This window comes from Manis javanica, chromosome 13 (assembly GCF_040802235.1).
Source record: "Manis javanica isolate MJ-LG chromosome 13, MJ_LKY, whole genome shotgun sequence".
Classification (NCBI taxonomy): domain Eukaryota; kingdom Metazoa; phylum Chordata; class Mammalia; order Pholidota; family Manidae; genus Manis; species Manis javanica.
Window position 1 is genome coordinate 88443538 of NC_133168.1, and position 124781 is coordinate 88568318.

The window sequence follows — 124781 nt, forward strand, 5'->3', positions numbered from 1 at the left end:
ATGATCAGACTTACATCAATCAGTAGGTCTCAATGTCAGTTTCCACACTGGAACCATCTGGATGCTTTTAAAACTCCTCATGCTCAGGCCACACCCCAGTCCAATGAAATCAGGAACCTCTGTTGGGGAGACTCAGCTACCAGTATCGAGAAGTTTCCCAGATGATTCCAGTAAGAACCAAGGCTGAAACAAGCAAATGCATCTTCATACATAACCTACATACCGAGATTTATGAAGGAGCGACATGTATGGAAAATACACAAGAGCTGCTGTACAGGTGCAGACTTTAAACATATAAAAAGACAGTAGTTCATCTTCCCAGGATGTTTGGATCACCAGTGAAAATCCCCCGAAGTACCCACGGAAATAATTGGATTCCATCATGCAGGAATTTTGACACACCTCCAGCTCCATTAAAGATGTACTAATGGAAGCAATATTCAGATTTTAAGCAAGACGAGGTGGAACCCACATGCTCTGCCAGAATGATGTGATGAGTGAGAAATAACTGGCAGGTGAAGGTGTTTGGCTTTCTGCATTTTCCAATGCATGTTCAAATTAATGGCATTAGGGCTGAGATTAGACTCTTTTGCTGAAGAGCTTCCACATGGCCGCTTTGATATCCCTGTTCCTCAGGCTGTAGATGAAGGGGTTCAGCATGGGGGTGACCACAGTGTACACCACCGAGGCCACCGCATCATTCCTGGGAGAAAGTGAGACAGCCGAACTGAGGTACACCCCAAGACCAGTGCCATAAAATAAGCACACGACTGACAGGTGAGAGCCACAGGTGGAGAAGGCTTTGTGCTTCCCGCTTGCTGAGGGGACTCTCAGAACAGAGGAGACAATTTTGTAGTAAGAGAAGAGGATCCCGGAGATAGGGAGAAACCCGGAGATGGCACCAACAAGATACATGACTATGTTATTGGTGGAGGTGTCGGAACAGGCGAGGCTGAGGAGTTGAGAAGGGTCACAGAAGAAATGAGCAATTTCCACATCCTTGAAATAGGTGAGCTGAGATACGATCGAATTGTGCATCTGGGAGACCAGAAGACTGGTGAAAAATGATGCCGACACCAACAAGCCACAGAGGCGGGGGTTCATGATGGCCGTGTAGTGCAGGGGGTGGCAGATGGCCACCAGCCGGTCATAGGCCATCACGGCCAAGAGAAGACTGTCCAAACACCCAAAAAACATAAAAAAAGACATCTGCGTCAGGCAGCCTGCATAGGAGATGACTCCACTGTGGGTTTGGGTGTCCGCTATCATCTTGGGGATCGTGGTGGAGGTGAAACCAAGGTCAGCCAAGGACAGGTTGCAGAGGAAGAAGTACATGGGGGTGTGGAGGTGGGGGTCAGAGCCTACGGCCAGGATGATGAGCAGGTTCCCCAGGACGGTGACCAGGTACATGGACAGGAACAGCCCGAAGAGGACGGGCTGCCATTCCCGATCATCTGACAGGCCCAGGAGGAGGAATTCTGAGACACGTGTTAGGTTTTGTGGTTCTGTGGAGCTTGGACACCTTTTGAAAAAGAAAAGAGTGTTGGGAAAAAAAGAAGCAGGTAAGTGGGTACCTGGGCCTGTGTCCATGGTTTGCGGGCAAGCAGTTCACAAGTAAAGTGTCCACACGTGGGGTCACATTCTCCCATCCCTTCAGCAGTATTGCTCACTGTCTGAAAACCAATTTTCCTAGCACTGTTTTCCTCACTGGTTTCTGAGCCTATTCACTCTTTTATACACACTTACATTAGAGAAACTCAGATATAGAATGTGAAGAAAAGAGGACATTCAGGGATAAATGAGCAATCCTGGAGAATACCATAAAGTGCAAGCCTGGGGGGCCGCGCGTGCCCCACTTCCGCTTCCGGGCCTGACCTGAGGAGGTGGGCGGTGTGGGCCAGAGCGGTTGGTGCGGGTGCCACCTTCGCACGGAAGCAGCTGCCCTCGGCTGGCAGGGCGGCGGCCAGGGGTGGATGCCGCGGCCCCCCTCTCGGGCCTGCGCCGGCCCTGGGACGTGGAGGTCTTGCGCGGGGCCCAAGGAAGCGAGGCCGGCGGCTGGGGCCCGGCAAGGTGGGAAGCCCTGGGGCCGTGGAGCGCGAGGGGAGCTCGCAGAAGAGGAGAATGGTCAGCCGGGCGTCCGGGCCACGGAAAAAAGAAGTTACTGAATCCTCAAGGGATGATCCACAGCCAGGGACTGACCTGATCTCTTTGGAGTCTCCAATGCAGGGGAGTTCTTACTTACTGCAGAGATCCCCATGATAAGCCAGGAGCCCAGCACTGCTGAGGAGCACCAGTCAACAGACTCCAAGCACATGGAACTTCCAGAAATAAAAGAACCAAGCAGTAACTTGAGTGTTACAAGAACTTACAACTTATCACCAAGTAGAGTACTTTCAATGTGCCAAATGGAGGACCAAGAGCCAAGAGAAGTTCCTGTACTGAATCCTGGATTGATGAGGTCAGAGATCAGTGCTTCCTTCTCAGCAGCAAATGAGTTAAAACATGATTCCAAAGGTACAAACATTTCTTTAGGAGAAGTTACGGATGAGACCTCTGAAAATGAAAAGCCAGGAGACTTCAGTGAAAAGATAACAGTTTCAGACTTGGATGAAAAGAGTAGATTTTCAGACAAGGTAACTCTTAAAGAAGAAAAAGAAAATAGTTATGAAGTTTGCAAAAGCAAAGATTCTAAAAATACAGATATTGTGGTTGGTGAATGTGAATTAGCAGCGCTGGGCCCAAAACCTCTGTGCTTCTCAGATTCTCATGAATCTAATGCTCATCTAAATGCTCATCAAGAAGACACATTACTGAAACCCTGGATGAATGATTTCAGATTTCCAGGAAAACATTCTCTTCTAAAGCTGCAGAATTCTGAAACTTATGAGATCATCAAGAGGGAAAAAAATGTAGAGGTGTTTCAGAAACCCCTAGGGTTGATGATACCTCATAGGTATTGCAAATTTCATTTTAATACATTACGTGGCTGTGAGCGATCACAATGCAAGTTTGCTCATGTGCCTGAGCAAGGGGGTGAAAAGGTTTGCACGGATGTGTTTTAAGAAGTACATAAGTATCAATGAGCTGTGTTTGCTGCAACGTGCAGTAAATATATTTATGGAGTACTACAGAAAGTTTCCTCCAGGTATACACTTTGATTTACAAGTGCTAAATGATCTTCTAAATTCTTTACTCAAACATTGTTTATTGAAATAAGTATTTCAGGTAGTGAACCTCAGCATAATGGTTAAAATGCTGCCTGCTCTGAAAATATTACTAGAAATATTTGAGCATGTGGCATCTATAACATTAAGGAATGCTGTGCCTCCTTTAATTGATATCCTTTGCAAGCTTATTGAAGCTGGGATGGTGTTTGACCCAGAACACCTTAACTACACTAAGCTTTTATGCCAAGTACAGCCTTCCAAACAAGAAATAACTGCATATCTGGATTTGGAATCCAGGTTGCAAATGAGGCAATTTAAAAAGAACTGGAAGTGTGCTTTAGATTCAGCCTTGAATGAAATAGAGCATTGTAAAGAAAAAGGTGACTGGAACAAATCAGGAAGTTTATACATTAACATAAAAATGAGCTGTGAAAACTTTGCAGATTTCCAAAGATTTTGTGCTTGTATTGCTGAAACACTTTACAAAAGACAGTGAAGACGAGAGACCAAGTGTTACCATTTTGTGAATTTGCTGAAACAGTTACCAAAGGTTCACAAAACAGTGAAGTAGATAAAGCTTTTCTGGGAAGAATCGGAATCAGTGTTATGTACTTCTATCACAAGCTGTTGTGGTGGTCCAAGGGAAGGAAGGTTTTAGATAAACTTTATGAATTAAAAATACATTTTACAAGTTTAAAAGGACTTACAGGACCCAAGAAGTTAGCACCAAGATGTCAAACTGTGAATATTGCAGCAGAAATTTTTCTAGACAGTGGAAGCCTAGATGGTGCCATTTGGGTACTAAGGGAGTCAGACCGTATAATCAGTACACCATTGTGACCTGGTGACAGACTGGATGTACTCAATCGACATAATCTGCTCTGTACAATTGCACACGAATTCTTAGCCAAGAGCCTTTACAGACAGACATTTGAAGCTTTGCAAAATCTACCAGGTTTCCTAAATTCTCAAGAAACTGTGGAGGTCTCACAGTATAGCCTTCTTTTTAATAAACTTCTAGATACCTGTATAGAAAGCAACAATCTTGGTATGTCATCTTCTGTAGCAGAATTCATGATTTCAAAGAGCATCCCTATCGATTTTTCCTTTCTTAGAAGATTAATTACTTCTTTAGGAAGAAGTTGTTTATGGCTCAAAGCCAGAGCCCACTACAAAAGTGCTCTTTCAATGGGTTTCTACCCACCACTGGAGGGAAATTTATACCGAAAACTTCTATTGATGCCATCTTATTTATATGAGATTGAAATGCTTTTAGCTATAGAAATCTTCCTCTTATCTAATGCTAGTAGTATTCAGAGTCCTGGAACACAGATGTTGCATATAGTTTTGAAAAGATGTGAAGAAAACAAATCTCGGAGCAAGGATGATTACCAAGCTGCAGTGAAAGATTAATAATGGCTGCTCGTATATAGGATCCAAAGCTTTTCATTAAACACATGACCGTCAATGTTAATAAGGAACAGGTTTATAATTTGGAACATTGTTCTGCCCTGAAATGGTTAAAAGAGAATATGAAGTGGGCTGGGTAGGACTGACTTTTCAGAAACCATTAGTTAATAAAGGCATTTTTTTTAAGTTCAAGTAATCATTGTTGAAAATAAAAGGCAATAAAATACAAGCCTGCTTTTTTAAGGAAACACATTGAATAAGAAGTGTTCTTCCCCCTCAAGGAAAAAGAATCATTCCAATTAAAGGATGTTTTAATGAAAGAAGCAGCCTTCTGTCATTCAAATACAGTGCAAGCAATTCCACTGATTTAGAATATTGATAAGCTATCACTGGTAGAACTATATTATCTGCATTCTCAATTAAAGTCAAATATTTATCATCAGAAGGTTTTTATTCGATGTACCAGTTATCCTCATGAGTTGTCATTTTTCTTGGGTTTCCTGGCATAGACACAAACCAGTACCATTTCACTACGTCTCTTGTCCTGCAGGGCACCCCTGAAATAAAGACAAAACCAGGAAAGAAACAGGTATGCAAGCTGTAAGGACTGTGCTCTGTTTCTGTGAACCAAGGAAGGATTTATTCAGTATTTAACTTTTTGTTGTTGTTGTTGCCAGCACTGTTCCAAAGATAATGTAAGCTCTGGGGAATCAGAAATGAATGTGACTCAGTCATTTCCCTCCAAGTACTCAGTACCCAGTTGTCTGGGGACAAAAAGAAAATGTTTTGTCAGATGTCCATTGAAAATGAAGCCACCCATCCGATCACCATATACTTTGGATGAATGTAATAAAGATTAGTGCATTTGCTACTAAGAATTATAATCCCTACATTTTCTGCCTGTTGTATGCATCCATCATATGTTTAATCACATAGGTACTATTCATCATCTATTTAGTCCTTCCTCAATGGTATCAACTAGGAATCAACTGAAAAGACAATGTTGACCCTCAGTGATAATAAGAACTTGCTTCTTGTAACTAGTTAATAAGCATGGCAGATGGGACTTAAAATTATATTGCAGAGGCGCATGCAGTTAACTTCTTTACTGCGTTAAAATTTAGAAAGATTATATCAGAGGTTAGGAGGTGTTAATCAGTAACCCACTTATGGGCATCTTCCCATAGGTTCTGGTTTCCTGAGTGCGGAGGGAACTGGATACAGTGACCTTCTGTTTCTCTTTGACATGGTGGAGGGCTAACTGAGAGAACAGAGGAGGAAGTGGACAGCCTAGGCTAAATCCAGGAGTAGGTGCCTGAGAGAGATCGGCCCTAAATTCATGAGCCAGCTCTTACTGCGGTCCCGCCTGGCCATCTCAGTGAGCCTTCCTCTACTATATGCAGCAAGTGCCACCTTCACCCACAGAGGCCTGCCAGTGACCTCCAAAGACAAGAGCACGGTGGGCAGAGGGTGTCTGTGTGGAGTAAGCAGAGAAGTGAAATGGCGGGTTTCATTGGCAAGGGATGGCCACTGGCTGGGCGCCCTGCGTCTCCAGCCCGACGCTTTAACTCCAGCTGGGCTTCATCCCGTTCTCTCTCATGATCAGGAACAGTTACACTGACAGTCTGTCATCCCTTCATCCTCTCTGGAAGAATGATAACAGGGCACATATACCTTAGGGGTGACTAGACAGATAACAGAGCACTCCATTCACAGCCTGGCCCTTGGGAATCTACTCAAGCGCCACGGTGTCACGTCCACGCTCACCCGGCCTCGTTCTCCTTTGTCATCACCCTCATGATCACACCGTATCCTTAGGAGAGAGCTGAGAGGGACTGATTTCTCAGTGTGGTGAGAGAGATGCCTGTAAGGGCTGGGAACAGAGTGGGAATAAGGCAGGACTCCGAATGCAAGCTGATGCCCAGCAGCAGAGCCGAGGGCATACACGTCATGACTGTCTGCGCTGACGCTGCATACTGGCACCCTCCCATCTGGCTGCTCCAGCTGCCTGCTTCTCCTGATGACACGTACCTGCGACCCCAATTCCCCCTGTAGCCGGTACCCCCAGCGGCACTCACTGGACAGAACTGCCTCTTTGCTGGGACATGACAAAGGAGAGATGAACCAGGGCCCTTCTGGTGCCTGGGGGTGCTGGCGGCTGCCACTCGGTTCTCAGGACTGACAGGGACCCCTTGATTCAGACAGTGACTCTGAGGAGAGAGGTCTCACATGCAGACCTGTCCTGGGACCAGCAACCTGAAAGGTCACAGAGCACAGGCTGGTTATTTACAGCTGTGTGGGTTTGCACGCTCAATGCTCGGAGCTCACAATTAGCCAAATGAGTCCTAGTGTTCCCCATCTCTGAGGACTTGTTAGTAGTAACAGAATAGAGTTGTAGGAAAAGTAGGTGTCCTTTGCAGGGCCTGAGGCTTCTACTTTTTGAGAGGAATCTCACCTATACTCCTCCTCTTTTCTTAATTGAAATATACTTGATATACAATATATCAGATTGGTTTCAGGTGTACAGCAGCACATTGAAAATTATATACATTACTAAGTGATCACTACGAGCAGTGTAGCTACCGTCTGTGAACATACAAAGATATAACAATATTGTTGACTGTATTCCCTATGCTGTACTTTTTACCTCATGACTATTTAATTTTTAACTGGAAGTTTGTACCTTTTTATCCCCTTAACCTGTTTTGACTATCCTCACACCAATTGCCCCCATGACAATCACCAGAATGTTCTCTGTATTTATAGAGTGCATTTCTGTTTTATTTGTTCATTTGTTCTAGGTTTTAGATTCCACAGATAAGTGAAATCATATGGTATTTCTCTTTCAGTGTCTGAAATATTTCATGTAGCATAATACTCTCTAGGTTTATCCGTGTTGTTGCAAATTGCAAGATTTCATTCATTCTCATGGTTGAGTAATATTCCATTGTGTACATGTAGTACCACTTCTTCATTAGCCATTCATCTATCAATGGACACCAAGGTTGCTTCATTATTTTACCTATTGTAAGTTATGCTGTGATAAACGTAAGAATGCATACACCTTTTTGAATTGGTGATTTTGTGTTTTTGGATAAACTCCCAGAAGTAGAAATGACTGGGGCATATGGTATTTCTATTTTTAGTTTTTTGAGAAATATCCAAACTGTTTTTCATAGTGGCTGAACCAAGTTACATATTCTTCTTTCTGGCTCTTTTGCCTGGGATTTCAGCCCTGGGCAGGTTCCCTAGGAATTCAGCGAGACCGAGAAATGACAATGGAACATTCTTGGGATAAAAGCATTTATTACTCAGCTTTATTCTCCTGGCAATAGGTTGAGAATCTTCATCCAACAGTGTGCAGGTCTGAAATGCTTCTCCACCTCTGCATCTTCACAGGGCACTGGGCAGACCTCTTTCTATGGTGACTCAGTCAGTATGACTTATTGCCTACAGGTGTGGAAGCAGAAGCTGAGCAGTAGGTCAAGTACATCATACGTAGTTTAGGTTCAAGTGAGGACTGGCCATAGGAACTTTAATTTCCCTTACACTGACTTTTAAGTTTCATACTTCTTAATACAAAATTAAGACCTATTAGTTAAGTAAACATACAATAACATGTGAGTTTATCATCATCAAATGCATTCAAATGACCAAGTAATTTAAGGGGAATTAGGTCTTGATGTAGAGTATCAAGAATCTAATAGTATTTCCATTTTCCCACTTCATAGTTTTGTCTCTAAGGACAAATTTTTATCATGGAAAGAATGCTTAACATGAGATATACTATTTTAACAAGACTTTGTAATAAATTATCATTGACTGTAGGCATAATGCTGTACAGCTGATGTCTAGAGTTTATTCACCATCCTTGACTGAAACTTTATACTATTTGATTGGTAACTCTCCATCTCCTCTCCTGCCAGCCCATGGCAGCCAGCATTCCACCCTACAATTCTATGAATTTGACTCTTTTAGGTACATCATATATGTGAAATCACACAGTATTAGTCTCTCTGGATTGGCTTATTTCCTTGAGCACAATGTCTCAGGGTTTACCCATGTTGTTGCAAATGAAGAATCACCTTTTTTGAATCAGAAGAAATTATAATATGTAATCACAGTTGATTTATTCATCTGTCAATGGACATGTAGCATTTAGGCTGTTCCCAGTTCTTGGCTATTGTGACTAGTACTGCAATGAACACAGGAATGCAAATATCTTTTTGAGATCTTGATTGCGATTCTCTTGTGTATGTACCAAGAAGTGGGATGCTGGATCCTGTGGAGCTCTAGTTTTAATTTTCTAAGGAAGCTCCATACTGTTTTGCATAGTGGCTACCACATTATAAAAAATTTACACTTACAAAGACCTGAATGTAAGTCATGAAATGATAAAACTCTTAGAAGAAAACAGAGGCAAAAATCTCTTGAATATAAACATGAGCAACTTTTTCCTGAACGCACCTCTTCGGGAAGGGAAACAAAATAAAAAATGAACAAATGGGGCTACATCATGCTGAAAAGCTTCTGTACAGCAAAGGACACTATCAGCACAACAAAAAGACATCGTACAGTATGGGAGAATATATTCCTAAATGACTTATCTTATAAGGGGTTAACATTCAAAATATATAAAGAACTCATATGCCTCTACACCCAAAAAGCAAATAACCCTACTAAAACATGGGTAAACCTTGATTCCACATATATGATGTGGCAGAAGATATGAACAGACAATTCTCCAAAGAAGAAATTCAGATGGACAACAGGCACATGAGAAGATACTCCACATCACTAATCATCAGGGAAATGCAAATTAAAACTGCAATGAGATATCACCTCATACCAGTTAGGATGGCCAACTTAGAAAAGAATAGGAACAACAAATGTTGGTGAGGATGTGGAGAAAGGGGAACCCTCCTACACTGCTGGTGGGAATGTAAATTAGTTCAACCATTGTGGAAAGCAGTATGGAGGTTCCTCAATAAACGTAAAATAGAAATACCATTTGACCCACGAATTCCACTCTTAGGAATTTACCCTAAGAATGCAGAAGCCAGTCTCAAAAAGACATAATGCACCCCTATGTTTATCATAGCACTATTTATAATAGCCAAGAAATGCAAGCAACCTAAGTGCCCATCAGTAGATGAATAGATAAAGAAGAGTGGTACATATACACAATGGAATATTATTCAGATGTAAGAAGAAAACAAATCCTACTATTTGCAACATGGATGGAGCTAGAGAGTATTACGCTCAGTGAAATAAGAGAGGCGGAGAAAGATAAGTACCAAATGATTTCACTCATCGGTGGAGCATAAGAACAAAGCAAAAACTGAAGGAATAAAACAGCAGACTCACAGAACCCAAGAATGAACTAACAGTTACCAAAGGGAAAGGGACTAGAGGGGGAAGGGTTTGGGAAGGGAGGGAGAGGGGGAATAAGAGGCATTACGATTAGCACACATAATGTAGTGGAGGGACACGGGGAAGACAGCACAGCAGAGAAGACAAGTAGTGATTCTATAGCATGTTACCACACTGATGGACTGTTACTGTATTGGGGTATGTGGTGGGGACTTGATAATGAGGAGAATCTAGTAACCACAATGTTGCTCATGTTACTGCATATTAATGATAACAAAATAATTAAAATAAATAAATAACTTATGCATACATTGTACAAGGGTTCCAATTTCTCCACATCCTTGCCAACAATTGTGTTCTTCCTTTTTTATAATAACCATACTGACAGGTGTGAAGTGATATCTCAGGGTGGTTTTGATTTGCATTTCCCTGATAAATAATGATAATGAGTACTTTTTCATATACCTGTTAGCCATGTGTATACATTCTTTAGAGTAATATGTACTTCCATCCTTAGCATGATCATTAACCAGGTTATTAGGTTTTTTTTACTACTGATTCATGGGAGTTCCTTATATATTTTGGAGATTAACCCATTAGCAGACTTACAGTTTGCAGATGTGTCCTCCATCCCAGAGAGTGCCTGTTCACTAATGAGGAATCTGAAGTGCACTGAGGTGCCACAGGTACCAAATTTTTGCTGAGATCTAGATGGAGTGTGTCTTTAAATCCCATACTCTTCCTTTTATCTGTGATGCCTCCCTTAGAACAAAGTTAATAGCAACATTCTAGGTAGCTACTGTGGACTTGTTTGGCATATTTCCATCTAGGCTTTTCCCCATGCTTTGTGTTTATATTAGTAGCATGCATTATGAATTTCAAAGTTTAAAGAATGAAAAAAGAGAGATTTACCTCTAGGGAGAAAACAAAATGAGATGTCAAAGGAAACCATATACATATGTCTATGTATGTATGTATGTATGTATAATAGAAGAGAGATTTAAGAAATTAGTACACATGGTTGTGGAGAGTTAGCCAGCCCAAATTTTACAGGGTAGACCAGCAGGCTGGAAACAGTGAGGCGTTCTAATTCAATCAAGACACAGTCTGCTGGCAGGGTTTCTTCCTCTACCATATCAGTTTTTTTCTATGAAGGCCTTTAACTGATTGGGTAAGGCCCACCCCTATTATAGAGGGTTCTCAGCTTTACTCAAACTGCATTGATCTAAATGCTAATCTCAGCCATAAAACACTTTCACAGAAACATCCAGAATAATTGGCCAAATATCTGAGCACCAGTGTCGGGCCAAATGGAAACATTAAATGAGCCATCACAATTACCTTGGCAAATTCCAAATGTTTGTCCGTTTCTTTGGTTTTCAGAAACAGAGGCATGCCCTATCCACTTTTTCCAGAGTAGATCACACCCAAAGCTTTTTATATCACCTCATGAAAAACAAAGGAGTCAAAACACTAGTTGGTCATTTTTAATTGGGGATAGTTCTTCTTATTAAGTCTGCATGGCTTTATCCTCTTTAAAGGGTGTTCCCTTCTCCAGTATGAAAGTTCCTCTTCATGAAGTTGACAGACAGTTTAGTTACTGGCCAAAGGTCAAATAAATTAAACTAGTTATTAGACATGTTTTCAGAGAGCCCCAGCTGGCTGGACAAACTATGTGCAGCATCTCTAAAGGAAAGATGGGCACCCGTGTAGTGCATACACATCAGAGGCACAGGCTGATTTCTAAGGATAAGAAATAGGGAGGAGCATCTTCCAGTTGAGCCCTGTAGTGCTACTAGTGAAAGGAGGTAGCTACCTTTGCTGAAGTAAAGTACACATGGGGACAGTATCTTATTACCAACACAGATATGCAGTTGCAAGGTACACAAGGAAAAGGTAGGTAGAGAAATATCAAGGATGTTGGGGAAAGTCACATTGCCCATTCCCAGGGGGACCTTGCTGTTGTCCCTTGTGTGAGCTCAGATCACTTTGAGAACTTCAGCACCTAATCATGAGCAGGAAATAATTCAAACACACTAGATGTCACTGAACAAACATGTACTTATATCAGTAATTCCAGCCATGATTATACATGACAGCTAATGGGGATCGTTTTTAAATCCTCATGCTAAGGCTACACTTAAGTCAAATGAAATCATGGTCTATGGTGAAGAGGATTCATCCATACTTTTAAAGCTCCCCAGTGATTTTAACAGAAAGACAGAGATGAGAGTCAGTTATGGGCAATCTTTCTCATAACATGCATCCAAAAGTTGTTTGGATATGAATAGCTGTGAATTTTGGAAAGGTTCAGGATTGTAATAATTTAAAAAACCCAAGTTGTACATTTCTCCAGAATGCCTGGATCACAGATGAGAAATAAATGTTCCATACCTGTAAAATGATTTAATCATGCACTGATTGTATGAGTATAGGTTCCCACAAAGCTGCCCCAATCCCGCTGATAGTGGATCAAATAATCAATACTCAGATAGGAAACACTGAGGGTATTGACAGGCACAAGAACCACAAAAATCATGGAACCAAATGGGCACAATTTCATGTTCCAACTATTTAGTTTCACTGAATTTTTCAACCCGTATGCTGAGAAAGGTGGCACAGGAGTTGAGATTCGGCTGCTCCTCGGAGGAGCCTCTGCAGGGCTCCCATCATGTCCCTGTTCCTCAGGCTGTAGATGAAGGGGTTCAGCATGGGAGTGACCACTGTGTACATCAACGAGGCCACCGCACGCTTCCTGCGAGCCCCTGAGGCAGCTGAACTGAAGAACACCCCAAGGCCCGTGCCATAAAACAAGCAAACAACTAACAAGTGAGAGCCACAGGTGGAGAAGGCTTTGGACTTCCCACCTGCTGAGGGGACTCTCAGAATGGAGGAAACGATTTTATAGTAAGAGAGAAGGATCCCTGACACCGGAACACCACCAAAAATAGCACCAGTAAAATACATTAATATGGCATTGGTGGGGATTTTAAAGCAAGCGATGTTGAATAGCTGAGAAGGGCCACAGAAGAAATTAGGCAGTTGCACATCTATGAAGAAGGTGAGTTGTATCACCATCAGACTGTGCAAATGGGAGTCCAAAAGGCTGATGAAAAATGATGCCAAAACTAGCAGGCCGCAGAGACGGGGATTCATAATCACTGGGTAGTGCAGGGGGTGACAGATGGCCACAAATCGGTCATAGGCCATGGCAGTCAGGAGTATGCTGTCCATACATCCAAAAAGAAGACAAATAGACATCTGAGTCAGGCATCCTGTGTAGGAGATGACTCTGCTATGAGTTTGATTATCCAGTATCATCTTGGGGACCGTGGTGGAGGTAAAACCAATGTCAGCCAAGGACAGGACGGAGAGGAAGAAGTACATGGGGGTGTGGAGGTGGGGGTCAGAGCCGACGGCCAGGATGATGAGCAGGTTCCCCAGGATGGTGACCAGGTACATGAACAGGAAGAGGCCAAAGAAAAGGGGCTGCAGTTCCGGATCATCTGAGAGGCCCAGGAGGAGGAATTCTGTGACATGTGTTAGATTCTTTGTTCCCACATAGCTGACACACCTCCTAGAAAGGAAAAAAGGCTGGGAATAAGTGAAACAAGCACACAGGAAGCCAGCACTCCATCTACATTTTGAATTCAAGCAAATCAAAGTAAAGACTTCAACCCCAGAAGATCATACATGGCAGGACCTTGAGCAATATTTGTCAGTGGTGGCCAACCCATTTCCTTTTAGATCTCTTGCCTCATTGATTTCTTGTCTATTGACCTGTTTCATATATACCCACGTTAGAGACAATGAGCTAAAGAGTGACAGAGGAGCAAATGATTTAGAGCTGATACATTCATGACTACACTTACATATCTGTCCCCTCCTTTGAAGAAAACAGATGGATAAAAATATTATTCTCTGTTAAAAAAATTCACTCCAATTAAAAGACATTAGGAAGCAATCAAATATACTTTAACTTATCCAACTGCATTACAAGACATTCCCTTAATTTGGAGCATTTATAAACACTCTGTAATATTACCTGAATTCTAAATGAAAGTCAAGTTGCATTTAATCAGGTAGAATTTTTATATGACAGTTATCTAGATGGATTTTCATTATGATCTGGTTTTCTGATATCCATCCTCAGTGGAATTAAGTGCTCACCCACCTATGTGAGTTGTGTTTAAGAGTTTTTGTAAACATTAATCCTAATATGAATTTTTGTATACAGCACTGTTTGTATCAACTCTACAGCATCTCAAGGACAGCCTTTGTGCTTGAGGCTGCTTTATGCATTCTTTAAATCTCTGCTATATATTGCATTGACAGAAATATTTAAACATGAGCGGCAGCAGAAAAGATGGTGGCGTGAGAAGTGAGGCAGAAACCTCTTCATAAAACCACATATAACAGTAAAGTACAGCAAATACAACTAATCCTGGAAAAGCTAACAAAGAATGCAGAACAGATTGCTTACATCTTGGGAAAAGAGAAGAGCTCATGGAAAAAGGTAAAGTAACAGAGCCATGCTCTGGCAGGACCCAAGCCCTCCCCCACCCCAGCTCACAGGCAGGAGGAAAAGAAATGGAATAGGGAGGGAGTAGAAGCCCAGGACTGCTGAACACCCATCCCTGGAGGTCTGCTCCTGGAGCACCAACCCACATTACATGGTGCTCCAGAGACAAGTGGGGTTGGAAAGCAAAGACAGGCAGAATACATGGAGAGACTGAGATTCCAGTTGCCTGTGGAGAACAGATACCCACAATCTGCTTCTCCAGAGCTAAAGAAAGACAGGCACTTGGAAAGACTTCCCAACACTGAGAGGGGTGCTAAAGGAGAAAAGATTGCACAGAGCTTGCTGCTCAGGAAAAAGGACAGGGGGACAAAATTGTCCTGGCACACTCAGTCCAACAGGTTGAGGACTTTCAGGAGCTTCAGATGCTCCATCCCCTACCTGGAAATGCAGCCCTGAGGACATCCATTGCAATATGCTGTCTGCCACTCCTTCCTCCTGTCAGGCACTGGTCCACACACCTGCACCCCCAAACATGGTACCAGGCCAGCTTGAGGGTGGCATTGCCTACAGCATCTACAGGGGTGAAATGCAGAGGCTTCTCCCTGTGTGCTCAGCCCACTGGACCTGACAGTGGAGACAGGCACTGCAGCCAGGAAGGTGGAAAGAGCTCTTTCACCAGTGCCACTAGCCTGCAACCCCCACTATTGCTCCAGGTGCCTGCAGTTCCAGAGAGTAGAACTTCTGTGCACTAGATGCCTACACAAAGTTATTATTCTGTAAGAATAACTAGAAAAATGAAATGGCAAAAAATTTTGTACAAACAGAAAAACACCAGAAGAAAACAGAAAGAGGGCCAAGTGAAACTGAAATCACCAATCTTCTTGATAAATATTTCAAAATAAAAATCATAAACATTCTCACAGAGGGACAGAAAAATATTCAAGATCTCAGGAGAACTTCAAGAAACATAGAAATTTTGAAAAACACAGTATCTGAAATGAAACATACAATGGAGGGATTTAAAAGTAGATTAAATGAGGTAGAAGAGATGGTAAGTGAAATAGAAATTAGAGAACAGGAAAACAAAGAAGCCGAGGAACAGAGAGAAAAAAGGATCTCCAGGAATGAAATACTGAGAGAACTGTGTGACCAATCCAAATGGAACAATATTCCCGTGAATAGGGATACCAGAAGAAGAAGAAGAGAAAAAAGGGATAGAAAGTGTCTTTAAGAAAATAATTACTGAAAAATTCCCCAAACTGGGGAAGAAAATGGTCTCTCAGGTTGTGGAAGTTCAGAGATCTCCCAACACAATGGGCCCAAGGAGGACAACACCAAGACATATTATAATTAAAATGGCAAAGATCAAGGAGAAGGAGAGAGTACTGAAAGCAGACACAGAGAGAAAAAAGATCACATACAAAGGAAAAATACATTGAAAAGATCATGATCAAGTTGGATTTATTCCAGGAATGCAAGGATGGTATACTATTAAAAAACCAATGAACATCATAAACCACATCAACATAAAAGAACAAAAATCACACGATCATCTCAATAGATGCCAAAAAAGCATTTCACAAAATTCACCATCCATTCATGACAAAAACTCTCAACAAAATGGGTATAGAGGGCAAGCACCTCAACATAATAAAGGTCATATAAAACAAACCCACAACCAACATCATATTTAACAGTGAAAAGCTGAAACCTTGCCCTCTAAGATCAGGAACAAGACAAGGATGCCCACTCTCACCCCTATTATTGAATATAGTACTGGAAGTCCTGACCATGGCAATAAGACAGCACAAAGACTTAGAAGGCATCCAGATTGGTAAGGAAGAAGGTAAACTGTCACTGTTTGCAGATGGCATGATATTGTACATAAAAAATCCCTTAACAATCCACCCAAAAACTACTTGAACTAATAACTGCATTCAGCAAAGTTGCAGGATACAAAATTAATACACAGAAATCTATTGCATTACTATACACTAACAATGAACCAGCAGAAAGAGAAATCAGGAAAACAACTCCCTTTACAGTTAGATCACAAAAAATCAAATACCTAGGAATAAACCTACCCAATGACGTGAAAGACCTATACCCTGAAAACTACAAAACACCCATGAAAGAAATTAAAGAAGACACCAATAAATGCAAACACATCCCATGCTCATGCATAAGAAGAATTAATGTACTCAAAATGGCAATCCTGCCTAAAGCACTCTACAGATTCAATGCAATCCCGATCAAAATACCAACAGCATTCTTCAACAAACTAGAACAAATAGTTTTAAAATTCATATGGAACCACAAAAGACTCTAAATAGCCAAAGCAATCCTGAGAAGGAAGAATAAAGCTGACAGGATTATGCTTCCCACCTTCAAGCTTTACTACAAAGCCATAGTATGAAAACAATTTGATACTGGCACAAGAACAGATCCATAGATCAATGGAAAAGAATAGAGAGTCCAGATATAAACTCACATATTTAATATACAATAAAGGAGCCATGGACATACAATGAGGAAATGGCAGCCTCTTCAACAACTGTAGCAAAACAGGACAGCTACATGCAAGAGAATGAAACTGAACTATTGTCTAACCCCACACACAAAAGTAAACTCAAAGTGGATCAAAGACCTAAATGTAAGTCATGAAACCATAAAACTCTTAGAAGGAAATATAGGTAAAAATCTCTTGAATATAAACATGAGCAACATTTTCCTGAACACATCTCCTTGGGCAAGGGAAACAAAAGCAAAAATGAACAAGTGGACTACATCAAACTAAAAAGCTTCTGTACAGCAAAGGACACCATCAACAGAACAAAACGGCATCCCGCAGTATGGGGCAATATATTAGTATATGACTTATCTGATAAGGGGTTAACATCCAAAATATATAAAGAGCTCACATGCCTCAACACCCAAAAAACAAATAACCCAATTAAAATGGGCAGAGGATCTGAATAGACACTTCTCCAAAGAAGAAATTCAGATGGCCAACAGACACATGAAAAGATGCTCCACATCACTAATTATCAGGGAAATGCAAATTTTAAATGCAATGAGATATCACCTCACACCAGTTAAGATGCCCAACATACAAAAGACAAGAAACAATAAATGCTGGCGAGGGTGTGGAGAAAGGGGAACCCTCCTACACTGCTGGTGGGAATGTAAATTAGTCCAACCATTGTGGAAAGCAATATGGAGATTCCTCAAAAAGCTAAAAGTAGAAATACAATTTGACCCAGTAATTACACTCTTAGAAATTTACCCAAAGAAAACAAGATCCCAGATTCAAAAAGACCTATGCACCCCTATGTTTACCGCAGACCTATTTACAATACCAAGATATTGAAGGCACCTAAGTGTCCATCAGTAGATAAATGGATAAAGATATGGTACATATACACAATGGAATACTTTTAAGCCATAAGAACAAAACAAATCCTACCATTTGCAACAATGTGGATGGAGATAGAGGGTATTATGCTTAGTGAATAAGCCAGATGGGGAAAGTCAAGTACCAAAAGACTTTACTCATTTGTGGAGTGCAACAAGCAAACCTGAAGGAACAAAACAGCAGCCGACTCACAGACTCCAAGAAGGGACAAGCGGTTAACAAATGGAAGGGGTTGGGGAGATCAGGTAGGGAAGGAAGGAGAAAGGGATTGAGGGGCATTATAATTAGCACTCACTATATAGGTGGGTCATGGGGAAGGCAGTACAGCACAGAGAAGTCAGTAATGTCTCTACAGCATCTTACTATGCTGATGAACACTGATTACAGTGCGATGGGGGGACCTGATAACATGGGTGAATATTGAAACCAGAATGTTGCTCATGGGAAACCTTCATTAAATTGTATATAAATGATACCCTTAAAAAATGTTTCAATACATTTCTAATTCTAAAATTTGTGAAGCATTGTTTCCTCATGAAATCAGCACTTATTTACAGTTGAGGTTTTACAACCAAGGCATGTCCCAAAGCTGACTGAAACCCAGCCTTCTTAAACTAGATTGAGAACTTTAATATCAGTCCTTCCTGACCGTGGGGTCTACAATTCTCAATTGTAGGCAACTCGGGTCATAGTTCATCCTGGCAGGTAACGGCGTGATTTAATTTGAAAAAAATGCAAAAAAAGTGTAATTCAGAGAACAATAAAACAAAAGCCTGAATTATAAATGGGGTAAGAATGGAACCCAGCTTATAGGGTCATTTTGAGAAATGAAAGGAAATAATAAATATAAAGTGCTTAGACCACTGATGGTCACTCCCAATCAACCATTATAATTAACTGTGGATCTTTTAAAATATACTGAGGTGCTGGCTGCAGCCTAAAACCAGTTAAAGTAGAATCTCTGTATGTGACTCTGTTCATAATTATAATGTACAGTGAGAGCTGAGAAGCACTCCTTTGAATACCAACACTTAGTAAATTCTCCATTAATGCTATTTATTAGTAGTATTAGTAAAACCCACTCACCATATTAATTTAAAAAGTGAGCATTCAGTAATATGTGCTTCATAGCTTATTCTATAGAGATTTGAAATATTACCAATAAAATTTCAGTTTCCTTGCACCCCCTCCATGATCTCTTTCCCCTATATATACGTGTTCCTCAAAGGCAACCAGTGTCTAGAATTTTATAGGTATATTCTCTTGCCAATGTTTCTGTCATATTAGGATTGATAAAAATGTTAAAATGCATTTCTAATTCTAAAATTTGTGAAGTATTGTTTCCTCATCAAATGAATACTCATTTACAGTTGAGGATTTATAACTAGGGAAAGTCTCAACGGTCTTCCTGAAACTTAGCTTATTTCCTTATTATGACAATCTTATGCAAATTCATTTACCTCTCCACATAACGCAAGTGAGAATGTGTATGATATAAATATGAAGTATAGGTTTTTGCATTGTTCAAATCAGTGCACATTTAATTCTACTATTTGTTGCCTGCATAATTTTCCCATTTAAAAAATCAGATACAATCAACTACCTATTCTTACTGCTGAAATATAGAATCAGGTATATCCCTGAAGTCTGTCTAGTAATTGTTATTCCATGATGGCTCAGCTGAAACTCTAAACTTGTAGAGGAAATAATATTTGTATATCTCATATTTCCAAAGTGAGATGGAAAAAATATTACTATTCTTGGAAACCCTATGAGCCACAACAGGCATACCAGAGAGACCCCAGTGAACCCCTTTTTCCATTCCCTGATTTGCAGGTGACTTCCATGGGTCCCAAGAAGAGAAAACATCTGGGACTAAGGTAGTCTAATTCCAACATCTTTCACTAAATTTGGAGAGTGTGTAAATATCTCAACCAGTTTGTGATGGCATTTCTAACCTAGAAATGGGAAGAATAATATCCCTGAAACTTGGCACTTAGTATTGTTATGGTATTTTAATCAGAATTAATTATTATTGCAGCAGTAGGTTACTGATAAATTTAACCTCAAGAAATACTTAATGGCTTTTATTTAGTTACATGGCAGAGAGGTCAAAGCATTTCTCATACCAGGGAAGTAGAGCATGGCATGACTTGATATCATGAATGTGGAATCCTGTACGTGTCTCAGTCTATGATGGCAAATTTGTCTTCCCTTTCTATTTCTCCCTCCTTTAAAATTTTCATTGTTTAAAATCTCCACAAGTTTTTGACACTTGGATATATTGAATTGATATTTGAATATATAGTGACATATATTTTATAAAAGGAAAATAATAGGCTCATAGAAAGTCCATGCTGTAGAGACATACCAATCCTGCTGTGCCTTGTCTTGTCTTATGGGATATTCTGGAAAGGATATACTTGTATAAGGGCAAAATTAAATGTCCTGTCAGACAAATCCATACCTTCAGATCACAGGATATTTTAATCAAACAGCATGAAGCTAGACTGTTAATAATAATAATAATATCTGAAATTTCTTCTGCCCTTTCTATGTACACAGAGATGCTAAGAACTGGCCCCATATCACACAAGAGGTAAGAAATAGAGCAGACAGAATTAACGTAATTTGTGAGTGTCTGATGCCCATATGCTAAGCTCCTCTTCACTCTGTTTCCCTGCCCTTCACAAGGCTTAACACAGACGTCCAGAGGTCTTAACAAAATTTAGTTAAGATAAAACATTTATCTGAGTTTGGACTCCTAAGAATGGAACCCAGCACCCTGACTGAGAAGGGCTACAGTACAACTGAAGGAGGAAGAAGACACTTTAAGGAAGATGGCAGCAGTGGCGAGGGAGAGATCTGCCTTAAATAATTATCTGCTGATCCTTCTCTGACCCTGGCCTTCATCTCCGCTGTCCTTCCTGTGGCTGATGAAGCAAGGGGATCCATTCATCTCTGCTGAGGCCCACTGGGAACCTCCAAAGGGAAGAGCACGGTGACCGGGGCGGTCTCTGCCCGGAGTGACCTGGCAGGCTGAACGACATGTTATGTTGGCAGGAGAGAATAGTGTGGCTGGTGCCCTGTGTCTGGATTTTGGGTGGCTAGATTCAAACTCTAATTCATGCATTTCATCCCATGGCAAGATATATTTAAATGATGTGTTCCCTTGTTCATCTGTAAAATGACAATAACATGCATTCCTCTTTTGTGGGGTGCGATTATGCAGGTAAAATGAAACAAGCTCTAGACAACGGCTAGCTCCTGGCTCCTCAGGATGTCCTTAGGGAAGACTCGTGATACCATGCCTTCTGGATTCATCTTCATCTCCACTTCCTGATTTCTGAGTTCTTAGGGGACAGTTTAGACAGATCTGTTTCCTGTTATAGTGGGAGTAATGCCTATGGGGTCTAGAAACAGGGTCGGAGGAAAGCAGAACTCTACTAAAGAGTTCTTGGACTCCCACCAGAACCAGGAACATTAACTTTACAGTGCTCAGAGGTGAAACTTTGCACACTGCTGCCCCACCAGTGGTCCATCCCCATCACAGATGTCCTGCTTCTTCTGGCAATAAGGAAACAATGCTTCCCCAGTGCCCCCTCCACTCAGTCTCCCAGGGCACTCACTGGGCTGCGCTGTGACTCTGCCGCTGCATGACCAGGGAAGGCCAGTCTGCTGTCCCTCTCCTGCCTGGTGCACAGTGACGGCTGTGGCTGTGTCCTGAGGACTGGCAGGAAGACAGACTCAGGCTTGCCTCCTGAGGGAGATTACTACACTGGGAGGAGGAGACGTGGGGACTGTCAACCTGAAAGACCGAAGATACAGGCCGATTATTTATGCGTGGCCTTGGGATCCCCATGCACAGGACTCATAATTAGCTAAATTGGTCCATGAGCTCTATTCCCTTAGGGCTTTGCAGTTTTGAGGAACCATGGGAGGAAAGTCAATGTCCTTGGTCCAGCTCAATTACTTCTGAGTCCTACCCTTTCCCAGAGGCACGTGTACTTGGCCTACTCTAGTCACACGTCCAAAACAGAAGCTGTTCCTGGAAAGTTTAGATTATTTTAACTTGCAAATTCTATGGCAATTTTGATTTACTGAAATGACACTGGTGAAATATCAGGAATTTTGCCATCTTTACTGTTAACATCTACACACTAGAACCTGAAAATATTCCTGTATTTGAACATTTTTATGTCTGCAAGGAGAGCTTCCTACTTTAATTTTTTTTCATATTTTTCTTTGGTATACATACAATAAAGTGCACAAATATTTAGTGTACAGCTCAATGGATTTTAACGTGCATACACTCACATAACTATCACCCAGATCAAGATATCAAACATTCTCACTTGTTTTTCTCTATCATTGGTTTCATTTGTTGATTTATATTGACATATTAGAAAACAAATTGTATATTGTCATTTTCTAACACTCTTTGTTCTAAGAGTATTTCTAGGTTTTTCTTGAGTACAATTATATTATCTGAAATTTATCATTGTGGTCTTTTTCTTTATTGGTATTTCTGTCCAAAAGCACAGGCTACCTCCCCTTGAACATTATGCATTATGTAACAGTGATAAAATGGACATCTGAGTATCTTCGATCGCTATGATGAAAACGATTCGAAGGTTCTACCATTTAACCTGATACTAGTTGTTCGTATACGTATTTTGTTATTTATATTCCTGTTCTACTACGATTTTTAATCTGGGTGGGTTTTGATCTACTAAAATGCCATTTTAACATCTCTAGAAATGTATGTTTTGCTCTCTGCCCTATTAATATTATGACCACAACCTTTACTTATTGATGCTTTACTGTGTGCTAAACACTGTCACAAGCATTTTACATATATTTGGTCCCCTCATGACAGTAACCCCATAAAGGAATGTAATTATGATCTCAATAATATTGGACAGAGGTGAGCAAAATTTTCCCACAAAGAACCAGATAGCAAATAATTTAGGCTGTGTAGGCCACCACACATCCTTTGTTATAACTACTCAATCACATCGTGATGGCACAAAAGTAGCCCCAGATAACAGGTACATGAATGAGCAAGTCTGTGTTCCAATAAAAATTTTATTTATGCAAACAGGTAACAGTCTGTTTTTGTCTTACAGATCATAGGTTGGAATAAATTTATAAGTTAGGTGCCCAGATCCACACCTTGAACTTGTCCAGGATCATGAAGATAGAAATGGAAGTTCAGTTTTGAATTCTTAGAGTTCTTATTTTAAATAATACTATGTAGAAGTTATAATCATGGTGACCACATTTGGTGTGAACTTCGCATGTGACCAAAGTTTTGTCACATTATGTGATCCCCACTGTATGCTAGCGATGTAACCCTGGACAGCTGAGCTCCCTTGTGCCTCTGTTTCACCATGTCTATGATGTTAATAAGCATTTGCCTCATAAAGTTTTTATGATTAAGTAAGTGAATACATGGAAGTTACAACTTAAAACAGTGAATGAGGGTCTTGGGGCCAAGATGGCGGTGTGAGCAGAGCAGTGGATATCTCCTCCCAAAAACACATAGAGCTATGAAAATATAACAAAGAAAAATCTTCCTAAAATAGAGACCACAGGACACAGGACAACATCCAGACCACATCCACACCTGCAAGAACCCAGCGCCTTGCAAAGGGGGTAAGATACAAGCCCCGGCCCGGCAGGACCCGAGCGCCCCTCCCCCCGGCTCCCGGCGGGTGGAAAGAAGCCAGAGCGGTTTTTTTTTTTTTTTTGGCGAGTGCTTTATGGAAGCCTTAAAGGGACAGGGACCCCGTTGCTAGGGAGGCAGGGTGGCAGGACCGGTGAGCGGGTGCCTGGGACCGGCACTTGAGGACGGAGGAAATCGCGTGTTTTTCCCCCTTTTTTTTTCTCTTTTTGGCGAGTGCTTTTTGGAAGCCTTAAAGGGACAGGGACCCCAGTGCTAGGGAGGCAGGGCGGCGGGACTGGTGAGCGGGTGCCTGGGACCGGCGCCTGAGGACAAAGAATATCCCGTGTTCTTCCCTGCGGGACCGGTGGGCGGGCGCCTGACACCGGCACTTGAGGACGGAGGAAATCGCGTGTTTTTCCCCTTTTTTTCCCTCTTTTTGGTGAGTGCTTTTTGGAAGCCTTAAAGGGACAGGGACCCCGGTGCTAGGGAGGCAGGACGGGGGGACTGGTGAACGCGTGCCTGTGACGGGCGCCTGAGGACAAAGAATATCCTGCATTTTTCCCTGCGGGACCAGTGGGCGGGTGCCAGAGACCGGCACCTGAGGACGGAGAAAACCGCGCGTTTTTCCCCTTTTTTTCCCTCTTTTTGGTGAGTGCTTTTTGGAAGCTTTAAAGGGACAGGGACCCTGGTGCTAGGGAGGCAGGGCGGCGGGACTGGTGAGCGGGTGCCTGGGACCGGAGGACAAAGAATATCCCGTGTTTTTCCCTGCGGGACCAGTGGGCGGGTGTTTTTTGGAAGCCTTGAAGGGACAGGGACCCTGGTGCTGGGGAGGCAGGGCAGCAGGACCAGTGAGCAGGTGCCTGGGACCGGCACCTGAGGACAAAAAAAAAAATCGTGTTTTTTCCTTTTTTTTTTTTTTTTTTTCTGTTCCCTCTCTAATTGTTGCTGCTGTTGTTTTGGTTTAGAGAGTGCTTTTTGGAAGTCTTAAAGGGGCAGGACAGGTCACTTAGACCAGAGGCAGGGAATCTGGGGATCTCTGGGCACTCTAACCCCCTGGGCAGTAGGGAGCACAGAGGCCCCTTAGGGAGATAAATAGCCTCCGAGCCACTCCCCCTCCAACGGGGCTCCACCATTTTGGAGGAGCAGCCCCAGCCAGGCCACGCCCACAGCAACAGCAGAGATAAACCCCATAGCAACCGGGCAGGAAGCAGAAGCCCTGTCTGCACACAGCTGCCCAGCACAAGCCACTAAAGGTCGCTATTCTCCCAGGTGAGGAAGGCCACAAACCAACAAGAAGGGAAGCTCTTCCAGCGGTCACTTGTACCAGCTCTGCATACTATCTCTATCACCATGAGAAGACAAAACTACAGGCAGACAAAGATCACAGAGACAACACCTGAGAAGGAGACAGACCTAACCAGTCCTCCTGAAAAAGAATTCAAAATAAAAATCATGAACATGCTGACAGAGATGCAGAGAAAAATGCAAGAGCAATGGGATGAGATGCAGAGAAAAATGCAAGAGCAGTGGGATGAAGTCCGGAGGGAGATCACAGATGTCAGGAAGGAGATCACAGAAGTGAAACAATCCCTGGAAGGATTTATAAGCAGAATGGATAAGATGCAAGAGGCCATTGAAGGAATAGAAGCCAGAGAACAGGAACGTATAGAAGCTGACATAGAGAGAGATAAAAGGATCTCCAGGAATGAAACAACACTAAGACAACTATGTGACCAAGCCAAAAGGAATAATATTCGTATTATAGGGATACCAGAAGAAGAAGAAAGAGGAAAAGGGATAGAAAGTCTCTTTGAAGAAATAATTGCTGAAAACTTCCCCAAACTGGGGGAGGAAATAATCGAACAGACCATGGAATTACACAGAACCCCCAACAGAGAGGATCCAAGGAGAACAACACCAAGACACATAGTAATTAAAATGGCAAGGATCAAGGACAAGGAAAGACTTTTAAAGGCAGCTAGAGAGAAAAAGGTCACCTATAAAGGAAAACCCATCAGGCTAACATCAGACTTCTCGACAGAAACCCCCCTACAGGACAGAAGAGAATGGCATAATATATTTAATGCAATGAAACAGAAGGGCCTTGAACCAAGGATACTGTATCCAGCACGACTATCATTTAAATATGATGGCGGGATTAAACAATTCCCAGACAAGGAAAAGCTGAGGGAATTTGCTTCCCACAAACCACCTCTACAGGGCATCCTACAGGGACTGCTCTAAATGGGAGAACCCCTAAAAAGAGCACAGAACAGAACACACAACATATGAAGAATGGAGGAGGAGGAATAAGAAGGGAGAGAAGAAAAGAATCTCCAGACACTGTATATAACACCTCAGTAAGCAAGCTAAGTTGGCAGTAAGATACTAAAGAAGCTAACCTTGAACCTTTGGTAACCACGAATCTAAAGCCTGCAATGGCAATAACTACATATCTCTCAATAGTCACCCTAAATGTAAATGGACTTAAAGCACCAATCAAAAGACACAGAGTAATAGAATGGATAAAAAAGCAAGACCCATCTATATGCTGCTTACAAGAAACTCACCTTAAACCCAAAGATAAGCATAGACTAAAAGTCAAGGGATGGAAAAACATATTTCAGGCAAACAACAGTGAGAAGAAAGCAGGGGTTGCAGTACTAATATCAGACAAAATAGAATTCAAAACAAAGAAAGTAACAAGAGATAAAGAAGGACACTACATAATGATAAAGGGCTCAGTCCAGCAAGAGGATATAACCATTCTAAATATGTATGCACCCAATACAGGAGCACCAGCATATGGAAGCAAATACTAACAGAACTAAAGAGGGAAATAGACTGCAATGCATTCATTTTAGCAGACTTCAACACACCACTCACCCTGAAGGATAGATCCACCAGGCAGAAAATAAGTAAGGACACACAGGCACTGAACAACACACTAGAACAGATGGACCTAATAGACATCTACAGAACTCTACATCCAAAAGCAACAGGCTATAAATTCTCTCAAGTGCACATGGAACATTCTCCAGAATAGACCACATACTTGCTCACAAAAAGAGCCTCAGTAAATTCCAAAATATTGAAATTCTACCAACCAATTTTTCAGACCACAAAGGTATAAAAGTAGAAATAAATTCTACAAAGAAAACAAAAAGGCTCACAAACATATGGAGGTTTAACAACATGCTACTAAATAATTAATGGATCAATGAACAAATCAAAATAGAGATCAAGGAATATATAGAAACAAATGACAACAACAACACTAAGCCCCAACTTCTCTGGGACGCAGTGAAAGCAGTCTTAAGAGGAAAGTATATAGCAATCCAGGCACAATTGAAGAAGGAAGAACAATCCCAAATGAATAGTCTAACATCACAATTATCAAAACTGGAAAAAGAAGAACAAATGAGGCCTAAAGTCAGCAGGAGGGACATAATAAAGATCAGAGAAGAAATAAACAAAATTGAGAAGAATAAAGCAATAGCAAAAATCAACGAAACCAAGAGCTGGTTCTTTGAGAAAATAAACAAAATAGATAAGCCTCTAGCCAAACTTATTAAGAGAAAAAGAGAATCAACACAAATCAACATAATCAGAAATGAGAATGGAAAAATCACGACAGACTCCAGAGAAATACAAAGAATTATTAAAGACTACTATGAAAACCTATATGCCAGCAAGCTGGAAAACCTAGAAGAAATGGACAACTTCCTAGAAAAATACGACCTCCCAAGACTGACCAAGGAAGAAACACAAAAGTTAAACAAACCAACTACGAGCAAAGAATTTGAAATGGTAATCAAAAAAATACCCAAGAACAAAACCCCACGGCCGGACAGATTTACGTCGGAATTTTATCAGACACACAGAGAAGACATAATACCCATTCTCCTTAAAGTGTTCCAAAAAATAGAAGAAGAGGGAATACTCCCAAACTCATTCTATGAAGCCAACATCACCCTAATACCAAAACCAGGCAAAGACCCCACCAAAAAAGAAAATTACAGACCAATATCCCTGATGAATGTAGATGCAAAAATACTCAATAAAATATTAGCAAACAGAATTCAACAGTATATCAAAAGGATCATACACCATGACCAAGTGGGATTCATCCCAGGGATGCAAGGATGGTACAACATTCGAAAATCCATCAACATCATCCACCACATCAACAAAAAGAAAGAAAAAAACCACATGATCATCTCCATAGATGCTGAAAAAGCATTTGACAAAATTCAACATCCATTCATGATAAAAACTCTCAGAAAAATGGGAATAGAGGGCAAGTACCTCAACATAATAAAGGCCACATATGACAAACCCACAGCCAGCATTATACTGAACAGCGAGAAGCTGAAAGCATTTCCTCAGATCGGGAACCAGACAGGGATGCCCACTCTCCCCACTGTTATTTAACATAGTACTGGAGGTCCTAGCCACGGCAATCAGACAAAACAAAGAAATACAATTAATCCAGATTGGTAAAGAAGAAGTTAAACTGTCACTATTTGCACATGATATGATACTGTACATAAAAAACCCTAAAGACTCCACTCCAAAACTACTAGAACTGATATCGGAATACAGCAAAGTTGCAGGATACAAAATTAACACACAGAAATCTGTAGCTTTCCTATACACTAACAATGAATCAATAGAAAGAGAAATCAGGAAAACAATTCCATTCACCATTGCATCAAAAGGAATAAAATACCTAGGAATAAACCTAACCAAAGAAGTGAAAGACTTATACTCTGAAAACTACAAGTCACTCATAAGAGAAATTAAAGGGGACACTAATAAATGGAAACTCATCCCATGCGTGTGGCTAGGAAGAATTAATATCGTCAAAATGGCCATCCTACCCAAAGCAATATACAGATTTGATGCAATCCCTCTCAAATTACCAGCAACATTCTTCAATGAACTGGAACAAATAATTCAAAAATTCATAAGGAAACACCAAAGACCCCGAATAGCCAAAGCAATCCTGAAAAAGAAGAATAAAGTAGGGGGGATCTCACTCCCCAACTTCAAGCTCTACTACAAAGCCATAGTAATCAACACAATTTGGTACTGGCACAAGAACAGAGCCACAGACCAGTGGAACAGATTAGAGACTCCAGACATTAACCCAAACATATATGGTCAATTAATATTTGATAAAGGAGCCATGGACATACAATGGCAAAATGACAGTCTCTTCAACAGATGGTGCTGGCAGAACTGGACAGCTACATGTAGGAGAATGAAACTGGACCATTGTCTAACCCCATATACAATGGTAAACTCAAAATGGATCAAAGACCTGAATGTAAGTCATGAAACCATTAAACTCTTGGAAAAAAACATAGGCAAAAACCTCTTAGACATAAACATGAGTGACCTCTTTTTGAACATATCTCCCCAGGCAAGGAAAACAACAGCAAAAATGAGCAAGTGGGACTACATTAATCTGAAAAGCTTCTGCACAGCGAAAGACACCATCAATAGAACAAAAAGGAACCCTACAGTATGGGAGAATATATTTGAAAATGACAGATCCGATAAAGGCTTGACGTCCAGAATATATAAAGAGCTCACACGCCTCAACAAACAAAAAACAAATAACCCAATTAAAGAATGGGCAGAGGAACTGAACAGACAGTTCTCTAAAAAAGAAATACAGATGGCCAACAGACACATGAAAAGATGCTCCACATCGCTAATTATCAGAGAAATGCAAATTAAAACTACAATGAGGTATCACCTCACACCAGTAAGGATAGCTGCCATCCAAAAGACAAACAACAACAAATGTTGGCGAGGCTGTGGAGAAAGGGGAACCCTCCTACACTGCTGGTGGGAATGTAAATTAGTTCAACCATTGTGGAAAGCAGTATGGAGGTTCATCAAAATGCTCAAAACAGACCTACCATTTGACCCAGGAATTCCACTCCTAGGAATTTACCCTAAGAACGCAGCAATCAAGTTTGAGAAAGGCAGATGCACCCCTATGTTTATCGCAGCACTATTTACAATAGCCAAGAATTGGAAGCAACCTAAATGTCCATCGGTAGATGAATGGATAAAGAAGATGTGGTACATATACACAATGGAATACTACTCAGCCATAAGAAGTGGAAAAATCCAACCATTTGCAGCAACATGGATGGAGCTGGAGAGTATTATGCTCAGTGAAATAAGCCAAGCAGAGAGAGAAATACCAAATGATTTCACTCATCTGAGGAGTATAGGAACAAAGGAAAAACTGAAGGAACAGAACAGCAGCGGAATTACAGAACCCAAAAATGGACTAACAGGTACCAAAGGGAAAGGAACTGGGGAGGATGGGTGGGCAGGGAGGGATAAGGGGGGGAGAAGAAGAAGGGGGGTATTAAGATTAGCATGCATGTGGGGGAGGGAGAAAGGGGAGGGTGGGCTGCACAACACAGAGAGGACAAGTAGTGACTCTACAACATTTTGCTAAGCTGATGGACAGTAATCGTAATGTGGTTGTTAGGGGGGACCTGATATAGGGGAGAGCATAGTAAACATAGTATTCTTCATGTAGGTATAGATTAAAAATTAAAAAAAAAAAAGAAAGAAAGAAAAGGGGGATTACTCCTTGATAGGATAAAACTATTGGTAAATCAAAGATCAACGCATGCTTTAAATATCCTTAATGTTGATCACTTACAGGGTGTCAGATGATCAGCTATGGAGGTACTCTTTTCTGATAATATTCCTTTCTCTTAATAAAAAAAAAAAAAAAGCAGTTACTGTGTGCTGACCTCCAATGAGTTCTGCACAGTGGTATGTATAGAGGGCATGTCAAAGTGTGGGCAAAGGGTCTGTTTGTTTCTATGCAGAAGATCAAGGCCTAGCTTGGATACCCAGAAAATGAACTAAGATACGATATGAGGAGGAGCTTCCGGCATCAGCACTCTCTGGAGGACTTGTGCCAGGGGATGATCATCAAAAAGCCTCCACAGGGATCCGGACGATGCTGCAGTTGTGGCTGCATCCAGCCCACTGTCTCCTGGACTTGCCATAGGAATGAGGAGGGAGATGTCTACGCTGGCATGTGCATACAGTGAGACAACGAATTTGACCGGATCTGTACTGTTGGAACTCAACCAGGAGGTGGGAGGGGTGCAAGTTGTAGCACTCCAAAATCTTATGACTATAGACTATGTACAGTTAAAAACATATGGGATGTGAACAGATCCCAGAAATGGGCTGCTTTAATTTGTCTGATTTCTCTCAGACTGTTCAAGTACAGTTGGACAATATCCATCATATCATAGACAAATTTTCACAAATGCCTAGGGTGCCTAAATGGTTTTCTTGGCTTCACTGGAGATGGATGGTAATTATAGATTTGCTTTCTTCATGTCACCATATTCCTATTATGTTAATATGTGTGTGGAAATTAGTTAGTAGTTTAAAACCTATACATACTTAAGGTACTCTACAAGAAGATATGTCAAAGAAATAATCAATCCTCCCATGTTTCCTTCCATATGCTACATCTGTAGCTTTTCTTCTTTCTTCCTAATTACAACCCTTAAATAGAATTCGTGCCTCATATCGAATTTACCGAGTATCATAATTCCTCCAGGTGGTAAAGATACCTCGAGACAAGTGCTGGGCATAGAAGCCACAGGGCATAAATCTGCAAAGAAGTAAAAAGCTAACCTTTTCAAACAATATGGCTTCTCTCTCACTTACCAACTTTACATTTCCCTGTATGGCCCCGGAAGATGACTGGTTAGCCAGAGACGGGTAAGGGAGGAACAACCTAAGACAGGCACAGTCGCAGGGGGGCCATCAGGTGAGAATTTGGAGATCAACAGAGGTGAGGCTCAGAACCTCACCTCCCCTGTTTTGAGAGAAATCTTCTGCATCCGTGGATGTTTTGCTGCCCTTGTCTAGCCTGGATTAATACTTAGTCCATAGGCACACACCTGATCATTTGATCATCTACATTTGCCCTCTTACAGCACTAAACTATGTTTTCTACCTTTATCTTGCATCTACCTACCACTTCAGCATTTTATTAAAAATAAAAATAATAATAATAATAAAGGGAGAAATGTGGGATCAACATATAAATCAAGTACAAAAATCAAACGAATATTCATATTTGACCTGATTGTTTATAGGTCATAATGCGTGATCAAAACCGAAAGTTTCTGTGATGAATGCCCTTGCACTGTTCACCATGTAAGAATTTATTCACTATGTAAGAATTCGTTCACCATGTAAGAACTTGTTCGTTATGCTTCAGAAGATTGGAGACTGACGAGAATTAGACTTGAGATGGATTAATGATTGTACATTGAGCACTGACCCCCTATACTGAATTTTATTGTTGTTAACAACCATTTGATCAATAAATATGAGAGATGCCCTCTCAAAAAAAAAAACAGTGAATGACAGAGAGAAAGCTCATTAAATATTAAATAGTGTTTTCTTCTGTCTCTTCTCTTTTGTCACAAAACCAAGCAAACCCTTCCCTTAGAACATCTCTGAAACTAAATTTGGTCCTTTAAACTCTTCTCAGTCTAAAAAACTAAGACAGTGAAGCAAGAATTTATGATTGCACAGAAACGATGTGGTCCTACCCGCAAGCAGCCATACCTGTAGCGCTTCCTTTATGCATCTTTGATGGTACTGGATGGCTTTGGTTTGATTTATGGCCAGTGATAATATAACTGCCTTAAATGAAAACAAAAACTTTCTGACTCCTTGTCTGTTTTTAATACCTGGCAGACATTCTGTTAGCCTCAAAATATATTTTAAGATTGAGGAAGGCAACAGAAAACAGACTAATTTAGAAGCTTCACTGGATAATTTGGCCTCACCAAGGAAGGGGCTGGATTTAGCTTATCAAATTTTACAAGAACTTAAGAGTGTGTATGATAAATTACAGGATAAGTCTAATCAGAATGCTGCAGCCTATATATCCTAATAGCAGACAACATATAACAAATGTGTTCATTTTAACATATTTTAATAAAAGTATGAGTCATTTTGAAGTGTCAGTCACTATAAAGAAAAGGAAGGAATATAGGACTAGTCATAAATTTGACTATTAACTACTGAGACGATAAAGATATCGTAGGGATCCATTTTGATAACAGTAGCTTGCTAAGGAGGAGTTTTATTTTGAACAAGTTATTCTAAAGATCCCTATTAGATATCCAAATATATAGCTGGAGCTCAGAGAGTTCTGAACTGGGTATTTAAATTTGAGAGTTGTTAGCCTGTATGGGTGTATCAATTAGCTATTGCTGCAATTTGCTGCAATGGCTACAAAAATACCAGAGCAACATGAGACATTATTAAGATGGCAGATCTGTGGATTGCCTGATCTTTCTACCGTCTATTGGATGGTTCACTTATGTGTCTGTGGTAATGCCGGAGTGCTAGTTAGGATGCCTAATTGCACCAATGAGTTTTGAGCCTTTGCTCGCATTTCGCTAGCTAACATTCGACTGGCCCAAACAAGTCACATGACAAAAGGCAAGAATACATGGGTGAAGAAGTGGTAAAATTAATCTACCACATGGGAATGAAGGCTATGGTCCTCAGACCGTGACATGAGACCACTATAGAGACAAAAGCGTCTATTAACACAGGAATCCCATTTGAGAATTCCAAAATTGCAAGGTCATATATGTTTAGAGACTTTACTCACCAGACACTGAGAAGTCTTGCTGTTCCCTAGGTGGTGAAAATGAAGACATTCCATTTTATTATGGCTCAGGGTTTCCCTTGGATCTTAGTAGAGATGGAGGCTGCCATGGAAATGGGCTAGCTGTACACCATGCTCTCTCAAGTTTAGCGCCACTGGCATCTGGGCCACAGAGCTCCTTGTTGTGGGCGCTGTCTGGTGCATTCCCAGAATTCCTGGTCTCCTTCCAAGATACCAGAAGGCACCCTACCCACAACTGTGACATCTAAAAATGTCTCCAGACATTGCCAATGTCATGTAGTGGGTAAAATTCCTCATGGTTAAAAACTACTGCTGTGCACACTGTCGTAAAGAGCCTTTTATCTTGTCCAGAGGAGCAGACAAGTGTCGCTAGACTCAACTCCACATTCCTATTGGGAGTTGAATACCATATTCCTACATGGCATTCCATGTATGAAATTACAGGAATTTTGAGAAACTTCACAGAATATAGGTACAATTATGTGTGCCTGCATTGTGCATGTATGGACCTTCTGATACTCCAAGCACCAGTGACTCAGAACCGCTATCGTTTTACTCAGGCTCTTGTCTGAAATTTGAAGGAACAAAAAATGGACCCGAAGGGTTGGGAAGTGTCACAGGTGGTTTTTGATTCTTAAACTTTCGCACATGTACTTTTCACAAAATACCCCATTGTTGAAATTCCTGGACACCCAAGGGCATCCGCGCCTTGAGGCATTTCCCCTGCTGCTTGCTCTGCCAGTGCTGCACTTCCCCAATATTCACGTTCTTTCCCTTTCGAATATTCATCAGCCTTTAGTTTAAATCTTTTCTCAATTTCTGAGGCACCCAACTTAAAATTATTCTCTCAGGTCTTCTCCATCCACCCCATCCCCACCCCCCACCCCACCCCCAGTGTATTTTTCCTTAGAGCACTTACTGTTTTATTGACTGCTGCTTTCCTTGGGATTTGAATTCCATGTGCACAGTGAGTGTTGTCTGGTTTCTTCATGCCTCTGTCCTCAGCACCTGGATACAGGAGGCAGTTGGGTTGGTTCTTTTCCTTTCTGCTCGACACTCATATCTCTACTTCTTGGTTTGTATCTTTTTTCAATGACAGAAAATTCTTGGAATATAAAAATAAAAAACCAATACCTACCTGTTCATGATTTTTTTTAAGTGAGCAATAGAAAAAAGAGCACAGCTACACACACAGCTTGGATGGATCTCAAGGGGATTATGTTAAGTGAGAAAGTCTACCTCAGATTACACACTGCATGACTCCATTTACATCACATTCTTGAGATAACAAAATTAGAGAGGAGGACAGACTAATGGCTGCTGGGGCTGGTGGTGAAGTGGTTTGGGTCTGAATGCAAACGAGTAGCCTATAAGAGCTATTTTGTGGTGATGGAACAGTTCTGTACCCTGTGGCAGTGGTTCCATTAATCTACACATGCGCTAAAACTGCAGACACACACATGTGCACACTCATTTAAAGCTGGTGAAATCTGAGTAAGATTTGTAGATTTCCACTGAGGGAAACCAGATAATGGATACATGTACTTCCTTGTGCATGTAAGAATAGAAATAGGTTAGCATAAGCATAGCCATCTTAAAGGCCTAGAAGCCATTTTCTGAGTATGTGACTTAAAAAAAAAAAAAAAAACCTGGCCCTGGGTAAGGCCTTGAAAAACAAGTTAATCATGAGCACTGGGTGGTGGGCAGCTGTGACCCTTGGTCAGCTAACCTTGGTTAGTTAACCTTACATACCAAGCTTATCGTGCAGAACCTCCCTAACCATTGAGTAGTAGTCTTATCCTGCCCTTGCTTAACCCCAGGATGTATGTCTTGCAAAATAATGTATAGTTGTGGAAAATTACTATGAGTTAAGTGCTTTGAAAATGCTATATAAACCCTTGGCTCTGAGTGCTCGGGGTCCTTGTTGAGACCCGCTGCGTCGGGCTGACGCTTGGACCCCAGCTAGCTGGCTGAATAAAGACTTTGCTTGAATTTACATCTTTATGCCTGTGTAGTTTGTTCTCTGGAGAAGCCTCGGAAGCCCGGACCCTAACAGTGCATATTTTTTCTACAGCCTACCGTGCATCTATAATTATTCCACAATAAAAAGTTTAAACACACAAACACTAAAAAGGTCTGGAAAGTTTAATGACTTTTCTAAGGTGAGAGAGATAATGAGTTGAAAAATGAGGACTGGAAATCATGTGTCTTGATTCCCAGTCTTCTCTCCATTCCACCAAGGAAACCCTTGTGACTTTAACACTCACATAAAAAGTTTTTTCTGCACATATCTCAAATGCCCTGCTACTGATAATGTTAATAGTAGCAAGTTCTGATTGGATGGGTTTATAGGCCAACTGGACATAGTAAAAGACAGGCAATGATACAAGCATCTGTCTCAAATACCTAGAAAAATAGGTGAAAAGTAAACCCAAATAGAAGGTAAAATTTTATCTTTTAATCTTCTAATTTTAAAATTAGAAAGCAGAATAAACAAAGTTTGTTCTTCAAATAAATTAACATATCGAACATCCCTTCCAAAGAAGGAAGAGAACACATAAATTACCAATATCAGGAATAAGAAAGGGTATATAGTTGGTTTTCAAATATTAAAAAGAAATTGTAATATATCATGAACTTTATGGCATCAAATTAGAAACGCTTTGGAATGGACACATACGACTTAGCAAAACAAACAGAAGAACAAATAGAATATTTGAATAGTGTTTTGCCTATTTATATGTCTGGTATAATTCACCTGTGAAACTGTGTTACAAAAGCTTCTTGTAAAGAAAACCCAAAGAAAGATTCACTGGTGAATTATTCCAAACATATCAGAAATAGATAGTTCAAATTTTATACAAAGTCTTTCAGAAATATTTCCAACTCCTCTTAAGAGACAGCATAAACCTAATTTTAAAAAAAACAACAGGCAAGTATAATAAAAGACAAACTTCTCATGAACACAGACATGAAAATAATTTTTTATGTTAGCATAATGAAATTAACAAAAGAAAAAGGCAAATAAACTCGTACATATCATGTACAAGTGTGGTTTATTCCACAAACACAAGATGCTTTACCAATTTAAAATAGAGGATTATAGTAACTAACCACATTAACAGACTAAAGGATTTTTTTTTCTTTTAAGATCCTGATACATGCATAACACAGAGAAGACAAGTAATGATTCTATAGCATCTGACTACACTGATGGACACTGACTGTGATGGGGTATGTGAGGGGGACTTGATAATAGGGGGAGTCCAGTAACCATAATGTTGTTCATGTAGTTGTACATTAATGATACCAAAATAAATTAAATAGATAGATAGATAGATAGATAGATAGATAGATAGATAGATAGATAGATCCTGATACATGCAGAAAAAGCATTGGATAAATTCAGTTTCTGTACATGATAAAAAAAATTGCAACCTAGAATTGACTGGAATTCCTTTCACTTAATACAGATTATATATGAAAAACTTACAGCTATTATTATACTTATTGGTAAAATACAGAACACTTTCCCCTAGATAAGGAAAAGGGCAAAGATGTTCATTCACATCATTTATATTCATCACTGTAAAGCAATGAGGGAAGAAAAGTAACAATTTAGAAACCAAGCAAGATTTTATTTGTATTGACAGGACTGTATATACAGAAAATCCAAAATAATTCCATTGAATAAATAATTGGATTTATAAATGTCCCTGGTTAAAAGATATACAATGTACAAAGAGAATTTGCAATTCTATGTGCTAAACCAAAAATCAAGAAAAAAAAATGTACAAAGCAAAACACACAACACATCCAGAAATAAATTAAATAAACATATTCAATCTCTATGATTAAGATTACAAAACACTGTTAAGAGAATTTAAAGATGACCCAGGTAAATGGACAGTTGTATTATGTTCAATTGGAAGACTCAACAGAACAAACATGTCAGTTTTACTCAGGCTTGTCTATAAAGTTAATGCAATTCTAAGCATAGTCTGAGATTTATTTGTAAAAATTGATATGAGATTCTAAAATCAGCATTTCAGAAACAAATGGGGGATAAAGAAGGTAAGGCAATCTTGGATTAAAAAGTTGGAAGTCTCCACTATCAGATCTCCAAAACCCTACAGATCAATATCAAGATTGAGTGGCCACCTTGAGCATTCAAGAAATGTTAACAGACAGCATCTAACCTTTCTGACCTTTCTGAAAGGATTTCTAGAACTATTTAGCCTTGAATGAATTCGCAGACTTCATAGTTCCCTCCCATTGCTAAGTAAGCACAACTGACAGTATTATTACCTCTATTTCTATATCCCACCTGCCTACTGCTGCCCCTCCCCTCTCTACACATCACAATTGCCAGGACTCTATGATCCCACTGGTGCAGACTCTGGTTTCCAGGTGAGCATGGCAGCCAGTCCTAAACATTCCTCTGGCCACAGGGATTGGATAATGGTTGCCAACTGAGCCAGTCACATTCAACTATAATAATATTGGAATTGTTCAAAAAGACCACTGCTCTCTTCCCCCTGAGACTTTAACATGAAAAGAGAGCAGCCTAGATCTGGGGTCCACTGTAAGGAGAAATATCCTGCCAGGAAAAATAGCTAATGCAGGAAGAGGCTCAGCCAAGACATGCAGATACATTTCAGCCTCAGGACCCGGCCTTCCCTGAAGCTAATGAGACCCAAGGACTTTTTAATACACAAACCAGCAAATTCATTTTGGCTTACAACTGAAGAATAAAAAGACAAGCCAAAGACTAGGAAAGGTTATCTGCAATATATGTATATATGATACACATGATATTTTATGCATATATATTATAACATTTTATATCTATATGTATACATATGTCACTACATAGACACATACATACACTAAAGGATGTGTAACAGAAGGAAGCACTTCAAATAACAAAGAAACCAAAAATGTGTGAAATGCTTCAACAGGTACCCTCGTATAAGTAAATATCCAAGGATCCAACAGGCACATAAAAAAGTATTAACATCATTATGTATCAGGTAAATGCAAATTAAAACCCATAATGAGATATTACCATATCCTCTGCTCAATGGCTATAATTAGGTACCAGCCAGGTATGTGGAACAACAGGAAATTTCATGCATTGCTTTTGGGATTATAGGTGGAATTAACTTTTTTGAAAAACTGGAATACTTACCAAACTAAACAAAGTCTCCCCTATGATTCAGTCATCCCCTTCCTACATACAAAACAGATGCCAAGAGAAATAAGTGTTAAGTCTGTCCAAAGAACAATTAAAAGGCAAACCAGACATTATGGTGAGAAAAGAAACAGATTAACTGTACAGACTGTATTTTGATATCTATATGAAAATAAAGAATAAGCAAACAATACTGTAACAAAAGCCAAAGCTGTGGTTGCTTCTGTGCCACAGTTCTTGAGAAAGCAGATGAATGAACTTCCTGGAGTCCTGGAAAAGTACTTATCAGGGTGTGTACATATGTGACATTTCATCGAGTTGTACACTATAACAATTAGTGTACTTCATGCATGTTGTATGCATAGTGTATGTATGCCTTAATAAAACTGTAAAAAGTGATTAAGGGAAAGTGATACAAGTGTATTTTTAGAAAAAAAGAGAAAATAAAACAGAAAGAAACAAAGTGCAGCTAAATATACCTGAAGCAGCACAAACCAACTAACTTTCATCTTACATGAAAAAGTAGTCAAATCTTGTTTGAAGGTATCAAATATAAATATTTGTCCACTCAAATAGGATGACACCTGTCTGATGCTTACCTCAATGATACCTAATTTCTTTCACTGTTCACAGTCTTCCTGCTTTTGAGATCACAATACATTTGCACAGACATCTTTCCCCTTGAACAGAGTGACATGATGAGACTGTACTATGTAGATGACAACAATCCTGGCCCAAACTGGGGTTAACTCTACAGAGTCACTTGATTTGACAAAGAGATGGTAATACCAAACGACAGTGTTAGAACTTGCCAGAAAATCTAAGCAGCTGTGTATGGCTGTGATGGAGAAACTCAAGGATATGCCTGTACAGTTGCTGCCTCTGGGGGAACTGAAGTCAAGCACTTAATGTGCTGTTTTCAGCCAGTATTGACTGGTGGGTCTAATAATCAGGAAAACAAGCTGGAGACTGGAGCCCACAGGCCCCTATACATCTTTCTCCCTGTCTCATGACCCCACTAAACTAAGAATGGCTTCCTTTCCTCTGCCTTCCAATTCCTCTGCAAACTCTTGTTTCAGACAAGGCTAATCTGTAATTGGATAAGGAAACGATCCTGGGAAATGCAGTCTCCCATGTCCAAATTAACACACAAACCAGGCCAACCAACTTTACTTCTACCTTTCCTACCACAAGGCCTCTTTTTAAACTCAAAACATCTAGCCCACTTACTAGCCATGAGCAGGGACAAAGAACAAAAAACTGATAACCCCAGGGAGGTCCTCTTAGTAAGAAAGGGGGAAAAATATTAGGCAATTTGCAGTATCTGCTATCTGGCAGATGAAATTACCAACTACTAAAGAAATTATAAAAAAGCAAAATATCAGCACTACAAGAACTACATACCTATGAAACAATTAGTTAAATAGAAACAAAAAGACTACTCCTGCCTACATATGAAAAACTGTACTTCAAATCCCCCATAGGTCCAAAAGTGTCCACTGTTTTGGGAATTACACTTATATCTGAACCATAACAAGTACTTCATAATTAACTATATATGGCTAGAGCTGAAAAGGTATTGGAGGGAAATATATCACCTTAAATATATCAGAAAAAAAGCACTGAAAATCAATGAACCAGCGGCCCACTTTAAGGGCTTCTCTCCACTGTGAGTTCTTAGGTGTTCAGTGAAGGAGGAAGAGCAGGTGAAGGCCTTCCCGCATTCCTTACATTCATACTATATCTTTCCAGTGTAATCTCTCACATGTACTCTGAAGGACAAGGGACAACTGAAGGCTTTTCTGCATTCTTTACTTCCACAGACTTTCCTTCTATGTACTTTCTTATACACATAAAGTGATGTTTGTGAAGCATGTGGTGTGCTCAGGGTTTCACTCAGTTGTGAATTCTCTTCAAATAATGAGCAACAATTTCCCACTTTCTTATATTCATAGGGTGTCTCCACAATGCAAGATCTCACATGTTGCCTAAGTTTTGAAAATGCACACATTCTCATATCCCTTACATTTATGTGCTTTCTCTAGTGTGAGTTTTCACATGTCTTCGAAAGTAGGCTGGACAAACAAAGGCCTTCCCACATTCTTTACATTCGTAGGGTTTCTCTCCAGTGTGGCTTCTTACATGTCTTCGAAAGGATGAGGGACAACTGAAGGCTTTCCCACATTCCAGACATTCAAAAGGCTTCTCTCCAGTGTGCATTCTTGCATGCACAGTAAGATATGAAGAATGGCGAAAGGCTTTCCCACATTCCTTACACTCATAAGGTTTCTCCCCAGTGTGTGTTCTCATGTGGATCCTAAGGGCTGAGGGATAAATAAAGGCTTTCCCGCATTTCTTACATTCATAAGGTTTCTCCCCAGTATGAGTTCTTATATGTACAGTAAGGTGGGAGGAACTAATAAAGGCTTTGCCACATTCCTTACATTCATAAGGCTTCTCTCCACTGTGAGTTCTTAGGTGTTCAGTGAGGGAGGAAGAGCGGCTGAAGGCCTTTCCGCATTCCTTACATTCATACTGTATCTTTCCAGTGTGATCTCTCACGTGTACTCTGAAGGACGAGGGACAACTGAAGGCTTTTCCACATTCTTTACATTCATAGGGTTTCTCCCTACTTTGATTTTTCACATGCGTATTAAGGGAGGTGGGAAGATAGAAGGCTTTTCCACATTCCAGACATTCATATGGCTTCTCTCCAGTATGTTTCCTCATATGGATACTTAAGGAGGAGGGACAGTTGTAGGCTTTCCCGCATTCCTTACATTTATAGGGTTTCTCTCCCGTATGTGTTCTGACATGGATGGTGAGTTTTGAGGACTCACTGAAGGCCTTCCCACACTCTTTGCATTCGTAAGGCTTCTCTCCAGTATGAATTCGTATATGTATTATAAGGTGAGAGGAAGAACTGAAGGCTTTCCCACACTCCTTACATTCATATGGCTTATCTCCACTATGAATTCTTTTGTGTTTGGAGAGTGAAGAGGAACAGCTGAAGGCCTTCCCACACTCCTTACATTCATAAGGCTTATCTCCACTATGAATTCTTTTGTGTTCTGTGAGGGAGGAAGAACAGCTGAAGGTTTTCCCACATTCCTTACATTCATATTTTGTCTTTCCAGAGTGAATCTTCATATGCGCCCTAAAGAATGAAGAACAACTGAAGGCTTTGGTACATTCCTTACATTCATAGGGTTTCTCTTCAGTGGGAGTTTTCACATGCTTCTTAAAACAAGCGAGAAAGTGGAATGCTTTCCCGCATTCCTTACACTGATAGAGTTTGTTTCCTGTGTGAGACTTGTTGTGATTCTTAAGGGATAGAGAATCCGTGAAAGCCTGTTTACATTCACAGCATTCATAGGATTTTACATCAATGGTTTTCTTCAGTATATTAAGATGTGAAATTTGGCTGAAGGTTTGTCCACATTGATTTTCTTCATTACATTCATAGATGTTCTCCATCACATGACTTGTTTTAAAAATAAAAAGCATATTATTAGTAATAAATTTTTACCATTTTCAGTGATTATGTAAATTGTCTGCCCTGTCAAGTTATAAAATCAAAGCTCTCAAAGAAGTCTGTACATTAGCCAATGTTATCTTGAGTTTTTGACTTACAGGATTGTTCTGATAATAGCTTACAACTGAATTATGTGTCAAACCTGGAAGATCTCAGTCTCATTTGTGGTAAAAAATTAATATTTTGTGAAAAATCTTTATGAAATCACAGTTTTTGGCCAAGTTTTATATGCACGTTTTTAAAATTTTGTGACATTAAGATTCTCTCCTGAGGCACTACTTTCTCTTGTATGAATGGTACTCACCTGAAATGTCTCTTATGCTTTTTGTTCTGATAATCAGTATCATGGTATTCCCAGTTTTCGTGTAAAATGGATGACCAGAAATCACTCCTTTTGAATCTTCCTGTTTTTTGTTCATTGGGTATTTTTCCTCCATAAATAGTTTGCAGAACAACTGTTTGATTAGTTCTAAGTTGAGTCTCAAAACCTGAAACAAAAAAGTAAAGACACCTATGAGCAAATGACTTTTGGCAATGCAGCTGTTTCAGGACTCTAGTAACAAGCACAAGCATCAAAACAGTAAGCAATTGAATAAGAAATGATTCCATGAAGATTAAGACTGATGATAACATAAATGGAGTATTATCAGGAGAGAAAAACAAAAAGGAAGTGGATAAAATGCACATGGCCAAATATTAACTTACAAAGAGGAAACAGAGAAGGTCTTTCCAAAGAACAAGGAAAGTATGAGAAGTCTGATGAAAAGTCAAAATAGTAGTCTAAGGTATCTGTGGAAGATCGGTTTCCTCAAAGTTTTGTTTTGCTTTTATTTGACTTTCCCAAATGTAAATCCCCCAAACAGGAGAGTTTCTCCCATTGATACTTGCCTTTGTGGTGCTCTCCCTGGAAATGACCTTTCTTCCCTGTCTTCAGGTCCTCCTCCTCTTTCCACTGGGAGATCAGATGGGGTGTACATAGTGCATACCCTGTTAAAGCATAAAGGCATATCATGAGGGAAACTGATGAGGAACCATAAGCATTTCCACAAGACAGAACCAAAACTTTCCTCTTCTGATAGTCACCAGACGGGCAAGAGTGAAATTAATTGCAACAATGTTTGTCAAAACATTTTTGGTGGGTGAGGAGGGGATGATGATAACAATACAGCCTCTGATGTCACATCTAAACTTCAGTATTATTAGAACCTGGTCTGATGCTTAAAGCGAGGACATTTTATTCTCCTGGTGAACAAAAATGATTCATTAAATACCTATCTTAGACAAGGTTACCTTGAGACCATGATAAAATGAAACAAAACAAGGTGACTTTAAAATTTAGTGTAAGGACACATACAAAAAAGTCACTGTGCCACCCACAAAATACTCAACAATAAAATTTCCTCCATTTTCTGTCAGCATCCAATCTAAACTAACTGCCTATGGATGGACTGAACAGTATCCTTAAAAATTCATGTCCAAACAGATCAATGGAACAGAAGAGAGTTTTCAAAAATGGACCATTTATATAGACATATTTAGTCAACTGATCTTTAACAAAGCATCAAGGGCAATAAATACATGGAGGAGGACAACACCAAGAAATATAATAATTAAAATGGCAAAGATCAAGGAAAAGAACAGACTATTAAAAGCAGCCAGAGAGAAAATAAGATCACATAAAAAGGAAAGCCCATCAGGCTGCCATCAGACTTCTCAGCAGAAACCTTACAGGCCAGAAGGGAGTGCCATGATGTGTTTATTGTAATGAAGCAGAAGAGCCTCGAACCAAGAATACTTTATCTGGCAAGATTATCATTTAAATTTGAAGGAAGGATTAAACAATTCCCAGATAAGCAAAAGCTGAGAATTTAGTGTATTTTGGAGGGACTGCTATAGACGGAAGTGTTCCCAAGGTTAAATAACCGACACCAGAGGCAATAAAAAGGGACAAAGGGTCCAGAATTATACCTAATACATAAAGAAGGAGGAGGAAGAAAAGGAGGGGGGGGGGAAAAAAAGGAAAGGAACTTTTAGATTGTGTTTGTTATAGCCTGCTAAGTGAGTTAAGTTAGACACTTAGTTAGTAAGGAAGTTATTACCCTTGAACCTTTGGTAACCACAAATATAAAGCCTGCAATGGCAATAAGTACATATCTACTCATAATCACCCTAAATGTAAATGGTCTGAATGCACCAATCAAAAGACACAGGGACACTGAATGGATAAAAAAAACAAGACCTAACTATACACTGCCTACAAGAGACTCACTTCAAACCCAAAGACATACACACACTAAAAGTGAAGGGATGGAAAAAGATATTTCATGAAACTAATAGGGAGAAAAAAAGCAGGTGTTGCAATACTAGTATCAGACAAAACAGACGTCAAAACAAAGAAAGTCACAAGAGAAAAAGACAGACATTACATAAAGATAAAGGGGTCAGTCCAACAAGAGAATATAACCATTAGAAATATCTATGCACCCAACACAGGAGCACCAACATATGTGAAAACAAATACAAACAGAATTAAAAGGGGAAATAAAATGCAATCCATTCATTCCAGGAGACTTCAACACTCCACTCACTCCAAAGAACAGATCAACCAGACAGAAAATAAGTAAGGATACAGAGACATTGAAAAGCACATTAGAACAGATGGACCTAACACACATCTACAGAACTCTACACCCAAAGAAGCAGGATAAACATTCTTTTCAAGTGCATATGGAACATTTTCAAGAATAGACCACATAGTAGGCCATAAAAAGAGCCTCAATAAATTCAAAAAGATTTAAATTGTACCACCCAACTTCTCAGATCACAAAGGTATAAAACTACAAATACATTGTACAAAGAAAACAAAAAGGCTCACAAACACATGGAGGTTTAACATCATGCGGCTAAAAAATCAATGGATCAATGACCAAATTAAAACAGAGATCAAGCAATATATGGAGACAAATGAAAACAACAGCACAATGCCCCAACTTCTGCGGAATGCAGCCAAAGCAGTTCTAAGAGGGAAGTACATAGCAATGGAGACAAATGAAAACAACAGCACAATGCGCCAACTACAGCAGGACGCAGCCAAGGCAGTTCTAAGAGGAAAGTATATAGCAATCCAGGCTTAATTAAAGAAGGAAGAACAATCCCAAATGAAGTCTAAATTCACATTTATTAAAACTGGAAAAAGAAGAAGAAATGAAGCCCAAAGTCAGCAGAGGAGGGACATAATAAATATCAGAGAAGAAATAAATAGAATTGAGAAGAATAAAACAATAGATAAAATTAATGAAACCAAGAGCTGGTTCTTTTAGAAAATAAACAAAACAGACAAACCCCTAGCCAGACTTATTAAGAAAAAGAGAGAATCTGCACACATAAACAGAATAAGAAATGAGAAAGGAAAAATCATGATGGACACCACAGAAATAAAAAGAATTATTATAGAATACTATGAAAAACTATATGCTGACAAACTGGATAACCCAGAAGAAATGTACAACTTTCTACAAAAATACAACCTTCCAAGACTGACCCAGGAAGCAACAGAAAATCTAAACAGAACAATTACCATCAATGAAATTGAATCAGTAATCAAAAAACGACCCAAGAAAAAAATCCCCGGACCAGATGGATTCACCACTGAATTTTTTTTTTTGAGACAGCATCTCTCATATTTATTGATCAAATGGTTTTTAACAACAAAAAAATTCTGTATAGGGGAGTCAATGCTCAATGCACAATCATTAATCCACCCCCAGCCTAATTCTCATCAGTCTCCAATCTTCTGAAGCATAACAAACAAGTTCTTACATGGTGAACAAATTCTTACATAGTGAATAAGTTCTTACATGGTGAACAGTACAAGGGCAGTCATCACAAAAACTTTCCGTTTTGATGACTCATTATGAACTATAAACAATCAGGTCAAATATGAATATTCGTATGATCTTTATACTTGATTTATATGTGAATCCCACATTTCTCCCTTAATTATTATTATTATTTTTTTAATAAAATGCTGAAGTGGTAGGTAGATGCAAGATAAAGGTAGAAAACATAGTTTAGTGTTGTAAGAGAGCAAATATAGATGATCAGGTGTGTGCCTGTAGACTAAGTGTTAATCCAAGCTAGACAAGGGCAATAAAATATCCACGGATGCAGAAGGTTTCTCTCAAAACAGGGGTGGGGGATGAGGTTCTAAGCCTCACCTCTGTTGATCCCCAATTTCTCACCTGATGGCCCCCCTGTGACTGTGCCTGTCTTAGGTTGTTCCTCCCTTGAGGAATCTTACCCCTCTCTGGCTAACCAGTCATCTTCCGGGGCCATACAGGGAAATGTAAACTTGGTAAGTGAGAGAGAAGCCATACTGTTTGATAAGGTTAGCTTTTTACTTCTTTGCAGATTTATGCCCTGTGGCTTCTATGCCCGGCATTTGTCTTGAGGTATCTTTACCACTTGGAGGAATTATGATACTCAGTGAATTCAATATGAGGCACGAATTCTATTTAAGGGTTGTAATTAGGAAGGAAGAGAAAAGCTATAGAGGTAGCAGACGGAAGAAAACATGGGAGGATTGATTATTTCTTTGACATATCTTCTTGTAGAGTAACTTAAGCATGTATAGGTTTTAAACTACTAATTAAATTGTGCACACACATTAACATAATAGGAATACAGTTACATAACCAAAGCAGACCTACAATTACCAGCCATCTCCAGTGAAACCAAGAAAACCAGTTAGGCACCCTAGGCACTTGTGAAAATTTGTCTATGATATAATGGATATTGTCCAACTGTACTTGAACAGTCTGAGAGAAATCAGACAAATTAAAACAACCCATTCCTGGGAACTGTTCACATCTTTTATGTTCTTTTAACAGTAGATAGTCTGTAGTTGTAAGATTTTGGAGCACTACAACTTGCACTTTTCCTAATTCTTGGTTGAGTTCCAACAGTATAGGTCCAGTCAAATTTGTTGTTTTACTGTATGCACAGGCCAGCTTGGATATCTCCTTCTTCATTCCAATGGCAAGTCCAGGAACCGGTGGGATAGATGCAGCTACAACTGCAGCATTGCCTGGATCTTTGTTGAGGTTTTTTGATGATCATCTTCTGGTATGACTCTTCCAGAGAGTGCTGATGTTGAAAGTTCTTCTTCATACCGTTTCTTAGTTCATTTTCTGAGTAGCCAAATTAGGCTTTGATCCTCTGTATAAACACAAACACACCATTTGCCCACACTTTGATATGCCCTTTATACCATTGTGTAGAATTCATTGGAGGTCACCACACAGGAAATACTTTTTCTTTTTAAGAGAAATGAATATTATCAGAAAAGTGTATCTCGATAGCCGATCATCTGACACCCTTTAAGTGATCAAAATTAAGGATATTTAAAGCATGCATTAATCTTTGATTTACAGTTAGTTTTATCCTATCAGGGAGTAATTACCCTTCTCTTTCATTCTTTTTTTTGTTATATTTAATCTATACTTACATGAAGAATATTATGTTTACTAGGCTCTCCCGTATACCAGGTCCCCCCCGTAAACCCCTTTACAGTCACTGTCCATCAGCATAGCAAAATGTTGTAGAATCACTACTTGTCTTCTCTGTCTTGTACAGCCCTCCCCTTTCTCCCAACCCCCTAAGCATGCTAATCTTAATAACCCTCTTCTTTCCCCCCCCACTTAACCCTCCCTACCCACCCATCCTCCCCGGTCCCTTTCCCTTTGGTACCTGTTAGTCCATTCTTAGGTTCTGTGATTCCACTGTTGTTTTGTTCCTTCAGTTTTTCCTTTGTTCTTATACTCCACAGATCAGTGAAATCATTTGGTATTTGTCTTTCTCTGCTTGACCTATTTCACTGAGCATAATACCCTCCAGGTCCATCCATGTTGCTGCAAATGGTAGGATTTGCCCTTTTCTTATGGCTGAGTAGTATTCCATTGTGTATATGTACCACATCTTCTTTATCCATTCATCTACCGATGGACATTTAGGTTGCTTCCAATTCTTGGCTATTGTAAATAGTGCTGCAATAAACATAGGGGTGCATCTGTCTTTCTCAAACTTGATTGCTGCATTCTTAGGGTAAATTCCTATGAGTGGAATTCCTGGGTCAAATGGTAAGTCTGTTTTGAGCATTTTGATGTACCTCCATACTGCTTTCCACAAAGGTTGAAGTGATTTACATTCCAACCAGCAGTGTAGGAGGGTTCCCTTTTCTCCATAGCCTCGCCAACATTTGTTGTTGTTTGTCTTTTTGATGGCAGCCATCCTTACTGGTGTGAGGTGATAGCTCATTGTAGTTTTAATTTGCATTTCTCTGATAATTAGTGATGTGGAGCATCTTTTCATGTGTCTGTTGGCCATCTGTATTTCTTTTTCGGAGAACTGTCTGTTCAGTTCCTCTGCCCATTTTTTAATTGGATTATTTGATTTTTGTTTGTTTCATGACTTACATTCAGGTCTTTGATCCATTTTGAATTTACTTTTGTGTATGGGGTTAGACAATGGTCCAGTTTCACTCTCCTATATGTAGCTGTCCAGTTTTGCCAGCACCATCTGTTGAAGAGACTGTCATTTCGTCATTGTATGTCCATGGCTCCTTTATCTAATATTAATTGACCATATATGTTTGGGTTAATGTCTGTAGTCTCTAGTCTGTTCCACTGGTCTGTGGCTCTGTTCTTGTGCCAGTACCAAATTATCTTGATTACTATGGCTTTATAGTAGAGCTTGAAGTTGGGGAGTGAGATCCCCCTTACTTTATTCTTCTTTCTCAGGTTTGCTTTGGCTATTCGGGGTCTTTGGTGTTTCCATATGAATTTTTGAATTATTTGTTCCAGTTCATTAAAGAATGCTGCTGGTAGTTTCATAGGGATTGCATCAAATCTGTATATTGCTTTGGGCAGGATGGCCATTTTGACGATATTGATTCTTCATAGCCACGAGCATGGGATGAGTTTCCATTTGTTAGTGTCCCCTTTAATTTCTCTTAAGAGCGATTTGTATAGGTCATTCACTTCTTTGGTTAGATTTATTCCTAGGTATTTTATTCTTTTTGATGCAATTGTGAATGGAATTGTTTTCCTGATTTCTCTTTCTATTAGTTCATTGTTAGTGTATAGGAAAGCTATAGATTTCTGTGTGTTAATTTTGTATCCTGCAACTTTGCTATATTCCAATATCAGTTCTAGTAGTTTTGGAGTGGAGTCTTTAGGGTTTTTTATGTACAATATTATGTCATCTGCAAATAGTGACAGTTTAACTTCTTCTTTACCAATCTGGATTCCTTGTATTTCTTTGTTTTGTCTGATTGCCGTGGCTAGGACCTCCAGTACTATGTTAAATTACAGTGGAGAGAGTGGGCATCCCTGTCTAGTTCCTGATCTCAAAGGAAAAGCTTTCAGCTTCTCGCTGTTCAGTATAATGTTGGCTGTTCACCACTGAATTTTTTCAGGCATTTAGAGAAGACATAATACCTATTCTCCTTAAAGTTTTCCAAAAAATAGAGGAGGAGGGAATACTCCCAAACTCATTCTATGAAGCCAGCATCACTCTAATAGTAAAACCAGGCAAAGACACCACAAAAAAAGAAAACTACGCACCAATATCACTGGTGAACATAGATGCAAAAATACTCAACAATATATTAGCAAACTGAATTCAAAAATACCTCAAGAGGATCATACACCATGATCAAATGGGATTCATCTCAGAGTTGCAAGGATGGTACAACATTCAAAACTGCATCAACATCATGCACCACATCAACAAAAAGGACAAAAACCACATTATCATTTCCATACATGCTGAAAAAGAATTCGACAAAATTCAACATCCATTCATGATAAAAACTCTCAACAAAATGGGTATAGAGGGCAAGTACCTCAATGTAATAAAGGCTGTTTATGACAAACCCACAGCCAACATCATACTTAACAGTGAGCAGCTGAAAGCTTTTCCTCGAAGAAGAGGAATAAGACAAGGATGCCCACTCTCCCCGCTTTTGTTCAACATTGTACTGGACGTCCAAGCTACGGCAATCAGACAACACAAAGAAATAAAAGGCATCCAGATTGGTAAGGAAGAAGTCAAACTGTCACTGTTTACAGATAACATGATACTGTACATAAAAAACCCTAAAGACTCCACTCAAAAACTACTAGAATATCTGAATTCAGCAAAGTTGCAGTATAAAATTAATATACAGAAATCTGTTGCATTCCTATACATTAATGATGAACTAGCAGAAAGAGAAATCAGGAAAACAATTCCATTCACAATTGCATCAAAAAGAATAAAATACCTAGGAATGAACCTAACCAAGGAAGTGAAAGACCTATACCCTAAAAACTACAACACACCCCTAAGAGAAATTAAAGAGGATACTAATAAACAGAAATTCATCCCATGATCTTAGGTAGGAAGAATTAATATTGTTAAAATGGCCATCCTGCCTAAAGCAATCTACAGATTCAATGCAATTCCTATCAAATTACCAACAGCATTGTTCAACAAACTGAAACAAATAGTTCTAAAATTCATATGGAACCACAAAAGACCCCGAAGAGCCAAAGCAATCCTGAGAAGGAAGAATAAAGCAGGGGGGAATCTCGCTTCCCAACTTCAAGCTCTACTACAAAGCCACAGTAATCAAGACAATTTGGTAATGGCACAGGAACAGACCCACAGACCAGTGGAACAGAATAGAGAGTCCAGATACTAACCCAAGCATATATGGTCGATTAATATACAATAAAGGAGTCATGGACATACAATGGGGAAATGACAGCCTCTTCAACAGCTGGCGTTGGTGAAACTGGACAGCTACATCTAAGAGAATGAAATTGGATTACTGTCTAACTCCATACACGAAAGTAAACTCGAAATGGATCAAAGACCTGAATGTAAGTTATAAAACCATAAAACTCTTAGAAGAAAATATAGGCAAAACTCTCTTGAATATAAACATGAGCAACTTCTTCATGAACATATATCCACGGGCAAGGGAAACAAGCAAAAATGAACAAGTGGGACTATATCAAACTAAAACACTTCTGTACAGCAAAGGACACCATCAGCAGAATGAAAAGGCATCTTACAGTATGGGAGAATATATTCATAAATGACATATCTGATAAGGGGTTGACATCCAAACTATACAAAGAGCTCATGCACCTCAACAAACAAAAAGCAAATAACCCAATTAAAAAATGGGCACAGGAGCTGAACAGACACTTCCCAAAGAAGAAATTCAGATGACTAACAGGTACATGAAAGGATGCTCCACATCGCTAATCATCAGAGAAATGCAAATTAAAACCACAACGCGATATCACCTCACACCAGTTAGCATGACCACCATCCAAAAGACAAACAACAACAAATATTGGCAAGGATGTAGAGAAAGGGGAACCCTCCTACACTGCTTGTGGGAATGTAAATTAGTTCAACCTTTGTGGAAAGTAGTATGGAGGTTAAAAATAGAAATGCCATTTGACCCAGGAATTCCACTCCTAGGAATTTACCCTAAGAATGCAGGATCCCAGTCTCAAAAAGACGTATGCACCCCTATGTTTATTGTAGCACTATTTACAATAGCCAAGAAATGGAAGGAACCTAAGTGTCCATCAGTAGATGAGTGAATAAAGAAGATGTGGTACATATACACAATAGAATATTATTCAGTCATAGGAAGAAAACAAATCCTAACATTTGCAACAACATGGATGGAGCTTGAAGGTATTGTGCTCTGTGAAATAAGCCAGGTGGAGAAAGACAAGTATCAAATGATTTCACTCATCTGTGAAGTATAAGAACCAAGAAAAAACTGAAGGAACAAAACAGCAGCAGACTCACAGAACCCAAGAATGGACTGACAGTTACCAAAGGGAAAGGGACTGAGGAGGATGGGTGGGAAGGGAGGGAGAAGGGGGAAAGGGGGCATTATGATTAGCACACATAATGAAGGAAGGGAAGAGCAGGGAAGGCTGTACAACACAGAGAAGACAAGTAGTGTCTCTCTAGCATCTTACTACACTGATGGACAATGACTGTAATGGGGTATACGGTTGGGCTTCATAATGGGGGGAATCTAGTAACCACAATGTTGTTCATGTAAGTGTGTATTAATGATACAAAAAAAATTAAAATATTTAAAAAAAAAAGAATGGTGGATACATGTCATTACAAATTTATTCAATCCAAAGAATGTTTAACACTGAGAGTGAACCCTAATGTAAATTATGGACTCTGAGCAATGATGTCATGTTAATCAATTGTAATAAATGTACCACTGCGGTTGGGGATATTGACAGTGGAGGAGTCAGTCTGCATGTAGGAGGCACAAAGGAAATCTCTGTACATGACACTCAGTATTTGCTGGGACCAAATTGCTCTTTAAAAATGAAGTGTATTAAAAAATAACCTTTAAGTCCACCTGGAACCTCAGATTGTTACCTTATTTGGAAATATGGTCTTTGCAGATATAATCATGTTACAATGAAGTCATACTAGACTAAGGTGGGCTCCAAACCCAAAGGTTATTAAAAAATAACCTTTAAGTCCACCTGGAACCTCAGATTGTTACCTTATTTGGAAATATGGTCTTTGCAGATATAATCATGTTACAATGAAGTCATACTAGACTAAGGTGGGCTCCAAACCCAATAGCTCGTATTCTTACAAGGAGAGAGAGACTCAGAAAGAAAGGGAAGAAAGTCATGTGAAGATGGAGACAGAAATCAGAGTAATAGAGCTACAAGCCAAGGAACAATGGATTGCTGGCAACCGCCAGAAGCCAGGGAGAAGCAAGGGGATATTTCTTCCCACAGAGCCCTCAGAAAGCACATCGCCCTGCTGACACCTTGATTTCAGACTTGGAACCTCAAAGACCACTGAGTCCTAAAATATCACATCACATTCTCCAGGAATGTGAAAGAGTAAGTTGGTGGTTGTTCTTTGTTGCAGAAGACCTTGGAAACTTACATAGCCCACCTGCATAGACCCATTCCCAAATCATTCAACCAAAGGTCAAATCCTATGGCGCATACTTTCTAACCTCCAACCAAAAGTCAAATTCTGTGACATACACTTTCTAATCTCCTCTTTCTGAGCCACCCTGTGGCTCCAGGGCATGTGTTCTCCCTCAAAACACTAATAAATCCAACTTGTTTAACTATAGGTATGTTCCTATGTGTGGTGTTTGAGTAAAGGGCACAGACACCAGTAAAATTCTCCAAGGGTCCCAAACCACAGTCCTCCCCGTTCCCCAGAATGACCCTTTAAATTTATGGCCACTCTTTCAACATGTAATAAGCCAAAGGCTTGCAACCACAATTAAGTCAGTTCAATACACATGTTTTTTTTCATAGTGAAGCCACTAGATTGTAAGCTCCTTGGGGTCAGTGACTAATGTCTGTCTTATTTACCCATGTATTCCAATTCTTCAGCCCAAATCCCAGAAAAAGGACAATTAGTAAGTCAAAACTGTTTTCTAAACAACTCAATGAAGGGATGTTGCTATTCGTACCTAGTGACACCAGGTTCTGGAAGTTCTCCAGCATCACATCTCTGTAGAGGTTCCTTTGAGCAAGATCCAGCAAAGCCCACTCCTCCTGGGTGAAGTCCACAGCTACATCCTCAAAGACCACCACATCCTAAAACATCACACACATTCTGTTCAGAAAGGTAGAAACTCCCCCTGTGTGTGCAGGAGAATAAGGATGATGATAGAGGGGAAATGTAAATCAAAATATTCTTCCCCCCTGCCCCCACAAACCAAAGGCCCAGGGGCCTGCAGAAGCATAACATTCAACTGAGGCCCACAGCTGGACATCTTTTCTTCTACCCTAGGCCAGGGGTTAGCAAACTAAAACATGTGGGCTAAATCCAGCCTACCACCTGTTTGTATAAGTGAAGTTTTACTGAAATACAATAGGACATTTGTTTATGTACGCTCTATGGCTGCTTTCACACCAAACTGGCAGTCTAACTGCAAACTCTATGGCCTTCAAAGACTAAAATACTTCCTATGTGACCCAATACAGAAACAAGTTGCTGCCCTCTGCTCTAAACAATTAGGAGACTGATGACCAGGTGGAATAGAAATACTCTTTTGGAGAATTATTAGCTCTTACTTACCTGTGACATCTTTCTCTGTAACCCAGCAGCTGTTCTTCCTTGCTCCATGTTCCCTTCATGAAGAAAGGCAGGATATTGAGAAGTTAGAGCTGAGGCAGAAGAAAGACAATTTGAGAATCCAAGTCTCCCCAAGATTCCACACACATGAGCCTGTGATGCCACAACACACCCATTATGAGCAACCACTCCTCCCCAAATACACACACACACACACACACACATACATTCTGATCTTGTAAGAAGATGGGGCAATCTCATCTCTTCTAGGGCTAGAAAAAAGTGTTATGGTCCTTGTGATCATTAAAAAAAAAAAAAAGGCTGTGCCCTGTTTTGTAAGTTAACTGAAGTCTAAAAAAGTTTGGTTGTCAGGTTATTGTCTAACCCCGTACACAAAAGTAAACTCAAAATGGATCAAAGTCCTGAATGTAAGTCATGAAACCATAAAACTCTTAGAAAAAATATATAGGCAAAAATCTCTTGGACATAAACATGAGCAACTTCTTCATGAACATATCTCCCTGGGAAAGGGAAACAAAAGCAAAAATGAACAAGTGGGACTATATCAAACTAAAAAGCTTCTGTACAGCAAAGGATACCATCAGTAGAACAAAAAGACATCCCACAGTATGAAAGAATATATTAATAAATGACAGATCCAATAAAGAGTTGACATCCAAAATATATAAAGAGCTCACACACCTCAACAAACAAAAAGCAAATAATCCAATTAAAAAATGGGCATAGGATGTGAACAGACACTTCTCCAAAGAAGAAATTCAGATGGCCAACAGACACATGAAAAGATGCTCTACATCGCTAATCATCAGAGAAATGAAAATTAAAACCACAAAGAGATATCACCTCACACCAGTTAGGATGGCCAACATTCAAAACACAAACAACAACAAATGTTGGCGAGGATGTGTAATAAGGGGAACCCTCCTACACTGCTGGTGGGAATGTAAACTAGTTCAACCATTGTGGAAAGCAGTATGGAGATTCCTCGAAAAACTCAAAATAGAAATACCATTTGACCCAGGAATTCCACTCTTAGTAATTTACCCTAAGAATGCAGCAGCCCAGTTTGAGAAAGACATATGCCCTCCTATGTTTACTGCAGCACTATTTACAATAGCCAAGAAATGGAAGGAACCTAAGTGTCCATCAGTAGATGAATGGATAAAGAAGATGTGGTACATATACACCAAGGAATATTATTTAGCCATAAGAAGAAAACAAATCCTAACATTTGCAACAACAACATGGATGGAGCTAGAAGGTATTATGCTCAGTGAAATAAGCCAGGTGGAGAAAGACAAGTACCAAATGATTTCACTTATCTGTGGAGTATAACAACAAAGAAAAAACTGAAGGAACAAAACAGCAGCAGACTCACAGAACCCAAGAATGTACTGACAGTTACCAAAGGGAAAGGGACTGGGGAGGATGGGTGGGAAGGGAGGGATAAGGAGGAAAACGCATTACAATTAGCACATATAATGTAGTGGGGTGGGGACATGGGGAAGGCAGTATATACACAGAAGACAAGTAATGATTCCATAGCATCTTGCTATGCTGACAGACAGTGGCTGTAATGGGGTATGTGGGGGGGACTTGATAATAGGGGGAGTCTAGTAACCATAATGTTCAAGTAATTGTACATTAATGATATTAAAATAAAAAAATAATTAAAAAGGTGAATTAAAAAAAAAAGTTTGGTTGTCAGTTTCCCCATAATAATGAGAAGCATAAAAAATATCAGACAATGCCTTCGACGTAAGACTATACACTCACTGTCTCCAATCCACGAAAACCCTGACTTATTATACACCATATTCAGGGGGCTCTGCTCCCAATATTTCTTACCCCTACACCCCTTAGCTAGATAAAAGGCATTACTGCAAAGCCCTGACCATTGGATCCTCCCAACTCTTGTTTATGAGAGTCCCCAAAACCTGCTTTCTGAGATACAGAATCAACCAACTCAATTCCACATGCAGGAGGCAGAGAAGCACTAATTGTCATGCTAAATTTTGCCTGAAGGGTACAGCAGCAACAAAACCATACTTGAAGTTCACAACGTGTGTCATTTCTGAGAGTGATATCAGCACCAACTCTTGCACAAATTTCAAATAAAAATGCAGAAGTTTCTTCCACTGCAATGCATCAAGCAGCATATTTTAAAGCCAATAAAAATTGTAACATTCTCTAGCACTGGTGAAGGGATTAAAATAGGAAAGCAAGGCAGAAACCTCCTCCCAAAAACATGTAAGAGAGCAAAGTACAGCAAATGCAACTATACCTGAAAATGACCTGAAGACTGCAGAACAGACCATCTACACCTGAGGAAGGAGAAAGGACCACACAGAAAAGGGTGATGTGGCAAAGCAATGATTGAGAAGGACCCAAGCCCTCCCCAACTACAGCCTACAGGCAGGAGGAAGAGAAATGGAATGGGGAGGGGGTAGGAGCCCAGGAGCACTGCACACCTGGCCTTGGAGATGTGCTCTGGGAGTACAAACCCACATCACACTGGGTTCTGGTGATTAGCAGGGGTGAACACCAGAGACAGGTGGAACACTATGGGAGGCTGAGACTCTGGTCAGTGTGGAAGGCAGGCATGCTCCACCAGTCCTGAGACCCAAAGCAGAAGCAGCAGTTTGAAAGACTTGCCAGCAGTGGGAAGGGTACCAGCGGTGACAAGAGTTGGACAGAACTCTCATCAGGAGAAAGGGCAGGTGGAGGATACCTTCCCAACCCTTCCTCGGCCCAACACATGGGGAACTCTCGGGAGCCCCAGATGCTCCATCCCCCTTGCTGCCAACACAGCCCCGAGGCTCCTTCTCTGCACACTGCCAGGAGCCAACCCACTTGGCCCAGTGGCAGCACTAGACTTTGTTGCCTGGCAGGCAGAGGGACACTCTCCCAGCTTCCTTGACTCCATTTCAGCCCAACAGGGGAAGTGCCTGCAGGAGCCAGCCCCAAGAGCTCCTTTCTCCCTGCAGCTGTTCACACCTGGTGCCACATGTCCAGCCAGAGCAGAGCTGCACATCAGTCTGCCCTCCCCATTAACCCTGCAAACCCTCCATTACTTCAGGACAAGCAGAGGCAGCCCCACCCACAGCAAGCTCAGCAGATATTCCTGAGCTGACCATAAAGGCAGCAGTGGAATTAAACTGCCCACCCACTACAGAAGCCAGAAACAAAGGCAGCCCCACCCCCAGCACACCAACCAGCTGGGGTCCCCACAAAACAGAACCAACACTATAGAATAAAGAATCTTGAGCTTCTGGGCACCATAGCATGTCTTCTTCATAAAGTTATTACCTTATAGGCCAGAAAGCACAACAGTGACAACTAATACAAAGGAAGAAAAACTGAAGCACGACAAAATGAGTAGGCAGAGGAATATGATCCAAACAAAACTACAAGACAGAGCCCTAGCAAGGGATAAATGAAACAGAGATCACCAAACTTCTTGATAAAGATTTCAAAATAAAAGTCATAAACATGCTCAAGGGTTTATAGAACTAAGCATTCAAGATCTCAGGGACAACTTCAATAAAGAGATTAAAAACCTGAAAAAGAGTTACTCAGAGTTGAAGAATACAGTATCTGAAATGAAAAATACAAAAGAGGGATTTAAAAGAAGATTGGAACATGTAGAGAAGATGGTAAATGAAATGGAAATTAGAGAACAGGGAAACAAAGAAGCTGAGGAACAGAGAGAGAAAAGATCTCTAGGAATGAAAGAATAATAAGAGAGCTATGTGACCAATCCAAGAGAAACTATATTCACAAAATAGGGGTACCAGAAGGAGAAGAAAAAGATCAAAGGATAGAAAGTCTCGTTAAGGGAATAATTGTTGAAAACGTCCCCAGTCTGGGGACAGAAATAGACACACAAGTCATGGAAGCCCAAAGATTCCCTAACAAAAGGAAGCCCAGGAAGACAACACCAAGACATATAATAATTAAAATGGCAAAGATCAAGGACAAGGACAGAGTGTTGAAAACAACCAGAGAAAATAAATATATTACTTACAAAGAAAATCCCATCAAACTATTAGCAGACTTCTCAACAGAAACTCTATAGGCCAGAAGGTAGTTATATGATATATTTAATGTACTGAAATGAAGGACCTCCAACCAAGAATCCTCTACCTAGCAAAATTATCATTTAAATTGAAGCAGATATTAATTTCCATATAAACAAAAGTTGAAAGAATTAGCCACCACTAAGCCAGCCTTATAGGATTTGTTGACAGGACTGCTGTAGATGGAAATGACCCTAAGGCTAAACCGCTTTCACCAGTGAAAATAAACCCACAGTAAAGGCAGTAGACGAACTAATCACCAAGCAAATACAAAATTAAAACAAAACAAAAGCAAAGTCAACTATAAACAAAATCAGTCAAGGAATACCCAAAAAGTACAGACTATGACATCTAATATAAAAACTATGGAGGAGGAGGAAGAAGGGGGGGAAAGTACCTTCAGATTGTGTTTAAAATAGAGTAATCAGCAATTTAAGATATTTTATTATACAGTAAGGAAGCTATCCTTGAACCTTTGTTAACCACAAAAATAAAATCAGCAACAAATACACACAAAAAATAGTAATTTTTTAAAAGAGAAATCCAATTACAAAAATATAGAAAACCATCAATAACAAGAGAAGAGAGTAAAAGAGACGAAGAAAGGAACAGAGATGAGATATAAAAATCATCCAGGAAAGAATTAATAAAATGGCAGTAAGTATATATCTATCAATAATCACCTTAAATGTAAATGGTCTGAATCAAAAGACAGAATGGCAGAATGGATAAGGAAACACAACCCATCTATATGCTGCTTACAGGAGACTCATTTCAGACCTAAAGCCATACACAGACTAAAAGTGATGGGAAAAGATATTCCACGCCATTAATAGGGAGAAAGAGGCAGGATTAGCAGAACTTATATCCAACAAAATTGATTTAAAAACAAAGGAAGTGAAAAGAAACAAAGGACATTACATAATGATAAAGTGATCAGTCCAACAAGCAGATATAACCATTATAAATATATATGCACCCAACATAGGAGCACCTAAATATGTAAAACAAATAGTAACAGAATTAAAGGGGAAAATGGATTGCAACACATTCATTTTAGGAGACATTAACACACCACACACAACAACAGACAGAGAGCAACCAGATAGAAAATAAATAAGGAAACAGGCACTGAAGTTAATTAGATCAAATGGACTTAACAGATAGCTACAGAACACTCTACCCAAAAGCAGTAGGATACATATTTTTCTCAAATGTACATGGAATGTTCTCCAGAATAGATCACCTACTAGGCTACAAGAGATTCAACAAGTTCAAAAAGACTGAAATTGTATCAAGGAGCTTCTCACATCACAATGGCATAAAACAAGAAATAAATTACTACAAAGACAACAAAAAGACCAACAAAACATGCTTCTAAATAATCAATGGATCAATGAACAAATTAAAACAGAAATCCAGCAATACATGGAAACAAAATGAAAACAAAAAAACAACAGCCCAAGATCTGTGGAAGGTGGCAAAGGCAGTTCCAAGAGGAAAGTACATAGCAACACAGACTTATCTCAAGAAACAAGAACAATCGCAAATAAACAATTTAAAATCACAATGAAAGAAACTAGAAAAAGAAGTACAAATAAAGCCCAAACTTAGTAGAAGGAGAGTCAGAATAAAGATTAGAGCAGAAATAAATAAAACAAAGAATTAAAAAACAATAGAAAGAATCAATGAAACCAGGAGCTGGTTCTTTGAGAAAATAAATATAATAGATAAACCCCTAGCAAGATTTATCAAGAAAAAAAGAGTGTGTACACACATAAACAGAATCAGAAACAAAGGAATAATCACAATGGATACCACAAAAATACAAGGAATTATCAGAGAATACAATGAAAAATTATATGCCAATAAATTGGACATTAGAAGAAATGGACAACTTCCTTGAAATATACACCTTCCAAAATTGACCCAGGAGGAAACAGAAAATCTGGACAGACCAATTACTAGCAATGAAATGGAACTCATTTCATTTGGGAGTTAATCGAAAAACTCCCAAAAAACAAAAGGCCATGTCCTTTTTCTACCAAGGGGCCAAATTCTACCAAGCATTTAAAGAAGAGCTAATACCCATCCTTTAAGTATTACAAAAAGTAGAAGAGGAGGGACTACTTCCAAACTCATTCTATGAGGTCAGCATCACTGTAATACCAAACCCATAGACACCACAAAAAAAATTACAGACTAATATCCCTGATGAACATAGACGCAAAAATCCTCAACAAAATATTAACAAACTGAATTCAAAAATACATTAAAAAGATCCATCATGACAAAGAGGAATTTATCAAAGGGATGCAAGGAGGCTACAATATTTGTAAATCAATCAATATCATACACCACATTAACAAAAAAGGATAAAAACCACATGGTCACCTCAATAGATGCTGAAAAAGCATTTGACAAAATTCAACAACCATTCACAATAAAAGCTCTCAACAAAATGGGTATGGAGGGAACGCACCTCAACATAATAAAAGCCATATATGACAAACCCATAGTCAACATCATACTTAATGGCAAAAAACTAAAAGCTTTTACTCTAAGATTGGGAACAAGACAAGGATGCCTACTCTCCCCACTTTTATTCAACATAGTACTGGAGGTCCTAGCCATGGTAATCAGACAACACAAAGAAATAAAAGGCATCCAGATCAGCAAGGAACAAGTTAAACTGTCACTGTTTGCAGACAAGATGATATTGTACATAAAAAGCCCTAAAGAATCCACTCCAAAACTACTAGAATTAATATCTGAATTCAGCAAAGTTGCAGGATACAAAATTAATACAAAGAAATCTGTTTCATTCCTATATACTAACAAATTAGCAGAAAGAGAAATCAGGAAAACAACTCCATTTACAATTGCAATTAAAAACAGTAAAATACCTAGGAATAAACCTATTCAAGGAGGTGAAAGACCTGTACTCTGAAAACTACAAGACACTCATGAGAGAAATTAAAGAAGACACCAATAAATGGAAATATATCCTGTGTTTATGGATAGGAAGAATTAATATTGTCAAAATGTTCATCCTGCCACAAGCAATCTATGGATTCAATACAATCCTTATCAAAATACCAACAGCATTCTTCATAGTTCTAAAATTCATATGGAACCACAAAATACCCCAAATAGCCAAAGCAAGACTGAGAAAGAAGAACAAAGCTGGGGGGATTACACGCCCTGACTTCAAGCTCTACTACAAAGCTACAATAATCAAAGCAATTTGGTATTTGCACAAGAACAGACCCATAGATCAATGGAACAGAATAGAGAGCCCAGATGTAAACACACACATATATGATCAATTAATATATGACAAAGAAACCATGAACATACAATGGGGAAAAGACAGCCTCTTCAACAACTGGTGCTGGGAAAACTAGACAACTACACATAAGAGAATGAAACTGGACTGTTGTCTAACCCCATACACAAAAGTAAACTCAAAATGGATCAAAGACCTGAATGCAAGTCATGAAACCATAAAACTCTTAGAAGAAAACATAGCCAAAAATCTCTTGAATATATTCATGAGCAAGTTTTTCCTGGACACATCTCAGGCAAGGGAAACAAAATCAACAGTGAACAAGCAGGACTACATCAAACTAAAAAGCTCTGTATAGCAAAGGACACTGTCAGCATATCAAAAAGGCATCCTAACATGGGAGAATATATTTATAAATGACTCATTTGATAAGGGTTTAACATTTAAAATATACAAAGAACTCATAGACCTCAACACCCAAAAAACAAATGACCTTATCAAAAAATGGGCAAAGAACTTCAACAGACACTTTTCCAAAGAAGAAATACAAATGGCCAACAAGCACATGAAAAGATGCCTCACATCACTAATCATCAGGAAATGCAAATTAAAACCACAATAACATCACCTCACACCAGTTAGATTGACCACTATCCAAAAGACAAGAAACAATGTTGACAAAGATACAAAGAAATAGGAACCCTCCTACAGGGCCCGTGGGACTGCAAATTGGTACAACTGCTGTGGAAAGCAGTATGGAGGTTCCTCAAAAAACTAAAAATAGACATACCATTTGACCCAGTGATTCCACTCCTAGCAATTTACCCCAAGAAACCAAAATCCCTGATTTGAAAAGATATATGCACCCCTCTGTTGATTGCCACACTGCATGCAATAGCTAATATACGGAAGCAACCTAAGTGTCCATCAATAGTTGAATGGATAAAGATGTGGTACATATACACAATGAAATATTATTCAGCCATAAAAAAAAAAGAAATCCCGCCATTTGCAATGACATGGATGAATCTAAAGGGCATTATGCTTAGTGAAATAAGCCAGGCAGAGAAAGACAAATACCATATGATTTCACTTATTTGTGAAATAAAAACAAAGCAAAACAGAAGGAACAAAACAGCCGTAGACTCAGACACCGAGAAGTGACTAGTGGTTACCAAGGGAGAGGGGGATAAAAGGGTACAATAATTTGCAATCACAATTTAAGTTGATCACATTGACTGTTAAATCACTGTGATGTACATTTGAAACCAACATTAGATTGTATATCAAGAATACTTTAATAAATAAATCAATAAAACATTTCTCTAGTACCATTTGAACTACCATGACATGACGATGACTTTACTAGGAGATTTCCATACCTTTGCGAAGAGATTATTTCTTACAGAAACTCTGCAAATCAGGCATTATTACAACCAGTTTTTAGTTGAGGAATTACAGAAAGAATCAATAAACCACATGCTCAATGTTACCCAATTAAAATGCTGCCAAGGCAGGGTGTGAATGCAGGTCTATTTGTCTTCAAAACCTAAAAGCTGAATAAGTATATTTGTAAACAGATAACTTTACAACTGAATTATCAATGAGGCTTTTATCCCCTAACATAACCAGGGCTGGCCTAGAACCCTGTTTGGGCACTATGGAGAGCAGAGAAATGAAGTATGCTGTTCAAATATCTTATGTTTGAGCTCTTTTGCTTGATCAAACCTTGTCTTGAGCAAAAATACTTAAGGCCTTTTTCTACTACTCCATTTATTTATGTAACATTTACACTGTTACTATTACACACAGTCACAGGTGATACAATAGCAAACAAAACACAATAATTCTGAAGCAACATGGGCATTATAATCACTTGAGAGAATTGTAAATAAAATATAACACAAAAGGTAGCAGTATATACTATATATAAAAATGCAGTATGTTGCACAGATATGAAGGTACACACACGTATTTACTATAGCGAATCAGGACTAGTTATGTGGCAGTGTAGAAGCAGAAAAGTAAAAGAACTGTTTCAGATAACACTAGAAACCCGCAGCTGGTGTGAATATACATTTATATATTTATAAATACCATCAACTACCAGAGAAGAAAAAAATCAGTATCAATGGGCTAGTCATTGGCTTAAAGTTTGGAAAGAGAACAGCATGAAAGTTTAGAAAGAAAAATGAAAATAGGACAAAATCAACAATATTTTTAAAAATTAATAAAAAATCAGAAAAACTAACGTGTCCTTTGAAACTAATGGAATCAACAAACCACCTTGGCAATTTTCTTTCAGAACAGAGCACAAAAATAGCTATAAGAATGAGTCATAGACTGAGACCCCCTGCCCTGTATTGTGAGCAGCATGGTCCACCAGAAAATTCTAAAAAAAAAAAAAACCAAAAAAAGAATGAGTCATAGTGACAGATATTGGGGGGAGAACAAAAAAATTGAGGAAATAGATATGAAAATGTATGAATTTCTAGAAAAGTCCACCATTTCAGCAATGATCTACAGAAAATACAAAACCTGATTGCACCCAGGGATTAAAGAATGAAATCCTTAGTTTACAAATGGCCCACAAAGGAAACAGAAGTTACAAACTTTTTTACAGGCAAGGTCACCCAAATAATTAAGAGATTCATAATTCCAGAGGGGGAGTAGGCGGAGGGGCTATTTTCGAGAGTATTTCCAAGACCATTAAAGTACAGCTCAAAGAAAAAAAAAAAGGTATGAAAGATCTCATTCATACACATAAGTGCCAAATAATATAACAAATATTAGTATAATCGAGAAATGAACAATGAGGATTATAATCACAAACCAAAATCATTCCATCCTAGCATTCCTCAATGAATTCCTAAAAATGGAATCATGGATTAATATAATTAATCATATTAACAGGCAATGATCTTATGACTCACCCCCCTTAGACCCAAGGCAGTGACTGATCTATATCAACATCCACTGGTGATAATTTAACCCACCAGGAACTAGAGAATAAGCTTTAATTAGAAAAAATACATATTATCTACAAGCACCTAAAACAAACAACCAATTTAATGGTGAAATGGTAGAATAAATTGCCTCTGGGTTCAGGAACACGGATGCAAATTAGATGCTAGTCTACATTGAACTGGAGGTCCTGGCAAAGTGCACTAGGAAAATAAAAAGAAATGCAGTGTACAAGTAATTAAAAGAAAGAAGACGCTGAAACCGGCAGATGATCACACTTGCGGTGTGAAATTGGAAAAAAAAATCTACAGATACATGATTAAAATGGAAAGCTACATTGGAAGAGGAGGAGGGTTACAAAGACAGTAAGTAATCAGTGCACTTTCCTGTACCTGAATACAATGTAGCAAACGGATGCCCAGAGGAAAATTCACAGGTTAAAAAGTATCTCTTGCACCAAGAGGCGAGAGATGGGGATGGAGTTGAGGGAAATGTCACCCCGGGCTCACCCGACGCGCCGAAAGCCACAAACCAGCGCAGGGGCGCTCGTCCCCCAGGACCCCAATGGCAGGGATGCCTTTCCTTTCTGGAAAGAGAGCAAAGGACGCTTTGGGAAGCCTATTCAATACGAGGGTGGTTGGCAGGCTCACCTCGACCGCCCAGAGCTCCCGATGCCGGGAGTTTGGGACGGGCCGCGGCCGCCGCTTTCAGAGGAAGGGCAGCGGACCGGGGGAGGGCCGGGGCACGGACACCAGCAGGGAGCAGCGGCCACTGTCCGAGCGGCCGCCCCTGAGCGGCCAAGCCAAAGGCCGATCTCTCCTTGTTCCCACAGACTGGAGCTGGGCCAGACTGAGAGCAGCAAGATGTGGAAAGAGAAGGAAATTTACCTCAAACCCGAAACGTCCCGCCAGGAGACAAGGCCGCTGGCTAGCGCATGCGCAGAAGAGCTTTCTGCTTCCGGTTTCTGTAACGCGCACAGCGTAAGGGGCGGGGCCTCGGGGGCTAGGAACTGAGGGTTAAGTGAGGCTACGGGCCAGGTAGCGGTCGCTTCCATCCTTGAAGTGGAGCAGAAATGCTACTTTCTTCCTGCCAGGGGACGCGGTTGGGCCCTAGGGCTGCATCAACGCAGAAACATGGGTTGGACGCAGCTGGAATGGGACCAGGTCAGTAGGGGAGGGAACCCTTGGTTAACTAGGCCTGGGGGCGGGGCGGGAGCTAAACCTGGCCTGGGGGCATAGCTTCGTTGAATATTCACTATAGGCTGAATTTAGGGCGGCAGGACCAAGTCGAGGGGCGGAACTTGTGAAAATTCCTGGAGAGCTAAGGTTGAAGAGTCTAGTGGCCGGTCTGAGCGGGCCAGGAGTGGGGATAGGGTTAGGGCCTTCCATCCAGGATGCTCATCAATTGCACTTATGCCTACCTTTCTCCAAGTTGCTATACACAGGACACCATACTTACTATAATTCTAAGCCTAAACCTATGCATGAGAGCTCCCTTCTAAGTCCTTTCATTAGACCTTCAGTTTTCCCTTTCATTGTTTTATTGATTACTGCTCATGTAAGGGAAGGTAATTATTTATGCCATTTGCCTGGAAACCATGATGACTTCTGATAGTTGTCAGTTCGTTATTTTGGACTTTAAATATCAATAAAAGTTTCTGTTTTTATTTTTTTCTTGTTCTAAAGTTTAATATTTTTTTCTTGATCTAATGGTCATTTATTTTTCTTGTTTGTGCAGGGTCTCTCAAACTGTTAGCAAGTCAGAAAGAAATCATTCTGTTGGTCATTAATGATTATCAAGGTGAGACAGGGCAGGGACATGGGACAAGCATCATGATTGATTTTTGCTGCCTATGATGAAAAATGCTGAGATATAAATAGCATAGTAAGAACAGGAGGGACTCAATCCTAAGGCTAACACTCCATTTTAAAAACCAGGGAGTTAGAAGGTAAGATTCCTCATGTATTTTATGGTAATCAGCCGATAACTGACCTTATCTTAAGGCAGAGCGAGCAGTCCTAACTGATATGTTTCCAGTGCTTGCAGGGTATGGAGAAGAACAGTATCAATAGATTCCTGTGTTAAGTTTATCTTACAGAATGTCTAGAGGACTGACTGTGGATGATGACATTATATCTCTCACTGGAGAGAGACATCTTGAGACTACATGTCAGGTCTACCCCCCTAGCCCCCTCCCATCCTTTGCCTCATTCTTGAAAGCCTTAAAAGAATCAATCCTAAGCCCTTGAGTGTGCCTCCTCTCTGAGGTTGCCTGCACTACCCTTTCTTCAAATGTGTACTTTTTGCCTTAACTAAAGCCTTCTCATTGTTCAACTTACTTCGATTGTCTGCACTGTTCCAGTGATAAATGTCTTTGTCATTTTGCTATTTCATTCAATTTTGTAGGCTTAAGCACAAGTCTTCACACACTCTTTCCTACTTCAGGCAAGTAGAGAGAGGCTGCTGAGATCTCTGCTTGGGCTTACAAGTTCCTGTCATCTGGGTGATCAGGACAGGACTGCAGCTGTGTTATCACGCTCTTTTTTTAGCTTGCCTGAAAATCTCCTTTCTTTGCTATCGGGAAATTCTCAGAACATAATCTCACCCCATCCAGCACTCTGCAGCTCCTCCAAACCCTGGGGTGATAGGGGCTTAGTTCCCATGTCATGCAGATTCAAGCAGACACTGGACACGAGGTGACCCTGGCTTTAGGAGTTGGCAAGGGATTTATCCTATGCCAAGCAGGAGTTCAATGAACTTTCCTTTTCTCCCGCTGTTCTTCCTTGCTCTCTGCTTCCTGGATAGCTGCTGTCTTTCACTGCTACTCTCACTTGAATGAATTCCTTCCTTACCTACACTCGACTGACCCGTTGGAGAATTCTCTCCATCAGAATCAAGACCCCTCCCTTACCCCGGGTTGAGGTTTCACATAGTGCACAGGGAGAGACCTCCCCAGACACAGCTACCCAACAGCAAAGGATCCTCAATAAGCTATTTGCTGTGGGCTGTGGCCTTTATCAAATTAATAAAGACCCTTCTAAAATCTGGCTTATGATGACATAAATTTTTGATCAATGTTAACAAATATTTATACATCTATTAGGTTGATTATATGATTTTGCGCCTTTATATCTGTAGAAAATATTTAATTTTATATGGCCCAGTGAGTCTATTTTTTTTTTTAAATGGCTTCTGGGTTTTCTAGTTTGCTTTTACATCTTTCGAAATTCTAGAGTATAAAAATACATTCCTAATTTTCCAAATTTTATTTTTATAATTTCTTAGTATTTACTCCTCCAGAAATATATTTTGGTATGTAATATAAAATACAGGTCTGTTCCATTAATTAGCCAGAGATGGGCTCTGTGTATTGGCCTCTAGCTTGTTTATATCTTCACTTCAGGTTGAGACCTGTGAACTCAAAACCCCAATGGTGCCAAACTCAGATTTTTACACATCCAATTATTTTTAAAATAGCCCAAACAAGCATATTTTTTAGCCATTTAGAGCCTGCCTGTTTTGTGTACCCCGTGAAACCTCACTTAGCGTTTGTTGAACATTAATAAAATAGTGATTAAAAGACCCAAAGCTGATATGGCCATTCAGAGCTCTCTGACCCAGACTCCACAACGCTGCTAAGTAACCTCAGTATTGGAATGGACCACCTCAGTCAACCTCATGAAGTAAGGTGCTTGGGGAAGGAGATCAGCGGCCTGGCTGGATTCCCCAATGCCCCTACAAAATCTCATTGCCTTAATGGGTGACATTCAAAATAACATGGGAAAAATGGTCTGAAATTGTAGATTTGGCTAACATGTTCTATTCAGTAAAAGTTTCACAGGAGAGAGAGGCATTCCTCACCTATTGAGACAGGGACCCTGGGTATAGTTAGGGTAGGATGAGGGCCTCCGGAAAAAACAAAGCAGGATATTTACAGCCAAAGCAATGTAACAATGTAAGTCCCTTATCAAAACTCTGTTCAGCATTATGCAAAGTCAAGGTCACACTAACTCTCTAGGGTAAAGATAACAGACTAGGAATGTAGACATCTTCAGTGAGATCAGCTAAAGGTCAAAAAGGCCAGAAGCAACTTGGCCTGGAATGTTTGAGTGTTCTGCAAGGGTATCTCAGCATAACCTGTGACTTCACTGTAAAGAGCCCTAGCAAACAGACAACCCCACCCACCTTGAGGGCAGTGCAGGTGGTACAAGTCCACACCCTAAGCCTTCAATTCCCAAAAATCCTCAACTGCCTATAAATCCCCTAGACAACGCACCACCCTGGGCTCTCTTGTCCCCTCCTAGCATGAGCCAGGAGCTCTTTCCTCTCACTTTATTTCTGAATAAAAGCCCCTGCCCTGACTCTCCTACCTTGGGTGTTTGCTAAATTCATTCTTTGACTCCACAAACAAGAACCCCAGCATCACTATCACCTGTTATTTGCTTCACTAAGGGTAAGTGTGGAACAAACTTTGACCTGCTCCCGATACCCAGGAAGCAGAGCTAATCATATCGGACTAGATAGAAAAGGCCATTTGGGCAGTACCCCAGAGACAATCAGATCCCTGTGGGAGGTCATGGCAGAGTTAACCTTTGACCAACTCAAGGCTAATCTCGAGAACTCTCCTACTCAGGGTCTCCCAAATTATGTTTTCTTTTTCTATCAAACCATCCTGAGAAGGATGGTCAAGCTCTTGCAATTTTAACTCAGAAACATAATGGAAATCACAGACCCATTGGGCATTATCACAGACCCACTGTCACATCCCAATAGCTAGCTAAAGAATTTCCCCCTTACTTGAGGACAGTATCCTCAGCTGCACAGTTAACAGAAGCTATCTCAGGTTTAAACTTAGGTTCTCCTATTCACATTCGGTATAGTGTCAGCGGCCCCAGAGAGTGATGCTGTAGCATTTGCTCTCTCTTGCCTCAACTGCATTCTGCGGCTCCCGTCACAGGTAAAGAGAATCACAGAGAGGAGGCTGAACTAGACCGAAAACACTGAATCACATACAGTGAACTTAACGCTGCTCTATAAAAAGTCAAGCTCAGCTCTGCAGTGACTATTCATGATCTCCCTGGGGAAAGTGCAGCAACAGTCATGCAATGAAGAGTTTGACGCATTCAAGGAGGCACCAACATTTGAGAGCAGTTGTTATTCACCTAAGACCACAATAGGTACAGGCTGTAAAGTAAGGCAAACCGTGGCGTTGGTCCTGGACCGCGGCCCCTTTTTCGGGGCCGGACTCTGGTAGCCACTTCCCAGGCCCCGCCCCTCATCGTGATACCGTAAGTGCGCCTGCGTGTTTGCGTATGCACGTGCGCGGGGCGTCGGCCATCTGAGCTACGCGCTGCAGCCTGCCGCTGACGTGAAGTATTTCTCTGCGGCGTCCGCCCTCGGTACGACCTCGCAGGAGGCGAGAGACCCCGACGAGGCGCGCGGCCTCAAAGGGGGCTCGCCTAGCGCACATCCCTATCCGCCGCAGCCTCCAGCACGTGCTCCGGAGTGCCGGCTCTTCATCCGCTGGGGTCGCGACGGCCGCGGCGCGAGGAGGGGCGTCGGCCTGGCTTTTTCTCCTCCCGCCGTGCTCCCCCTTTCAGAAGCCTCCGAAGCAGCCTTTGGGGCTTTCCTCCAGAAGCAAGAGCGTCTCCATCGTACTTGTCGCCAGCAGCAGGGCAGCCCCGTCGGTTCCGGTGAGCACTTGGTGGCGTTGCCTGTAAGACCGCGGGTGTCGGTTCGGAAGTCTGGTAAGTTCGATTCCGGTGGAGAGGAACCCTTGCGGGTTGTTGGGGAGCTTTGTGTCTGATACGAATAAGTGCATGAGCGAGTGACTTCATAGAAATAGTAAATTAACATCAGAGGCCTGGAAAGCCCCAACGCTTCGAAATGCGGGCGTCCCTGGGAAGGAAGCCGATGCAGGCCGCTTTCTGTTAGTAGCGGATGTTGGAATCAGATTTACCATAAATAAGTAGAGTTTCTGACCGGTGGATTTTTTCTCCTCCACGTATTCGTTTTGAAGTTCTTATATAAAGAAAATCTGTAGCGCCATATAAAACGAGCAGCCATGAATCTTGCATTTGATTTATTAATTGTTAAGATTTTTTTTGTCTGTGTGTGTATGGTTATAATGAACCGTTTAGTGGTTCATTGCAAGGCATTCACGTCACCCTTTAATTTTTTTATTTAATTGATGGGCGATATTGTATTGGTTTCAGGTGTATAGCATAGTGGTTGGACAATTAGAGGCACTAGGAAATGGTCACCCCTTAAGTGTAGCTACCATCTGTCACCATATGGTTATTAAAATGATACCATATTCCCTTATTTCATCCCCATGACTTATTTTATAATTGGAAGTTTGTACCTCTTTATCCCTGTCCCCATACTTGCTAAAATTTCATTGGAAATTCTCGACCTGTTTTGCTTTTATAAAAAAGGAAATAAAATGAAGAATTCAGTTCCTCAGTGGCTTTAGACAGTTTCATGTGGCTACCAAGTTAGAAACTTGAAAATTCCCTAGGTGGTGCTGTGTATGGTGTATCCTATTAGGAGACACAAAATGTTTGTTAGAGATGAGAATTATTTAGTCAAGGTGTTTCTCTCTTGTATAGTCAGTTTTCTTTGTGGTGATCTGTGGATGATATTTGACATCTGTCCCCTAACAGCCTTTTACCTAATGGTTTTAGCATCACTTCCTGATCTTAGCCTTGACCTGTTTTTACATTGAGGGCTTACAAAATGGTGTTTTTTCTAATTATGTCATTCCTTTCCATTTTTTAGCTGGAGGTCTAAAGAGGATATGGTGAAGAGGGGACAAAATTGGAATGTTTCAGTCTCACAGAATTTCAAACAGCCAATTTCTGATTTCTAGTCTCTGACCTTAAAGAATAAAGTTCCTCAGTGAATAAAAAAGCACTAGTAATTCTGTTATATTTGCTTAGGTGCTAACCCAAAAGGCAAGAGAGGCTCAGGAAAAAACAAAAGTTGATTTCTTTCATGGTTTAGGGAAAGGAGGCAAAGCATGCGACACACGGTCATATGGAAAAACAGGATGGTCAGGAGACTGCAGGGTCAGGAGCGAGGGGAAGGTTTAGGCTGCTGCCGTTATTGGAGTTGCCACAGGAAAGGCAAGGCAGGGCAGAGGAAACAGCCAGGAGTGGCTGGTTTGAGTAATTATGGCAGCTTTTGAAGGGCCCCCACCAGTAAGATGGCAAACTTCCGGCTTCTCTTCGGGGTCCTCGGTTCCCGCCGGTGCCACCTGAAGCCCAATCACCTCTTGCCCCCCTCCCAATCCCAGCACCTAGCCAACAGCCACCAGCCCCGTAGAAGTAACACCACAATCACCCTATGCGCCTTCCTATATAACCCAGCACCTTTCCCTAATAAAGCAGAACTCTCCAGTGAATTGCTGCTGTGTGTCGCTCCTTTCCTTTCATTGGTGCCGAAACCCAGGAGATGGAACACCCCAACTGGGCCAGGTCTTCCCCCCAACACCAGCAGCAGCTTGCCCTCGTCCTCTTTTCCCGGCGCTGGCTCATCACACTCTCCACTCCTCTCTGGCCTTTAGGTAAGTTTTCCCCCCGGAGTGGGCCACTCTTCCCCAAGCTATCGCAGTGCCATTGACCGTGATCGTCCGACAAGGCCCTGACACTCGGGGATGAGGAGGGAACTCTCCCCGCCTCAGGCCTTCACGGCTGCAGCGGACCCTCAGGCCCCCTCCTCCAACAGCCATAAATCCCCGCCTCAAGCCTTTATGGCTGCGGCGGACGCTCAGGCCCCTACTCCGACACTCATAAACGCATTCACCGTCCCTTCCATCAGTGCTAAAACTTTTTAAGCAAAATTTCCCCGAGGTGGGCCACTCTTCTCCGAGCTATCTCAGTGCCATTGACCGTGATCGTACGGCAAGGCCCTGACGCTCGGGGACGAGGAGGGAACTCTCCCCGCCTCAGGCCTTCACAGCTGCAGCGGACCCTCAGGCCCCTCCTCCGACAGCCATAAATCCCCGCCTCAGGCCTTCACAGCTGCGGCAGACTCTCAGGCACCCCCCTCCAACAGCCATAAACGAGGTGACTCCTTTGTGGATGAGAACGCTCCCTTTTCCCCCCCTCCTCCTTCTGCTCCGTCCGCCGAAAACTCCTAGCACTAGATACCTCGAGACTCCAGCACTCTGCCTTCTTAGGGAAGTCTGGGTGACGACCCACACTTCCCAAGAAATTCCGACTCGTATACGAGTTTCTGCAGACCACCAAGGATCATCTGGGACGCCCTTTGTCTCCTTGCGGTCGGCTTCCAGTCCAAGGATCTCCGTTTGTCTTCCCCTGTTTGTCTCCTTCTCTGTCCTTTAGCCATGGGAGCCTCCTCATCCCTCCCTGAAAGTTCACCTCTTGAATGCCTGCTTAAGCATCTGGCTACCCTCTCCCTGACGCCTGATATAAAACCAAAACTTCTCCGTAAATACTGCTCCCAAGATTGGCCGACATACCCCCTAGACAATAACAACCAATGGCCCGTAGGGGGAACTCTTGATCCTAACATCACTCGCAATCTCTTTAACTACTGCCAGCACCTGAAAAAATGGAAGGAGATTCCCTATATCAAAGCTTTCCGCCTCCTCCTCTCCCCGCCCCCTCCCAAGTTCTCCTAGCCTGCAAGCCGCCACCCCCACAGAAGCCTCCTGTTCACTCCCTTCCCCTTCTTCTCCTACAACAGCCCTTCTCCCTTCCTCCCCAACCATCTCCTCCCCCATCTCACCTCCTCTGCCTTCGTCCCCCACAGATTAAGCCTGAGCCTTTCAGCCCCCCTTTAACTAGGTCCCGGGGGCCTCCTCCATCTTTGCCCTCATCACCTATTTTTCCCCTGTTAGGGACCACCTTTGTCTTCTCACATGTTTGTAGGGAGAATAAGAAAGCACCTTCCCCCATGTCTGAATGCAGCATGGGAAATCACAAGCTAGAGAACAACCGGTGCAGTCCTTAGAAGTTATCTGCCCACAAAAACATGTGCAGTCCTTAGAAGTTATCTGCCCACAAAAACATATCTTGCCAAGACTCCTCACTCTGAAAATAGGGAGACCTTGAAGATGTGTAGAAACACCGCCCCTGCTTCTAAGTATGCCCTTCCCCCACTTGCCGATGTAGCAGGAATGGAGAACAAAGAACATTCTGTTTACGTATTCCATAAGCAATTAACTGGAGCCCTGCTGTAGCTCAGTTAGTAGAGCATGGGACTCTTAACCTCAGAGTCATGAGTTCAAGCCCAACTAGAGCAGCAGAGGCAAGCAGCTGGGCTGCTAGCTGGCGACATGTGGGTCCGATTCTATCTTTCTTTATTTTCTTTGCCCCCCTTCCGCACTTCAGGACCTGCTTCAATAGGCGCAGCTAGAACATGTCACTCCCCCACAGACTGAGCCAGAACCCTTCAGTCCCCGTCAGACTTGGTCCCGAGAGCCTCCCAAAATTATCGCCCCCCTCCTGGAGGTAGCAGGATCCAAAGGCATTTAGGAGATTTAGCCCAACTAGAGAAACGCCTAGGTTCCTTTTCCACTGATCCCACGACATACATCAGGGAGTTTCAATAGACCCTCCAGTCTTACACCCTCACGCATCATGACATTTTCATGCTCCTAGCCAATACTCTCCTCCCTGAAGAGCATAGATGAGTTTGGGATTTCGCCCAAACGCACGCTACCGAAACCCACAGGACTGACCCCACCTATCCCCCTGGCCCCACTGCTGTCCCGAAACAAGACCCACACTGAGATTATAACACCGCCATGGGTCTCAGCTCTCGAGATATTTTTGCCTCCTGCTTAATAGCAGGTCTGAAAAAGGCAGCTCGTAAAGTAGTCGATTTTCAAAAACTTCAAGACATAATTCAAAAGAGAGATGAAACCCCCTCCGAGTTCTTAGACAGACTCACTCAAGCCCTATTACAGTATACCAGCCTGGACCCAGAAACACCTGAAGGAAGACATGTCCTTATGACATACATCCTAGCTCAAAGCTACCCCGACATTAAAACTAAACTCAAAAAGTTAGAACAGGGCCCCACTACCCCACAGACTGAGATCCTAACAGTGGCCTTTAAAATCTTCCATAACTGGGAGGAGGAGAAAGAATGCTGTAAACAAAAGGCTGATCAGGCCAATTTCCAGATGTTGGCCCAGCTGATAAAACCACAACCTGGGCGCCCCTCTACAAACAAGCCCCCCCCCCCCAGGAGCTTGTTTCAAGTGCGGAAAAGAGGGACTTTGGTCAAGGGCATGCCCCTCCCCCAGATCTCCTACCACCCCATGCCCCAGATGCCACAAAAAGGGCCACTGGGGGTCTGATTGCCCAACCACCCGAAGGGGAGGCTGGACAAACAACCCCCATCCTAAGCCCACCGTAGTGGGGCTGGCAGAAGAAGATTGACGGGGCCCGGGGGCTTCTCGCCCGACCATTTCCATCACCAAACAGGAGCCCAGGGTTACTTTAACAGTAGATGGTCACCCCATCTCCTTCCTCCTAGATACAGGAGCCACCTTCTCAGTCTTGCGAGAATACTGGGGCCCTACCACGCCAGCCATTACTCCTATAGTCGGGGTAGGAGGTAAACAGATTTTCCCATTAAACCCCCCCCCCTTTTATGCACAATCCTAGACAGTCCCATACCTTTCTCCCACTCCTTCCTGGTTATGCCCCAGTGTCCCATCCCTTTACTAGGACGAGACATCCTTTCCCTACTCCACGTTTCCATAACTATATCCACTCCCACAGCCCCCAGTGCTCCCTTTCTGATGGCCCTCATAGCCGATGACCCCCCTCTACCCAATGAAAGCTCCGGTTCCACCCTCATACACCCTGTAAATCCCAAAGTTTGGGACATTACAAGCCCCTCCGTGGCCCTATGTCCCCCTGCCTCTATCAAATTACATAACCCCTCTCAGTATATCTGTCAGGCCCAATACCCCCTAACCACTTCAGCCCTCATAGGCCTCCAACCCATCATTCAACATCTCTTAAACATAAATTACCTCAGACCCACTCACTCCCCATTTAATACCCACATATTAGCTGTTAAAAAAACCAATGGATCTTTCCACCTTGTCCAAGAACTTTGCTTCATCAACATGACCGTTGTCCCTATCCATCCCTTAGTTCCAAATCCATACAGCCTTTTATCGCAGATCCCTGCCTCAGCATCCCACTTCTCAGTCCTAAATCTCAAGGACCCATTTTTCTATCCCTCTAGACCCCTGCACCTGGACGGACCCATACACAAGACATTCTGAACAACTCACTTGGACAGTTTTGCCACAAAGCTTCCGAGATAGTCCCCATATTTTTGGACAGGTCCTAGCTCAGGACCTCAAACAGTTTCATCATGATCACTCCAAGTCCACCTTATTACAATACATGGACGATCTTCTACTCTGCAGTCCCTCGTGGGAACAGTCTCAACTTGACACTGCCTCCCTCTTAACCTTCTAGCTTCCAGAAGTTACCGAGTATCCCCTGTCAAAGCTCAAATCTCTTCCCCTCCTGTCACTTACCTCAGATTCCTTCTATCTCAACAAAGAAAGTCCATTGCCTTAGACAGAAAATGGCTCCTCTGACCTGCCCATTCCCAAAACCAAGACGGAAATCCTTTCCTTTCTAAGCCTGGCTAGATATTTTAGAGCATAGATCCCTAACTTCTCCCTGCTCCCTGTTGGCAAGACCCCTATACGACCTCAGCAAGAGCCCCCCTAAAAAACCATTATCCTCCTCACCCCAACACTCCTTCATTAAGCTCTGTCAAGCCCTTGTGGAAGCCCCAGCTCTCCATCTTCCTGATTTGTCGAAGCCCTTCTCATTATACATTCATGAGAGGTCCAGTCAAGCTCTAGGAGTCCTAAGCCAATATTATGGCCCATCCTTTGCCCCAGTAGCTTATCTCTCCAAGCAATTAGACCCCACAGTTCGGAGATGGGCCCCCTGCCTACGAGCATTAGCCGCTAGACAGCTCTTGCAGAAAGAAGCTCATAAACTGACATTCAGGGCGCCCCTTACCATTCTGTCCCCACATCACCTAAAAGATCTCTTAACCTACAAAAGTTTACAGACTCTCCCTCCCTCCAGACTCCTGACCTTACTGTCCTCTTTCCTCCAAAATCCCGTTCACCCCCTTTGCCATCCATACCCGAATCATGACTTTTTCCTCCTTTACTGCTGTCTCGCTTTTTTTCCTCATTCCTATTGTCTTCCCCGCCACCCCAGCCTCCTTTGTATGGCGATTCAAAGTCAGACAGACTTACACACAGCATCAAACAAAAGTTACTGCCCTCATTGCCACACCAGACTGCCCTCTGAAAAGCTGCTCTGAGCCTTTGTACCTCCACTTTCCTCCCTCCACTGAAGTGTTCACTAGCAGCTACCCTTATTCTCTCTACCTCTGCTTCCTCTATGACCAAAAACAAGCCTATTGCAGGTGATGGCCAGACACCTACAGGAGATGTCCCTACTAGTCTTGCGCCATTCATTACATGGGTAACTTTCAGTACCCACAGTATTACTCCTCCAACCGTTTCATGAAATATCCCAACAGCTCATTCTCCTTATCAATCCCAGATCCCTGGGACTCTCGATGGGCTGCCAGAGTCACAGCCTCAGTTTACTATGGGGGGTCCTCAACCCCCCACGGTACCCTTCATATCTCTTGAAAGTATATTCCCTCTCATTCCCAGATCTCTCAAGTTGCATCAGATAGCAGACATTCCGAAAAAGTCATTATCCAAACTCTTGACGGCGCCTCTTCATCTTCTTATCCCCACCCCTCTTCCCATTTCTCCTACTCTTCATTACAGCTCATTCAGGACACCACCATCTTTCTCAACCACACCCTTAACACCGCCAATTGTTTCTTGTGTGCATCACTACAGTGCCCACTGCTGGCCACCGTGCCCCTTAATATTTCCAACTACTCCTTCCATGCAGAAAGACAACCCCTCTGCCCCCTGGCAGACATACCCCTATGGGAACCAGAATACGCAGATCATCTCACCATCCACCACTGTGTAGGCCCAACTCCACCCCCCTCCAGTGCACTTCACTGCCTCTCTATCTACACCCCTACCTCCGGCTCTAAGACTTTTACGCAACAGGACACTTCTTTTGGTGTAATGGCAGTCTTTTCAACTCACTGCCTCTCAACTCCGATACACCCTGCATTTTCGTCACCCTAATCCCACAGTTAACACTTTACAGCATGGCAGAATTTCTTGAGCTCCAACCTTCCTTGCCCTCGCGCACAAAAAGAGCTGCTTTCCTTCCCGTCATGGTCAGTAGCTCTTTGATCACCTCAGCCATTGGGGCAGGGTTTTCGGGAGAAGCCTTGGGTCACTCTCTATAGGCAGTTAGAGATCTCAACGCCAAACTTGAGGGAGCCCTGACATCCACTGCCGATTCCCTAGCCTCTCTCCAAAGACAGGTCACTTCGCTAGCTAAAGTCACCCTTCAAAACTGGTGGGCCCTAGATCTGCTTACAGCCGAGAAGGGCGGCACCTGCGTCTTCCTCTGGGAAGAGTGCTGCTATTACATCAACGAATCCGGCATTGTAGAAACTGACATTAACAGACTCACCGACCTTGCCTCCAGCCTCCACTCTGCTTCCAAGTCCAACCCATTCTCTTCAATACTAACAAACCCCCTCCTCACCTAGCTGTGGCCCATTGCAGGCCCCATAATAATCATTCTTCTCGCCTGTCTCTTCTTACCCTGTATAATAAAGTTCATCAAATCCCAAGTCGGAAAAATCTCTAATCAAGCTTTCAACCAGCTTTTACTCAGGAACTACCAGCTTCTGGCCACAGAAGATCCCTCACCCTCACGTGACCTCCTCACCACATGCTGAGATGGACCCCTCTCTCCACTGGAAACTGTTCCTGGAAACAATGGCCACAGACGCCTAGCTCCTGACACCCATATCCTCTTGGCACCATTGGAATCAACAGGTCCTCAACCTATGGTTACAAGGAACCTTCATTGATTTCCAAACCTGAAGAAGTCCACATCTACTCGTCCTTACTGCGGGGAGTCCTATCAACCCTTTCCTCCCAATCCTCAAGCCCTCACTCCCTTCTCCGCCCCTGTTCAGCAGGAAGCAGCCAGAGAGAAAGCAACGTCCACAACCCCATAGAGGAGAAAGGGGGGAATGAAGGGCCCCCACCAGTAAGATGGCAAACTTCCGGCTTCTCTTCAGGGTCCTCGGTTCCTGCCGGCGCCACCTGAAGCCCAATCACCTCTTGCCCCCCTCCCAATCCCAGCACCTAGCCAACAGCCACGAGCCCCGTAGAAGTAACACCACAATCACCCTATGCACCTTCCTATATAACGCAGCACCTTTCCCTAATAAAGCGGAACTCTCCAGTGAATTGCTGCTGTGTGTCGCTCCTTTCCTTTCAGCTTTGGGCTGGAGGGTGGTGTCTAGTTCATGGCCTGCTAGCTGTCCCTGGAATGGTTAAGGTGGAGGAATATTGCCTTCTAGGGTGTATGGATCAGATGGAGATGGTATGGCTCTGGATTGCTTAGTTTGCATATCCGTCATACTCCTCACTGAGTCCTGTGCTGTATTTAAGAGTACGCTATGCCCAAGGAACAGTCTCTCCCCAGTCCGAAAGGTTTTTTTAGATGTCAAAACATACAGGGAAAAAAAGAAACGGTGTGTGCACATGTACATACAATACAATTGATACTCTGTTTTAATGTCATAGTAAGGAAGCTTTGGGATGATGATAGTGGAGACTTTAAGACAGTGGGGCATAAGCTGCTCTAACCAACACAGAAAACATTATGATAGGAAGGAGAAACTCAAGTGGAAGTACAAGGAGTCCTTGTAAGCCAACCCATAAATATCCTGTTTATATGGCACTAGCCAAGAAAGTGAATCTGAATTTTTTTTTTATTTCCTTAACAATGTTGTAGTGAAGTTGTAAAGTGTGTGAGAAATGTGCTCGGATCAAGGTGGCACATATGGCAGTTGTGTTGTTAAGGTAGAGCTGGTGAGTTAGTAAAGCGTATGTGAAGGTTATTGGCATTGTGTATAACCAAGGGGAAGGAGTTATTGTGGTCTCAGGTAGAAAGACATGATGGAAAATTAGAGGGGTTAATGGGAGAGAGCATCAGGGAGTGGGTGGTCCTCTCCCCAGGGCGTAGGGATTGACTAATGTGAGGCAGAACCCTCCTGGGGAAAGCATAATCTCTGCTAATTTCTTTTAAGTTGAAACTTCATGTTTTTAGAGCAGTTTTAGGTTCACAGCAAAGCTGACAGAAATGTATGGAGAATTCCCTTATGACCCCTTTTTTCTCCCACCCATTATCAACATCTCCCACCAGAGTGATACATTTGTAACAACTTATGAGCCAAGATTGACATAATCATAATCAGTTGAAGTCCACAGCTCACACTGCGGTTCATTCTTGGTGGTGTATACTTTGTGGGTTTAAGTAAATGTATAATGACAATATCCTTCCTTGTGGTATCATAGAGAGTATTTTCACTGCACCAGAAATCCTCTGTTTTCTGCCTGCTCTCCCTCACACCCCCAGCCCCTAGCAACCACTGGTCTTTTTACTGTCTCCATAGTTTTGCCTTTTCCAGAGTATTACATAGTTGGAACCATATAGTCCATTAATTTTTGGACTGCTACGAATACTAGTAACCTCTATTAGATTTCCCTGTAGGCATGGGAGTATAAGGTTTGTGTTTTGGCAAAGATCAAGGAATATGCCTGCATCATGGGCTAAGCAGACAGGGAGCTCAGAATCATGATAAAATCCCTAATATTAAAGGAAGAAAAGCAAAAAATGTCCTGTGTCAAATTTGTGCCTTAGGAGAAGTAGTCCATGAGGCAGAGGTTGTAGTGTCAGGGTGAAGTCATCTCCAACAGCAAGATCTTGGTCTGGGAGTATGTCATTCGGGGTGACATCATCCCCACCAGTGAGCTCCTGGGCCAAGATGATGTTGATGAGATGAGTGCCCCTTTTAAGTGGGTACTCACTCAGTTGATGTGGATCTCAGCATGTGCCAGGTTTGGCTGAAACAGTGGCTCATTTGAAGGGTTTTGCCTCTGGATTGTAAAACAGGGAAAGCACCAGACCAGTTATAAGTCCACAGTTCCTGGAATGATGTGCAGCTATACTTGTCAGAGTGTTTTGCTGTTTTTTTGATGGAAGGTTATGTTCAAATGAATCCCATATCAGATGAACAGCTGCTTGGTCTTTGGGACAATCTGTGGTTAAAAGGTCCCAGGAGAGTATGCCCACTACATCTGGCCTCCAGCCCTAATGGGATGGGGCAAGATAAAAAAAAAATTTAGTTAAAACCTGGGACAAAATAGAGATACGAGGGGTTGTTGAAGTGGAGTCTGAAAAGTTATTCAGGAGACCGTATGTATCTCCGTTAAACCAGTTATCTGGGACCCATCCGGGACATGAAAGTTCTGTTGAATGTCTTTGCCAAAAGCCCATCATTGTGTGTTCTAACTAGTGAAATACATGTCCTGGTTATTACGAGTAAAGCCTGTAACTCCAAAGGGAATAAGGAGTATCCTGGCAAGGCCTTGCATTGTGGTCTTGGTTAAATGTAGAGGCATTTGATTTTGATTTTATATTTTGAATATCTGTGAGGCAAGAGGTTGCCAGAGTTCTATAACCTGAAGGGGACAATTTTTAGGTAATGGCTCAGTAGTTATAATAAATGTGAAGAAGGGACCATTTGTTGGCCAGGGCATCCATTGCTCAGATGACTGACATTTGGCCAAGTGTGTTGTTTCTGAGGTTCCATCCTTTATTAGGGACATTGTGGCCAGTGGATGGAAAGCAGCAGCATTCTATCAGGCTCATCATGTCTGACGGTTAGCTGTACTATTTGTATAGCTGCCTCGTTGCTTCTCATTGCTCTTCACTCAGTTAATCCCAGGGGGCTTCCTACATAGTCAAGGGCCTGGAGGAGAGGTGACACCCTCCAGCACCTTGGTATCTGGAAAAAGACTGAACACAGGGGAGGCCACCTCTCCTGCAGGTGGGATGTAGGGAAGGGCCCAGGTTTGGTTCCATCCTCTTAAGGAAACTTCAGTGGTCATCCTGACTTTGTGGGTTCTTGATCACAGGCCCAGGGCTTGTGAGAACCTCTGTTTTAAGGAAAGCCCGGTATGTAGACAGCGATTAATGTTTTAGGATGTATAACATGAGGCTGAGTGGGGCAGTTTCTTGAAGTAGAAGCCCTTGAGCAATGAAGGCTATCACAGGTGGTCTGGAGATTACAGGAGGCCTGAGAAGGGGTTGCCAATGTCTTTACAGTGAGGAAATCTCTGGGGACACTAATGGGAGTGTCTGTTGATTTTAATTAGAAAGTAAAATTAGTATGTGAGCCATATGTTGACACCAGAGCCCTAAAAGGACTATAAGGTGTTGGATTTAAGTGTCCTTCACAAGCGTGTTGAATGAATCTCATGGAAGAGGATGTGATCAATTAGTATCTTACCTGTGCTCCTGAAGGAAAGTGGGTACAGTTAAGATCTTGTTTGCAAAGACTGTGCAGTGGCAAAGCTGTTGAGGTGTACCCTATGGGTAGCCTGGAAAAGGTGTGTTAAGTCCCTTCAAATATGAGGGCAAATTGCAGCTGAGAGGCTTTTGAAATAGGCATGGAACACAACATGTTACCTAGATCTGTAAGAGCAAAATGTTTATGGTTATTGATTGAATGGAGCCCATGATTTTAATAATACTGGATACTGGGTAGGTGTGAGGGCCCCAGTGGGTGGAACTCCAGTGTAAAGATTATAGTGATTCGCCATGAGGCACCTTTTATTTTTTCTAGGTTTAAAGAGGCAAAACTCGGCTGTCAAATGGAGAAGCACTGGGGAATAATCACCCCTTTATTAATTAGGTTTTATATAATTTTAGATTCTTGAAGGCCGTGTTGTAGATTTTAACTGGGGTAACATTTTAAGACAATCTGTAAGTGCTAAAGACTTAATTCTTTTATTCATTATGTTGGACTATCTGTGTCCAATAGATATTTTAGGTCAGGGAGTACCATAACTGGGAAATTTAGGCAAGGTGTTAAGGGAAAAAAAGTATTCAATGACACTTCTTAAAGGTGGTAAGGACCACTTCAGGACCACTGAGATAGGTATAGAGACCACTACAATGGGATTTTACAGTGTAGGAGAGAGATTGGACTCAATTCCAAATACAGCATGCACTTTTTAAGCCAAGGAGCAGGGTGGAGTTAATGGATGTAAAATTGCTAAGAGGAAACATCAAGGGTAAGGGGAGTTCTAGCTAACCCCACCTAGTGGGATTTTTACTGAAGACAGGCCAGGTAATCTGACATCACCTGGGAGATGGTGAAGTATAAGGGCCCTGATCAGATATTGAGGGTGACCATATATCAAGGGTTCTAGTTAAACTGACTTAGCATGGTTCTTGTTAAACCTGGATTTTATAAGGAAGTGCAGAAATGGGACAGGATGTTGAATGAAAGATGCTAGATACAAACTAATGCATACCATATGATTTTATTGTATGAGTTCAAAAGCAAGCAAAATTATAGTGTTGGAAATCAGAAGAGTGTTTCCTTTGGGAGAAGAGAGGATTAATGATTTAGATGAGGCATAATGAGGGCTTCCTGGATGAGAAATTCATGATAATGCACTGTATACTTAATAATTCTGCACTTGTCTGAATATATAATTCAATAAAATATTTTAAAAATAAACTCAGCTATAATTTCCAAATGTAAGGGATCAACAAAATGAAAATAAGGCATACATAAGGAAGGAATAAAATTAAAGGCAAAATTTAATGTAAAAAAAGGTAGAACTGATGAATGATACTAAGAGGTGAACTTTTAAGAAATAATAAAATAGGTAAATTTCAGTTAAGTCTGATTTAGCACTCTTGGCACTCCATACATACATTTATTCCCCTGGTAGGTCCTAGGGGAGGGGTCAGACCTCTTGAGTGTTTCTAAGCTTATACCCTATTGAAGTAGACCAGAATTTAAAGTGTATTCTGAGTTTATTTTGTGAAACATAGAATTATTATAATATTTTGGATCAGAAGTTGAATATCACTTTTTAGGCAAGCCAGGTACAGTTTTCAAAATAGTCTTCTGAAATAGTTGTTTTCCAATTCTGTCTTTATCATTTCCAGAACCACTCCTGAGTTTGTGAAGAAGAGAGAGAGAGAGAGAGTGTGTGTGTGTGTGTGTGTGTGTGTGTGTGTGGTTGGGGGAGGTGGAGAGCATGCTACTACTTACTACTCATCTACTTTTTTCCATAGTACTTACCACCAGCTGATATAATACAACTTCAGGTGTTTACTTTTCTGTTTAGCCCTTTAGAATGTGAGATAGCTAAGGTATGAGCATTTTCTGTATAGTTCACTGCTTTCTCCTCAGTCCCGAATGTATTATGTAGCAAAGAGAAGGCCTGTCAAAAATAATGGCATGATGAGTGAAGGCATAAGGCAGTGTAAGGACTTGGAAGAAGGCAATTGGGCCTAAAAAGCTTTGCTGGCAGGAGGAGCTCAAAAATACCAGAATCCAGTGAGTTATTTGTGTTGGGGGTTCTCAAGACCACCTGCAGCTCAGTGATTCACTAAGACTCACAGGACTCATGCTGTTAAACCCCACAGTTATAGTTGAGTACTGTCGCGACCCTTCAAGGACCGAAGCAACACGCCCAAGGTCTTGATTCTTCTCTAGGCTTTATTGTCTAATCTCATGCGGCGGTTACAGCAGTTGTCGGGAAGCTCCTCTCCCTCCCGGCGGGCTCCCTTATATTCAGTCACCCAACCAATCCGGGACAGTATCATGCGTGACCTTTAAGCGGATAGGTGTCACGCGCCACTCTAAGCGGGCAGCATGAGCTGTGCATGGGTACGGAAGTCTGCTGGGCCAATCCCCAACAGGGAAGAGGGGAAAGGGTGGTGAGCAGGAAGCAGGTGTCATCTTTAGGGCGTTGTCCAGCTAGAGTGGGGTTCAGCCTCGGCCGTAGGCCGGGCCCCTACATCTCCCCCTTTATTGTTTTATAACCAAAGGGCTGTCGGGATCATGCCTGTCTTAGGTTGTCCGGAGTCTGCAGCATTCTTACCCGTCCTCAGGCAACAGACAGCTTAGGTCTGCACCCTGTGTTAGGTTGATATGCGCAGCTCCCGATCTTACCCGTCCTTGACTACTGATCCAGCATATTAAGCCATACTCTAGGGGAGATGCCTTCCTCTAGCACTGCCATGGCCTGCAACAGGACCTTCCGTTCTCCCCGTTGCTGTTTTTGTATGGAACAGACTTTCCTCCCAAGCACGAGGAGGCCTACAATTAGCAATATTCCTATGACACCTACACCTGACCAGGCTTTGGTGGTGTTTAACATCTTGCCTAACTGTCTGGACAAGTTGGCAGCTTTAGAATAATTATGAAAAGGAATACCAGTAATACACCCTCATATACGCAGCCCACAGACAAAACCTCCCCCAAGAGGTCCAATTGTTCTTGAAGAAGGTTCAGTGGCCTGGGACAGATCATTCAGCGTCTCTGCCATAGGAATGGTGATAGCATGGCGGTGGCTGCAGCTGCAGCTCGGCTCCGCCGTCGCCTGCTGTAGGATCCACAGCAGGAGCAGAAGCAGTGTGATCATCTTGTACCTCTGCTACGGGGTTTTCCACTCTGTGTATCAGATGTTCAGGCACCCAAACAGGGTTCTGCTGGTCCTGTGGAAAAACACAAACCAAGCCTCGGGTCCAGATTATCACTGGGTCCGGGCCTTTCCATGTTCCTTCCAACACATACTTCCACAAAACTTTAGGCATGTGTTTTCGATTGGATTGTTGGCTGTGCCACTCTGCTGCACTGCGGCCATTTTTGTCCAGTGTTAAAAAGTTTAAAATGAATAATATGATGTTTAATTTGTCTCTGGGGGATCTAAAGTCTTCTCCTATTCCCCCTTTTTGTTTATATAAGGCATTCTTGAGGGTGAGGTGGGTGCGTTTCACCATACCCTGACCCTGAGGGTTGTCTCTAGCTCCCTGCTGCTCTCATGACACAAAAGGATGTCATCCATATAATGATAGATGATTATCAGGGGAAACTATTTCCTGACAGTTTGTAAGGCCTTCTTTACATACACATGGTGGGGCTATTAGCCATGCCCTGTGGCAATAAACCTTTGACAGTCTCTGGGGTGAAGCGGGATGGAGAAGAAACAGTCTTTGATAATCTCCACTTGCCAGACTTTTTCCTAATTACAAAAATAGGTGTGTTCCATGGCGAGGTAGAGGGCTGGAGGTGACCAGCTGCTATCTGTTCTTGTACTAAAGTGTGGGCTGCTTCCTTCTTTTCTTTGGTGAGGGGCCACTGAGGTACCCACACAGGCCTTTTAGGCTGTTTTCCCTCAGTGGCCCCGAAGAAAAACCCAATCCTGGTCCTCCGTCCCCATCCTCTCTCTAAAGGGGGAAGTATCCTAGTTATGACTTAGATGGACTACATCACTAATTCCATGAACCTTTTGATTTCGTCGCCACTCTGCGGACCTTTTGATTTCGCCACCGCTCTGCGAACCTTCACTGGCGCCTCCTCATTCCATATATTATAATAAACAATGTCACAAACACTAACAGGACACACACACTACACATAAACACCCACCACAACTGCCTGCTGTCTGCCCTGCCACGTATACTTTCAGTTTGCTCGCCGATCCACTCACCCTCCTCGGTTAAGCTCATTGGCAGGCGCCAGGGTCAGCGGATCAGGTCATGACGAGGTTTAGCGATTCCCGGGTTTCGGCACCACTTGTCACGACCCTTCAAGGACCGAAGCAACACGCCCAAGGTCTTGATTCTTCTCTAGGCTTTATTGTCTAACCTCACACGGCGGTTACAGCAGTTGTCGGGAAGCTCTTCTCCCTCCCAGCGGGCTCCCTTATATTCAGTCACCCAACCAATCCGGGACAGTATCATGCGTGACCTTTAAGCGGATAGGTGTCACGCGCCACTCTAAGCGGGCAGCACGAGCTGTGCATGGGTACGGAAGTCTGCTGGGCCCATCCCCAACAGGGAAGAGGGGAAAGGGTGGTGAGCAGGAAGCAGGTGCCATCTTTAGGGCGTTGTCCAGCTAGAGTGGGGTTCAGACTCGGCCGTAGGCCGGGCCCCCACAAGTACAACAAAAGGATACAGATTAGAATTAGCAAAGGGAAAAGTTACATGGGACTCATTCCAGGACAGACCAGGCCCCCAGTGCAATCACATGGCACTGCACCAACCAAGGAAGCTCACCTGACTCACTAGTCTGGTTGGTTGGGCTGTTTTAATAAAAATGCTACAGACATTTTTAACATTAATAAACAACAAATTTCTCACTGTTCTGGAACCTGGGAAGACCAAGATCAAAGTGCAAGCAGACTGAGTGTCTGGTGAGGACCTGCTTTCTGGTAAATAGATGGTAGTTGTCTTGCTGTGTCCTCATAATGGCAAAAGGGGCAAGGGAGCTCTCTGGGGTCTCTGTTATGAGGGCACTAATCTGTCTGAGGGCTCTGCCACATGACCTAATCACCTGTCAAAGGTTTTGCCTCCAAATACCATCACTTTGGGGATTAGGTTTCAATGTGTAACGGGCACATACATTCAGTCTACAACAACTGATCTTCGGTGTAGTTTTTCTTGGGGCAGTGGTCATATAGGCATGCGGGACCTGCATGACTGACTTCAGCCACTCTGGCCCCAGCCTGAGTTCAAACCGTTAGAACATTGCCCAAAGCCTCTGGCATATAAAAACATGTTTACCATAAATCACATTGTTAGCATAAACTGTCTTGTCACCGTGGTACTATGTGGCCCAGGCTCTCAGACCTGTAAAAATGCTCTCACCGCGCAGGATAATCCATGGACCCAGGTTATTTACCATGAGAGTAGGTCCTAAAGACAGGCCTTTCTCAGAAAATTTCTGGATTTAAACAACCCAGACCTGCTGAGTTAATCATTTCCTGCATACCACTTCATGATAGTTTCCTAGTCCTATTGGAGAATAATAGGAGTTCAGGATTTTGAGACAATGTAACCTGCATGCATACTCTGGCTCACTTCTTAACTGGTGATCTTGGGCCAATCACTCAACTCTTGAGTGACAATATTAATAGCTTATGTTGATAGTTTTATGAGCTACCACTGTCTGGCACATAGTAGGTACTCAGTAAATGGTGATGGTTTTTGTTTATATTCATGTGGCACACCACTCTGCAGTTTCTAATGATTTTAACATAATACTTCATCTTCTGCAGAGAGATGCCTAGTGAATAGTGCCTGCTGACAGATAGGTAACACCTGTTTCTTAAGGTTGGTGGTATGAGACAAGACTTCTACTACTACTTAAGGAATTGGAACCAATCTGCCTGCTAGGTTCAGATACTTGTCGTGAAGAGACTTCAGAAACAAGAAGTGTGTGAGCAGATTTTACCATAAGACTTCCAGGATGCCGGCCATTGACCTTTCACCTTGTGGTGAGTCCTTGCTGATGATGCTTTCAGAGACCCTGCTTTAACTGGTTCTGAACAGCAGTCCTGCTTCTAGGCTGTCTATGAGAAGGCTTAAGTAGATAAGAATGTCCTGTTGTCTAAATCCTGGGGTTTGGAAAGGAGGGAGGGATAAGTATATGAATTGTGTGGGAAATACTCTTTTTGATCAGATGGTAAGTCTTATTGTTGGTGGGGGGAGGGAAACAGTTTTACCTCCCTGGACTTTTAATTTCTTTATCTGTTAAATGGGATTATTAAACTCATCCTCCTGTTTATCATAGCCCACAGCCCATTTTCTAACTTCAGGTGAGACAGGCTGATTGGGCATTTTATGAAGCTGTGTGTGTGAGTGTGAATTTAGAATTAGTGTGGAGTGGCTTGCAGACTTTTGAGTATGGGAACTGGGCAGTCTGGGGACTCAGGTTTTATTTCTTTTCCTCAAAGTCATATTTCTCAAGATTTTTTTCTGTCTTTACAAAGAGAAATCAGAGGGGGAAAGAATTGTGACTGAATGTCTGACAAGTTATTCTCAGGTAAGTAGAAAATTTGTTCTTTTTTAAAAGCCTGAGCTTTTTCCTACCAGGTAGATACACTTGCTTCTAGTAGAGTAGAGCTTCTTTATGCAAACAAAGCCTTCGTAGGGACTAACTCCTCAGTTAACTTCCTCAGGTCTGAGGGCCTCTCTGTGGGAAATGATGCTGTTATCCCAGTATTTGCTAATTTAATCCTACTCTCATCCATGCTGACAGTATGCTCTCATTTTGCTGTGGTAGACGGTAAAGTGGACATGTGCTTCTCAGTATTTTTGCTGTTGCCTAAGGAATGATTCTTCATTTTCCAGTATTTACTGTGTCTATAATGTGCCCAGGACTATGGTAAATCTTTTCAATAGAGAAAAATAAGACCATAGAGGTCACAATCTGGTTGGGTTAGAAACATTCAATCAGGTGAAAGGGACACTCTTAAATGACTGGATGACATCACCAGTGAATATGTCCAGGTAGAGAGAAGGGATGTGAGGACTGTCAAGGCCTGGGGAGCAATGACAGGAGGACATGGAACCCTGTCTAGACTTTGGGTTTCCCTTCCTCTTTCTCTAGTGAACATTGGTTGGTAGAGATGGCAATTGCCTGATGCCAGGATGTTTGTGATCATTTAGGACCCAGTATCTTTTGAGGATGTGGTTGTGGGATTCACCCAGGAGGAGTGGGTTTTGCTTGGTCCAACTCAGAGAAACTTCTACAGAAATACAATACTGGAGAACTTTAAGAATCTGGTTCAGTAGATAATGCTGATACCTCTTCCTTTATTTTTTTCTGGAACAAATACTTCTTAAGTGACTGTATGCTAGGCTCTGTGCTGATTAGTGGCAACACAATGATAACGAGCAACGTTTCTGCTCTCATAGACCTACCGTGAAATGACTTCTCTTGAAAATGGTCTGTTCATTCTACTGTTTTTATTTTCTCTGAATAAAAGGCTGAGGACTTGAAAAATGTGTTTATAAGCTTGATTCCGGGTTTCAGGAGAAAGATTGGCAACCCTTTTGGTGCACAATGAGTGTGTGTGTGTTTGCATTTTAGTTTCATTTGAAAGTTCACTTGTTTGAAAGTTGGCATAAATACTCTATTTCTCAAGGATATCTGGGAGTATTTGGTATCCCTGAAGAGCAGAATATTGGCCCCTGGTTTATGTGTTTGTCATCTCTTGCATGTTCTTACATGAAGCATTGTCTCTGAGAGCAGGACATCAGCTATGGAGACTTGGTCTGGTCTTTTCAGGTAGAGCAAAGAGCTGAGGACAGTGGGAAGAGTTCTCCAAAGTGAGGGGATTCTTTATGAAAAACAGCCATAGTCCATGAGAGCTGCAGTCCACTTGGAAATGTTAAACAGGAAGCTTTTGAGGATCTCCCCCCACTGTCCTTGTTTTCTTGTATATATTAAGGGCAGAGTTCTTCAGAAGGCTTTTTCACACTGATTATGCTCACAAGTTTTTCCTAATGTAAGTTCTCCTGTGAGTCTTACAGCATAAGTGTTCACTTAAGGCTTCTTCACAATGACTAAAATTAAACAATTCCTCTTCAACATGGCTTCTATCAGTAAAAAGAGTGAGGTTCCTTGGCTTTAACTTTTCCTCTACCTTCTGAAATTTCCTAAACCTGATAGTAAGATCTATTCATTTCTTCTTTAAATTTTACAGTTGCATTTGTTATTTACCCATTTCCTTTCAACTTTGTTTTCCTGCTTATGCTGCTTTCTTCTGCTCACTATCAGTCTAAATGTTTATAGAATCATTTTCTTAATAAATCACCTTCCAATTTGGCCATAACACCTTATCATTGTCACTCATAATATAGCAAAACTTATCAATCTCTGTATTTTCATTTATTTTTAATATATTTTAATCAGTGTTTGAAATTAAGTTCAACATTTGAAACACATTGGCCTTCATTTTTTATTTTCCTTCCATTATTTATTTCTCTAGGAACTTAATTTTTTCTCTTATTTCAGATTGGGAGATTTGTCTTAATACCAAATGGTCAGCACCTCAGCAGAATGCTTTGCAGGGGGAAACATCCAGTGTGGTAGAAATGGTAAGATTCACAAAGTGTAATCCTTGCCTTCCACACTAGTGAACGATTAGAAATTCCGTAAGATAGAAAAGCAGCACAGTAACTGTGACACATTGAGACTAGTGTTAATCACCCAGAATGAAGCTGTTTCTCAGACTCTCTGAATTTGGCAAACACTGAACACCCCTCACAATGTATTTTTTTCACATAGTGTTCACTCAAATATTCCCATATATATAATTCAGATAAAGTTTTTGGTAATAATTCTGTCTTGGTCAGTTATCAGCTAAACACTGTCCCGGAATCCCTGTGAAAGTAAAGAGTGCAATAGAACTTTCAGTAGAGTGGTCACTTCATTCTACTTGGAAGCACTCAGGTTTGAATCCATGCATTGCAGTAAAAACGGAAGAAAAAAACCAGCAAAAATTTTCAATCATATTGATTTTTTCCCTGTATAGTACAGCAATTCAAGGCAGAGGGAATAATGTCTGAACGTGTAAAGCTGGAAAACTTGTGTAAGTCATCACTGATCTCTTCATCAACAGGATAGAAGCCATGTTGAAGAGGAATTGTTTAATTTTAGTCATTGTGAAGAAGCCTTAAGTGAACATTTATGCTGTAAGACTCTCAGGAGAACTTAGATTAGGAAGAAACTTGTGAGTATAATCAGTGTGGAAAAGCCTTCTGAAGAACTCTGCCCTTAATCTATACAAGAAAACCCATACTGGAGAGAAACCTAAGTGTAATCGATGCCAAACAGCCTTTGGCCAAAATCCATATTTGGTTCAAGAGAAATCCTATAAATAAATGCATTGACTGAGAAATGCTTACCTTCTTCCTCACACCTTAGAGAGTTAAGAAGTTATGGTGGAGAGAGGCCATATGCTTTTAAGGAGTTTGGAAAACTTTTCCTCATTCTGCAAGCCTTTTTGTATATGTGCAAACTCATAGTAGATAAGACCTAATGAATGTAAAAACTGAAAGAGACCTGTACGTGATCTTCATATCTCACCCAGCATTTAAGAACTCAGGGATTAATGCCTGTGGAATGTAAGAAATTTGAGAAATCATTTCCTTATTCCCCAGATCTTGTTAAACATAAGATTTCATACTAGATAGAAACACTGTAAGGAGTGTAACAAAGAGTGTGTTTCTCAAAACTTAATTCTCACATGCAAGTTCACACTGAAGAAAAACTGTGTAAGTTTAATGAATGTGAGAAATCCTTCACTGAGTCTTCAGGTCTTCTAAGACACGAACTCACTGGAGAAAAGCCTTATGAATGCAAAGAATGGACAAGACTTTACTAGTCCCTCACAACTTGCTATACATATGAGAACTCACACTGGTGAGAGGCCTTATCAGTATAAGGAATGTGGGAAAGCCCTTAGTAATTGATTTTCATTTAAAAGTCATCTGCAAACCACCTTGTAGTAAAACCCTGTAATTTTAAGCAGTTTGGGAAAGGCTTTATCCAATTTTTGTTTCTTCAGCATTTAAGGATTTACAGTGTAGAAAGACCTTTGAAGGTAAGGAATATGGGAAAGCATTTAGATACTCCTCAAACCTTAGTCAACATAAAACACATACTGGAGATAAGCCATATGGACATAAAATAGGTGCGAGTGCCTTCACTATTTCTTCAGGCTTAGAGTATACATGAGAACTCACACTGGAGAGAGGCCTTATCAGTGTAAGGAATATGGAAAGGCTTTACTTGATTCATGTATTTTGTTCAGCATGTAAGAACTCATAGTGGGGAGAAGTCATATATAAAGGGGATGTGGGGAAACCTTTAGCAATTTTTCATGCCTTAATGAATTCATACTGGAGAGAAGCTTATGCTTGCTTGTAAAGAATGTAGGAAAGCCTTCAGTACTTTCTCACATTTACTCAACATGCACTAATTCATAGTGGAGGTAACCTTATTGTAAGGAATGTGGGAAACCTTTAGTTCTGCCTTATACTTTGATACTCAGCTGTGTTTCACAGGTGTGAAAAATCCTGTGAATGTAAAAAATGCAGGTATTTTTTTAGTTTTTATCCTCCACATTGGGAAAGTATGAAAGCACATACTATAAGAGATCTCATGAAGGAAAGGGTATAGGAAAGCTTTTGATTGTTCTTTGTCATTAGAAAACAGTAAAGAACTATAAATTATAAATGTAAGGAATGTGGAAAAGACTGTGTTAATTTATTGTACATGTAAAAAGTCATAGGATAAATTCTAATGAATACAGAAACAATGTTTTCAGTAAATTTCATGTATATATTTTATAAATACTAAGTTGGGTTTTTTTTATGAAAAACCTGTTACAGAAACACTTTGAAACAAAACCTAAACGTGTAAAGGATTTGGGAAGGTTTTGGAGTACAAATCTTGATTTGCTGCATATGAGAAAATTGATACTGGAAAAGAAAACCAGGTAAATTTTTATTTAAATGAGTTGGCTTTCTGTGTGTCTTTTTTCACAGTAGACCCATAGTTCTAAAGATTAATGATGTCAAGCATCTTGTGCTTGTCATCCATGTATCTATGGTAAAGAATATGTTCAAATAACTTTTCTTGTTTTTTTAGAATCTGATCTGAGTTACTGAGTTAGGTGTTCTTAACAGACAGATTTATTGAGGTGAATTGCCATACAGTGTACTGCAAGTATTTTAAGTGTACAAGTTAACCTTTGATACACACATCCATGAAACCATCATTTTCTTATATACCAGGAATGAACAGAGTTTGAAACTAAAAACAATACCATTTACATTAGCAAAACAAAACTTGTACAAGATTTGTATGAGGAAAAATATGAAACTGATGAATGAAATCAAAGAACTAAATGGGGAAATAATTAATGTTCATTTGTAGATTCAAGATTGTCAAGATGTCAGATCTTGCCAACTTGACCAATCCAATCAAAATCCTAGCAACTATTTTGTGGATATTGACAAATTGATTCTAATGTTTATATAGAGAAGAGAAAGACCCAGAATAGCCAACATAATATTGAGATAGGACAAAGTTGGAGGACTGACACTACCTGCCTTCAAGACTAACTGTGAAGCTACATTAATCAAGACAGTGTGGTATTGGTGAAATAGACAAATAGATTGATGGAACAGAACAGGGCTCAGAAATACACCCATATAAGTATAGTCAACTGATCACTGACAAAGAGCAAAGACCATGGAATAGAGAGAATTCTTGTCAATAAATGGTGCTGAAACAACTGGGCATCCACATGCAAAAGAACGAATCTAGATACAGACTTGATACTCTTCACAGAAACTCAAAACGTGTTACAGACCCAAGTGGAAAATACACAACTCTGATACTGCTAGAGGGAATGGCAGAACCAGATGGCCTTAGGTGTGGCAAGACCTTTTTAAATATAACACCTAAGGCACAATACTTATAAAAAGTTTGAAAAACTGGACTTTATTAAAATTAAGAAACTTTGGCTCTACAAGATATTGTCAAGAGAGTGAGAAGACAAGCATAGATTGATAAAGGACTGTTATCCAAAATGTACAAAGAACTCTTAAAACTCAATAATAAGAAAACAAATAGCTGATTAAAAATGGGCCAAATCAAAATAGAAATACCATTTGACCCAGGAATTCCACTCCTAGGAATTTACCCTAAGAATGCAGCACTCCATTTTGAAAAATACAGATGCACCCCCATGTTTATCGCTGCACTATTTACAATAGCCAAGATATGGAAGCAACCTAAATGTCCATCAGTAGATGAATGGATAAAGGAGATGTGGTACATATACACAATGAAATATTACTCAGCCATAAGAAAAAAACAGATCCTACCATTCGCAACAACATGGATGGAGCTAGAGGGTATTATGCTTAGTGAAATAAGCCAGGCGGAGAAAGACAAATACCAAATGATTTCACTCATATGTGAAGTATAAGAACAAAGGAAAACTGAAGGAACAAAACAGCAGCAGAATCACAAAACCCAAGAATGGGCTAATAGTTACCAAAGAGAAAGGGACTGGGGAGGATGGGTGAGAAGGGAGGGATAAGGGCGGGGGAAAAAGGGCATTACGATTAGCATGTATAGTGGGGGGGCACGGGGAGGGCTGTGCAACACAGAGAAGACAAGTAGTGATTTTACAGCATCTTACTATGCAGATGGACAGTGACTGTGGAGGGGTATGTGGGGGGGACTTGGTGAAAGGGGGAGCCTAGTAAACATAATCTTGATGTAATTGTAGATTAATGATACCAAAAAAAAAAAATGGGCTAAAGACCGTAACAGACATCTCACCAAAGAAGATAGATGGCAAAGAAGCGTGTGAAAATCATATTCATTGCTGGTGGAAATACGAAATTGTACAGCCACTTTGGAATGTTTGGCAGTTTCTTTAAAAATTAAATATACTCTTAGTAAATGATTCAGTATTCATGCTGCTTGGTGTTCTGCCCAAAGAAGTTGAAAACTTAGGTCCACTCACATACCAGCACATGCATGATTTTTACGTTCCTTGTTTAGTTTCATTTTACATACGAATGTTGGTAGCAGCCTCTTCATAACTACCAAAACATGAAAGCAGCCAAGGTATTCCTCAGGAGATGAATGGATAAAGGAACATCCAGATAGGCCATTAAAAGATGTGAAGGAACCTTAAATACATACTACTTAGTGAAAGAAGCCAGTCTGGAAAGGTCATATGCTGTATGATTCCAACTCTGACATTCTAGAAAAGAGAAAATGGTGTGAGTGGTTGCAGGCGGCGGGAGGAGTGATGAACTGGTGGCCAGGCAAGGCACAGAGGATTTTTATGGTAGTGAAAATACCCTGTATTACACTATAATGGTGGATATGTCATTGTATGTTTGTCCAAACTGTAGAATGTACACCACCTAGAGTGAACACTAATGGACTGGGTGATTGTGATGTGTCATTGCAGGCTCATCAGTTGTAACAAATGCACTATTCTGGTGAGATGTTGATAATGAGAGGCATTGTCAGGTAGGGGTATATGAGAAATCTCTGCCTTCCTCGCAGTTTCACTGAACCTAAAAGTGCTCTTTTAAAAAGTCTAAAAAAATGAATAGAGACCTTCAAACCCCCAAGCTGTAGGCAGAGAGGAACATCTGTAAAACACTCAGTTGAATATATGGTCTACTCTGAGAAAGCAAGTATGATTCAGGTGGCAGAACTCCAGTCATTCCTATGGAGCAGTAGTTCCTTAAGGAACCAGCATAAAGAAAAAAAAAATTAATGACATGTTAAAGATCATAAGACAGGCTTTCATCAGGACCATCAGAGTAGGGCTAAGGGGCCACTGCGACGGGATTTTGCAGTGAGGGAAAGAGATTGAGCTCAAATCCAAATATAGCATGGGCAAGTGAGAATTTATAACCAAAGAGCAGGGTGGTTAGTGATGGAAAATTAAGAGGAAGCATCTGGGCAAGGGGGATTCTGGCTGATCAGAGTTAACAGGATTATTGCTGAAGACAGGCCAGATGATCAGAAATTACCTGCAGGATGTGGAAGATGAGAGAGCTGAATAGGTACCATGAGTGATCAAATACAGAGGATGGGAAACTTGCTAAACTGAGAGTTCTTGCTAAAAGTGGATTTTATAAGGAAGTGTACAGATGGAACTGATAGAAGTTTCAGAAGAGTGACTAAAGTTTGATCAAGAAGAGATTCATTGTCACATTGCATTTTGTTGTTATCATTTGGAAAATAGTTAGACAAGGGGAGAAGGATTTTCAGATAGTTGTAAATATTCTTTGATACTTCACCAAAAGTCAACCAAGTTCTTAAAGGTGAATTGCACTGTAGAGTTACAGAATTCCATCAGTGACCTCTTCCTATTCTGCTACTGTTTACATGAAGCATTCCATGGATTGTCACTTCATCTTCATTACAACTCTCTTGAGGGAGCCACTGATACTACTCTCCTACTTAATGATTTATGTGACATGAAATACCCACCATCATTTCTGACAGATAATAGCTCATTGTTTGGTTTTAACCCATCCAATCTTTGGAGCTAACAGAGGAACCCCAGTTACCGATGTTCCAGGCATTCTGGTCCCATCCAGAATTAATAGCAAATTTATGCTGTTCTGGGTTTGTATCTTTGTGTCCAGATTTTCAGAATTATTATATGCCTTTGGGCAGAGAACTCACAGTTCAAATAAGACTATACATGTCTCCACACAAACCCATTGTCAGTATTTAAGCTGACCCAGAACTGCCAGAACTGAATCTGCCCTTGCTCTCAAAATCTGGCCAACTAATAAATTGTAAAGAATGTGAAAGGCACATTTTGGCAAAAGTGAATAGCTGAGACAGGTGGTCCCAGGCTGGACCTTGACAGAAGTAAAGACTGGCCCATGGTTTTGCAACTGATGCTGGAATGGACAATTTTCCTTCCATTTCTTTCCCCAGTCTTGTTCTGGAAGTCATACAGCAAGTTGCATCCATCTGATTGTACATACACATCATTGTACACTTTTGTTAGACATCAAATATTTCAGAATATAAGCATGCCAGTAATTAAGCACATGGTTTTATTATTAAGCCAGTTACTCTGTAGATCCCAAGGTGAACCTGACAACACTACTGCTGGCTCGAGACCTATTGAGTCAGCATGAAGTAATCAGAATAAGATTGACCTTTTTTTTCAATCAAATAGCTTAAGTAATCATCATCCTTCAAATTCAGAACCACAATAACTCAGTGAAAAAGTGAAAGGCTGATTATTTATCCCCGCTGTTTTGATACCTGTAGCAGTATAGTTGATTTAATGTCAGATTATCCCAGACATAGGTGTTGGTTTTCAGAAATCTCAAGAATATTAAAGATTTATTGCTGTCACCAGAAATAAGAGGAACTAAATCTTCGTTTGTCAATTGCCAAAAAAAATCTTAGCATTTGACAAGAGAAGGTAAATACTTTAAAGGTATACATGAGCATTTAATGAGGATAGAGGTTTTAGTTTTGAACTCCAAATCCTCCAGATTTAGTCCCTGTAAATTTGTATTCAAGGTATGTTTCTGCTCTTAACCCCTAAACGTGCTGCAATCTTACGAGCTTTTAATATTGTATAAATGTTGAGGCGTTTTTATAAAAAAAAAAACTAATCATGTTAAAAATAATTTGAAAAATGATTGATTAAATATAGAAACCAGAAATGTGAAGGTTTCAAATGGAAGAAAACCTATTGAGATTTAAAGTCTGGCTTTCAGTTTTGAGGTCTATTTTTTTTTTTTTTTTTCGCTTGAAGAGACCACGATATTGTTTAAATGGGAGTCAGGACGAAAAGATCTCTGATCTTTGGAGGACTTCCTTTGGTTAGGAAGGAGAGAGGGGCAGAGTACCCACACGAGAATCCGTAATGGGTGAGCAGTGCGGTTAGAGCGCCAACTTTTTCCCTTGACAGAGACTGCTTGGAGTCAAAGATACTTTACCCGTAAGTTACTTTACCCATGCTTTTGTTTCCTCTTCCTCAAAACTAACGAATAACTTTCCTGGGCTCGGCTTCAGCTCTGAGCAGCGGCTCGCTGGCCACGCCCCCAGGGCCACCTTCCGGTCACGCCCCTCCGCCAGAGGCCGGAAGCGGGCGTTTTTGGCTCTCCGGGAGCTGCCTCCCGCCGCGTGGGCTGTATTTCATCTGCCGTCCGCCCGGCTGGACAGAATCCCAGGTGCAGTCTGCGGATGGGGAGGGTCGTGTGGAGATGGGGAGGGGTCAAGGGCTTGGACCACGACCGCTCGTGGGGGCAGGCGGGTCAGGAGGTACGGTCAGGGAGCGGGTGCGGAGCCTTCAAATCCATCCATGATACCTTTCCCCAGATCGGATTTCATTTTTCCCCAAGAAAATGCTGTTTCCTGCACCTCCATTTCCGTCCACTAAGTACGTAATCTTGAAATACTCAGTAGTTCCTGGAGGACATTCCCTCTTAGAGTTCTTGTAATGCGGATGCATTCTGGTCCCCTGGGACTACTGAGTTGTTCCCACTCCATGGCTTGTGCACGTTTCTTTTGGACTAGGGTCTGTTTTTAAAGGCTAACTTACTGGGTCATGTGTAATGTTACTAGATAATGCCAACTGCCCCCTTCCATGGGCCTTGTTCTGTTTTTACCCTCCGAGTGTTTATTTTGTATCCAACTAAGACCTCTGAGTTTTCAGATAATTTACTTGCAGATTCTTCTGAATGTTTACCTAACAGTCATATCATCCGTGAGTAGTGACAGGTTTATTCTTTATATAATCTTCCAATCTATTACGTCTCCTACCCTTGGTTCCATTTACTGCAGTGGCTGAGACTTCCAAACTTAATGGAAGGGGCCACTTTTGTCTTTTTCCATTTCTCAAATGCCTTCATCTTGTCAATAATAAATTGCTCTACATTTTTATACATTTTCAGGTTAAAGACATTCCCCTCTATTCTCTTTCGTTTAGACTTTTTAATAACAGGTTTATTGAGATATAATGACATGTAACTCGTCCATTCAAATTACAATTCAGTAGATTTTAGTTTATTACCAGAGTTGTGCCATCACCGCAATCTATTTTGGAACCTTATCACCCCAAAAAGAAACCCCATACTCATGAGAAGTCAATCCCCATGCCTCACAACCCCCAGACCCAGGCAACCACTAGTCTGTATAGCTATTTCCATTCTCATCATTTCCTAAGTAGAATCACACAATATGTGGTCTCTTGTTGTTAGGAAAGAGTATAAAACCTAAAGGTGATTTATTCCCACTAGGATGTTTAAACATTTTTAACAGTAAGGTATTAACAAAGCCACGTGATGGAAGCTGCTCAGGCTGAGAGTCGGGGTGGGGGTGGGGGAGAATTGGTAAAGGCCTGGAGATACCTGTTTTGAGTTTCTTTAACCTACCAATAAGATTAAGACAAATGTAAAGGAAAAATACAACTGGCTTAGGCCACGTCCGGGAAAGAATGTGAACCTTGTAGTACTCAGCCAATGAGGAACCAGGGCACTAGGAGATAAATTATTGGCACCAGACTCCCGGTCTTGCAAGACCATCATTAAAGCCTCGCTCTGCTGTTCTCTTTGTCTCCTTGTCCACTTATTGAATTTGGACCAGTGAGTGTGTTCTCACACTTGCGACTGGCTTTTTTCACTTAGCATAATGTTTTCAAGGTTCATCTACACTGTAGCATATATTAGTACATAATTCCTTTCTCTATAGCTAAATAATATTCCATTGTATGGAAACATCACATGTTATCCACACATCATTTGCTGGGTTGTTTCCACTTCTTGGCTATTAAAAAATAATGTTGCCATGAACAATCATGTCCAAGTTTTTGTGTGGACTTATGTTTTCATTTTTATTAGGTATGTATCTAGGAAAGGAACGGCTGGTTCTCATAACTTCATATTTAACTTTCTGATGAGCTGCCTGACTTTTTCCAGAGTGGCTGCACCATTATACTTTCCTCTCCACAAATGTGAGTACGATTTCTCCCATCTCCTCGCCAATTTATTTTTTTGGTTACAACCATCAAAATTCATGTCAAGTGGTGGCTCATCAGAGTTCTGATTTGCATTTTACTCGTGGCTAGTGATAAGCATATTTTCATATTCTTAATGGCCATTTCTATTTCCTTTAGAAAAATACTCAGATCTTTTGCCCATTTTTTTAAATTGCTTTTTTTGTAATAGGGTTGGCTAAAATTATTTCTAAGTCATGATGTAATGTTGAATATTACCGAAGAGGTTTACTGTATCATCTCAATAATGTTTTCTCCTTTGATCTGTTAACGAAACATATTGTCTAATATGCCTCTCTGGCATTCCTGGGATAAACTTTGTTCTGATACAGCATCTTTCTCATTTACTTAAGTATGTGGTGTGAACTTATTTTCTTTTGATTATTTATCTATTTATTAATGGTTTGCCTATCATTTTGTATTCTTATGGTTGTGCTTTGTTTGATATCAATATTACACATCTAAAGAAGAGTCTTCTTTTTTAACCCTTAAGCCAATGCCTGGATAAGTGAAATTGTTTTAAAAATAGCACCTTCTGCCTGTGGTAAGTGTGTAAGGTACTGAATAGAATAGTCAAAATGCAAACATGACATTTTAGATCATGCACAATTCTGGAGTTTTTAATGAAAGGTAAATTTATAATAAAACCTTCCAAATACATAACTCCTGCCTTTCAGATTTTCTAAGTCTACCTCTACTCATATTTAATAATATGCAAATATGTGACCAAATACACTGAAGTATAGTCTTAAGTAACTAGAGTCTTCATAAATGAGTAATCCCTGGAAAACTTTGATTCAGATTGGAATTCTCTCTTCTTTAAATGGCAGAACTGACTTTCAGAACCTCTGAGCCTGGTTTTTCCTTTGTGGGGGAAATTTAAATGCCTAGTTCTTCATTATGTTTTTGTGGGGGTTTTGTTTTAAGGCATATATGGAGGCAGTGATTCTATTAGGGCTGCAGAGACCTGAAGCCTCTCTGAAGGGGCCAGCAATAGCCCAGATTATTTCATTTTTTTAACATTTTTTATTGTGGCTAAACATAACATAAAGCTTCCCATTATAACCATTTTTAAAACTACAATTCAGTGGCATTAATCACATTCACAGTGCTTGTGCAAACATCATCTGCTTCATTTTTTGTAATTATTTTAGAGGATTTGTTATTTCTACAGAATCATTTTTTGTTGTTTTATTTCTATAGGAATTGATCTATCCTGTGAGTTTGGGGCTTGACTGGCAAAGCTACCATAATATCTTTATGAATGATAATATTTTATCTCTGAAGCATATATCATTGTAGGGCTTTTTTGCTTTTTCACTTTCTTTGAGCCTTTTTCCTTTTTTTCTTGAATAATCTTGCATGACCTTTTCCCATTTTTATTTTCAAAGAACCAATTTTTATTGCTTGACTGATCCTGTTTTTTGTTCATCGTATTCTTTGTTTCAACTCCTATTCATTTATTTTGAAATTTTCTTTCCTCTAAATTCTTAAGTTGGAGACTTAGACAAATTTTTAACTTAATTTTTTTCCCAGTATAAGTATATGAAGCTTCTTTCTGTAGGCCTACTTTGGTTACACCCTATAAGTTCTGGGACTTAGAACTCATCAATAACCATGGTATTCTGCAATTTTCTAATTTCTAATTTAATTTATATCTTTTACCCAGGAATTATTCATAAGTGTGATGTTCTCTGAAATCTACATGTGTGGCTTTTTTCTATTAGATTTGACCATGTGAAATTGCTGACATTGAACCTTTTTTCACCTACAAAAATAGCGGTTTCTTATAGTTCAACATAATTGTCTTTTTATTAATATATAACTTAATTTCATTTTGGTCAGAGGATGTATGTGTATGCAAAATCTTTGAAAGTTTTAAGACTAGTTTCATAAGATGCAGTAGGGCTAATTTTCATAAACATTCCACATGTGCTTGAAAGAAAATGTGTTTTCTGCATTTATTGAGTGTACTGTCAGTGTTTTAGATGAAGATTGTTCAATTTACTACTCAAATCTGTGTATCCTCTTTATTTCCCTCTGAGCCATCCATTACTGAATGTGGTAAAATCTTACACTGATGGCAATCTGTTTCTGCTTTACTTCTGTTAGCTTCTGTTTATAAATTTTCAGAAGCTGTGCAATTAGTGTGTATAACTAAAGAATCTTTATATCTTCCTGGTTAATTGAATATTGTATCCTAATGTAGTTGCCTTCTGTAATGCCTCTTGTCTTAAAGTGTGTGAAAATAGGTTAGCCAAAAAAACTTCTGGTTAATATGTGCCAGGCACATTGTTTCCATGTTTGAGATTCAGTCTGTGTGTGGTTTTGGTTTTGGATTCATCTTAGGAAAACACACAGCTGGTATTTATCTTAATCCAGCATGGCAGTCTTTGCTTTCAAACGGCAGAGTTAGTCCATTGCCCGGCACGTTTGTGGTGACTGCCGAAGTCACTTAGCTCTGTCTGCCATCTTCCAAAGTGCTTTTCATTCTACCTGCTTTTGTTTGTTTCTCTTCCCTGTTTGTTTTTCTTACCTTTGGAATAACTCAGTTTTTTCTCCATGTTGTTTTCCCTACACTGTGAGTTAAACCCACTGTGTGAGTTCCTTCAGTGTTTATCCTGTCAATTTTTTCATGCATACTTGATGTTAAAAGCTAATCACTGTCTTTATTCCCTACTGAAAGAATAGAAGGAGCCTAAAATTGCAGTTGCCTTTCTCCCAGTATATGTATTTTTATTATTCAGCTTTAGAATTCCAGCTTGCTTTCCATCTCACAAATTAGATGTTATTAATAATAATAATTTATATAATCAAGGTTCACTTAGTTGTTTTACCCATTTTATTTTTGTTCACTCTAGTTTTCTTAACATTTCAGGTGTACAAGTTCCTATTTCCTGGAATCCTGAGGATTTCCTTTAGTGATTGTCATTGGATGAGTAAGTTTTCTCGGGTCTCTGCTTAAAATTGTCTTTATTTTACCCTACTTTCAAATTTTTAAGATTTTTGTATGGGAATTTTCAAGCACAGACAAAAGTAGAGCGAATAGTATATTGAATCCGTCAGCAGTGCTCAACTTTGATGATTACTCGTATTTTACCAGTCTTGGATTATCTAGGCCTGACCTAGCTGTATGTGGCTATTTAAATTTAAATTTTAAATTACTGAAATAATGCTCACCTCATTTCAAAGGCTCAATAGCCATATGTGACCAGTGACTTCTGTATTATGTGGTGCAGATAATAGTGTTAGACTGTGCTTGTAGCCTATTCACCTGCTTTTTCTTATTTCAGAAGGTTTTTGGTTTTGGTTTTGTTTTACAGCAAATTCCAGACACCATATCCTTTCAAGTATGCATCTCTAGCTGGTACATAACCACCACAGCATTTTCCCAGCTGGGAAACTCTGAAGTTCTCTGATTAACTCCAGAATATCTTTCTACAGTTGGTTTGTTCAAATCGGAATCCTAATAGGGCTCCCACACTGTTTTCTTAATTTATATCTCTTAAATTTCTGTTCTATCTCCTCTTCCCTTTTTTTTTTAATCTATTCACTTACTAGAGATATCAAGTTATTTGTCCTTCAGATATCCTACATTATATATTTGGCCAATTGCCGCTGCTTTGTGTTAACTTGTTTATTTCCTAGTAACAGTAGTTAGTCTGGAAGCTTGACTAGATTTAGGTTTGATTTCATAAATTCACCCTTGAAACTGTAGTAAGATACTTGAACTGTATTTAGGATTCTAGGTTGATATTTACTTTTTTCTCAGCACACTAAGGGTATCACCCTGCTTTCTTCTGGCATCCATTGTTCTTGAGAAATGGTCAGTTTGTTCTTCCTTTTTTAGGTGACTTTTGTTTTTCCCTGGCTGCTTTTAAGATTATTGAGGGGGAAAAACAAACACCAAGAAGAAAAACTATAATGAATCTGGATGTAGATTTCTTTTTTTTTTTTTCATTCATCTTGGGATTTATTGTATTTCTATACTCCAAAGGTTAGTGTTCTTTAAAATTCTAGGAAATTCCCAACTAGTTTCTCATCAAATCGTTGCTAGCAGAGTTCTAATCTGGCAATAAATCATTGCATTGAGTTTCTAGCTCCCGGAAGTGTATGAATCATTTCCAAAAATTATGTTTGTATGAATGTCTTTATAGCCTCTTATTTCATATTCATCCAAGTTTCTCTTAATTTCTTTAAGCCTGTTAAATATAGTTTTTTATTCTATGTGTAAAGAGTCTAAAATCTGAAGTGGTTTGTATGTGTTTTATTGTCCTGCTTCCTGGATGTTTTGGGTGCTTCTCACTCATGGTACACTGAGTAATTATTCTTTTATAGTCTTTTAAACTTGACTTCCTTTTATTTATTTAGAACTGTATATGTGGGTGTTCTTTGAGGCCTGGCTTGAAGTTGAGTTTTTCAGAGATAGGTCCATTTGCTCATACTAATTGCAATTAGTGGAGAAATGCACCTACAACCCTCTTTAAATGAAATTATTCTCTTGAGGTTTTTTGGACTATATGAATAACAGGAATTTGGAAAGAAACCTAAGATTTTCTTTTTCTGCTATATCTGATGCTGAGGTCTAGACACAAACATGTTTGCTATCCCTTTTTGTAAAGAAGTTTCTTTGCAGTTTGTAGTTGCAGGTTTTCAAACATACTCAGGAGTAGAGGGTGCTATGATGAAGCCTCCATATACCTATCACCCAGCTTCAGTGATTACCATGATTTTGCCATTGTTAATATGCCTGTTCTTCCCCTTGCTTACTATTAAAATTCAGTTTTATTTTTCTGGAGCATGTTAAAACAGATATCAGACATCATATCATTTCACCCATAATTTAAGTTGTATCTCTGAAAAGAAAGGACATCATGAGGATAAACCTGCCTAACCCAATTTGGTGCTAAAAGAGGAAGGGAGAACTATTCCAGATGAAGAGACTCAGGAGATGATCCATTAATAAAAATAAACTTTTAACGAAGCTTTTAGCATTTTCACAATACTGTTATCACATTTGTGAAATTAACACTATTTCTTGGAATTTTCAGTGGTCATCAACTGAACAAGTTGGGACCCACCTGTAGTTAAACAAGTTGGGCTTGTTACTCATGTGGTGGTGCCAAATGTACACCACGGTGAACTTTGTGACCTCTTAGTCACAGGGTATCAGACTTAAAGGATTTGGGCTTATGTTAGCTTTGAAGACAGGGTTTCTGAGTTAGATGTCAGGAAGCAAGGGTAATTCTGTGATGGAGTGTCTTAGTCAAGCTTTACCCACCCCCCGCAGTTAAGTGTCTTTCCCCATGAGCAGGGTATCACCAGGAGCCAAGCTGTAATTGATTAAGAAGCAGCGGTTGTTTATTTTGGCCAGAAAAGGGGATGTTTCGTGGTTTTAGATGATGTTTCTGTTTTCTCTGTGTTCAGAGTGGCCACATCAGCAGTTCTGTGAAACTGTTCATGTTCAACAGACAACAAACACCCAGGCCCAGCTTATAGTATCAGGGCATCTCCTGGGTGTCAGCTGCTTTGCTCTTTACCAATTCACCTTAATCCCCAGTCTGCATTCAATTCACCCTAGATGTCTCAGAATGTGTTTTTACAGTTGGTGTTGTTCAACTCAAGATCTGAGGTTACAGAGCTTTCCCTTATCAAAACTATTTGGTAAAGGAGAGAGAGATACATGCCTGATTCTTTCCTTTTATGAATTTTCAGAAAAATAAGTTGATATCCTGGCCACTCCTAGTGTGACCAGTGAGGGTTTTTCAGCATCATCATGAACTTGTGATTTTGTTTTACATTTGTCATATTTCACTGGACTGCAGTCATTAATCTTGATTAAATTGTTCCATCCTCAGTCAGTGGGAGCCCTTCTAAGTTGTCTTCTGTGTCTTTTTGACACAACCACATTAGTCTTTGCTGGGTTTTTGCTTTCCAGTATAATATATTCCAGGCTGCTCTTGAACACTTCTCGTTCAGGCGTGCAGTCATCTAATTTCCCAAGTGAGCCCCGGTTTCTTCCATGGGAAAATGGCATTCAGAGGCATTTTGGCACTAGAGGCGCTCATTGCTCCTGGGTTGTTACTGATTCTAGGCATTTTTGGTGGCTCAGTTTAGGAAAAAAAAATTTTAGAGCACATACTGTATTTCCAGTTCCTAATTATTCCTGGACAAAGGAGATGAAGTCTTACAGTGAACTGTACTCTGTGTCTGTATATGTGCATGTGTATTTGTATGTGATTACTCTGAAGCTAGTATGAAGAAGCTACTAGGCCTCTTGAGTATTGAATATCTGTCAGGCCTGGAGTCTCATGGCTTCTTTCTTCTTCTCTAGGTCTGCTTTCTCAGTACTCCTGGCCAGGAGGGAGACACAGAAGAGGAGGAATGGCTGCAGGATTACTGACAACCTGGTCACAGGTATGTAGGAAATTATTCCATTCCCAAAAAAACCATTGCTATTCCCGAAGGACACTTCTCTTGCCTGTGACCCACAGCTTTATAGCACAGTGGGCTACCCCAGTTCTGGGCTTCTTAGAATGGGAGAGAGAATGCCTTAGGAAGTCTTTTGTTCCTACAACATTTGTTAATTTTTTTTTTCCAGATAGTCTTCCAGGTTGAATATTAGTTCTATATTCTACTGGATGCTATGAAGGAAGGGAGATTTTTCACTAGGAAAATAGTTTGTTCATTTTCCAAGTGTTATTCATATCCTATAGTGCATTCAGTCTGTACCAGACTATGAACAGGACTGGAAGAGTCCGCACGACCTCGTTAGGGAAATATCAGGCCAACTGTATCTTAGAAAACTGTGTGCCTAGATGAGATGGTCCAGGCTTTGAGAGCAAAAGAGGAAACAGTGTTGGGGCAGATTATGAGAGGCCTCTAAAACACAACTGAGCCTGTGTGTACTGGGTCTCCTTCCCCAGGCCTGGCAGCCCCACCCACCATCCTCTGGTACATCATTAGACATTGTCCTTGGCTGACTCAGAATGTGTGTGATTATTTAGAACTCAGTGACCTTTGAGGAAGTGGCGGTGGACTTCTCCCAGGAGGAATGGGCATTGTTGGACCCTGCTCAGAAAATCCTGTACAGAGATGTGATGCTGGAGAACTTTAGGAACCTGATCTCCATGGGTAAGGTCAGCCTCATTCTTCATGTCGCAGATAAGTTTTCCATCATAGATTGTGTTCCAGAATCTGAAAAGAATGGCAACACATGGTAAACACAAAATGAATAATCCCTGCTCTTATGGAGCCATCTTGTGGCTTCCTTTGAAAATGCACTGATTTCCTGTGCACTATTATTAGAAGATTTAGTGTATATCTGATTTTGGTCTTGGATTTCAAGGGTGAGTTCCATGTGGGACAAGGATTGTGGGTGTTTGTTTCAGGGCCCTCGTGAACAAGCTCTGGTCTAATTGTCTTGCTTCTCCCAAAGTTGCACTTGCCTATCAGAATCCTCTGAGACCAAAGCAGCAGAATCAGTTTTGTTAGATTTCTTGCCCCCTTCACAGTCTCCCACTCCCACCCTCCATAGTTAAGTGTCTTTCCCCATGAACAGGGTATCATCTCTACAGAAGCAGCCTGTTTGCTGAGGTGGAGCAGGAAGAACTGAGGACAGAATGGAGAGGAATTCTCCAAGGTGCCTGTACAGGTGAGCTCCAGGCAGAAAGGGGCCACTGCGTGGAGCAGCCATAGCCAGTGATGGGTGATACACTTGGGGTGTCATCAGCATGGGAAAAGAAGGCTGAGGCCATTATGTAAGCTTCCTTTTTTCACTGGCTCACTGTTTATCCATATTTTCATCTGGTCTCAGAGAAGGAACTTTGAATTTCTCTTCCAATTTCACATTTCCTTGAATACTTTTGTTCAGTTCTTCCTACGTTGCTTTCCAGATTATACCCTCTTATTTTCTCCAACCTCCAGAATCCTTTCTAAGTAAAAAAAAAATCCCATTTTTATTGCTTGTTCTTATCATTGGCATCTCCTCCCAGAGCCAAGTACCTAAAATAATTTTTCTGATCAGTGGTCGCATTTTCTCTTTCACGTTTTCTTTCTATATTTAATGTCATTATTTTAAAATAAATTCATGGGTTCCTGCCTCCCATTTTCTTTCATCCCTACTTTTTCTCCCAAAAAAATATTATAAAAATGTTCCCTGTTCAGTTTCAGATTGGGATATACAACTTAAATCAAAAGATGCAATTCCGATGCAGAATGTTCCTGAGGAGAAAAATTCTAATCACATAAAAATGGTAAGACTCATTAGGAGTGACTCCTAGTTCTTTACAGTAGGAGAAATCTGAATTTCAGTGAGTTAAAACAGTGGCACCCAAACAAATGGAGACAGTTGCGGCAAGGGGCATTTACTTCCCAGAATGCAATCTCAGGAAAGATTTTAGAAATCTCGTAAAGGTAGAGAGACCTCTAAACCTAGCTCAACACTTTCTGCCTTGCAGAAAATACCAAAGTAAACATTTTTATAAATGTGATTCTGTTAAGTACTTAATACATAATTCATTCTCATTCATTATTAGAAAAACTCTATATTTAAGAGGCTCTTTTATAGTAATAAATACAGTGGAGCTCTGAGTAGACCATTTAACTTATTCAATTTGGAAGAATGAAGCAAAAAAATTCAAATGCATGCACTGAAAATAGCAAAGATGTCGAGTCAGCATAATGTGCTTCCTATATATGGTAGACTGAACAAGGAGAAGAAGTCACTTAGGTGTAATGAAAGTGAGAAAGTCTTTAGTCTTCACTTATTTCTTATTCAACAGGTACCACCTCAACCTGGTGAGAAGCCCTTGGAATTTGATCACAGCAGAAAATTCTTCAGGAAGAACTGTCACCTTAATTGTTCAAGGTATTGCAAGGGAAAGAAATACTACAAAAATAAAGAATATTGGAACTGCTCCAGCCATCCTTCAACTTTTAGGAGTTATGTGAGTAATCACAGTGGAAAGAAAACTTTTGAGTTTGATGATTGTGGCATACCTTTCAGTCAAGAGTCATCCCTTCAGAAACACTTAAGAACCCTCATGGGAAAGGAATCTTATGATTGTAGACAGTGTCTTATGTCCTTCAGCTTACATGCCTGCTTTTCAGTACATGAGCCAGTACCTCCTGGAAAGAGACTCTGTGAAGGCAGTGACTGTGGAAAAACGTCTTCCCTTAGTGTCCCCAAAAAAATGTGTACTGTGGAGGAAAGTGCCAAGTGTAATGAGCTTGGGAAACTTTTCACTGGCCCCTTGTCCCTTGAGAAATGTGTGACACCTCATACTGGAGATAAACCTTATGAATGCAGGAACTGTGGGAAGGCCTTCGTTTTTCAGTCTTCCCTTAAGAAACACATGAGATCTCACACTGGAGAGAGACCTTACCAGTGTAATCATTGTGGAAAATCCTTTAGCCAGAGCTCACATCTTAATGTGCACAAAAGAACTCACACTGGGGAGAAACCCTATGACTGTAAGGAATGTGGCAAAGCTTTCACTGTTCCGTCATCCCTTCAGAAACATACGAGAACCCATACTGGAGAGAAACCCTACAAATGCAGTGACTGTGGGAAAGCCTTCATTGATCAGTCATCCCTTAAGAAACATACACGATCGCACACTGGAGAGAAGCCTTATGAATGTAATCAGTGTGGAAAATCCTTCAGCACAGGCTCTTACCTGATTGTGCACAAGAGAACTCACACTGGAGAGAAAACCTATGCATGTAAAGAATGTGGAAAGGCCTTCAGGAATTCCTCTTGCCTAAGAGTACATCTGAGAACTCACACAGGAGAGAAGCCCTATAAATGTATTCAGTGTGGAAAGGCATTTAGCACCAGCACTAACCTCATAATGCACAAGCGAATACATACAGGACAGAAACCCTATGAATGAAATGACACAGGAAAGCCTTAAGTGGTCCTTTCCAGAACTCACACTGGAAAGAAACCCTATTGAGACCAATGTAGAAAGACTTCAGGCACAGTTCTTGACCTAGGTTATTCTGAGACCAACCTTATAAATGCTACAGTTCTATAATTGTCTTTATCAATGAGTTTTCATCCTTGAAGTGCAACAGCTCATTAGTTAATGAGTATTAAAAGTTATGTAGTACTCTAAATGCCCCTGATCTACATCATAAAGGTTTTGATATGTAATGTTTTCACTGTAATTTAGTACAAATATTGTCCAATTCTCATTGAGGTGTCTTGCACCTATAGGGTATTTAGAAATACATTTTTTAATATGCAGACTATGCATATTATCTTTTAGTTAAAACTATAATTGCATTATGCACAGAATGCATGGTCTTTATGATACAGATTCTGTATGACAAATTCAAACAAAATTGTTGGAGACTTGCTGTGTGGTCTAATGTGTCAGATATAAGAAATGCTTCCTACATCCATTTTTCTGTTCCCTTCAAAAAGTTACAAAACTACAGTTGTGTTCAAGTTGGCAGTGTGGACAGTCTTTTAAGGTTTCATCTCCAAGCCTTCCTTGCAGCTATGAGTGCCCACCCATGAGCCCCCAATTCCAGCCAGTAAAAATAGTCAGAGATCACTGCTTATAGGTTCTAAAGAAGTTCATGGAAATGGAAGCATCTCTGGCATTTTCTCTTTACCATTTACCCCTTGTCTTATCTCATCTTCTTTCCTGGATAATAGACCAAGAGGATGACTGTCATAGACCACTGATTATACAAAAGGAGCATACAGTGTTATTTGAGTCTGCCAATTCTAGACTGCTTATTTCTGGACTTTATGTAACATGAGAAAAATAAACTCCAAATTGTTTGAACCACTCTTGTGGGAAGATTCTGTTACAACAGATTTCATTCAACTGATACATGTGGTCAGGTTCTATGAATCCTTTAAGGATGGTTGAAAACAATGTGTATCCTGTAACTGTGACGTGTAATAGATTCTCATTGTCTCTGATAGATAATACCATTGTGTTTTTTAAAATCTGTATCATTACAAACCTCATCTCCTGATCTATCCTTTATGAGAGAGATGTTAACATGCCTCACTATGGGTAGTCAGATTGTTTTTCAAATTCTCTTGTTTCATTATGAGAGAATATAATGATGTGTATGAATGTGGTAATTTTATGTTTTTGGTAAATTGTCCTTTCATTCTTAATATAATGCCCATCTTTTTTTCCTAATAATAAATGTTCTTTAATTCAGTTGATGTAAAAGTGACTCAGCTATTAACCTAGCTGATAATGTTTTCTCCCCACCACTTTGTAAGAACAGCCATAAATTCCTGGGCACTGCGTTAACACCATGAAGGATCTGCTCAGCCATGATGCTGCCTGTGGGAGACAAAGATTGGGAGATCCCCAGCAGCCTTGCCTGCCAAAGGCACTAGCAGCCCTCACATCTCTCTGTTGTTCCTTTCTTTGCTTCTGTTGATATTTTTTCTCCAACCTAATGGGATATGAGGGATCTCATCCATGGAGACCAGTGGTTCATTGTTTAATGAAGAGGGGAAAAAATCAGAATATTTTCTTGCTCCCCATAAGAAACCTCAGTGGTTTCTCAACTCAAACCAAGTTTGTAAGTCTGGTCAGCGTGTTTGGGCTCTCTTGAGTGCCACTACCTTCAACATGTAACAGCATCTTCTTGAAAACTTACAAAATCAGGATTCCCCCATGTTGCTCTCTTAGGTTGAAAGGAATGGTCTAGAAAGGGAGTCTACTGCTCACAGCAGGGCATTACAGACCACCAGGAGCTTACTAAGTTAAGTAAAATGGGTAAGACAATGGACCGAAAGGGAAAAAATAAATAAAACAATAAAGGCAGGGGCTTTATGTGGCTATAAGCAATCCCCTTGTATGAAAAAAAGTGGGGGGAGGACTTTTAAATTCTTAAATGCCAAGGGCATAACTGTCAGGTCCAGTAAACAAAATTAGTCTTCATTTGCTTACCTATTTAAAAAATAAAAACCCCTAGATATTGAGAAGGAAATAAAAAGTGTATGAATTAGATACATAATATACTACTTAATATACCTTTATATAAATAAATTCTACACATAAAACTAAATTAAAACAAAGATCCATAATTTGAACAAACAAAACCAACATTAAGATTTATATACTAAAAACATACCTTACATATGTAATTATATGTAACATAACAAAACATTAAAAAGATTTATCAAAAAGATAAAAGCACAGATTTTGTGCCTCTACAGCATAAGCTCTAAATTAAATTTAACTTAAGCTAACTGACAAGGTTTCATAGACTAATCAATATTGGGGTTCAAAGAATAGTTGTACTGGGAACCCCAGTAAATTTAAATATTATTTCCCCTATAATAATAAGGTAACAAAAATAGATGGAAATAGGTGTACCTCACTTAAACTATAGCCTTGCCTAAATTTCCCATACTCCTTGCACCTATTGTTCCAAAATATCCCATCTTAGACATAGATGCCATGACATGATGAAAAATAAATTTAAGATAGGTCTTTGGGAGTTACAAATTTTCTTGATAAAATGTGAATACATGGACACTTAATTAATATGGCCCAATGTATGTTAAAACCAGACCATCAATGTTTGAACTTCCTACATAAACATAATTCATAAAGAGGTACTTATCTCTTCTCCACTTCAATTTCGCCTCTTTCAAAAAATAAGTATATCCATCCCTTGGGATTAACTGAGTAAACAACACTAAGAGTTTCTGGACTATGTGAATGGCACTGCTAACCACCATATGGGATGACATAGTAGAATGTTACTGTTTTCCATCACTTGCCTTACACTATATACAAAATTAATCAAAGACCAACTGTTAAGACCTAAAGCTACAAAATTTACAGAAGCATTTTGTGCAAAAGGTTTCATGACACTGGAGTTGGCAGTAGTTTCTTAGATGTGATACCAAAAGAACATTGCAACCAATGAAAAAAAGTAGGTGACATACAGTGTATCAAATTAAGACCTTTGGACTTCAAAAGTTAATCAACATTAAATGCTTTTGCACTCCAAAGGACACATCAAAAGAGTGAAAGACAACCCTTGGAATAGGAAGAAATATTTTCAGTTCATACATGTGAAAAGGAACTTGAATACAGAATATATAAAGAACTCTTACAACTCAACAAAGACAATCCAGTTTTAGAATGGACAAAAATATGAACAGGCATTTCACCAAAGACATACAAATGGCCAAAAACTACATGAAAAGGTAAGTCACCAACATCATGAATCATCACAATGCAAGTCAGAATCACTTCTTAAAACCAGGATTGCTGATATATGAAAACAGACAATAGCAAGGAGCAGAGCCAAGATGGCGGAGTGAGTAGGACAGTGGGAATCTCCTCCCAAAAACATATATTTTTGAAAATACAACAAATACAACTAATCCTAAAAGAGAGACCAGAAGACACAGGACAACAGCCAGACTACATCCTCACCTGCGAGAACCCAGCGCCTGGTGAAAGGGGTAAGATACAAGCCGCAGCCCGGCGGGACCCGAGGCCCCTCACCCCAGCTCCCGGCGGGAGGACAAGAATCAGAGCGGGGAGGGAGAGGGAGCCCAGGACTGCTAAACACCCAGCCCCAGCCATCCGCACCAGAGCGCACACACAGTGTATGTGTGGGGTCCTGGATACTAGGAAAACAGGACAGTAAGACCTTTCAGCGGGTCCCGAAGCTGGCGCCCCTGTGACAAAAGCAAGTGCTTTTTGAAACTCTTAAAGGGACAGGGACCCCACAGATGGACGGAAGCATCCCAGGTCACAGTCCAGCAGCTGGAAATTCCAGGGAGCTCCGGGTGCACTAACCCCCTGGGCAACAGCTCTGAGATCCCTCACGGAGGTAAACAGCCAAACAGCCCCCCATCCATTACCCCTCCAGGGCCCCACCATAGCAGAGCAGCAGCCCTGAGGCTGGCCACGCCCACAGCAAGGGAGCTGCCTCCATACCGGCCAGGCAAGATACAGAGACCCAATCTACACGCAATTGCCCAACACAAGCCACTAGGGGTCGCAGTTGTCCCAGTAAAGAAAGGCCAGGACCAAGTGGAAAGTCTTGGCTCTCCCAGCTGACAGATGAGTCAATAGCTCACCATTGCACCTATCAACCTGAAAAGGCAAAAAAATTTGATCCAGACAAGATGAACCCAGACAGCTTTGACATCTTCTACATCTTCCCCTGAGAAGGAACCTGGGGAGATAGATTTAACCAGTCTTCCTGAAAAAGGATTCAAAACAAAAGTCATAACTATGCTGATAGACTTGCAGAGAAATATGCAAGAACTAAGGAGGGAGAATACAGAAATAAAACAAGCTCTGGAAGGACTTCAAAACAGAATGGATGAGATGCAAGAGACCATTAATGGACTAGAAAAGAGAGAACAGGAATGCAGAGAAGCTGATGCAGAGAGAGATAAAAGGATCTCCAGGAATGAAAGAATTTTAAGAGAGAACTGTGTGACCAATTGAAATGGAACAATATCCTCATTATAGGGGTACCAGAAGAAGAAGAGAGAGAAAAAGGGATAGAAAGTGCCTTTGAAGAAATAATTGCTGAAAACTTCCCCAAACTAGGGGAGGAAATAGCCTCTCAGACCACAGAGGTACACAGAACTCCCATGACAAGGGATCCAAGGAGGGCAACACCAAGACACATAATAATTAAAATGGCAAAGATCAAAGACAAGGACAAAGTATTAAAGGCAGCCACAGAGAAAAAATAGGTCACCTACAAAGGAAAACCCATCAGGCTATCATCACACTTCTCAACAGAAACCCTATGGGCCAGAAGAGAATGCCATAATATACTTAATGCAATGAAACAGAAGGGCCTCGAACCAAGACTGCTGTATCTGCCGCGACCCTCCAGGGACCGAAGCAACACGCCCAAGGTCTTGATTCTTCTCTAGGCTTTATTGTCTAATCTCTCGCGGCAGTTACAGCACTTGTCGGGAACCTCCTCTCCCTTCCGGCGGGCTCCCTTATATTCAGTCACCCAACCAATCCGGGACAGTATCATGCGTGACCTTTAAGCGGATAGGTGTCATGCGCCACTCTAAGCAGGCAGCACGAGCTGTGCACGGGTACGGAAGTCTGCTGGGCCAATCCCCAACAGGGAAGAGGGGAAAGGGTGGTGAGCAGGAAGCAGGCGCCATCTTTAGGGTGTTGTCCAGCTAGAGTGGGGCTCAGCCTCGGCCATAGGCCGGGCCCCCACATCTCCCCCTTTATTGTTTTATAACCAAAGGGCTGTTGGGATCATGCCTGTCTTAGGTCGTCCGGAGTCTGCGGCATTCTTACCCGTCCTCAGGCAACAGACAGCTTAGGTCTGTGCCCTGTCTTAGGTTGATATGCGCAGCTCCCGATCTTACCCGTCCTTGACTACTGATCCAGCATATTAAGCCATACTCTAGGGGAGATGCCTTCCTCTAGCGCTGCCATGGCCTGCAACAGGACCTTCCATTCTCCCCATTGCTGTTTTTGTATGGAACAGACTTTCCTCCCAACCAGGAGGAGGCCCACAATTAGCAATATTCCTATGACACCTACACCTGACCAGGCTTTGGTGGCGTTTAACACAGCTTCAGCTATTTGAGCTACGGAGCAAAATTTCTAACCATAGCTGAGTGGTGAGCTCGTCAAGCTCACTGGACCAATTTGTGGTTAACATCTTGCCTAACTGTCTGGACAAGTTGGCAGCTTTAGAATAATTATGAAAAGGAATACCAGTAATACACCCCCGTATAAGAATGGACGCAGCCCACAGACAAAACCTCCCCCAAGAGGTCCAATTGTTCTTGAAGAAGGTTCATGCGTTGGTTGACCAAGGCCATCCCATTCTTAAAATGGCCGTTGATGACGTTCTGCGTTGTCATTGCCGAGGCAGTGGCCTGGGACAGACCATTCAGCGTCTCTGCCGTAGGAATGGTGATAGTCAGCACGGCGGTGGCTGCAACTGCAGCTCGGCTCCGCCGTCGCCTGCTGTAGGATCCACGGCAGGAGCAGAAGCAGTGCGATCATCTTGTACCTCTGCTCTGGGGTTTTCCAATCTGCGTATCAGACGTTCAGGCACCCAAACGGAGTTCTGCTGGTCCTGTGGAAAAACACAAACCGAGCCTCGGGTCCAGATTATCACTGGGTCCGGGCCTTTCTATGTTCCTTCCAACACATCCTTCCACAAAACTTTAGGCATGTGTTTTGGATTGGATTGTTGGCCATGCCACTCTGCTGTACTGTGGCCATTTTTGTCCAGTGTTCTAAAATCTTCTCCTATTCCCCCTTTTTGTTTATATAAGGCATTCTTGAGGGTGAGGTGGGTGCGTTCCACCATACCCTGACCCTGAGGGTTGTCTCTAGCTCCCTGCTGCTCTCATGACACAAAAGGATGTCATCCATATAATGATAGATGATTATTAGGGGAAACTGTTTCCTGACAGTTTGTAAGGCCTTCTTTACATACACATGGTGGGGCTATTACCCATGCCCTGTGGCAATAAACCTTTGACAGTCTCTGGGGTGAAGCGGGATGGAGAAGAAACAGTCTTTGATATCTATCACTATTGAATTCCATCCTCTGGGCAGGGCCACAGGGAGAGGAGGGCCTAATTTTACAGGTCCCATAAGCTCCATCTGTCTGTACACTGCCCTGAGATCATGGAGTAATCTCCACTTGCCAGACTTTTTCCTAATTACAAAAATAGGTGTGTTCCATGGCGAGGTAGAGGGCTGGAGGTGACCAGCTGCTATCTGTTCTTGTACTAAAGTGTGGGCTGCTTCCTTCTTTTCTTTGGTGAGGGGCCACTGAGGTACCCACACGGGCCTTTTTGACCCCCATGTTATTTCTATAGGCTGTTTTCCCTCAGTGGCCCCGAAGAAAAACCCAATCCTGGTCCTCCGGGCCCTTTGGGCGGTCTCCCTGCTAAAAGAATTGGTTGTTCTTTCCCTTGGAGATCCTTCCCTAGTCCTCTAGTGCCCGCGTACCCCTGTTTTTTCATTATGGCATTAGACTGCTCACTGTAAAGAGTCTCTGTGGTTAGTTTAACTCTGCTATTAAACCTGTTCTCTAGATCGTCCCCCGAAAGTTCCCCGTCTTCATCCTCATCAGATGGCAGTCCCTGTTCAGATCCCCCTTCCGATGCCTTTGCAAAGACACGCTCTTCTCGTACTTCCTCTAATATTTCCTCCCCCTCTTGGATGGCCTCTCGGCAGCTTGGCTTCTGTCCCTTCAGGCAATTTTTTACTCGACCCCAAATAGGGATTGTCCATGGCAGAAGGGGCTCCCTCTTGTCTGCCCGGCATAGGTCATCCCCCAGCCTGTCCCATAAAGGGCTGGTGATTTTTCCTTCATCTAAGAACCATGGGGCATGATTCTCTATAGTGTTCAGGAATGCCCTGGCAGTCTTCATTTTCAAAGGGGTTCCATTAGCTCTAAGGAGCGCTTTCAGAGTTTCCTCAGCCCTAACCCTAGAGGCCTCCGTCCCCATCCTCTCTCTAAAGGGGCAAGTATCCTAGTTATGATTTAGATGGACTACGTCACTAATTCCATGAACCTTTTGATTTCGTCACCGCTCTGCGAACCTTCACTGGCGCCTCCTCATTCCATATATTATAATAAATAATGTCACAAACACTAACAGGACACACACACTACACATAAACACCCACCGCAACTGCCTCCTGTCTGCCCTGCCATGTATACTTTCAGTTTGCTCGCCGATCCACTCACCCTCCTCGGTTCCCTCTCCCGGTCTGGCCAGCCGACCAAACGGCATCCAGACTTCATCGGCAGGCACCAGGGTCAGCGGATCAGGTTGCGACGAGGTTTAGCGATTCCCGGGTTTCGGCAACAATTGCCACAACCCTCCAGGGACTGAAGCAACACGCCCAAGGTCTTGATTCTTCTCTAGGCTTTATTGTCTAACCTCTCACAGCAGTTATAGCAGTTGTCGGGAAGCTCCTCTCCCTCCCGGCGTGCTCCCTTATATTCAGTCACCCAACCAATCCAGGACAGTATCATGCGTGACCGTTAAGCGGATAGGTGTCACGCACCACTCTAAGCAGGCAGCACGAGCTGTGCACGGGTACGGAAGTCTGCTGGGCCAATCCCCAACAGGGAAGAGGGGAAAGGGTGGTGAGCAGGAAGCAGGCGCCATCTTTAGGGCGTTGTGCAGCTAGAGTGGGGCTCAGCCTTGGCCGTAGGTCGGGCCCCCACAGTATCCAGCACGATTATCATTTAAATATGAAGGAGGGATTAAACAATTCCCAGACAGGCAAAAGTAGAGGGAATTTGTCTCCCGCAAACCACCTCTACAGGGCATTTTACAGGGACTGCTCCAGATGGGAGCACTCCTAAAAAGAGCACAGAACAAAACACCCAACATATGAAGAAGGGAGGAGGAGGAATAAGAAGGGAGAGAAATAAAGAATCATCAGACCATGTTTATAATAGCTCAACAAGTGAGTTAAGTTAGACAGTAAGATAGTAAAGAAGCTAACCCTGGACCTTTGGTAACCACAAACGTAAAGCCTGCAATGGCAATAAGTACATACCTTTCAATAATCACCCTAAATCCCTAAATGTAAATGGACTGAATGCACCGATCAAAAGACACAGAGTAATAGAATGGATAAAAAAGCAAGACCCATCCTTATGCTGCTTACAAGGGACTCACCTCAAACCCAAAGACATGCACAGACTTAAAGTCAAGGGATGGAAAAATATTTCATGCAAACAACAGAGAGAAAAAAGCAGGTGTTGCAATTCTAGTATCAGACAAAACAGACTTCAAAATAAAGAAAGTAACAAAAGATAAAGAAGGACATTACATAATGATAAAGGGCTCAGTCCAACAAGAGGATATAACCATTATAAATGTATATGCACCCAATACAGGAGCACCAACATATCTGAAACAAATACTAACAGAACTAAAGGAGGAAGTAGAATGCAAAGCATTCATTCTGAGAGACTTCAACACACCACTCACTCCAAAGGACAGATCCACCAGACAGAAAATAAGTAAGGACACAGAGGCACTGAATAACACACTAGAACAGATGGACCAAATAGACATCTACAGAACTCTACATCCAAAAGGAATAGGATACACATTCTTCTCAAGTGCACATGGAACATTCTCCAGAATAGACCACATACTAGGCCACAAAAAGAGCCTCAGTAAATTCCAAAAGATTGAAATCCTACCAACCAACTTTTCAGACCACAAAGGCATAAAACTAGAAATAAACTGTACAAAGAAAGCAAAAAGGCTCACAAACACATGGAGGCTTAACAACACGCTCCTAAATAATCAATGGATCAATGACCAAATCAAAACGGAGATCCAGCAATATATGGAAACAAACGACAACAACAACACAAAGCCCCAACTACTGTGGTATACAGCAAAAGCAGTTTTAAGAGGAAAGTATATAGCAATCCAGGCATATTTAAAGAAGGAAGAACAATCCCAAATGAATAGTCTAACATCACAATTATCGAAATTGAAAAAGAAGAACAAATGAGGCCTAAGGTCAGCAGAAGGAGGGACATAATAAAGATCAGAGAAGAAATAAATAAAATTGAGAAGAATAAAACAATAGCAAAAATCAATGAAACCAAGAGCTGGTTCTTTGAGAAAATAAACAAAATAGATAAGCCTCTAGCCAGACTTATTAAGAGAAAAAGAGAGTCAACACACATCAACAGAATTAGAAACGAGAAAGGAAAAATCACAACAGACCCCACAGAAATACAAAGAATTATTAGAGAATACTATGAAAACCTATATGCTAAAAAGCTGGAAAACCTAGGAGAAATGTACAACTTCCTAGAAAAATACAACCTTCCAAGACTGACCCAGAAAGAAACAGAAAATCTAAACAGACCAATTACTAGCAACGAAATTGAAGCAGTAATAAAAAACCTACCAAAGAGCAAAACCCCCGGGCCAGATGGATTTACCTCGGAATTCTATATCAGACATACAGAGAAGAGATAATACCCATTCTCCTTAAAGTTTTCCAAAAAATAGAAGAAGAGGGAATACTCCCAAACTCATTCTATGAAGCCAACATCACCTAATACCAAAACCAGGCAAAGACCCCACCAAAAAGAAAACTACAGACCAATATCCCTGATGAACGTAGATGCAAAAATACTCAACAAAATATTAGCACACCAAATTCAAAAATACATCAAAAGGATCATACACCATGACGAAGTGGGATTCATCCCAGGGATGCAAGGATGGTACAACATTCGAAAATCCATCAACATCATCCACCACATCAACAAAAAGAAAGACAAAAACCACATGATCATCTCCATAGATGCTGAAAAAACATTCGATAAAAATCAACATCCATTCGTGATAAAAGCTCTCAACAAAATGGGTATAGAGGGCAAGTACCTCAACATAATAAAGGCCATATGTGATAAACCCACAGCCAACATCATACTGAACAGTGAGAAGCTGAAAGCTTTTCCTCTGTGATCAGGAACAAGACAGGGATGCCCACTATCCCCACTGTTATTCAACATAGTAGTGGAGATCCTACCCACAGCAATTAGACAAAACAAAGAAATATAAGGAATCCAGATTGGTAAAGAAGAAGTTAAACTGTCACTATTTGCAGATGACATGATATTGTACATAAAAAACCCTAAAGACTCCACTCCGAAACGACTAGAGCTAATATCGGAATTCAGCAAAGTTGCAGGATCCAAAACTAACACACAGAAATCTGTGGCTTTCCTATACACTAACAATGAACCAATAGAAAGAGAAATCAGGAAAACAATTCCATTCACAATTGCATCAAAAAGAATAAAATACCTAGGAATAAACCTAACCAAGGAAGTGAAAGACCTATACCCTGAAAACTATAAGACACTCTTAAGAGAAATTAAAGAGGTCACTAACAAATGGAAACTCATCCCATGCTCCTGGCTAGGAAGAATTAATATCGTCAAAATGGCCATCCTGCCCAAAGCAATATACAGATTCGATGCAATCTCTATCAAACTACCAACAGCATTCTTCAATGAACTGGAACAAATAGTTCAAAAATTCATATGGAAACACCAAAGACCCCGAATAGCTAAAGCAATCCTGAGAAGGAAGAATAAAGTGGGGGGGGGGATCTCACTCCCCAATTGCAAGCTCTGCTACAAAGCCACAGTAATCAAGACAACTTGGTACTGGCACAAGAACAGAGCCACAGACCAATGGAACACAATAGAGACTCCAAACATTAACTCAAACATATATGGTCAATTAATATTCGATAAAGGGGCCATGGACATACAATGGGGTAATGACAGTCTCTTCAACAGATGGTGCTGGCAAAATTGGACAGCTACATGTAAGAGAATGAAACTGGATCACTGTCTAACCCCATACACAAAAGTAAATTCAAAATGGATGAAAGACTTGAATGTAAGTCATGAAACCATAAAACTCTTAGAGAAAACATAGGCAAAAACCTCTTAGACATAAACATGAGTGACCTCTTCTTGAACATATCTCCCCAGGCAAGGGAAACAAACACAAAAATGAAAAAATGGGACTATATCAAGCTGAAAAGCTTCTGTACATCAAAGGACACCATCAATAGAACAAAAAGATATCCTACCGTATGGGAGAATATATTCATAAATGACAGATCTGATAAAGGGTTGATATCCAAAATATATAAAGAGCTCACACACCTCAACAAACAAAAAGCAAACAATCCAATTAAAAAATGGGCAGAGGAGCTGAATAGATAGTTCTCTAAAGAAGAAATTCTGATGGCCAACAGATACATGAAAAGGTGCTCCACATCGCTTGTCATCAGAGAAATGCAAATTAAAACCACAATGAGATATCATCTCACACCAGCACAGATGGCTACCATACAAAAGACAAACAACAACAAATGTTGGCAAGGTTGTGGAGAAAGGGGAACCCTCCTACACTGCTGGTGGGAATGTAAATTAGTTCAACCATTGTGGAAAGCAGTATGGAGGTTCCTCAAAATGCTCAAAATAGAAATACCATTTGACCCAGGAATTCCACTTCTAGGATTTACCCTAAGAATGCAGCACTCCAGTTTGGAAAAGACAGATGCACCCCTATGTTTATCGCTGCACTATTTACAATAGCCAAGATATGGAAGCAACCTAAATGTACATCAGTAGATGAATGGATAAAGAAGATGTGGTACATATACACAATGGAATATTACTCAGCCATAAGAGAAAAACAAATCCTACCATTTGCAACAATATGGATGGAGCTAGAGGGTATTATGCTCAGTGAAATAAGCCAGGTGGAGAAAGACAAGTACCAAATGATTTCACTCATATGTGGAGTATAAGAACAAAGGAAAACTGAAGGAACAAAACAGCAGCAGAAGCACAGAACCCAAGAATGGACTAATAGTTACTAAAGGGAAAGGGACTGGGGAGGACGGGTGGGAAGGGAGGGATAAGAGCAGGAAAAAAAGAAAGGGGGCATTACGATTAGCATGTATAGTGTGGGTGGGGGGCACGGGGAGGGCTGTGCAACACAGAGAAGACAAGTAGTGATTTTACAGCATCTTACTATGTTGATGGACAGTGACTGTGAATGGGGATGTGGGGGGGACTTGGTGAAGGGCGGATCCTAGTAAACATAATGTCCTTCATGTAATTGTTGATTAATGATACCAAAATAAAATTTTAAAAAAAAACAGACAATAGCAAGTGTTTGCCAAGATTTTAGGAAATGGGAACCCTCATACACTAGTGGTCAGAATGTAAAATGGTGCAGCCAATTGGTAATGGTGGTTCTTCAAATGTAAACATAATTATTACATGACCCAACAATTCCACTCCTAGGCAAGAATCCCTATGAAAATTTATTTTATGTATCAACTAGAGTGTGTCATGGAATGCCAAGATAACTGATTAAACGTCATCTGTCGTTTTGTGTGTAAGGGTGTTTCAGGAAGAGATTAACATGAGTAAAAGGACTCAGTATAGCATAGTGCTCTCCCCAGTGCAGGTGGGCATCATCCAATCTGATTCAGGGCCTGAATAAAACAAAAAGCAGAGGAAGATTGAATTCTTTTTCTGCCTGTTGACCTGAGGTAATGATCTTCTACTGGTACTTGTTTGGTGCTCCTGGTTCTCAGGCTTTGAGAAATGGACTGGAGTCCACACCATGGCAGTTTGGCTTTCAGGTGTTTGAACTACACCACCTGCTTTCCTAGGTCTTTCAACTGGGGTGGCAGGTTGTGGTATTTACCAACCTCCACAGTCATGTGAGTAGTTCCTTATGGTGAATGTCATGGTTGTGTGTATGTATGTATGTATGTATGTATGTGTATGTGTGTATATATATAATATCTTTCTGATCACACTTTAAGGTTCAGGGCTGTATGTTCTATTTTCCTGTAGAATCCTGACTAATATAATACCCAGGAGATGTTAAAATATCTACTCTAAAGGATAGGTGAATGCTCAGAGCATCCTTACTCATAATATCCACAAAGAGTTAATCCAAATTTCCATCAATAGATGAATAAATAACAGGTAGTATATCCATAAAATGGAATATCATTCAGCAATAAAAAGGAATGAGATATGCTACAAAACATATAAACCTTGAAAACATGCTAAATTGAAAGAAGCTCTTGACAAAAGATGTTATGATTTCATTTATATGAAATGTCCAGAAAAGGCAAGTCTATGGTGGCCTAGATATTAAGGGAAGAAGGGATGTCAATGGGAACTTCTGCAGTGATGCAGCTTCTAAAATGATTACACCACTCTGTAAACAATAAAAAAAATCAAATGGCATAGTTTTAAGTAGGTAAATTGCATCGCATTTGTATTATATCTCAATATAGCAGTTGCAAAAAAAATAATAGCTACATTATTAGGAACTTAAGTTTAATATGTGAAGAACCTAGAGCACTAAGATACAGCATATTTTAGCTACCATAATGTTTACCACTAAATATTAGAACTTAATATGAAATTATTATAATCAAAGTATGATAGGCATAAATATTTTACTGGCACAGAAGAGTCTAGAAACTGATACTGTCATATGGGAATTTAATGTTTAATAAAAGTGCAATTGCAAATCAGTAGGTCAAGAATAGTTTCTTAGTGGTAAGTGGCATTCCACCAATTGGCCACCTTTTCTGGAATAAATGAAATGGATCCACTACCCCACACCACATGCCAAAACAAATTCGATGAGCAATAGAGATTTAAATGTCTTTAAAAGTACTAAATGTAAGAAGAAAATTACAAAATCTGTACATTGAGTTTGATAAGACAGTTTAAGGCAGGGCAGGAAACATTTTTAAAAACATTCTTTGGCTATATAAATTTAATGTTTTGTACAGATGAAACATTAACCTGGCAAAAGTTATATAATAGATGCATAAAACACAGTTGATAATTCACATGAACAACTCGTGATAAAAACGTGTTACGAAATGAGGGCTTAAACATCACTATTAACTCCACAAAGTTCCATCCGCTGAAAACCGTAGCGACCACAGGACACATTAAGCAACTAGGCCTACGCCCTCAGAAGTGAAGAATGCCGGGCACACATAAAATAGAAAAATAGATATTAGAAGAAAAAAATAAGATTTGCAGGAACTGTATTGGAGGAG

At 40.8% G+C, this 124781-nt stretch overlaps 4 protein-coding genes and 2 pseudogenes across 8 annotated transcripts; 3 read left to right on the plus strand and 3 right to left on the minus strand.

Annotated features, from left to right (window-relative positions):
* Nucleotides 1-579: 579 nt before the first annotated feature.
* Nucleotides 580-6684, minus strand: LOC108387282 (olfactory receptor 7E178-like). The gene is made up of 2 exons (XM_073220176.1): nt 6656-6684; nt 580-1522 (listed from the first exon to the last, which is right to left on the minus strand). Exons 1-2 carry the CDS (start codon nt 6682-6684, stop codon nt 580-582), a joined length of 972 nt encoding a protein of 323 aa, XP_073076277.1.
* On the plus strand, nt 1974-4717 carry LOC108387283 (protein TOPAZ1-like; annotated as a pseudogene).
* A 5712-nt stretch (nt 6685-12396) lies between the features above and the next one.
* LOC140845594 (olfactory receptor 7E178-like) lies at nt 12397-34933 on the minus strand. Its single transcript, XM_073220174.1, has 2 exons — nt 34196-34933; nt 12397-13527 (listed from the first exon to the last, which is right to left on the minus strand). The coding sequence occupies exons 1-2, from the start codon at nt 34234-34236 to the stop codon at nt 12543-12545; spliced, it is 1026 nt and encodes a 341-aa protein (XP_073076275.1). The 5' UTR covers nt 34237-34933; the 3' UTR covers nt 12397-12542.
* A 1382-nt stretch (nt 34934-36315) lies between these two features.
* Nucleotides 36316-65464, minus strand: ZNF699 (zinc finger protein 699). 5 transcript variants are annotated; one of them, XM_037012781.2, is made up of 6 exons: nt 65402-65464; nt 54165-54217; nt 53554-53680; nt 42894-42992; nt 42310-42493; nt 36316-41954 (listed from the first exon to the last, which is right to left on the minus strand). In XM_037012781.2, exons 2-6 carry the CDS (start codon nt 54210-54212, stop codon nt 40499-40501), a joined length of 1914 nt encoding a protein of 637 aa, XP_036868676.2. In that variant the 5' UTR covers nt 54213-54217; nt 65402-65464; the 3' UTR covers nt 36316-40498. The 5 variants fall into 5 exon arrangements, with proteins under 5 accessions (XP_036868676.2, XP_036868097.2, XP_073076269.1 ...); XM_037012202.2 differs by having other exon boundaries at nt 54165-54253; nt 65402-65454; XM_073220168.1 differs by lacking the exon at nt 65402-65464 and adding an exon at nt 65024-65376.
* A 22543-nt stretch (nt 65465-88007) lies between these two features.
* LOC140845414 (uncharacterized) lies at nt 88008-92536 on the plus strand (annotated as a pseudogene).
* A 5633-nt stretch (nt 92537-98169) lies between these two features.
* ZNF177 (zinc finger protein 177) lies at nt 98170-110927 on the plus strand. The gene is made up of 8 exons (XM_073220171.1): nt 98170-98302; nt 99971-100083; nt 103004-103064; nt 106460-106542; nt 107133-107259; nt 107687-107779; nt 108292-108380; nt 108909-110927. The coding sequence occupies exons 3-8, from the start codon at nt 103061-103063 to the stop codon at nt 110019-110021; spliced, it is 1509 nt and encodes a 502-aa protein (XP_073076272.1). The 5' UTR covers nt 98170-98302; nt 99971-100083; nt 103004-103060; the 3' UTR covers nt 110022-110927.
* Nucleotides 110928-124781: the final 13854 nt, after the last annotated feature.

Coding starts and splice junctions, on each gene's coding strand:
- LOC108387282 (XM_073220176.1), bottom strand. CDS start 6,684: ATGTCCCAGCAAAGAGGCAGTTCTGTCCA. Junction 1,523..6,655: donor CAAAGAGGCAGTTCTGTCCA/GTGAGTGCCGCT, acceptor CTTTTTCAAAAG/GTGTCCAAGCTCCACAGAAC.
- LOC140845594 (XM_073220174.1), bottom strand. CDS start 34,236: ATGGAATTCAAATCCCAAGGAAAGCAGCAGTCAATAAAACA. Junction 13,528..34,195: donor AAGCAGCAGTCAATAAAACA/GTAAGTGCTCTA, acceptor TTTCCTTTCTAG/GAGGTGTGTCAGCTATGTGG.
- ZNF699 (XM_037012781.2), bottom strand. CDS start 54,212: ATGGAGCAAGGAAGAACAGCTGCTGGGTTACAGAGAAAGATGTCACAG. Junction 42,494..42,893: donor CCAGGGAGAGCACCACAAAG/GCAAGTATCAAT, acceptor TTTTTGTTTCAG/GTTTTGAGACTCAACTTAGA. Junction 41,955..42,309: donor AAGCATAAGAGACATTTCAG/GTGAGTACCATT, acceptor TTTTAAAACAAG/TCATGTGATGGAGAACATCT.
- ZNF177 (XM_073220171.1), top strand. Junction 106,543..107,132: donor TACTGACAACCTGGTCACAG/GTATGTAGGAAA, acceptor GTGATTATTTAG/AACTCAGTGACCTTTGAGGA. Junction 107,260..107,686: donor TAGGAACCTGATCTCCATGG/GTAAGGTCAGCC, acceptor CCCCATGAACAG/GGTATCATCTCTACAGAAGC.